The sequence below is a fragment of the Oncorhynchus mykiss genome, chromosome 30, assembly GCF_013265735.2.
Source record: "Oncorhynchus mykiss isolate Arlee chromosome 30, USDA_OmykA_1.1, whole genome shotgun sequence".
Taxonomy (NCBI): domain Eukaryota; kingdom Metazoa; phylum Chordata; class Actinopteri; order Salmoniformes; family Salmonidae; genus Oncorhynchus; species Oncorhynchus mykiss.
The window spans coordinates 18,426,781-18,548,676 of NC_050570.1; the positions used below are offsets into that span (position 1 = coordinate 18,426,781).

The 121,896-nt window shown below is 41.8% G+C and overlaps 2 protein-coding genes across 16 annotated transcripts; both read right to left on the reverse strand.

Annotated features, from left to right (window-relative positions):
• Positions 1–4,402: 4,402 nt before the first annotated feature.
• LOC110521466 (TLE family member 5) lies at positions 4,403–45,713 on the reverse strand. Of its 2 annotated transcripts, none has more exons than XM_021599036.2 (7): positions 44,706–45,713; positions 17,330–17,418; positions 14,552–14,615; positions 10,806–10,850; positions 9,329–9,391; positions 8,916–8,990; positions 4,403–7,858 (listed from the first exon to the last, which is right to left on the reverse strand). In XM_021599036.2, exons 1-7 carry the CDS (start codon positions 44,730–44,732, stop codon positions 7,631–7,633), a joined length of 591 nt encoding a protein of 196 aa, XP_021454711.1. In that variant the 5' UTR covers positions 44,733–45,713; the 3' UTR covers positions 4,403–7,630. The 2 variants fall into 2 exon arrangements, with proteins under 2 accessions (XP_021454711.1, XP_021454712.1); XM_021599037.2 differs by having other exon boundaries at positions 4,403–7,855; positions 44,706–45,712.
• A 266-nt stretch (positions 45,714–45,979) lies between these two features.
• Positions 45,980–116,344, reverse strand: LOC110521465 (guanine nucleotide-binding protein subunit alpha-11). 14 transcript variants are annotated; one of them, XM_036969501.1, is made up of 11 exons: positions 115,924–116,343; positions 115,445–115,529; positions 115,090–115,187; positions 114,798–114,923; positions 60,449–60,633; positions 59,146–59,300; positions 56,729–56,857; positions 56,105–56,233; positions 53,530–53,659; positions 51,474–51,627; positions 45,980–51,076 (listed from the first exon to the last, which is right to left on the reverse strand). In XM_036969501.1, exons 2-11 carry the CDS (start codon positions 115,486–115,488, stop codon positions 50,886–50,888), a joined length of 1,341 nt encoding a protein of 446 aa, XP_036825396.1. In that variant the 5' UTR covers positions 115,489–115,529; positions 115,924–116,343; the 3' UTR covers positions 45,980–50,885. The 14 variants fall into 14 exon arrangements, with proteins under 14 accessions (XP_036825396.1, XP_036825397.1, XP_036825406.1 ...); XM_036969502.1 differs by lacking the exon at positions 115,445–115,529; XM_036969511.1 differs by lacking the exon at positions 115,445–115,529 and having other exon boundaries at positions 115,086–115,187.
• Positions 116,345–121,896: the final 5,552 nt, after the last annotated feature.

Below are 121,896 nucleotides of genomic sequence, written 5' to 3' on the forward strand. Positions count from 1 at the left end.
TCATAACCCTATCATCATTATCATCATCATGTCATTGACACTCACACTGTTGCTTACTGTCTGGGACAAGGGAACATTAGCAAAAAGAAAGGAGTTAATAAGAGGAGAGACCGTGTGACAGAAAGATATAGTGAAGAAAGGCACTATTGTACATGTAGCTGGAGGTGCTTTCCTACTTCAGAGTCGTGATGGATGGAGGTTGTAAAGGGATGAATAAGAGATGAGGATCAGGATGAAAGGGCTTTCCAGAAACAGCAGCCTTAGTCACACAGCTGGGCTGAGACCCCTGAGCCTACCGGGCCACACCACACCACAGCCAGCATCACTGATCAACACAGACACAAAGTAACAAACACACACAGTCATATGCAGTCACACAAACACACACCTCCCAAGAATCCAGATTCCAGCTCCAGCCTAACCCTATACCCAGCCCCAGTTGACATGAGAGTCAGAGGGAGGGAGGGAGGAAGAGAGGAGGACTGCCAGCCAGCCAGTAAGAGAGGTAGGGGTGAGAAGGGAGGGAGGGAGGAGGACTGCCAGCCAGCCAGAGAGGTGGGGGTGAGGCAGGGAGGAAGAGAGGGGGACTGCCAGCCAGCCAGCCAGTCAGAGAGGTAGAGAAGGGAGGGAGGGAGGGAGGGAGAAGGACTGCCAGCCAGCCAGTCAGAGGTAGGGGTGAGGAGGGAGGGAGGGAGGAAGAGAGGACTGCTAGCCAGCCAGCCAGAGAGTTGGGGGTGAGGAGAAAGGGAGGAGGACTGCCAGCCAGCCAGTCAGAGAGGTGGGGTGAGGAGGGAGGGATAGAGGACTGCTAGTCAGCCAGCCAGTCAGAGAGGTGGGGTGAGGAGGGAGGGAGGAAGAGAGGACTGCTAGCCAGCCAGAGAGTTGGGTGTGAGGAGGGAGGGAGAAGGACAGGACTGCTAGCCAGCCAGCCAGAGAGTTGGGGTTGAGGAGGGAGGGAGGAGGACTGCCAGCCAGCCAGCCAGTCAGAGAGTTGGGGGTGAGGAGGCACGCTGCTAATAAAGCTAGGAGGAGGAGTGCACACTGAATGAATTTGGCTTTGAGCAAGGGGGAGTCTACAACACAGTGTAGGTGGTGTGTGTGTTTGTGAATGTGAGTCAGTGTGTGTGTGTGTTTTGCCCCAAGGTTGTGTGTGTGTGTGACTGCGCATGACTGTATGTGTGTGGGTGCCTATGAGAGCCAGAGAGTAGGTGGTGGAGAGGAGGGGTGTGTGTAAGGATGGGGCCAGGTGGAACTCCAGCCAGCTCTGTATGTTGTAGCTGTGGTGTCACTGGGATAGGGAAGTGACAGGCAGGAAGCCCCACAGACAGCTGGGTAACAGCTCACTCCCACACTGGGGAGGGCTTTACACTGAACACCAAAAGTACTGCCTCTCCTCTCATTCACTCTTTCTCTCACTAGCACTGGAGAGAGGGGGAGGATGATTCATAGAGAGAGAGGGGAAGAGAGAACGATAGAGGGTGGAAGAGTGTCAGGATAGATTGGGAGGTAGGGTGATACAGGGAAATGAGAGAGGAAGATGTTGAGCAAGAACAGAGATAAAGAGAACAGATAGAAGGTGAGAGGGAATTATAGAGGAGGACATGAGAGACGGGGGAGATAGAGCGGGAAGGACAGTGAAGGAGAGAATGGATAGGCAGTGAAGAAAAAAGAGGGGGGGGGTGTGTTGTTTGTATTTCACATGACTCCATTAAACTTTTAGTAGTCCTCATTTCTCCAGTTAGGTTTCCTGTTACTAGATCACCAAAACAGCTACCGCAAATCCCACAGCCGTCCAATGATGAGACACATTTTCCACCCTCTCTCTCTCTCACACACACACACAGAATAGAGAGGCAGTGAGAGGAGGAAACAGTGCCTTCAGGAAGTATTCATACCCTTTGACTTATTCCACATTTCGTTGTTACACGCTGAATTGTCAACATGGACTCCTCCAGCTGGGTCGTGTCAACATGGACTCCTCCAGCCGGGTCGTGTCAACATGGACTCCTCCAGCCGGGTCGTGTCAACATGGACTCCTCCAGCCGGGTCCTGTCAACATGGACTCCTCCAGCCGGGTCCTGTCAACATGGACTCCTCCAGCCGGGTCCTGTCAACATGGACTCCTCCAGCCGGGTCCTGTCAACATGGACTCCTCCAGCCGGGTCCTGTCAACATGGACTCCTCCAGCCGGGTCCTGTCAACATGGACTCCTCCAGCCGGGTCCTGTCAACATGGACTCCTCCAGCCGGGTCCTGTCAACATGGACTCCTCCAGCCGGGTCCTGTCAACATGGACTCCTCCAGCCGGGTCCTGTCAACATGGACTCCTCCAGCCGGGTCCTGTCAACATGGACTCCTCCAGCCGGGTCGTGTCAACATGGACTCCTCCAGCCGGGTCGTGTCAACATGGACTCCTCCAGCTGGGTCGTGTCAACATGGACTCCTCCAGCTGGGTCGTGTCAACATGGACTCATCCAGCTGGGTCGTGTCAACATGGACTCCTCCAGCTGGGTCGTGTCAACATGGACTCCTCCAGCTGGGTCGTGTCAACATGGACTCCTCCAGCTGGGTCGTGTCAACATGGACTCCTCCAGCTGGGTTGTGTCAACATGGACTCCTCCAGCTGGGATGAGCCATACTATACACTCCACTCACACAGAGACTGAAGACAGACACAGAGAGAAAACAGATGAGAAAAAAATAAGAGATTGACAGGGAGGAAACAAGGGTTGAATTGGGACTGTGTGTGTGTGTGTGTGTGTAAAAGAAAGACATGAGAAATAAATGAAGATTAAGATAAATAGGCCTTTGCAGAAAAAAAAAGACCGCCACAGATGTAAGAGACAGAACAAAAGAGAGGGAGAGTGACAGAGGGAGAGTGACAGAGGGAGAGTGACAGAGGGAGGCAGTGAGGGAATGACAGGAGGAGAGATAGACGGAGGGATGGAGGGGGGGGGGGAGTGGATGAGAAGCAGACAGAGATTGACAGCTTCCGTTCCCTGGGACACATGAATAAACCAGCACAGCATATATCGCCTTGGAGAGAGAGGGATGACAGAAAGAGATAGGGACGAGAGAGAGTGAGGAGAGAAAGGAGGAGATGAAGAGAGAGCGTCTCCATAATCAAGCCATCAAGGAGAGCAGGAGCGAGGGAGTGATGGGGGAAGCAGCGATGGCTCTGAATGAGTCAATCATGATTAATCAAAACGCTTCTTGCTCTCCATTCAGGCGCTCCCCTCTATCTCCTCTGCTCAGTACATGCACATGGTTACTCGACAACATCACAATATGGTCTTCTGGGCATTTCCATCAAATCAAATGTTATTGGTCACATACACATATTTAGCAGATGTATTGCGGGTGTAGTGAAATACTTGTGTTCCTGGCTCCATTGGTGTAGTAGTAGTATCTAACAATACACACATCTAAAAAGACACTGTATATGATGTGTTAGTGTTGCTAATATAGCCAATGAAGTGAAATCCAAATGATTTTCTCAGCCTTTACGTACGATGTGCTGTGTCGCAGAGGAAAAAAAAACCTTTCCACCACATCAGTGCCTCTCAGAGGAGTCCTGTATCCTGACACAGAAAATAGGGCACTTTCATATTTATTTAAGTACTGGGCTCAGATCCAGAGAAGTCCTTGGGGAGATACAGAGCGGGCAGGAGAGGAGGAAGCGGGTTGGAGCCACAGTAGCTCTGAGGTTTCACCAGCACAACCTCCGAGCACACAAACACACACAGCCAAGGGCACAGTCATTCAACACTCACACTGCCAAGGGCACACTGTCATTCAACACGCACAGCAGAAATAACCAATATGGATAGGGTGTGTGTAACCGCCTGTGTGTGCGCGTATCACTATCTGTGTGTGTGTGTAATAAAAATAGCCGTGAAGGCAATGACAAGTTGTGCGATTGACAGATAGATGGGATATCTACATGAGGGTTGTGCGTTTGACATAGATGGGATATCTACATGAGGGTTGTGCAGCGGTACCAACTGGGGTATGTCCCAATGTCTTCAATGTTACAATAATAAAACAGAACATCTGGTGGTGAGAAGCTAAACCTCAAATCAGGAACGCCACGGAACAGACATACCTCTACTACTCCATGCATCTGCGACAGACGCACATGGAGGGACACCTCAGCAGTGTAGAAATGACACAGGATGTTTTTAAATCAACACTTCCGCCGTGTGGAGTGACAATGAACTACAGGGACCTCAATGCTCCACAGGCATTCACAGACTACTAGGCTAGTATTAGTCATCAAAAGGTCATCCTTCATTTAGTAGTAACACTGAGAAATGTATAGTAACATTACACCATTCACGCTTTAGCTCCACTGCATTGCCTCTGGGACAAGATGCACAAGAACAAAACAGGACAGACAACAATTGATTTGATTGACTTTATTTGTAAAGGCACCAAAAGTACTTCCTTACTGCAGAACATTTCATTTATTTATAGTAAATGTTTGTTATTTTTATATTTCACCATTTCTTTAAATGAAGCTATAATTACATGACACAAATTGTTTGTTTTTTTGGGGGCCAAAGTATGAACTTCAGTTTTTTTTCATTATACACAAAATATGTATTCAAAAAATGACCTATACAAAGCTCAAAATGCTTACAATGCTTCACGCTACGGGGCAAGGGGTAAAGGGCAAACAGTGGGTCAGGGGTTAAAGAGGGACAGGTATAGGTCAAAGTACTGCACTTCCTCTAGTGTCACATCAGTACTGTAGGACAGAGCACAGGAATCATCCAGGACAGACACAGAAGATGCAGCCATATACCTGTGGTGTCCAATCAAAAACGCATATTTTGACCAATTGGTAAAACAATGTTACTCATCTAAGAAAACCAATGGTCCAAACCTCATATCTCTATCATAATCCATTCAAACGTTATTGGAGTGTGTACCCTTGTAGGATGGCCAGAATTAGGGTGACAATCAATGGAAGCCAGAGAAAAAAACTGGGTCAAAAATCTGGAAAATTGCATTGTGTCAGCTAGGCTGGATTCTGTGCAAGAATTAAGGCTACTGGTTACCTGACAGGCTCACTTTCCCATTGAACTCATCTTCCTTCTCGAAGCCGCAGGACATAAATTAGAGGTAATATGGATATCGATTTGAGACATGACGTAGTACTTTCTTATTTTAGTATATGGTTTTCATATTAATTCAAAATGTCTATTCCTTTTTGAAGATTCCTCACAAAAACAAGTGTATCTCCAAAACAGAGCAATGAGCGTATTTTCAAAGCCTTTTACATTTAATTCAGCTCATGCCAATTTAGCTTCATGCGACCAGTGGAAACTTTGAAGACGACCACAAAATGTCAAATCCTCAAAAGTTGTTATGCGAAACCTGCACCGCTATCTGTCAACAGAACTCAGTGCTTATTATCGGATGTATTCGTTTATGAAACCCGACTTTTGGGATATAATGGGAATGATATGTTAGAGAGACCCAACTGATCGATTCACAACATGAAGAACCTTATTTGTCTTGGCAAAATGTATTTTATAACATAAGTGAAATTATCACCATAGCGCGTTTTCACCCACACATAAAGCTTTAGAAGTATAACTGTATACATAAACTGGCCCTCCACTACTAAACAAATACATCGTTAATTTAGCGGAATCTTTAAAAGCTTTTTACTCTCATTTCTATTTCATAGCGATAATATTCAAACAAGTGTATTGATCACAGAAAATGTGGACCAAACTAAAACATTTCGTGGCTAATAGAAAGGCATACAGTTCCAAGAGACATGCGTTTGTGTGCATCTACCCACACGCATTGCATATCACTACTGTTTACGTCGATAAGAGTAAGTTGTGCTGTTCACAAGCAGTATTAGACTTAAAACAAAAGCCACATGTCAATCCCAGGCTCACCACTGACTGACCAAAGTTCAAATCTATATCACAGAGGTTAATGAATGCATTCACATACGGCTATGAAATCAGTTTTCCTGTGACACTTTATCTAAGACATTTACACAGATCTCTACACCCTCACAGTGTAACCCACCATCAAACAGAGAGGATGTCTATTAATATAAGGGGAATACAAAACACATACAATACATCACACGCTGTATAACAGGCTGGGATCAAAGCAATGGTCAGACAATAACACCAATCCCTTCCCAATCGTACAGTAAAACCAGCAGTCAGCTTCACATCTTCTATACCATTCAACCTTTAGTTCTAGCCTACAGCGGCACTTACAGGTCGAGCTAATAATCACACACTTTCTCCAACAGGCTGAGAGAAACATGTTGGGGTTTGTAGAAAATATATATATATATATATATATATTTTTTGAAATGTAAATGCACACCAAAATAATGGCGATTTGTGCTTCATCTACTCAAATGACTGATCAAAAACGTTCATTTAAAACTATTCATTGGCCATGGACAATGCATCCACATTTGTGAGTGCTGTATTTGTATTCTATACGAGAGCTAAATCATGCATAATTTCTTCTTACAGAGACTCATCTTTTGAGTGACAAGATAGTGGGCGCAGTGGACATTTTGTTCTATGCCGCTGCCTAACATGAGAGACCGAGATGTCAACCTGTTTCCTAGAATAGACCAGAGATCCCTGTTCAAAAGAGGTGACTCAGTGGATGTCAGAGCTGCTTTCTAAAAGACTTACTGCTTTCTAGTGTTGAAGAGGCAACGTGCACTCTCCTACTGCATCACCACTAGGGAGAGAAAATATCTGAAGGTGTTTTCTATCTCGCACAATGTTAATCATCGCTGCGATCTGTACATTCAGACTGTTATGATAGTATTGATAGCATGCCTTTCATGGAAGCAATCTAAAGTAGCTCAGTGGGTTAGACAGGGCTCTCTGGGGACTGGAGTCACCAAGTTACACGCTTCACCAAGAAGACTGACATCTTTCAACGATTCTTCTTAACCTGGGGAGGAATCCTAACCTGAAAATCAAAGCGAGGCCAACAAATGTTCAGAACATTTTCTCACTGATATTAATGCAGGATTTTGACGCTAAGATTCAGACATTAACAGACAGTTTTTGCTGTTGCTTGTCTAAAAGTCGGTTTATGAAAACAGTATTGTGAGAGTTACCTCACGTCAACCAACTGAATCAAGTTGACACAACAGAGGCTAGAGATCTGGGTGACGCGAGCCTGTCTGTTGGATCTCTTCTGGTTTGTTATTCCACTTATACTATGTGACATTCAGGCTCCCAGATGGGCCTTGGTAAATAAGAGAGGAAGGAGACGCTCAGCCAGGGTGGTGTAAAAACACAGATCCATTTACCACTGGGCCATAAAGGGAGCAGAATGAGGGAAAAACAAATGAGCAAAAAGACAAGTCAAGCTCAAATCACAAAAATAAAATACAAAATAAAAAGATATATACATGAAAGAAATGATAGTAAAAAAATCTATACTGTACACAAATTGAAGCAGTTGGAATGACGGCAAATGCATCAGATAGGCCGTAGAAGTCGGAGGACTAAAGGGGGAGATGGGGTAGAGGAGAGGGACTGGCATGGATAGCAGATATACAGGACCACAGCCCTCTGACGCAGCGGTAGTTAATATGCGGTAGAGGGCGGGAGGGAGCTCTAGTCGGACTTGTCCCCGTCCTCCTCACGGTGGCTGTCAGCTCCCTCGCGAGAAGCCTTCTCCTCCTTTGCCAGCTGGGCCTGCGAGGCCAGGATGGAGGAGAGGGAGAAGAGGCCTGAAGAGGAGGTGACGGCCGGCAGGGTTGACTGACTCAGGCCCAGAGGCATAGGGGTCATGGGCAGGGCCAGACCCTGGAGCTGGGACAGCTGGTGAGCCTGGAGCTGCTGCTGTGGACAACACACACACAGCTCAAACACAGAGGAGACACAGAGATGGGTACATATGGCTCTCACACGTGCACACACACATATATTGGCAGCCCTGCACTTTTCTTAAAATAACTACCTATTTCTTTGAAAATAAGTTACATTTGAAAACAACTTTTGGTCTCCAAACGTTATTGGATTTTCAACATCGCAGAACCATACATTATATTGTAAACTTAAGTTGACAATTTGAAATATAAAAAATTAAGACAAATGGCATGGATAAACATATTGGCACCCTGGAACTAGTATTTCACTGCACAGCCTTTGGCCAAGATAACTCCCAACAAATGCTTATTGTAGCCACCAATGAGCTTGCTGCAACTTTTATTGGCAATTTAGCCCACTTTTCTACAGAAAACTTCTCCAACTGCTGTTTCTAGCTCTTGCCATAGGTTATGGATGTGGTTCAGATCTGGACTCTTCACTGGCCACTCCAGAACAGTCCAGCGCTTCTTCTTGAACCATTCCAGGGTGCTTTTGATGTGTGTTTGGGGTCGTTGCTGGATGACCAACAACCTTTAACGTCACAGTTTATAAACACTTAAAAACAACAACATTGGACTCCATATAACATTGATAATTGACTGATTTCACGAGGTCCTGCACACATTTAGGACCAGGGGCAGCAAAGCAACCCCACAGTAGTATCAAAGCTCCCCCATGTTTGATTGTAGGGAGAGTGTTCTTGTCTTTGAATGCTTCATTTGGTCATTGGTGCCAATCATTTTGTCAATGCCATTAGTCTTTATTTGCTGAATTAAAATGTTAAATTTAAGTTTACAAAAAAAAAAAAAAAAAAAACCTGCACATCCATTCCACAAAATGTATGACTGGGCCTTGACAAATTCCAGACAAATACCTTTTTATCATCATCATCATCATCATCAAGTAAAGCACCAAACATAAAGCTCCATTAAAACCCAGAGCATCAGATGCATCATCATAATGATGGATTGATAGCTAGATAGTGATGAGTGTCAGACCCATAGAGGACATCCTGGAGGGAGCAGCCTACCCGGATGATGGAGTTCATCTCTGGAGGGGTGACCTGCTTGGCCCTCTCAATGGCTCCCAGGACCTGCTGCTGGTGCTGGAACACACACACATGCAGGAGGGTTAGATGGCTCAATACTACTAACACTGACCCTGTGCTCCTCACCCATTCAATTATTAAGTCACTAACACAAGGCTGGGCTTTGATAGAGAATCAATGATCCACTCCCATGTTGTAATGGGTCATCTCGTCATGGACACAAATTAGCATATCTTATCTGGATCACAGCAGAGCGCTCTGGCCCCTTTCATTACAGGGCTCGCAATGATGAATGGAGATATATATGGGGGAGAGGAGTCAAATAAGAATTATCTCATTCCAGGCTGCAGGGCACCACGTGGGGTTAGGGGTCAGGGGTTAGAGGGTGTTCTTACCTCCTGGGACAGATAGGGGAGGACTTGGGCACAGATCCCGTTCAATCTCTTCACAATCTCAGCCTGAGGAGGTAAAACACATAAGCCCTTAGCTTCATTTAACACCGCCTCAGTCTCACATCAACATACACCCCACCCTCCCAAAGAGCACTTCACAAGCACACATATACATTACTTTACGTTCCAGCAGTAATTGTCATAACAAACTCCAATATGCAAAGCAGTGTTAATTGTGTTACTTTCTAATTCAGTGTGATATCTGAGAAGACACTTATTTACTACGCACCGCCATTCCAGACAAAACACCACACTTATCACTCCATCATCATGCACACTGACCTCGCTCTCCTCTTAAAATGCATTTTGTGCCTCTTTCTATATGTGAGGAAGAATATGATGCACACACACGAAAGTAAGAGGAAATGCCGAATGTTCTGTCAGGTGGGAGAACAATTCATTCAAGCTAACCGGAGAGGGGGTCTTGCAACTGGCAGGGATGGGAATTTTTTTTAAGTGGAGGGAGACAAAGAAGAAACAATAACCCCTTTTCAATATATCCCCAGTACAAGCTGACTAAACTGTCTGGAGCTCCTCAGCTGGAGAGAAGAGAAAGCTTGGGGAGGAGAAAGCTTGGGGAGGAGAAAGCTTGGGGAGGAGAAAGAGAGAACGAAAGAAAGAAAATGAGAAAGAAAGAGAAAAATTAAAAAGACAAAGATAGAAATGAAGAAATATAAAAATTGAGAAGACAGTGAGAGAGAAAGAGCAGGCGTGAATTCTCCTCGACATTCAGTTCTACACATCCCCTTCAATTTCAACCCTCTAATGCTGCCGCAGTTCATCTGCACTCAGTCACACACACATGCACACAAAGCATGCACACACACGCGCTAACATAATTGGGGATCCCCCCCCCATATTTTCTAAATATTTCATCCCCGCCAGATAAAGGAGTAGGGGTGATGAATTGTACTCATGAGGCAGAGCAGGGGGGCTGTGTGTGTATGAGCTTGTATGTTCTCGAGCGTGTGTGCGTGACTAGATTTTTCACTGCGTGTTCTTTGCTGCCGGTGTGGCTGTCAGGGAGGAGCCGTCAATCTTTTAGCGCGCCAGACAAGGTCACAGATAAGGCCGGGTCCACAGAGGCCCATCGCTCTCCCCCAGTAGCCGGCCCATAAATTACCACCCCCACCTCCCAACAAAACCCTCCCGATCTAGAGGCACCGGATAACCCCTTAGACAGCAGTATGCTACTCTTCACTGTCCATGTAGTAATATACAAAGACTAGAGCTTTACCCTGCGCAGTACTGTACTGCTCCTTCCTTTAGAACAATCCCTCTGAATAGGGATGTTTTCTCAGCGATGCCAGAGAGAGATGTTTCACTGTCTGTCTACAGGGGGCATGATGATAAGAACCAATTCCCATCTCCGACAGCACTGCTGAAGAAGGGTTTCCTATTAACATAGACAGAGACTTACCTGCTTGTGCATTTCGATGTTCAGCCCATAGGACATCTCATAGTACTGTAAAGCAGAAGGAAGATGAGGAGTTGTTATACAGTATAATAACAGAAAGAGGGAAACTCCATTATGTCCTGTAAAGTGTAGACAGATTGTTTAGCTATATGCATTTCCTTCTGTCCCACAGAGCCATCTACAGGAGCCATCTCCTGGTTCTCATGGATCATGTCATTACTGTTACACCAGGTAAAACCCTTCGCACACACACCCACCCACCCCGTTGTCCTCCTGTGTCGCTGTGAGACGGAAAGGGATGGTGTGTGTGAGTGTTCGGTGTTAATGAGCAGGCCAGTGGCTCAGCATTAGCCCTGTTAAATCACCAGCTCTGTCTGTGAGGGCACAGGCTCCAGCGTTCAAAAACACGCACGCGCGCGACGGGGAGTACAGGCTGTCCAGCCGAAACTGCACGTCCCTAAAGCAATTATGGTGCTGGGGAAATTGAGGTGCTGGCGATAGCAGCCGGCAAAGCAGGGGAACCCGATAGGCAATTAAGGGAGGGTGGACCAGGCTGGGGCTACACACACACTGATCCGCTGATGGATACGAGTGCAGCGCTGCACAGATTAGATGAGATTAAGCCAGTCAACGGATCAATTAGAGACAGAATCAGACAGCTACACGGGCCTTGCCAGAGACAATGAGATTAGCTAGAGGTGGAGAGTATGTGTTGGGGGGAAGAGAAGAGAGAGAGGATGACAACACCAGAGACAAAAGGACCACAGATGAGACTAGAGGAAAAATTATAAGAAGAAGGAGAGAGACAGAAAGACTGAGAACAATGACATGGAAAAAAGAGAGATGGGCACAGGGCTAGAGAGGAAAGGGGTGGGAGAGTAGATAGGAGACAAAGGTAAAAGAGCGAGATGGTATTTTCAATATTGCTGTATGTTGTAGTTGCTAGACTAAAATGGTGCCAAATTCAATGACCTGTTGTAAAAAAATGTCTTAGAATAAAAGGTGAAAATATGTTTTGTTGACACATTGTTGCAGTGTTAAACATCCTGCTGCCTGTAGAGGTGGTGGTAGGTGGTATGAATGCACTTTCCCCTATATTCATTTAGCAGCGGAGCCCCAAATATACACCGAACAAAAATTTAAAACAGTTCATATAAAGAAATCAGTCAATTTAAATGAAATAGGCCCTAATCATTTCACATGACTAGGAATATAGATATGCATCTGTATTTGGCTCATGCAGAATGACACATCTCCTTCACATAGAGTTGATCAGACTGTTGATTGTGGCCTGTGAAATGTTGTCCCACTCCTCTTCAATGGCTGTGTAAAGTTGCTGGATATTGGCGGAAACACTGTCGTACGTGTCGATCCAGAGCATCCCAAACATGCTCAATGGGTGACATATCTGGTGAGTATGCAGGTCATGGAAGAACTGGGACATTTTCAGCTTCCAGGAATTGTGTACAGATCCTTGCAACAGAGGGCCGTGCATTATCGTGCTAAAACATGAGGTGATGGCAGCGGATGAATGGCACAACTATTGTCCTCAGTTACTCGTCACGGTAACTGTGCATTCAAATTGCCATCGAAAAAATGCAAGTGTGTTCATTGTCCTTAGCTTATGCCTTCCCATAACATAAACCCACCACCACGGGGCACTCTGTTCACAACGTTGACATCAGCAAACCGCTTGTCCACATACACACCGTCTGCCATCAGCCCAGTACAGTTGAAACCGGGATTCATCCATGAAGAGCACACTTTTCCAGCAGTCTGCAGTCAGGTCAAGACTCTGGTGAGGACGACAAGCACGCAGATGAGCTTCCCTGAGACGAAAAAAAACAAAACAATTTGCAGAGGGATGCACCTGATTGGCAATGATGTTCAGATATCCTGTGGCTAGGGCTGGGCGATATGGCCAAAATCTCATATCCCGATATCGGTAATTTCATATCCCGATAACGATACATAACACGATATACACATTTTCTGTAAATTCAATGAATAAATAATTTATATAAAACGACCACATGTAAAGGCCTATTTCTTATTACATTTTGAATTATACTCAACAAATACAAGGTATTTGCATTTGGTACCTTGGGTCGAGTATTAGCATCAACTCACGAAACGTCCATTTCTCGACCGTGTAAACTGGGGCCATGTCTTTGCAGATGTAAGTTGTAACGGAGGCTGTTATCTCCTTCTATCTTCGTGATTCTTTGCCAAATGGTGTGACGCGGGCAAAAGCCTCTTGCAAGTAGGGGGTTTGTTTTGAGCACTCAACTGTACTTTTTTGGGTCTCATCCGTACTCTCTCCGTACTGTTTCACATGATTCTTGCGTAGGCGGTAAAAGAGGTTAGTGGTGTTTGAGCCTGTTGTCGCGACCGGCCTGCGGGAAATTTTGGTTTTCTGGTCCGTGTCAGACTTTTCATACCCAAACCACGCCCATGCGACCGAAGTAGCCCCTCTTTTAGGTAAGAGCTCAGTGTCTCTGTGCTCTGTGTCACGTTCACTCTCCTCCATGTTTGTTTGTGTTGCAAATTTCCTTCCACATGGCACGTGTGAAAAACGCAAAGCGAAATCCAATTGACAAAAAATATTGCTGTAAAGAGTGTGATTTGCAACACCACGAAATAAACGATAGAGCATAATATGAAACGATAGACGTTTTTCTATCGTCACACGATATGTATCGTCATATGGCCCAGCCCTACCTGTGGCATTCAAACATTGCTCAAGGCTCCCAATGAGTGCCATGAAAACAGCAGCCTGCAATGTCAAAACATGGCATAATGGATGCATGTACAGTACTCATGTGGTTTTGTCCATACCCTAATCCTCCCATCAGCTTGAAAGAGCAGGAACCCGGGACTCATCAGACCAGGCAATGTTTTCCAATTCTCCAGTGTTTTCGTTCCATAGCCCACTGGAACCGCAGTTTCTTGTTTTTTTGCTGAAAATAGTTGAATGCTAAGGTCATCGGCTGCCATACCCCATTTGTGTCAAGGTACGACGAGTTGAGCATTGTTTTATGGGTCTTTGGGCACCAATGTTGTACTGGACTGTCAGTTGACTAACTGTAGCCCATCCGTTGCTCTGCACAATGTGTGTCAGCCTCCGTTGTCCTCTTTCATCAATGACCTGTTTTCGACCACTGGCTGGATGTCCTTTGGAGAGTGGACCATTCTTGATACACACAGGAAACTGTGGAACGTGAAAAACCCAGCAGCGTTGCAGTTCTTCACACACTCAATCCAGTGCGCCAGGCACCTACTACTATACCCCATTCAAAGGCACTTAATTAAACCTTTTGTCATACCCATTTACCATCTGAATGGCACCCATACACACACCTGTCTCAATTGTCTCAAGGCTTAACAATCCTTCTTTAACCCGTCTCCTCCCCTTCATCTACACTGATTGAAGTGATTTGACATCAACAAGGGGTCATATAGCTTTCACCTGGATTCACCTCGTCAGTCTACGTCATGGAAAGAACAGTTCCTAATATTTTGTACTCAGTGTATATCTGTACCAAACAGAACTAGCAGTCGCACACATGAGCGCACAGACACATCAGTTATATTTCAGATGGTGTCATCATTACATTTTAATGCATTTGAGTAGAATGTCCTTTTAAAAAGTGACATTGACAGAGCAGGGTCACTCCCAGTAGCACACACACAGGCTGACACAGGCAAACACACACACAGCGAGACACAAACACAAAAAAAAAACTCACCATGATATAATGACGTTGCATCTCAGACTTCTCACTGGCCAGCTTGTCACACTCCAGCTTCAAACTGCAGAGAAGAGATCAAAATAGAAAATATTTAGGCTCCAGGAAGCATCACTCATACCTCTTCAGGAAGACAGGAAATGACTTCATCCTTCCCTCATCGGATCTTACAAGGTGTCAATCCACCAAGAGAAAAAAAGCCTCCCAAATAAACCCTAGTAAAATACCCATACGTATTCCCAGAGTGATTTAAATGTCCTGCCTATAAAAAGCGGACGGTTGGTGGATGACGTGGATGTGCAGCTCTGCTCTGTGTCGCAGACAGCCATTAGCTGTAATCATGTCACAGCGCTCGCTGCAAAAGTTACAGGACGTGACAGGACAAAGGAGGCCAAGCCTCTACTGTCACACCACTTATCACAAGCTTTCATATTGGAATGGCGCCAGTGTTGACATCCCCCTCTGTAGAGCGTTCCAGTGGATCCACATTAACCAGGAGGAAGCAGTTCGGAATATCAGACCAGGGTTTATAATGGTGTGTTTACGTTAAGATTGTTTTTGGGATCTAGATCTGTGCCGTCAGCGTCACTGTGAATGAAGACTCAAATTAGGCAGAGCGTTAGCTGTGGCGAATCCTCATCATTGTCCCCAACTGGGAAAATGCTGCTCATAGCCACCGCTGACTCCGTCACTGACATGGAAAAATAGTTGATGCAAATGGGATCATATCAGCGGCGCTGTTAACTCAGCCCAAAGTGAAAAGGTTAAATGATTCTTTATTATTTATTTTTTTACAACCAAATCTCTATTTTTGATGTATATGCCATATTATAGATAGGTCCGGACTCCTTTGTGATTTCACTTGTTTTTGATAAACATAAGTTTATACTATAAGGACAAACCCGGTCTGGACTTCTGCATAGGGGACTAGATGATTAGAGATGAGATTCAGAATGACAATACACTGAGAGCTTTGCAGTTTTCGAAAAGGAGGCATTTGTTTTTGTTCATGTTATTTCAGGGCCCTCATACCGCACAACTCGAGAATGAGGAAGTGATTCGTTGTTTGTGGTAAGTCTATCACAAACAAGTGAAATCACCAAAACAAACAGGTGTCTGGACCCTTCTCGGTCCTATGCCATTTACATTTAAAACTGAGTTATTTTTTACAAACAAATATTTTCCTTTAAAGAATAAACCTCATTACAATTCAACAGCAGTCCTCAGATTCTCTGACCAAACAAGTGCTCAGGGGGGCGCATTTCATTCAGACAGCTCTCTCTCCCTCCCTCCATCCGTCTCTACTCCTCTTTCGCCTGCAGCCTTCACTTAGCCAAATCGCTTTTTCCTCCTAAAAATAATAATAATATCGTCAGCAGCGCGTGCGCAAACACAGGGGTTGGTTGTCATGACAACCGGCCTCCCCTGCTGCCACCCTACCTGAGATCGGATTGTGATTGTCTTTGTGCGCCTGTGATTGGTGGAGGTGGCCCGGGGGCTCGGAGAGACGCTCTCAAACGACACTTTGATGGAGTTTTATTGCCGCTCCTTCCGCCTCTAAATCGCTCCTGCTGTCATCTTTATTTTGATTTATGTATTCCCTGATCTATTTATGCATGTGAGGGGGGGGGGGGGGGGGGTGACAGTTACAATGCTCACTACTATGCTCAGGAGACCACCTGCAGAACATTTCCCTAAAAGGGCTGAACGCAGCCTTCTACAAAGCCTCGTCTATGGCTCCTCGGCTCAAGTCATTAGGCAGCGTGTATGCAAGCTCTGAATACGGTGTAGAGAAAAGGTATTCTTTCAACTGCTTCTGAAGGGGGTTAAACGGTGGGTTGTCTAGGGAATTACACACCAAAGCCCAGGCTCTGAGGTGTTCCTACTACACTAGGAATGGACTGATGATCAGAGACAGAAATTTCACACAATGAACAAACATGCAGGCTTTTATCTGCCTCTCCTCTGATGAAGCTCAATAGAACAGGGAGGAAAGAAATCCTCAGCCAATACACTTCCTAGTTCCTATACCACAGGTAAATAGAGGGAGGGAATCAGAGGCAGTTGTAGCCCTGCTGCTTCAAAGGCTAGAAATCCATAAAGCGGAAACCTTCCTTGGGTACCATGAGATCCACGAACTCCACACATTTAGTCATGAATCAAACAGAGCAATACACTGTACTCTCTGGTACATCTCAATCCAGGTCAAATAAATGACCTTGTGCCATCTAGCAATTGCCAATTTTGTTAGGTTGTGGTTATAGCAGGACATCAATAACAGTGCTTTCTATTACATGAAAGAGAACAAAGTTCTAGACTAGGGTTCTAAATAGAACTGACACACACATCCATTGGTCTGCTCTTAAAACATATGTCCTATTTTCATGTCTTCTCCTCTGGAGCAACAGCACACTCCTAGAATACGTATTCTTTCACCTGCTTCCATCTGCTTCTGAAGGGGGTTTAACGGTGGGGCGAAATAAAATGTATTAGTCTTGCTGTGATTTATTTGATATTCTAATCATGTAGGTTATTCCAGTGGGCTTTTGCACAGAACCATGTGCAGCAGTGTACTCTAGTACTGCACACTGTATACTTACGCAACGTAACTCATAGCAGAATAGAATTCAAGTGTTCTAATATGTACACTCACCTACAGAGATATGGTTATGCTCAGAGTATTCACAAATAGCAGACAGGTTTAGTATCTTAAACCCTGGTTCCCTCAGATAAGCCTTGGTTGAAGGGTTTGTGTGAGAAACAGTGCTAAATGGATACCTGTGGTATTGTGCTTGGAGGAACTGGAACTCGTCCTTGATTCGGTCACATGAATCGGAGGTTGTGAATTTCAGCTGCTGCGATGAAGCCTGCAAGATGGACAGACAGACAAACACCATCAAAACACGTCAGTGAAATAAAAACCAGTCTGGCCACACTAGGGTCATTCCACCTCAAAAAGCACATGGGGATTGACAGAAACCATCTTATATGATCGTTTCTGTAGTTACTGTTGAAACACTTCGGAGAAATTAAGCCAAGTGAGTGCACCCATATTTACCATTTTAAATTATAGGATTCAGATAGTGCCTTCAGAAAGCATTCACACGCCTTGACTTTTTCCATATTCTGTGTTACAGCCAGACTTTAAAATTGATTAAATTGTGATTGTGTCACAATGTCAAAGTGGATTTATGTAGACATTTTTACCAATTAATAAAAAATGAAAAGCTGATATGTCTTGAGTCAATAAGTATTCAACACATTTGTTATGGCAAGCATAAGTAAAAATGTTGCATGGACTCAGTGTGCAATAATACAGTGCCTTCAGAAAGTATTCACACCCTCAACCATTTCCCCCAAAAATGGTGTTACAAAATGGGATTAAAATGGATTTAATTGTCAATGACCGTACACAATATACTTGAATGCCAAAGTTTTTATTTTTTTAATTGATGGAAAATAAAATAAATATATCTTGAATAGATAAGTAGTCAAACCCATGATTCAATACATGTTGGAACAACCTTTGGCAATGATTAGAGCTGTGAGTCTTTCTGGGTAAGTCTAAGAGCTTTGCACACATGGATTGTACAATATTTGCATGTTCATTATTTCAAAAGATTCAAGCTGTGTCAAGTTGGTTGTTGACCATTGATTTTCAAGCCAATTTAGGTCAAAACTGTAACTAGGCCACTCAGGAACATTCAATGTCTTGGTAAGCAACTCCAGTGTATATTTGGCCTTGTGTTTTAGGTAATCGCACTGCTGAAAGGTGAATTTATCTCCCAGTGTCTGTTGGAAAGCAGATAGCCAAGCACAAAATCCTAGAGGGAATATCTGGTTCTATTGTTTCTTTTAATCCTAATAAACGTCCTAGTGCTTGCCGATGACAAGCATCCCCTTAACATGATGCAGCCACCACCAGGCTTGAAAATATGAAGAGTGATTCTCAGTGATGTGTTGTTGTGTTGGATGTGCCCCAAACATAAAGCTTTGTATTCAGGACTAAAAGTTAATTTCTTTGCCACATTTGATTGCAAACAGGATGCATATTTAGGAATATTTTATTTTGTACAGGCTTCATGCTTTTCATTCTGTAATTTTTGTTAGTATTGTGGAGTAACTACAATGTTGATCCATCCTCAGTTATCCCATTTATTCATTTAACCTTTATTTTACTAGGCAAGTCAGTTAAGAACAAATTCTTATTTACAATGACAGCCTAGGAACAGTGGGTTAACTGCAGACCGACAGATTTTTACCTTGTCAGCTCGGGGATTCGATCTAGCAACCTTTCGGTTACTGGCCCAATGCTCTAACCACGAGGCTAATTGCCGCCCCCAAACACAGCCATTAAACTAACTGTTTTAGAAAGTCACCGTTGGCCTCATGGTGACATTTGCTTTTATGGAGGACTGGTTCAAATTGTGAGGATGACCACAATTTACTTTCATCATGAGCCAAATCTTAGTTTCCTACTCAAAGTTGCAAAGGAAATGTTGTGATCTAGTTGATAAAAAACAAGAGACCAGCGCAAAAGATGTGGTGGTATAGCAGGAACAGCGGCATCTAGTGGTCAAAACCTGATACTTTCAAACTACTTCATGGTAAATAATGCAAGGGACATCAATTGCTAATGTCTCTGAACAGGGTATGAAGCAAAAATTCTCCAAGCCCCAGCATCACACTACTTGTCAGAGAACTGATACTGTATACTGGTTGTTGGGGTGGGATTGGCATGGGGTTTTGCGGGGGGATCCCTCATCTTATTCATTGGTAGAAAGAAGTTTTGTCCAAATCAGATGTAGGGTACTATATTTATTGAACTTATTTGAATCCTATAAAGTTAAAATGGCCAATATGGATGCAATCAATTAGCTTACATTTTCAGATTTTCAAAGAAGTATACAAAATAATGTTTCAGGAATGTCAATCTTACTTGTTTCTAACTACAGAAACAATTTCAGAAAAATCTGCGATGATGGGTCATGGTTTGCTGAAATGACTCAACAGTACGAGTGGGTATTGTATGGTCATTACACTTTACAAGCAGTGGTGGTAGTGGATGTAAAATATAAATGCAACATGTTAAGTGCTGGTCCCATGTTTCATGAGCTGAAATAAAATATCCCAGAAATGTTCCAGTCGCACAAAAAGCATCTCTAAAATGTGCAGAAACTTGTTTACATCCCTGTTGGTGAGCATTTCTCCTTTGCCAAGATAATCCATCCACCTGACAGGTATGTGATATCAGGAAGCTGATTAAAACAGCATGATCATTACACAGGTGCACCTTGTGCTGGGGACAATAAAAGGCCACTCTAAAATGTGCAGTTGTGTCACACAACTGGCATGCTGACTGTAGGACTGTTCACCAGAGCCGTTGCCACATCATTTAATGTTCATTTCTCTACCATAAGCTGCCTCCAATGTAATTTTAGAGAATTTGGCTGTACGTCCAACTGGCTTCACAACCACTCCAGCCCAGGACCACCACATCCAGCTTTTTCACCTGCGGGATCGTCTGAGACCAGCCACCTGGACAGCTGATGAAACTGGGTTTGGACAAGCGAAGAATTTCTCCACAAACTGTCAGAAATAATCCCGGGAAAGTACATCTGCGTGCTTGTTGTCCTCACCAGGGTCTTGACCTGACTGCAAGTTCGGCATTCAGTGGGAAGATTCTCACCGTTGGTGGCCACTGGCACACTGAAGAAGTGTGCTCTTCACGGATTAATCCTGGTTTCAACTGTACTGGGCAGATAGCGTGTTTGGCATCATGTGGGCGAGCAATTTGCTGATGTCAACATTGTGAACAGAGTGCACCATGACCGTTGCATGAACTTCCAGTGCACGTTTACAGAGACCACTGAGGCTGTACCCCTACAGTTTTAGACAGTAGCCAATAGACTATCAATAGACTGTAGCCAATAGACTATTGTGGCTATCAAGCATAATGTATGCATACCAACAAAACCAATGGAGCAAATCCCATAACATTTTCACATACAGTGCCTTGCGAAAGTATTCGGCCCCCTTGAACTTTGCGACCTTTTGCCACATTTCAGGCTTCAAACAAAGATATAAAACTGTATTTTTTTGTGAAGAATCAACAACAAGTGGGACACAATCATGAAGTGGAACAACATTTATTGGATATTTCAAACTTTTTTAACAAATCAAAAACTGAAAAATTGGGCGTGCAAAATTATTCAGCCCCCTTAAGTTAATACTTTGTAGCGCCACCTTTTGCTGCGATTACAGCTGTAAGTCGCTTGGGGTATGTCTCTATCAGTTTTGCACATCGAGAGACTGAAATGTTTTCCCATTCCTCCTTGCAAAACAGCTCGAGCTCAGTGAGGTTGGATGGAGAGCATTTGTGAACAGCAGTTTTCAGTTCTTTCCACAGATTCTCGATTGGATTCAGGTCTGGACTTTGACTTGGCCATTCTAACACCTGGATATGTTTATTTTTGAACCATTCCATTGTAGATTTTGCTTTATGTTTTGGATCATTGTCTTGTTGGAAGACACATCTCCGTCCCAGTCTCAGGTCTTTTGCAGACTCCATCAGGTTTTCTTCCAGAATGGTCCTGTATTTGGCTCCATCCATCTTCCCATCAATTTTAACCATCTTCCCTGTCCCTGCTGAAGAAAAGCAGGCCCAAACCTTGATGCTGCCACCACCATGTTTGACAGTGGGGATGGTGTGTTCAGGGTGTGAGCTGTGTTGCTTTTACGCCAAACATAACATTTTGCATTGTTGCCAAAAAGTTCCATTTTGGTTTCATCTGACCAGAGCACCTTCTTCCACATGTTTGGTGTGTCTCCCAGGTGGCTTGTGGCAAACTTTAAACTACACTTTTTATGGATATCTTTAAGAAATGGCTTTCTTCTTGCCACTCTTCCATAAAGGCCAGATTTGTGCAATATACGACTGATTGTTGTCCTATGGACAGTCTCCCACCTCAGCTGTAGATCTCTGCAGTTCATCCAGAGTGATCATGGGCCTCTTGGCTGCATCTCTGATCAGTCTTCTCCTTGTATGAGCTGAAAGTTTAGAGGGACGGCCAGGTCTTGGTAGATTTGCAGTGGTCTGATACTCCTTCCATTTCAATATTATCGCTTGCACAGTGATCCTTGGGATGTTTAAAGCTTGGGAAATCTTTTTGTATCCAAATCCGGCTTTAAACTTCTTCACAACAGTATCTCGGACCTGCCTGGTGTGTTCCTTGTTCTTCATGATGCTCTCTGCGCTTTTAACGGACCTCTGAGACTATCACAGTGCAGGTGCATTTATACGGAGACTTGATTACACACAGGTGGATTGTATTTATCATCATTAGTCATTTAGGTCAACATTGGATCATTCAGAGATCCTCACTGAACTTCTGGAGAGAGTTTGCTGCACTGAAAGTAAAGGGGCTGAATAATTTTGCACGCCCAATTTTTCAGTTTTTGATTTGTTAAAAAAAGTTTGAAATATCCAATAAATGTCGTTCCACTTCATGATTGTGTCCCACTTGTTGTTGATTCTTCACAAAAAAATACAGTTTTATATCTTTATGTTTGAAGCCTGAAATGTGGCAAAAGGTCGCAAAGTTCAAAGGGGCCGAATACTTTCGCAAGGCACTGTAGCCTACATGTGGTGTTCAATGCTGGCATACATTGCATGAGACTTTAAAAAATGTAAAAAGTTTACATTATGAAGGGCTTGAATGTTTTTTTACTTGGTCTGTAACACCATGGGCCAAATAGGTGACTGTACATTGTATGATGCAAGAAACCACTTCAAAATAAAATTAATTATTATTACCATAGAGAATTAGATAATGTAGGCTACCCCTCTGCTGATTTGCATATTTAAGCCTCTGAAAATACTACACTGCCCCTTTAATTAAGACATAAGCTTTATACCTGACTGGCTTTTCAAAGACAGCTTGAAATGTAGCTTACACATTTTGTGCTCTTGTAGGAAGCATCAACTCCCCATTGCTGACCTATACTTATTCATAATTGGGCTAATTACTCGCTAACTAGCAAAGAATATCAATAAATGTGCACACACTCTGCTCTGAAACATGCAGTAACTCACGGGTGATTGAAAGCCCACTCGTGGGCTACCTGCCAATAGAATTCTACACTTTTGCGCTTTGGCTCTGCCTAGAACAAAGTCAGACTGAATTTTGCAGCTAGATTTTTTTTTTTGTATTGAAAAAGGGGCTGCTATGATATTGATTCGCTAACAGAAAAAAACATCTATATAGTACAAATTAATGGGGCGAACTCAATGAAGTCTTTCTCTGCGCGGCCTGGCATTTCTTCAGCGTGGAAGTCCTGGAGGAGGTGTGCGGCTTAAGAGGGAACATTGGTTATAGTATGGGAAGGCATAAGCAACAGACAACGCCACCATCACCTCATGTCAGCATGATAATGCACGGCCCAATGTTGCAAGGGTCTGTACAAAATTCCTGGAAGCTGAAAATGGCCTGCATACTCAGACATGTCACCTAATGAGCATGTTTGGGATGCTCTGGATCGACACGTACAACAGCATTTAAGTTCTAGCCAATATCCAGAAACTTTACACAGCCATTGAAGAGGAATGGGGCAACATTCACAGGCCACAATCAACAGCCTGATCAACTATGCGAAGGAGATGTCTCGTGCAGCTCGTGCAGTCACACCAGATACTGACTGGTTTTCTCCTACGTTTTATTGAAGCCATCTGTGACTAACATATGCATATTTGTATTCCCAGGTATTTGAAATCATAGATTAGGGCCTAATAAATTAATTTCAATTGACTAATTTCCTTATGTGAACTGTAAAATCTTTGAAATTGTTGCATGTTGTGTTTCTTTTTTTGTTCAGTTTAGTTGTGTCTTTGTGCCAGACTCATTGCAGCTTTAAACCCAAAAAGGAACGTTTTATCATTTATTTTGCAGACGACATAATGGGTCAAGTGGGAAATCTCTAAAATGTTCCCACTCTAAAGAGTTTCAAAGCAAGCCATAACCGCATATATTATTTTGCAAATCTGCAATTGCAGCAATAATAACAGCTATACAAAAAAAATGACCCTTCAGCACATTGCAGAATTGTTGTTTGTGATGAATCATAAATGGGCTTCTTCACTAAAAGGAGTCTCACTACATTGGGAGTTTGGACAACACTTAGAACATGTTGAAATACAATGATTTTCCTTATAATTTCAACAATGCAACCAGTTTGGAAATGTGCACCCTCCGTCTTGCTGTAGATACTGTGACGTCAGGAGGTACGCCTAATAGTAGACACCTTTTCCTAAGAACAACACAGCTGGTTCCAGATCCGACAGATTGACTGACTTGAGATTTTGCCAAACCCGTTTTAACTTTGAAAAGATTTACAGACTTTTGATAGCCAGTATGATAACTATCCTAAAAACAAAGGAAGGCTAAATGCTAAGCCACATTCCCTACAATCAAAACACTTAGGAGGCCAAGTGAAAAGCGCTACATACAAGTAGGCCTCATCCATTACAATCATCGTTATCACCAAGCAAAATCTCTACACAACCATAGCCTACAGGCTCCAAGTTCCAATTGATCTAATCTTTAACATATATCCAGCCAACCGTTGCAAAGACAAAGCAAACCGTGGCTATAGTCAGCCTGACCCTGCAGGTAGCCCCCAGACAGAGCTAGGACTGGGGAGGGGGAGGGATTCTTGGGGGGGGGGGGGGGGGGGGGGGCAGTGTTCCTCCCACAGTAGTTTGTCAGCCTTGCTATGAACAAAGCTCCAACCGGGAGTACCCCTAACCACTGATACAGGGTCATATTTTTTTGTCCCCCAATCTAAATGGTAAAGGCTGGGGTTTGAGGTAGGGTAATCTGATCCTAGATCTGTGGATAGGTGCAACTAGTGGCTTGAGCACCCCAACCATGTAGGCCCCTTACCCTTAACCTCACCCACATGTGATGTCTGATTTTCCCCCATAATTTATATACCATGACATTGCTGTTGCTTGTTACGAAATGTCAAACTTTTATTTCTCACTTTTTGGATTATGTGTGTATTGTTATTGTATTGCTAGGTATTACTGAACTGTAGGAACTAGAAACATAAGCATTTCCCTGCACCGGCGATAACGTCGGCAAATATGTGTACACAACCAATAAACTGATTCGATTTGAGGTACTCTAGGCTATATAAAACATGCAGTAGTACTGAGTCTACTATTGATGGTGCAGTGCTGTAAAGTGACCGAAACAAGAGGCTCTATGGGGCCTTAGAGCACACAACAGATGGATGCACATAATGTTAATGAAATACTGCCGTAATATTGTGACACATGCCATCTGGTGTGACGAAAAAGGTGCCTGCTCGCTGTGAGAGTGTCAAATGTGTGCGCGTGTGTGTACGTACATGTGAGAATGTGTATTTTAAGTATGAGTGTGTAAGTGCGCAAATGTGTGTTTTAGTTTGTGAAGTCAGCACGTCTCAATGCAGAGAGAGATAAGCCTCCATAAAGATGCTCTGCTGCTGCCATTGAAGCCAACACCTAGTCCTTGGAATGAATCATGCACACGCATACATAAATAAATCCAGCCTACTTTTACACTGCCTCTCTCACAAACGCACACAAGTATTGTTCACACACAGCTCCAAAATGTAGGACAATCCCTAATTTGATTCTTCCCCACTCCTTTGAGATGCAATTAAAGCATTACAAAGCTTTGTGCTATGGTGGGGCAATAGTCTTCACTGACTACATGGGATTCATAATTTCAGGAAATTTGCAGCCCCCACCCATCCCTTTCCTCCTCCTCCCCCACCCAGCCCAGCTATTGAAAAAAATAAAATCATATAATCCAAGTGAAATCTACTCCGCACCATAATGTCTATCTTAAACAAGGATTACAAACCAAATCCTGTTTCTGCTCGGCAGATCAGACCACAGGCTATGCTTCATGCATGCACACACACGCCGACAATAACACAGAGTATCATCAGAAAACATCCTCCTCAATTGTAAATCCTGCCTGAGGGGAAAAGCAGTGTGGGGATTGCATTTCCTGGAGCTCCGGCTCCCTGTTTACATCTCCACGGGAAGGCTGAGGAGAGAGCGAGAGGAGGAAAGGAAGGTGGTGGTGGTGGTGGGGGGGGGGTTCTAATCATTCACCAATGACAGGATATTGACATGACCAACTTCTGCATCACCACATTCAGGGTGGAACAGAACCAGAAGGGAATCTCTCACAGACAGATAATTAGAGGGGGATAAGGGAAATATGATGCGCAACGCAAATCTGTTTACTAACGCATATGGACATATGAACAACACTTTAACCTCAACACAAACCTACCTGAAACACAAATTGTTTACTGCCTTAGATGGACTCCTATAGCGACAGTAAACAAACATGTAACTTGGGGGACAGGGACATGACCCCCCCCCCCCCCCCCCCCCAATACTAGAAACACGTAAATTTGACCCCATCCCCAATATTATACCATGATCAGTTTGATGGATTTGAAAACATTTTCAGACTGTAAAGCACCAGGCAGCTGCTGGTTTTATGTGGCTTTAAAACTGACTCAGTTCCTCATTTTCTACAAAACTAAAAAATACTGAACAAAAATGACAACAGCTCTGGTGGACATTCCTGCAGTCAGCATGCAAATTGCACGCTACCTCAAAAATTCAGATATCTGTGGCATTGTGTTGTGTGACAAAACTGCACATTTTAGAGTGGCCTTTTGTAGACCCCAGCACAAGGTGCACCTGTGTAATGACCGTGCTGTTTAATCAGCTTCTTGATATACCACACCGGTCAGGTGGAGTAATTATCTTGGCGGGGGGGAGATATTCACTTACAGGAATGTAAACACATTTGTGCACAAAATTTTAGATAAATACATTTTTGTGCATATGGGAAAATTCTGGGATCTTTTATTTCAGCTCATGAAACCAACACTTTACATGTTGCGTTTATATTTTTGTTCAGTATATGATTGGATCCCCAACCACCAGATATGCTTTCGGTTGTGCCTGGTCCCCAGAGGCAGCCGACTGACATGTTGCTTTGATCTGCAGTAACAGTTCAGGGGCATGCACTTGCTCTCTCTCTTTGTGGTGTTTGCTGAGGAGAGGTAGCTACAGGGATCATAATTAAGGGCGTGCTGTAGAAAATAATGTCTGGGATGGTTCTGGCACCATAGATCCAAAATCCATACAACCACTGTAGGCTTTCATCAAAACATGTTAAAAATGCAAATGAGATTGATGCCACAGATCAGAATGTTTAGCTTAAAATGTTGATAAATGTATTTCTTCACATTATAAGCACACCAATGCGCACACCGCACACAGCAGTGGCTGTTGAATAATTAAAGAATGTTGATTTGAAAAGTAATAGAACATGAAAGAAATGCTGGTTACAATGGCATAAGGAAGTGTTTATAAAAAAATCCCTCAACATTTCTATGGTCTGACTTTGGCAAGGCTACTTCGAAAGGTAGGCCTAAGACGTGCCTCAGAAAATGACAAAATCTCCAGGTTTTAAAACAATTACATTTTATGGTTAAATAGTTTAAAAATGCTGACTGCCTCCTCTCAGATTGCAAGGTGGGTGATGGGTGTGGTCAGTGCACAATAGTAACTGGCCTTTCTCTTCGCTCGTGAAAACAGAAACAAAAGGATTGGGTCTCTATCGGACCTTATGAAGCTATGCCATCGTAAATACAGAATCTTATGCATTCTAAATGACTAAATCTCCCTTGTCCTTTTAAGAATATTTGTGGTAAAATGGCTACGTTGTAGTACCGTCGTCGTGTGGTAGAACGGATACGTTGTAGTACCCGGTCTTTCCGAAGAGATTGTTCATCCTTTCCTAGGCCACGCACGTTTACAGCGGCTGCTGATAACTCGACGTCTAGGATGTATCACTTCTTTACTGAATAAGAGTTCAAAGTTCATACCAAGTTGCCATACTATAAGCTCATGCTATATTCTGGCTGGTATCGTCGAAATTCATCCTTCCAGCGTTTCAATTGTCACCTCCACGTTGAAATTCACCCTTCTAATTCACCCTACACATGGACATCAGTCCTCACGTCTTTTGGGAACACAATGTTCATTTCGTTCAACCATAGCTCACGCTGAGGTTGGCTTAGTTCACCGTCAATTGGGTCACGGGGGCTCTTATAGAAATGGAGAAAAGGGGTTGGTTCATCATTTCCAACCAATGCCTATTCACGTGGGCGTGGCCACTGATTGAACATTTTTTTTCTTATGAAAACAATTCTCTCGTTTTATAAACTAAAACTACATTTAATCTTTTCAAATAGTTTCATATTTAAACATTTAAGTTGATTCTATGTGAATCTGATAACTAGAATGTGTAGACTTTCCAAGATACAGCTTGTGTCATCCTATCATTAGTAATAATGTCTCAGACGACAACTGATCGGACATCATATTCTTTAAGTACCAACGGATACTTTCAACTGGTTGGATTACCTAAAGATTGTTCTTTTCCCCAACCTTTTGATGTTACAATACTCTCTCTATGTTAACAAAGGGCTTTCCAAGAGTCCATTCTGTAGAGTGGCGAGAAAAAGGGCGAAAGGTATTTATGGGGGAGGGGGTGTCATAAACCACCCCTAACCTGGCAACGTCATGACACTAGCTATACATATTGCCACATAGTAAATAAATAATTTAGCTAATAAAAAAGACATCTGGTTAATAAGCTAACCCAATCATTGTTAAGGCCATCCATTTTTTTCATATTACAATGATATTTGGTCATGTGATTATGGCAGGGTTCAAAGATAGGAGAGAGGAGAGAAAGAGAGAGCACCTCTCACGTTGAGGCAGGGAGTGGATGAACAGGTGATCAGGTGAGAATTTGAGTTATAAAATCACTATCAGTTCAACTCATCTTCACTGACTGTAGCCCAAGTGCTATAACAAATGTTGTTGCCTGCATTTTGATTTCATTTGGTTGTCATGGAGATTGAAGACGTGGCTGCGCTTAACAATGACACAAAGCAGATTGAACTGTTGCCGTCTGTCATATCCACCAGGAGAAGCTGGATACCATAGATAGGAAAACAATATACCCAAACTTCATTTCTGGCAGTGACCCGCATAAACAGGTATTTGGTGCATTTAAGTGAATTGAGGCTGTAGAGCTGACCCCACTCTGTACCACTATATGCCCACCTTTGTATAAGGTTATTAACTGTTTTGAATGTGTATGTGTTTTACTTTATGGTGAATGATGAGTTGCTATGTATTTTTTAAATATATTGCTTGAGCATGTTGAAGTCTACTGCTTGATCCATAATGAAGCATTAGGTTTTGACGGTCACTGAATTATTTTATGAATTAATACAGCAATTAAATGATGTAACCAAGTAAGAAGTTTCTGGACTCAGACTGCCTCGACTCCATTTAAATTAACTAGGTATAAGAAATTAGTTATGCAAGACCATATACTAGACAAGCGTAGTAAAGAGTACACAAATAGAATAATTGGTTGACATTTAAATGTCGCTAAAGGGGCGGGGTGGTGACTTTCTGAACTTAAGAGTAAGAACACAGTTTAAAGTAATATAGAAACATTGGTGTTGGACCACCATAGAGGGGTGTTGACACCGGAACTCATTGACCCCCCCACCACAATATCCAGCAAAGTTACAGCGTTGCACACAGACCTACATAGCAAGGACTATACTACAACATATGATAAGATCTTCCATCCAAGAAGAGCTCCCGCAAACAATTCCATCTAAAGGCCCAGCTTAGAGGTTGTAAAGCCAGTGTACCCAGTAGAGTGAGCTGGCTGGCTCAGGGCTAACCCCTGCATGTTAGCGGCTGAGGAATTGGATTGTGTCTTAAGCGCCGGACTGGGCCTTAGACACAGCAACAGGGAGTCTAATCCGGTTTGGGCCAGGAATTTGATTATTATCGCCATGGACCAGGCTGGAGCTTACCCCCATTCCAGAGACGCAGCGCAGCCTATGTTAAGATGCTTTAAAATGTGATTATTCTACTTTTATCACTTCTAGTGAAGTGCACTCGCAAACATAGGCTGCCCCCACCCCACCGCAAAGCCGGCCAAGCATGGCAGTCCAAACGCACAATGCAATCTGGAGGAGGGCATACCAGTACACACACACACAAGCCAGGGCAAGAGCACAGGGGCTGTAACAACCCGAAGGAGACAGCCACGCAAGGGGACATTTGTCACGAGCGAGGAAAGCAGTGAGGGCAACAGGGCTGTAGGTTTGGAGACCATGGGCAAGATTAAAAATATCCTGGTGAAGGAGGCTGTGAGATTAGAGTGTGTGTGGTTGTCCCTGTGATTGATGTCTCTTTCTCAAAAGCAAGGTTATTACTTACAAGGGTCCAAAAGGGCAGTACAATGATTACTCCCAGCTTCAGAAACAAATAAAAAAAATGGACAATGAAAGCCGAAGGCCTGACATGCATGGAACACTAAAATGCTCCCTCTGGACCCTGACTCCTATCTGCTAAACAACGAAGGTAGCTTTCTGGCTAGTTAGACCCAGCTGGGCCACAGCCTAACCCTGGGTACTACCAGTCCAGTCTGGGAGGGCTTCCTGCCATCGATCTCTGAGGTTTTCAATGAGCTCCAAGATGAGATGTTTTGTTGCTCAAGTCTTTCTCCTGCCTTGTGTGTATGAAGTGAGAGAGTACAGCTAATTCTCTTGTCTGGTCTCTGCAGTGCCTGTGTTCTGGCAGGTCTGGGGCCTGTGCCGGGGTTGGCCAATCAAAAGCCCCCTTGCCTAGCCGCTTTGTTCCAGTCCAGTGCTCTGCTCAGGGGTGCGGTTACACCCCCCACCCACACAGCCACTGCTGAATACTGATGGAGGCACTGCTCCACTTCTAACCCCCCTCCTCACACACTCCCACACATACTGCTTGTACCCTCACTGACACACACACATACAAACATCCTCATCATGCTCTGCTTTCTCTCTTTCATCATCCTCCACTTTGTCCTTTTCTTTCTCCTCACACACACACACACACACACGTTCAGGAATAAGGTATGCAGACAACAAAAGGCCAACCCCCACAAACAAAGCATGCAATCATTTATGAACAAATAAAACAGAAATCTACCCCCACACATACATATCACTCATAGAGAGAACAGCCAGATGGGCGGTAACAGGTGTCTCTTCTTGCAATCTTCAGGTCTCTGAATAATAAGAGGAACAGCTCTTTTAGGTAGCACAATATAAATGCTGTGGTTCTTTCACTTCTCTGAGGATTTGAGAAGTAATGAATTCTAACCAGGAGCTCAAAATATATATTTTTTTACATACTCACTTGCAGCAATGGCAAAGTCAAATTTTCACCATTATTTGGCCTTAGCATTTCATCTAGTTGGCACTCACTGAAATTGCTTTTAGTGAAATAAATGTTTTTTTGGGGGCAGAACCAGTCTCGTGTGTTAGTCCTCCATATGGGGAGAGGTGTAGGGTGTGCATACCCTGCATAGAATGTGTGTGTTCATGATGGGGAATTAGAGACTGTCCCAATTCCCCAACCCCATATTCACTTGAAAACCAGCCGGTGTGGACCCCCACAAAAATCCATATCACCTGTGACCCGTGGCCTGCACTCAGACCCTCAATAGCTGTGCCCCCCCCCGCGGGGTTGGTGGGGCACTGGGCCCTCCGGCATGCTAATGAGCAGCCCTGACATCTGCTGGCTGTGTGTGTGTCAAGCTCCACATTTAATTTGATCAAAAAACAAAGCAGCTGAGACCATTGAAGCCACTAAGGATATCTGTGTGTTTTAAGACTTGTGTATGGGTGAGTAGGAGAGCGAAACACATGGGAAATCTTTATTTTAAAACGGGTGTGCAATCTTTAGTGCATTGACGAGTGGATGCCAGCTTTGGCTAGAGAAAAGTGAAGATGGCACCCTTGTGTGTGTGTGTGTGTGTGTGTGTGAGAAAGAGAGAGAGTGAGCGATTGAGTAGGGGTGGGTGGGAGTTTGATTAATGGGCGATACAGGGGACCAGGGATTAAGGCCCGCACCCCCAGTTGTAGGCTTTAGAGAAAAAGGCTGGGGGCTGTACTATTAATTCAAGTGGCCTTAATAATGCTTGTGCATCCTCTGCCCCGACCCTCCCACCACGGCATCAGATCTGGGAGGAAACGCATTGATAAAGCGAAACAAGCTGGGTGTGTGTGTGTGTGTGAGATCGTGCACCTGTGAATCAAGGCCAAACTTCTTGTATTGTCTATAGGTTTGAGATTTTACTCCCATATTGCCAAATTTAGCAGCAGTGGCGACAAGCTGTTCCGTGGGTTCTACTTACAGCAGCAATAGTTTTATCCATCATCTGCCATTTGCTTATCTGTGTTAGTCACTCACAACCAAATGTATGCAAATACACCTGGGTTTAAACACCTGGTGCTGGTAACAGGGGCTTGAAAGATGAGAGATCATGCTGTAAGTGCTACAGTACCGCATGGACTGTAAGCACATTCACTTTATTAAACCCACAGGAGTAGTTTATTGGGGGAGATAATTACGTGCACGAGCCCAAATTACCACATCAGTAATTTAAGTTCCATCCAAATCAGCCGAAAATTCCAGCCGAAAACCTACTAACGCCAAGGTCCTCTGATACTACTAGTCCTGTGCGACTCGACATCCCTGTGTTTTGAGACATATCCAGGGTTGACAGGTGTTGCTCGAAGTTTGAGCAAAAAAACAACTGATTCAATAAATGAATGCTTAAAACAAATGTGCTGTGCAAAGCCTATATATGAAGGGCCTACATGTATAAACTTTCACGTGAATGCTTTTGTTTATAGGTTGCGACAATGAATTGAACATCGCCAAATGCACAAGTAAAAAAAGTGTATATTTAATGCAACCCTTGCTGTTAATAGATCGCAAAGCAGCAATTCAACTAAGGTAAACTTTTTGAAATGACAAGTTCACTATCATCCATAACACATGCATCTCAAGTGAAAGTGCGCTGTTTAGCACACATCTGAAGGCTGGGGGAATTTTAGGACGTCTTCCACTGCGGATGGCTAAAATATTCTAATGATTATGATCACACTTCCTTCGTTCAAATATTATGGCGACGCTACACCAAAGACGGTTTAGTGCGATTTAGAAACTTGGGAAGCCAAGCTCAGTGTAACCTGTTATTGCCTGGACATGTTGAAATATCTTCACGCCCAGAATGAAGGGGTAATACTTACATAACCAACATTCTCTAGTAATACTAGTCCTGTGTGAATAGGGCTTTAAAACCATTCAAATTATAACACCTTAATTGCATTGGAATCAAAGTAAAATAGCGTAAACTTACAATTGCCACCATAACTTGGAATATACTTAGTTTATTAAAGAAATATATGAAAGAGAAATATTCTACTTTAAGCATTTCACAGTTTGAGAGAGCATCTCACATCATAATCTCCAGTTTAAATCTTCCAATCTGACACATACACTACCGCTCAAAAGTTTGGGGTCACTTAGAAAAGTCCTTGTTTTATTTTTAAAAAGCCCATTAAAATAACATAAAATCGATCAGCAATACAGTGTAGACAATGGTAATGTTGCAAATTACTATTGTAGCTGGAAACAGCAGCTTTTTTAATGGAATATCTACATAGGCGTAAAGAGGACCATTATCAGCAACCATCACTCCTGTGTTCCAATGGCATGTTGTGTTAGCTAAGCCAAGTTTATAAATTTTAAAAGTCAAATTGATCATTAGAAAACCATTTTGCAATTATGTTAGCACAGCTGAAAACTGTTGTTCTTATTAAAGAAGAAATAAAACTGGCCTTTAAAAAAAAAATATATATATATATATATATACACACACAGTGCCTTGCGAAAGTATTCGGCCCCCTTGAACTTTGCGACCTTTTGCCACATTTCAGGCTTCAAACATAAAGATATAAAACTGTATTTTTTTGTGAAGAATCAACAACAAGTGGGACACAATCATGAAGTGGAACGACATTTATTGGATATTTCAAACTTTAACAAATCAAAAACTGACAAATTGGGCGTGCAAAATTATTCAGCCCCCTTAAGTTAATACTTTGTAGCACCACCTTTTGCTGCGATTACAGCTGTAAGTCGCTTGGGGTATGTCTCTATCAGTTTTGCACATCAAGAGACTGAAATGTTTTCCCATTCCTCCTTGCAAAACAGCTCGAGCTCAGTGAGGTTGGATGGAGAGCATTTGTGAACAGCAGTTTTCAGTTCTTTCCACAGATTCTCGATTGGATTCAGGTCTGGACTTTGACTTGGCCATTCTAACACCTGGATATGTTTATTTTTGAACCATTCCATTGTAGATGGCTTTCTTCTTGCCACTCTTCCATAAAGGCCAGATTTGTGCAATATACGACTGATTGTTGTCCTATGGACAGAGTCTCCCACCTCAGCTGTAGATCTCTGCAGTTCATCCAGAGTGATCATGGGCCTCTTGGCTGCATCTCTGATCAGTCTTCTCCTTGTATGAGCTGAAAGTTTAGAGGGACGGCCAGGTCTTGGTAGATTTGCAGTGGTCTGATACTCCTTCCATTTCAATATTATTGCTTGCACAGTGCTCCTTGGGATGTTTAAAGCTTGGGAAATCTTTTTGTATCCAAATCCGGCTTTAAACTTCTTCACAACAGTATCTCGGACCTGCCTGGTGTGTTCCTTGTTCTTCATGAGGCTCTCTGCGCTTTTAACGGACCTCTGAGACTATCACAGTGCAGGTGCATTTATACGGAGACTTGATTACACACAGGTGGATTGTATTTATCATCATTAGTCATTTAGGTCAACATTGGATCATTCAGAGATCCTCACTGAACTTCTGGAGAGAGTTTGCTGCACTGAAAGTAAAGGGGCTGAATAATTTTGCACGCCCAATTTTTCAGTTTTTAATTTGTTAAAAAAGTTTGAAAAATCCAATAAATGTCGTTCCACTTCATGATTGTGTCCCACTTGTTGTTGATTCTTCACAAAAAATACAGTTTTATATTTTTATGTTTGAAGCCTGAAATGTGGCAAAAGGTCGCAAAGTTCAAGGGGGCCGAATACTTTCGCAAGGCACTGTACATTTTTTACTTTAGACATGTTGAGTATCTGGAGCATCAGCATTTGTGGGTTTCTTTTACAGGCTCAAAATGGCCAGAAACAAAGTACTTTCTTTTGAAACTCATTCAGTCTATTCTTGTTCTGAGAAATGAAGGCTATTCCATGTGAAAAATTGACAAGAAACTGAAGATCTTGTACATTGCTGGGTACTACTCCCTTCACAGAACAGCGCAAACTGGCACTAACCAGAATAGAAAGAGTGGGAGGCACCAGTGCACAACTGAGGAAGAGGACAAGTACATTAGTGTGTCTAGTTTGAGAAACAGATGCCTCAAGTCCTCAACTGGCAGCTTCATTAAATAGTACCCGTAAAACACCAGTCTCAACATCAACAGTGAAGAGGTGCCTCTGGGATGCTGGCCTTCTAAGCAGACTTGCAAAGAAAAAGCCATATCTCAGACTGGCCAATAAAAATAAAAAGATTAAGATGGGCAAAAGAACACAGACACTGGGACAGAGGAAGATTGGAAAAAAGTGTTATGGTCAGACAAATCTAAGTTTGAGGTGTTTGGATCATAAAGAAGAACATTCGTGAGATGCAGAAAAAATTAAAAGATGCTGGTGGAGTGCTTGATGTCATCTGTCAAGCATGGCGGAGGCAACATGATGGTCTGGGGGTGTTTTGGTGGGGCTAAAGTGGGAGATTTGTACAGGGTAAAAGGGATCTTGAAGAAGGAAGGCCATCACTCCATTTTGCAACGCCATACCCTGTGGACGGCGCTTAATTGGAGCCAAGTTCCTCCTACAACAGGACAATGACCCCAAACACAGCTCCAAACCAAGCAATAACTATTTAGGGAAGAAGCAGTCAGCTGGTATTGTGTCTATAATGGAGTGGCCAGCATAGTCACTGGATCGCAACCCTATTGAGCGGTTGTGGGAGCAGCCCATCAAGCCAATCCAACTTGTGGGAGGTGCTTCAGGAAGCATGGGGTGAATTCTCTTCAGATTACCTCAACAAAATTGACAACTAGAATGACAAAGGTCTGCAAGGCTGTAACTGCTACAAATGGAGGATTCTTTGACGAAAGCTAAGTTTGAAGGACACTATTATTTCAATTACAAATCATTATTTATAACCTAACCTCTTGACTATATTTCCTATTCATTTTGCAACTAATTTCATGTATGTTTTCATGGAAAACAAGGACATTTCTAAGTGCCCCCAAACCTTTGAACAGTATTGTATCTACAGTGCCTTCAAAAAGTATTCATACCCCTTGACTTAATCCACTTTGCTGTGTTAAAGCCTGAAATCAAAATGGATGTAAAAAATCTACACACAATACCCCATGACAAAGTGAAAACATGTTCTTAGACATTTTTTAAAATGTTTTGAAAATTAAAACAGAAATCTCTTATTTACAGTTTAAGTCAGAAGTTTATATTAGAGGTCGACCGATTATGATTTTTCAACGCCAATACCGATTATTGAAGGACCAAAAAAAGTCGATACCGATTAAAATCGGCCGATTTTAATATATTTGTAATAATGACAATTACAACAATACTGAATGAACACTTATTTTAAGTTAATATAATACATCAATAAAATTAATTTAGTCTCAAATAAATAATGAAACATGTTCAATTTGGTTTAAATAATGCAAAAACAAAGTGTTGGAGAAGAAAGTAAAAGTGCAATATGTGCCATGTAAAAAAGCTAATGTTTAAGTTCCTTGCTCAGAACATGAGAACATATGTAAGCTGGTGGTTCCTTTTAACATGAGTCTTCGATATTCCCAGGTAAGAAGTTTTAGGTTCTAGTTATAGGACTATTTCTCTCTACACCATTTGTATTTCATATACTTTTGACTATTGGATGTTCTAATAGGTACTTCAGTATTGCCAGGATAATCTCGGGAGTTGATAGGCTTGAAATCATAAACAGCGCAGTGCTTGAAGTCTTGCGAAGAGCTGCTGGCAAATGCAGTAAAGTGCTGTTTGAATGAATGCTTACGAGCCTGCTGCTGCCTACCACCGCTCAGTCAGACTGCTCTATCAAATCAGACTTAATTATAATAACACACAGAAATACGAGCCTTAGTTCATTAATATGGTCAAATCTTGCAACTTTTATTCTTTCAGTGAAATACAGAACCGTTCCGTATTTTATTTAATGGATGGCATCCATAAGCCTAAATATTGCTGTAACATTGAAGGTTGTGCAATGTAATGTCATAATTACGTAAAATTCTGGCAAATTAGTTCGCAACGAGCCAGGCGGCCCAAACTGTTGCATATACTCTGACTCTGCGTTCAATGAACGCAAGAGAAGTGACAATTTCCCTAGTTTAATATTGCCTGCTAACATGAATATCTTTTAACTAAATATGCAGGTTTAAAAATATATATACTTCTGTGTATTGATTTTAAGAAAGGCATTGATGTTTATGGTTAGGTACAGTCGTGCAACGATTGTGCTTTTTTCACAAATGCGCTTTGTTAAATAATCCCCCGTTTGGCGAAGTTGGCTGTCTTTGTTAGGAAGAAAGGGTCTTCACACAGTTCGCAACGAGCCAGGCGGCCCAAATTGCTGCACACTAGTTAAAAGAAATGCATGTTAGCATGCAATACTAACTAAATATGCAGGTTTAAAAATATATACTTGTGTACTGATTTTAAGAAAGGCATTGATGTTTATGGTTAGGTACACATTGGTGCAACGACAGTGCTTTTTTCGTGAATGAGCTTGTTAAATCACCCGTTTGGTGAAGTAGGCTGTGATTCTGTGATAAATTAACAGGCACCACATCGATTATATGCAACGAAGGACAAGCTAGATAAACTAGTAATATCATCAACCATGTGTAGTTAACTACTGATTATGTTAAGATTGATTGTTTTTTATAAGATACGTTTAATGCAAGCTAGCACCTTACCTTGGCTCCTTGCTGCACTCGGATAACAGGTAGTCAGCCTGCCACACAGTCTCCTTGTGGAGTGCAATGTAATCAGCCATGATCGGTGTCCAAAAATGCAGATTACCGATTGTTATGAAAACTTGAAATCAGCCCTAATTAATTGGCCATGCCTCTAATTGTTATGTTTGGAGGAAAAAGGGGGAGGCTTGCAAGCCGAAGAACACCATCCCAACCGTGAAGCACGGGGGCGGCAGCATCATGTTGTGGGGGTGCTTTGCTGCAGGAGGGACTGGTGCACTTCACAAAATAGATGGCATCATGAGAAAGAAAAAATAAGTGGATTTATTGAAGCAACATCTCAAGACATCAGTCAGGAAGTTCAAGCTTGGTTGCAAATAGGTCTTCCAAATTAACAATGACCCCAAGCATAGTTCCAAAGTTGTGGCAAAATGGCTTAAGGACAACAAAGTCAAGGTATTGGAGTGGCCATCACAAAGCCCTGACCTTAATCCTATAGAAGATTTGTGGGCTGAACTAAAAAAGCGTGTGCGAGCAAGGAGGCCTACAAACCTGACTCACTTACACCAGCTCTGTCGGGAGGAATGGGACAAAATTCACCCAACTTGTTGTGGGAAGCTTGTGGAAGGCTACCTGAAACATTTGACCCAAGTTAAACAATTTAAAGGCAATGCTACCAAATACTAATTGAGTGTATGTAAACTTCTGACCCACTGGGAATGTGATGAAAGAAATAAAATCTGAAATAAATAACTCTACTATTATTCTGACATTTCACATTCTTAAAATAAAGTGGTGATCCTAACTGACACAAGACAGGGATTTTTTACTAAGATTAAATGTCAGAAATGGTGAAAAACTGAGTTTAAATGTATTTGGCTAAGGTGTTTGTGAACTTCCTGACTTCAACTGTAAGTATTCACACCAACATTTCCCATTATTCTTTTCAAAATTCAACAAAGTCTGGTTGTTGATCATTGCTAAACAACCATTTTCAGGTCTTGCCATAGATTTAAGTCAAAACTTTAACTCGGCCACTCACTGTCTTTTTGGTAAGCAACGCCAGTGTAGATTTGCCCCTGTGTTTTAGGTTATTGTCCTGCTGAAAGGTGAATTAATTTCCCAGTGTCTGGGGGTGTAAAGCAGACTGAAGCAGGTTTTCCTCAAGGATTTTGCCTGTGCTTAGCTCCATTCATTAAAAAAAAAAAAAAAAAAAAACTCTACATTTGTTTATTTTCTATCCTGAAAAATTACCCAGTCCTTAACAATTACAAGCATACCCATAACATGATGCAGCCACCATTATTCTTGAAAATATGGAGAATGGTATTCAGTAATGTGTTGTATTAGGTTTGCCTCAAACATAAAACGTTGTATTCATGACAAAGTTAATTTGCTTTGCCACATTTTTTCAGTATTACTTTAGTGCCTTGTTGCAAACAGGATGACTGTTTAGTAATATTTTGATTCTGTACAAGATTCCTTTTTCACTCTCAATTACACTGTTTTTTTTCATATGCAACAATTTCATTGATTTGACTTAGTTACAGTTCATATGAGGTAATCAGTCAATTTAAATAAATTCATTAGGCCATAATCTATGGATTTCACATGACTAGGAATACAGATATGCATTGGTTGGTCATAGATACCTTAAAATAAAAAATTATGAACACAACCTCATATTTTGGTGCACTTAAATTGCCATTGATAAAATGTAAGTGTTAGTTGTCCGTAGCTTATGCCTGCCCATACCATAACCCCACCGCCACCATGGGGCGTGGTTCAATGTTGACATCTTTCTGGAAGATTCACTTGAAGCCAAGTTTCAACCTCTTGGCAGAGGCAACCAGGTTTTTGGCTAAAATGTCCTGGTACTTGCAAAGTTCATGATGCCGTTGATCTTAAAAGGAAACTCCAAAACTATATTTTGGTATTTGCTTTAGAGGTTGACCGATTAATCAGAATGGCCGATTAATTAGGGCTGATTTCAAGTTTTCATAACAAATCGGAAATCTGTATTTTTTTTTATACCTTTACTTAACTAGGCAAGTCAGTTAAGAACACATTCTTATTTTCAATGACGGCCTAGGAACGGTGGGTTAACTGCCTCGTTCAGGGGCAGAACGACAGAGTTTCACCTTATCAGCTCGGGGGATCCAATCTTGCAACCTTACAGTTAACTAGTCCAATGCAATAACGACCTGCCTCTCTCTCGTTGCACTCCACAAGGAGACTGCCTGTTACGCGAATGCAGTAAGCCAAGGTAAGTTGCTAGCTAGCATTAAACGTATCTTATAAAAAACAATCAATCATAAACACTAGTTAACTACACATGGTTGATGATATTACTTGATATTATCTAGCATGTCCTGCGTTGCATATAATCTGATTGAGAATACAAGCATACAAGTACCTAAGTATCTGACTGAGCGGTGGTAAGCAGAAGCAGGCGCGTAAACATTCATTCAAACAGCACTTTTTTGCTTTTTGCCAGCAGCTCTTCGTTGTGCGTCAAGCATTGCACTGTTTATGACTTCAAGCCTATCAACTCCCGAGATGAGGCTGGTGTAACCGAAGTGAAATGGCTAGCTAGTTAGCGCGCGCTAATAGCGTTTCAAACGTCACTCGCTCTGAGCCTTCTAGTAGTTGTTCCCCTTGCTCTGCATGGGTAACGCTGCTTCGATGGTGGCTGTTGTTGTTGTGTTGCTGGTTCGAGCCCAGGGAGGAGCGAGCAGAGGGAGGGAAGCTATACTGTTACACTGGCAATACTAAAGTGCCTATAAGAACATCCAATAGTCAAAGATTCATGAAATACAAATGGTAGAGGGAAATAGTCCTATAATTCCTGTAATAGCTACAACCTAAAACTTCAAAAGGAACCACCAGCTTTCATATGTTCTCATGTTCTGAGCAAGGAACTTAAAACGTTAGCACATATTGCACTTTTACTTTCTTCTCCAACACTTTGTTTTTGCATTATTTAAACCAAATTGAACATGTTTCATTATTTACTTGAGGCTAAATGGATTTTTATTTATGTATTATATTAAGTTAAAATAAGTGTTCATTCAGTATTGTTGTAATTGTCATTATTACAAATAAATAAAATCGGCCGATTAATCGGTATCAGCGTTGAAAAATCATAATCAGTCGACCTCTTAATTTGTTTCATTAGTGCACTGTTGAGTCCCACAAATTTTTGCATGTCAGCAAGTTTTCAAGATATAACTTTCAAAATACAGAAAGTGTCTCAGTCAGTTGAAGGGTTCTGTAGAATGGGATGGGGATCCAGTTTGGTGTCTCACACAATTAGGAGCTCTTTCCTTCTCCTCTGCACACTGATGAAGTGGTTGGAACCTTTGCAGTCTTCTCAGACACACTGCCAGTCTTAGAACAGAGACGCATCCCGCGGCTGCATGCACAAGGGCACACCATTCATATCATGAGACATCCAGGCTCTAGCCTGAGCAAACAATTCCTCCCCCTTCTACGTTGGCACTGGCAATGACAAATTGTTGCTATGGAGCAAGCACACCGTGGTAACATAATAGTCTTGTAATAATTTTTGCCGACATTGTATTCCAAAACTTTCATTTCAGGTTTTATTTGAGCTGGGAACGACAGGGTCTACACAGCACCAACACCGTGCAAATGCAATTGCTTGTTTAGCACATGACAGTAATGTGAACATTTCAAATAGACTTTTACTGAAGTGTTCCTTTTTTACCCAAATATGTACACAAATGTGAGTTATGTGACCATGGGTTGAGAATATTTTTTTCTTCTTCTCCATATACCAATTTCTATTACCATGGGAAATTGGGATTTGGGAAAAATATTTTGACCTATTGCAGTCATAAAAAAGGTACCCACCAGGGTTAGTTGTTTTCATGCTGGGAAATATGCATTCCATTACACACAATAGCTAGGTTTTAATACAAATGGAGACCGATTTTTTTGTGGTGAATATTCTAAAATATGCATAAAGAATATTCACATTTTCCCCACGAGAGGTGTTTCCATGAAACTGACTTATTGAGGACAAAATGCTGTGTGTGATGACGTAGTGCACATAAAAAGTACTTTTGCAAACACCAAGAAATTCAATGTGTTTCCATCTACCGATGGCTGCCAAAACTTTTGCGATAAATTGTAAACTTGCCCAATCTGTTTTTGCCGCATGCTCTCTAGACATTTCTCTGATAAAGTTGACAGGGTAGGTTATAAGATATGGATAAGAGCAATATCATTTTAATTTGATAACTTGCAGCCAAGCATCGATCATCATCTCACCAGCATTCAAATAATACCATCAATATTTATAGGAAATTGGCATCAAGCTCATCATCAAACTCTTTTGGTGGGGGTCGGGTGGTCCGACCCTAGTTAAGTACTTCTCTCTACGCGTAGTCTGACCTTGATCTTAAGCATGACAATAGCATGCTATTCACCCGCTATTTGTTTTAGGTGGAGATCAAAGAAATTAATGTGTGTCTACAGATACACCCCATTTGATTTCTAGAATGTTTAATTTATATGCCTGGAGTTTTTCACTGTATATATATATTTAAAAAAAAAAAATTGTATTAGCCACTATCGGTAGCCACCGTCAGTTATACCCGCATGCATTTATAACCGTGTTACTTTCCTTACACTTTGCACCATTATATATTGTTTGTTTACGTTTCCTCTGTCACGTTCGTGTGGCTGTTCCTGAGGATCGCTAGCAATAGTGGTTCATAGTAGGCTAACGTATTACAAGTTATGAAATAATTTGGGACTTGTAGCCTATTTGAATCATTATGGAACGCAGACCATATGTATCAGTTTAAACCTGGAGCAAGGTTCATGATGACTGGACTGTTGTCACAGTTCCACGATAAGTGAGGAATATTAAGGTAGATTTAGACTACTGTTCAAACCATATTCTACACTTTTCTCACCTTCCAATATGTCATGGCTGGAACAGTTGAATATGGTAATTTTCAGGATGAATCAAACCAGTGTATTTTTGATAAACCAATATATTTTGTGTAAAGGCGTTCCAAACCTGTTTTTTAATTATTCATAAATACTTTCCGAGCCCCAAATAATAGAGTATTTTTGAATGCACCAATTGGTGCTGAAAAGGAGACGAATGTGTGTATTGACATGGCCTTCTCTCATTGATCACTAATGTAATGAACGTTCTCTCCATATACTCTAGTAAGTTAGATGTTTTTTTTTTTTTTTTAAAGATGTCTTTATATAAATGTACTGAAACATCTATTGAATGACAACTCCATGAGGAAAAACACAGCAAGTGGGAGGGTTTTCACCAGGTGAATTACATTTATTCAAGTGCGTGCAAGGGAACAACATTACGCACCGGCATAAGGTAATGAATGCCTTGATCACACCGATAGTGATTTGCGCAAAATAGTATACAGGATCACCTGGATGTGTATGCAAAAAAAGTTCAACATTTACCTTCTGCTACCATTTCTGTCAAGTCGTCTACACATACAGTTTGAGCATACATTCGATAAATCCAAAGTATGCACCACACAGAACACACTGCAACAGCAATGCTACAAGGCAAACGCAGCGCTCCACTGGAAATTAATTACTTCTGGTGTACCAAAATGCAATGAAGCTGTCGATCACACCGGTCAGCATCATTGCTCAAAATAGAATGCAGCATAATCTGCACATGTATGCAACAAAGGTTCAACTTCTGCTACCATTTCTGTCAAGCCATCTATGCATACAGTTTGACGCATAGGTTCGATAAATCCAACGTATAGACAAGAGTAAACGCACTGCAACTGCGTCTGCCAAGCTGCAAGGCAAACGCAGCGTTTCATTGGAAATTAACGTAATTCTAGTGTACCAAAATGCAATGACACTGTCGGTGTGTTCGACGCGTATGCCTGAAAAATAACTACTGAGAAGTGCGTAGGAAAGGCGTGCGTATAAAAAGCGTACATTTCCTAAGTCTGAATCAGGCCCTTAATGCTTTCCCACGTTGTGGTTGTACAATTTGGCATATCATCCCGTGACTCCAAGTGATGGTTTACGCCACCAATTTTCATGCAATTAATTTTATAGACACAAAAAGAAACAATGTCAAACGAAATTGTACCGACACTTCATGTTTCCATAACACCTGTCGTGTTATGTTATTTATTAATACGCCATTACTATACTTGCATAACAACTGGATGGAAACGTGGTTATTAAGGCACAACACAGACCTACTACATGGGTTGCAGGCCTTGAATCGCAAGCCAGTACCAGCTCTACCCCTCAGTATATTCTGGATACTCAGGTAGATACTTCACTTAAGTATTTTATTGTCAATAGGATCATGTAGACAGCCGTACTTATCGTTGTCAAAGAAACTATAAATTCCATTAACAACAAATCATAGACAGGCAGTTCTGATTTCGAAAGTTAATTATCTTTAAATGTTTCAACATTGGACATGAACCAAATCTACCCCCAGTTCCTGTATCATGTCTGCAAAGTCCCTCAACTTCTTCAATGTCATCATATGAGGCTCCCTGTAAGAGTAATCACTACACTGTATGCATTACGTTGACGGGCTTGTATACTTGTAGCTACAGTAAAATAGCCATCCGTTCTACATTTCCCATCTGCCTTGCAATCCAAATTCATTAGCAATGCGAATCTGTATTGAACAGAACAAATATTGTAATTGTGTCACCGACAGTTTGATGCAAATACTTGGAAATGAGCATGATTCTTTTCCACTTTAATTAATAACCAGTGAAATCGCAGTCAACAAACGGCATAAAAATGTATGGGCACAACAAGTAGCTAAGCATAATACCGGTGGTTAGGCACAAATAGGCCCTAATTTATGTCTGGTTTAGTAATCAAATTGCCCCAGGGGGTCTGCTTAATTCAGATTTGAAACTAAATGTGACGATAATTTTTTTTGATGGAAGTGACATGCTGAAAACATAAAAACCTGATGCAATACAAAGTAACGATGTCTGCTCATTGTATAACTACTAACAATCTAACTGGCACACGAAGACAAACAAGTTAAATACAGAAAATAATCTAGTGATTCTCCGAATATTATATTAAATCCACTTACTGAATGTCTGGATTGTGGAAACATCATGTCAATTCCTTGTTTATTGTTTTCCTTCCCAAATACGATGAATGATGAGTGTTCAAAATGTAGCCCCACAAAAATATTGGCTTGTTGTTCCCCTCTTTGTCCGTATTTGCAAACTCGAATCTAGCCAATAATCACACGAGTTGACCAGCTCACTAGCGAACGTTAGTTATTGTCCCCAAAATTGGTGATGCAGCTGGCGTCAGCTAGCTAATCAATATCTCTTGTTTGTCCAGGTGTATATCACTCGACAAAAGTAGCCCAGTAGCTACCAGCTGGAATCTCGTTTTCGTTGAAATACAAACCTCAACCATTTGAATGGTCCTTTCTTAATTCTTCAAAGGCTGTCGCTCAAAATGATTAATCGCTGTTGCTAACGTTAGTTTTCAGTTTATAGGTAACGTAACTAGTACACTAGCTAGCTAAATATAATATGCATATAACTACAAATGTTATGGATAACGCTAGGTCTTTTCCTGGTTTCTTTTGTTCGGTCTTCTTTCGCCGTGTGTTTTCGCCAACGCAACAAAGCCAGCTAAAGCTATATGTCCGCTAACACACAACGCTTCAGAGGGAAAACTGCTCGAATTCGCAAAAATAACAAAATGGACCTCTGTATTCGCTTAAATGGAATTCCTCCCGTTTATTAACAACTAGTGCTGGTAAACAAACAGTTGGCGCAAAAAAAAAACTAAAGCTTAAATCATTAACAAATCTTACAGTAAACTTTAAAGTATACACTTGCTCAGCGTCTGTCAAATCTGTCCCTAGCCTAAATCCGAATTTGTGGCGGAGGTTGGAGTCCACATTCCATTCCTGAGGCAAGTTGCGACGTTACAAAACGCCCCACAAAGATATCCACCGTACAGAACAAATCATATTCTATGCCAATTGGAATAGAACGCAGTGGGTGTTAAAAGAAAATGTATTTCTATCTGAAACGTTCTACGTTGCACTTCTCAACATGCCCAAAACGTTATCCCAGAAATGTAATGGCTAAAGAACTAGCGCCCCTCGTGGAAGGGAACACAAATTCCACCTTGAATGCGTACACTAGCTGCATTTAATTTCTGTTTTCTATCGTTTCCCACTGTGGTATCAACAACAAATGTCAACCACATAAAATGTATCAAGTTTGTCTTCTGGATGATTTTTTGTTTCAATCATAAAGCCTCATTAAAAGGTGCTGTATTTCAAAAGCTAATTGTTCAGAAATGAGTTCATAATATACAGACAGAACACCAGCAGAGTATAGGAACACATTTTATTCCAATTTAAAACAGATACTTTTTCTTTAAAGGAGAAGGCTATGAAAATCATTTTCATGTTTGAATGAGGTTCAGGCAACAGTGGTTGAAATGAAACATACAAAAGAGAAATATGGCTAAAATACTGTAAATCAATACCCATTAGGTCCCTTTTCTGGAGGGCTTCGCATTAATACAGTTTATCCCCCTCCCCCCACCCAAACCAAACCAACACATGCAATTAAAATGTGATTTCTTTCAAAACAGCAGTTTATCATTAAATACAGAATAAAATTCACCTTTTTCATTTATTTATTCATCTTAAATCACATACTTAGTGTTTATTTGTTTTAAAAAGTGGACCATGAAATACATAGGTCCTTATGATTTTTCACAACATTGGCACTTGTTAAGAGTCTGGCTCTACAAAGAAAGGGGATTGGCACATTCATTATTGTACATAATTTACATTTGGTATACTTAAGAAAAAAATACATTACTTTCAATTTATACACCACTACACAAAGTTTATTTAACCTCTTATTTAAAAATCTATCATAGTAAGTGCTCCTAAATACAAGAGTTCAGGTAATGCATCAGCCTTACAAAAGAAACAAAAAGATGCAATAAGAGCTTTTAGCATTTCTGTGCATCCATCACATCAGTATGGATCTCAAGAAAAAGCATTAACCATCAAAAGTGTATACACATCTCATAGTACCAACAAAACGTGCTTGAATGAACATGTAAGTTGCATGAATGCAGGAAGTCCCATTGCTGCAGCGCAGGTTCAGTGCATTGACCCGTGAGAAAGAAAGGATTAAAGATCAAGTAAGAGGAGACAACAGCTGATATTCTAAAAAACACCATATTCATTAATTCACCGATGAATCCAACTGCTACAGTATTTTACTCTTTCGGTACCTTCACTTGGCAAAGCATTACAATAAATAAAGTTTAACAGGCTTATTTCAAAATGAACTGTATGGAAAAATGGTGGCAACTGTTTGTATATACTGTAGTGCTAGTCAGTCTATGGCATGGACTTGCCTCTAGTAGTGTATCCCTTCCTCAATCCCCACTGTGCTGGTTTCAGTGACGACAGTACTTATTCCGTGTTCTCTTACTAGTTATTGTAATGTTCAATTAGTGTGCTGTAGAGGGTGCACATGACACATTGCTACATACACACTGTCCATAGTCCACATGTGGAAAAAAACAATGTACTTGGTTTAAACGGACACTGACTGTATGCTCAGAAAACCCATGGTAGCATTCTCATATCTGCCAACAGCAGGGAGGGAGGCCTGTGCCAGACATTTGTACAGTGTTTTTTAGAGTGAAGCAACCACACAGCACATCATACACCTCAAAACCACTGGATCACAAGCTGATGCAAGATACCTACAGTAGAGAGCAAAATGTGTACAATTTAACTAAATGAATGCAAAACCACTGGGGGGTTACAAGCATGAAGAGAGCCCAGCATGAGTGTCACGTGTAGAACTAAACCCTACTCTACCTAAGAAAGTAAACCACAGGTCAAAGGGGTGGAGTGTGCTTCTTGAGGTAACAGAGCAGCAGAGAAGCAGTAACCACTCTAAAACAATTCAAAAACAAGCTGCCTTGTTGGTGGTGATCTGAAGTACCACTGGCAACATCTCAGTCCAGCCTGCCCTGGCAAGAGACTTTCGTACTCCTGAGAGAGAAATGAAAACTTGCCTACAAGCTCAACAAGTTAAACCAAAAACATCCGTTCAGACATATGCAATCACGACAAAAAGTCTGTTCAAATTTAGTTGAAAGCCTCATCTGCAGTTGTACAGGAAGCATTCATATATTTCTGCTTTTTATGTACAGTTCACAAATAATGTGGTATTTAAGTATTAGGTGTGGGACCATTAATTAACAAAGAAAGGCCTTCAAATACAAGTTGTGCAACACCAAACATCCCTGACAACTCACAAGCTGCCTTCACGACAAGGCCGCATCCACCGTGGGTTGGCCAAATGACAAGGTATTACAAAATGTCCAACATTTTTAAAACACTGTGGCACTTAATTAAGTCCAAAAAAAAGGTCATACTTTTCCACCTTCAGTGAAAGCAACATGTATAGATATTTCCATGAATTGCACAAACCATTTAACAACTGGGGTAGAGAATGTAGAGGAAAGGTAAAAGTTGGACCTTTCAGCCAGGCTAGTATACAGTGGACATTAGTTAAGGGGGACTGAAAAGTATACCCAAGCCAACATTATGGGCAAAACATTCTTAGGTTGCAATTCAATGTAATTGTAAACACACAGCAAGATCTTAAACAGAGCACAAACTTCACTTTGCCACTTTGGCCATTATTTTTGGCACCAAAAATACAAGATATGAAAAACAAGTCTGCATTCATGATAACTCTCTAAAGTGTTAAGTTTCACCTAACCGCTTTCACCCAACGCTCTCTGGAGTGCAAATAGCACTGTGGCAATCATATGTCTTCCAGTCATGATCTTTCTTAGTATATAAATGTCAAGAATAGAAACATGACTAGTAGGGCACATAAAACACAAACCATCCACAACAATGGACTAAAGCCAAGCTGAAGACATAAATGGCAGGTGGGAACGGAAGAGCACACTAAAGATTGGCTGAGGCAGGTAGCTATGCGATCCCCTCATGGTTTTACTAGGCTCTGCTCAGGCCCAAACGGGCTGGTCAAAGTTTACAGGCAAATAGCCAGCAGAATTCATCCTCCAATGATCACCAACTGGCATCCCTGGACAGTTTGCACTCAACCTGTGGCAATGGCCTTCCCCTTGGCATCAACACACCCCAACACTGGCTCCCTGATTCATAACACTCACTTTAATTGCACATATTGCTCTATATCATCCATAGAGTCCTTTAATTCTCTGTCAACTTTGCTAGTAGTAGCCCTTATAATGAAAAGTTATGAAAACTCACCTGAATTACGTTAAAGACAAAATAGCAATCTATCGACATACTGTTAGCTATGGAATCTTAACTATCAAGCAAAAGACAAGATATGGGATTAAAAACCAATACCAAACTAAAATCTTAAATGACAAAAATGCAAGCACAGACCAGTTAAATTCAACCACTGATGAGTCTCTTTTTTTCTATTTGCATAATGCACCAACCCAAAATGGAAAAGAATCTTCCCATTCTCAAGCATTTCAAAATTGAAGCAGAACATAACTGCAACTACAAAGTATGATGTCTCTAAAGAAAGGTAGATCACATGCCGATAAAATCATATTTTTTTAACAGCAGTATGGACCCCGTCTCTCCCAGTCTCCCATCTGATGGAGACACTTCTAGATGGAAGCAGGGAGGAAGAGTCAGATGAACAACATCTAGAGCTCTGGTCCATAAATTAGACAAATAAAAAAAATACTTCTCTTATTTATCACTGCCATTTCTCAAAATATTGGCCAAATAGGGCAAAAAATATCCAATACCTTTAACAAAGAGAAGTTGTACTGACACCGTGTAGAGGACCAACTTGTGACTTAAGTTACCTGGCAGCACTAAAGATTTCTTTATTACAACAAACTATTGCTCCTTACTACTCCTTTATGTCATCTGCACAAGTACAGCAAGTTGTTTACCTTCATTGGAAGATAACCAAAATGTTAAAAAAGTCACAGAAACACACTATCAAACAATTGTAATTAATTAGGCAATTGTCCAAAAGAAACGGTATAGTACGGCAAATATAAATGAGTTTTGCCTAAATTAATGTACCAAACTTTTCAATGCAACTATGAGAGAAGACACATGTAAATATACACATTTCGTTTCAGTCATCTCCATCACCCCATTCCCCAACGAGTTGATTTTGTTCATCGTATCTGAAAAGTTTTGGGGGATGTAACTGATACTGGCAACTTGATTGTATCTACAGCAAACAAAACATTTGGCAAATGGTACAGCATTTAAAGGAGTAAAAATCATGACAAATTAAATCTAAATAGTGCTGCAGTTTATTCATATTGTCGTTTTAGAATGTTACAAGATGCTGCCAATTCAACAAGGGGTTCTGTGAAAAATGTAAATGATGTTTTGTCTGATGGACAGGGGAGCAGTGGATTAAGGAGGAAACTTTAACAGTTTCCAATCATGTAGGTTACATCCTCTATTGGATAATTGTGACTTTCCTCTTGGAAATGAGAAACGCTGCGGTCTTGTTCATCTTTAATTAACATCATTGGGAAAGCGGTAGTAGCAATAGTAATAGTCAATAAACTCACCTAAAATAATTCTTAATATACACAGATCAATTTACTTCATCTCTCCCACCCTTGCTCTGTCTATGTGTGAGCATCCACTTGATTGTAACACACACTTTTTATATTCAACAGTGCAAGGTGACTTCTAGCCTAGCGTGAGGTTTGGAAAAAACACACACCTCAAAGACCATGTAGAGTTGAGCTTCCCCCCCACACCTCAGCACCACCCGCACCTGCTCCAACGATTCTATGCAGTTACCCACAACCCTCTGCAGACTGGTGGGTTACCAACCTACCTACCCACCCCCAAGTCCCCCTCCTTTAACAGGGGTGACCCAGAGACGCAAGCCACACCAGGTGACAAATGAGAGCTGTCAACCACCAAGTCAAGTCAGTGGAGGGATGCAGGCTGCAGTGGGCAGGGAAGAGAGGAGTGGGGGGAATGACTGGAGCTGGAAAAACACATCCAATTAAACCATAGACAAGGAGCAGGAGGATGTTGGGACCAGGGGTGAATAGAACCTGGAATATATTACGCATGTGTGATCAAGTGTGTGTGTGTAAATGCATGTTGGTGAATGTGTCTGCGTGTGTGTGTTAGTGCAGGTGTGTGTGTAGATGTGTACTCTGTGCTGTGTGTGAGGTTTCTCTCAATTTCTCTCTCTCACACCAGGTTGTACTCCTTCAGGTTGAGCTGCAGGATGGTGTCTTTGACAGCAGCGAACACAAAGCGGATGTTCTCTGTGTCCGTGGCGCAGGTGAAGTGGGAGTAGATGATCTTGTCGCTGTCAGGGTTCAGGTCCACAAACATCTTCAGGATAAACTCCCGGCCTGCCTGAGCGTCTCTCTGGGGCCCTAGGGGTACACACACACACACATTATCCCAAAGCTACAGGCAACAGGACACATCACTGTGTACCTGTGCTACCAACGAACACACAACATTTTAAATTGAAAGGACAACACGTTACATGATCTCAAAAGGTAAAAGCGATTTAAATCCTGAATGGTGTGAATTTGTATTACATTTCAGTTCATTGTCTAGCCACACGGTGTCACTAAATACTAACAAAAATACATTCAGGTCTGTTCATGCCACCTGTAGAGTTTGAAATGAATAATGTTCCGATAATAAATAAATAAATCATATGCATTATATTTGATCATTTGCCTCAGTAGCTGCCATGGTACTGGACATGGCCACATTAGCCAGTGCAGAGAGGTTCTAGGATAAAGGTAAAGAGTTGTTTACCATCAAACTCTGGGAAGTAGTCGACCAGGTGGGAGTAAGTGATCTTCTCCTCCAAGAGGTCCTTCTTGTTGAGGAACAGGATGACGGAGGAGTTCTGGAACCAGGGATATGTGATGATGGTCCGGAACAGAGCCTTGCTCTCCTCCATCCGATTCTGACAGAGAAAGAGGGAGGTAGAGCGATAGGGACAGAAAGGAGAAAGGAAAGGATGGTCAGAACTCGCTTGGTTCCTTTATTTGATCTATATAGGCTATGCACAAAGTAGTCTATTTTGCATAGATAACTAAATATAATCACAGCAACTGTTCAAACAATAAACCGAAGAACTTTGAGGCCACCCAAAAGGTATTTTGTTTAGAAGTAATATCTACGTGATTCCAGGCTATTTTGAAACGGTAAAAACAGCTGCTAGCAATGTGCTTTTTCTCCGTGAGCAAACATGATAAATGTTCTATTTTTGCTGATATGGGAGCGAATATATTCAACAGTATATCAAAACTGGAAACATGTTGTAGGTTGCACTGGCAAGTATAAGAATATTTGACAGGGTATATTATTTAATTATAAATCTGATTATTTCACATGGGGGAGATGTGAGAAGCAGTTTTTAGCTAGCAGAGTAGCCTACAGCCAAATGGCAGGCACAAAATAAGGTAATGTAAAACAAACCTAAACTTTTATTACATGTAGCTATTATTCAAATATGCAATTGTTTTTTTTGCTTTGAAATGAGCCAACAGTGGTGATGTTTTTAACATGATTATTAGGTTAATGAAAAACAAACAGGTTTTCATTATTCTATATCATGCAAAAACATTTCAACATATGCTAATTAGTGTTAACATTTTGTTCTGTTCAATAATCTAAAAATCAACCAATTTATTGCTTTCATTTCATCTATTGGGCCAAAAAACTTGACAGTAAATGTTACTTATCCTATGAAGAAACAACCCCTTCTCTACTAGAGCAAACCCATATATTTGGTGGCAGGCAGCCCAGTGGTTAGAGCGTTGAGCCAGTAACCGAAAGGTTGCTAGATTGAATCCCCGAGAAAAATCTGTTCCCCGGTAGGCCGTCATTGTAAATAAGAATTTGTTCTTAACTGACTTGCCTAGTTAAATAATAAAAACTTTGGTCATTCATGAGCTCATATTAATCCAAGATACTGCTTGATTTAATAACAGTTCTAACAAAATAGTGAATCTAGCCTAACAAAAAAAACAAGAATAATCTGGTTAGAAAACACATGGCCAATTGCCACTGCATACAACTCAATTCAGTGTCATTTTAAATTCCTGACTGCACTTGATAAAAACAATGAAATTGTCTAGTGAAACAATCATACGGCTTTCAAAATATCATTGTACCCTAGAGACCAATTTACAAAGACTCCCATGGCATTTATAGGAAATAAAGGTGGGGTAATGATGAGATGTATTACTCCCATCCTCCAAATAAGTTCACCAAATTTTGGGGGGAGGAATCAATAAATATGTAGTTCAAAAATATAATGGGTGGAGTAATGCGCATGTTAGGATTAACTTTGCTCTTGTGAGCTTGCTGTGGTCTGCGTTAAGTCTATGTGAGAGCAGATCTTTGGCATTATATAATCCCATTATCCATGCAGAGGCACCCATCCTGTCTGTGTGTAAGGAGGGCCTGCTCTGCTGCTCCTGTGACATGATGTTTACTGTCAGATCAGTAGATCCAGTAGCGAGAGCAGTGCAGGAGGATGTGGATGTCTCTACCCTCCAAAATACTCCGCTCTGCTCCGCCTGGCAACGTGGTGCAGTGCTGTATGAAACACTCTCTGTCATATGACCCATCAGACAGTTTGTTGTTCTAAACCAGCTCTCTCCGATGACTAAACAGCCTGATCATATTATCCTCATTTCATCTGGAGCTGCAGTCAAAGGGACACCAGCAAAATGGAAAACAAAACAAAATACAGACTCATACACAAACAAGCAGGATATAAGAAGCTACTATCTACCGTATGACTGTAAATAAGAGACTAATGACAGTGTGCCTGGTGTGTGTGTGTGTTCAATCTCACCTCGTTATCAGACTCCACCAGAACCTGGTCGTACTCGCTGAGGGCAACCAGGAACATGATAGACGTGACGTTCTCAAAGCAGTGGATCCACTTCCTCCTCTCTGACCTCTGACCCCCTACATCCACCATCCTGATTGGACAGGACCCAGATGGAGAGATGAATATAGGAGAGAAGTTTTCAAAATTAGGCTAAATTCAGACATTGATGGCAAGTTAAGTTTTTTTTTATTGTGGTAACAAGGGTATCCAACTAAATCATTTGGTGAAACTTAAACATTTGAGGCTAGTCCCATTATCACCTTTTAGGATTCATAATGCCCAAAATCTAGCAATGAATACGGTTAACTGTCAAACAAAGCAAAAATAAAATGGATATCAAGGAATTAAAATGATTGTTACATTGGGAACAGCACTTATAATGCAATAAGATGTATACCGTTTTGATCTGCTTTTAAAATACATCAGTGCAAAGAAGCACTCAAACCCACTTGATTGTGTTTACCATCATATACAACTACTTGGAAAACATGATTATGTGGACATTATGTTCCTTTATGGTCAGGATTGTCAGTTAGGCAGTTATATGTTAACATATGAGAATTAAACAAATTAAACGCATGTGCAGTCAACATACTGTACATGCGACATGCATTATGCTATCAATAACTTAAATTGATAACAATTAAGTTGGATAACTTATTATGCACTAATGCAACATACAGTACAGTAAATCAAAGAAAGTGCAAGGACAGGTTAAACGACCCAAGTTGAACCAAAAAGAAAAGAGAAAAGGTGTGTGCACTGTGCAGAGCCACATCCCAGCCCATTCCCAGCTAAGTGGATGCAGGTGTGCCAGAGAGGTCAGATCGGGACGGCATTATCCCGCTTGGAAGCAGCATCTAAGTCAGCCAGTGACTTCAGATTCAGAGCACAAGCCCAGCAGCAGTGTGGGGAGGTAGGCCAGTGCAAAAAGGAGAGAGGAAAGGGAGGTTAGAGGGGAGAAGGGGAGGATACAGAGGGGGAAAGAAAGAATACAGGGAGAGGGGAAGAATGGGAGAGCAGAGGGCACCTCCATCACAGATCAAGCAGGGGTACCGAGTGGAGGCAAGGATTTGGGAATACCGCTACAGTTGTTTTCCAAACATAATTTTCATGGATTTCATAGAATTTTGCATTTATAGATGGATCAGATTAGCCATCATGCAACTCAGAAATCCTCCTATTTTCCAACAGTGGTTTAGTTGATGGGAGATATCTTATCAAAGGAGGATCAGGGTTTCTTTCGTAGCCTAGTGAGCAGCAGCTACCGCTGTCCGTCCCTGGCTGGCTCGTCCGCAAAGTGAGAAGGGGTTGATAAATGGGGTCCTCTAGGACTCCTGCCTAAAATAAAAGCTCCTTCGCGTCAGCCGGCCTCCTTTCCTGTAGCAGTGATGGGTGACCTACTTAGAAGGATAGGCTCTCCTATGGAGGATGAGCCCAGAGAAATCATGACATTCTCAACCACTTCAAAAAGGCAATTAAGAGAGGGAAGCACCACGGCCGAACGCAGCAGACATACATGTTTACTTTGTCCTCATGAAAGCCTGCCTTGTGCAGCTGCTGTGAGTACAACCCAGGCTGGGCTGCACCAGACCCCATCACTCTAACACACATTGGGTTGGGGTGAAGAGGGGGGCTCCTTGCATCACAAGTCTCTCCCCATCTGACTAGCCAAATATTCAGATTGAGATTTAAATGCGGATCGTCTGGAAATCCTGAGGAATATCTCTAATATATTATTATATAGGCTACATGTCCTTAAACACTGCTGTAGTGATTCACAGCCTATCCATCCAGTAGCAGTAGAGTGAAGCGATGGAGGGATCCTCGAGTCCAACCTCATTGTGATCCTGGGAGTTATTTCTAGCGCTGCTGCGCGTAGGAGGGGCTGACATGCTGGCTTCCTATCGATTTGCACTCTTTTGTAATCGCTCTTGTTCGCTGGTTTCATCTCCTCATGATTATCCTCTTGGAGGGGGGGGGGGGGGGGGCTGTTCTACACCTTGGTGCCCAGTGATCAGTCTCTTCCGCCTGGCCACTTCCAGGAGGCCTCCCCCTCCCTCAGCTCAACTGGCTTGGCCCAGACGACACTAACAGGCAGCATGCCTGGTTACATCATAATGACACCAGACTGGTTACAGTCCTGGAGTACACGGCTTCTCAACATCCCTGTTATGATGACTAAATCTTCAGATGACTAACTGATATTTAGCTCATCATTCTACTCCATCCAGTATTGTACCATGCAAAGCAAGGGGCTGAAGTGTTGTTCAGTGTTCATCTCGAGGATTAAATAGTGACAATTAAGACTTGATGGGCCTGAGACAATTACGATGGGCGGGTAAAAACTGGAGATCAAACAACAATGAGGAATACAATTAAGCAGCAGGTGAATCAGTGTTCATGTGAGGGAGAAAATGATCAATGTTCTCTGATATCACACAACGCACAGTCAACATGAATATTGAAACAATGATGTATTTCAGAGGAAATACAAAACACAAGGAAGGGAGTAAAAGTGTGAATGTCTTTCTACCTGAAAATGATGCTTTGCAAGTCGAAAGGGTATTCAATGATCCCTGTGGTGGGGATGCGAACCCTAAGCACATCTTGTTGGGTTGGTAGAAAGTTGGGTTCAGCAATACGATCCAAATCGCTTAGATAGCTAGAGACCGGGAGAAAGAGAGACAGGAACGACAAAGAGAGAGAGAGAGTGAAGCATGACAGCAGATAACCCCCCTCCAAAGCAAGTGGACCAGTCAGTCCCAAACAGGAGAACCCATTCCTGAGAGCTCTGGGGGGTGACCCTTCACCTGCCACCTCTACCACCTACTAAACCCCCCAATCATCTCCCAGAAAGTGAGTACAGTACCTGATAGCAGCTCTCAGAGACTGTGTTAAACCTTGCATTATATTGAGTTCAAATTGAGGCAGTCCGCAAGTTCAATAAGATCTGGACTAAATACCCTTTTTACTTTTTTGGTTATAGTTAGGAGAAGTGATTTGGCCTCAGACAAACTCAGAGCTGCTGATAGGAAGGAGTCTCAGAGAGCACGCTACCAGGACCCAGGGCTGTGCGGCCAGCAGCAGTGGGGGGGGGGGGGGGGGGGGGGGGGGGCAGAATAGTGGCGGAGGTATAGGCAGCACTTCACACCAGTACCTGAAGATTACATTCTCCAGGTCAAAGGGGTACTCAATGATGCCAGTAGTGGGCACTCGAACCCGCAGCACATCCTGCTGAGTGGGCACGTACCCCTTGGTCGCTATTCGCTCTAAATCTCTAAGGTAACTGTGGAATGAAGGGGGACACATGACAAGTGTGCCTGATGCTGCACAATCACCTGCACACAGACAAAAACCAGGTACACACACACCCTCTCTCTCATGGAAACAGAAATACATACAGATAATCACATACATTGCACCCCTTGACGTTTTCCACATTTTGTTGTGTTACAGCCTGAATTTGGAAATTGATTTAATTAAGATGTGTAGTCACTGGCCTACACACACACACACACAACCCCATAATGTCAAAGTGGAATTATGTTGTTCAATTTTTACAAATGAATTAAAAATGAAAAGTCTTCAGTCCCTTATGGTAAGCCTAAATAAGTTCAGCAGTAGAAAGTTGCTTAACAAGTAAAATAATAAGTTGCAGCAACTCACTCTGTGTGCAATAATAGCGTTTAACATTATTTTTTTAATGACTACCGCATCTCTGTACCCCACACATACAGATAATTGTAAGGTCCCTCAGTTGAGCAGTAACTTCAAACACAGATTCAACCACAAAGACCAGGGAGGTTTTCGAATGCCTCACAAAGGGCACCTATTGGTAAAAAAAAAAAAAACTAAACAGACATTGAATATCGCTTTGAGCATGGTGAAGTTTTTAATTACACTTTGGATGGTGTATCAATAGACCCCGTCACTACAAGGATACAGACGTCCTTCCTAACTCAGTTGCCGGGAGAGTTGTTCAGAGATCAGTTGTTCAGAGATTTCAGCACGAGGCCAATAGTGACTTTCAAACAGACGGAGTTTAATGGCTGTGATAGGAGAAAACTGAGGATTGATCAACATTGTGGTTACTCTACAATACTGACCTAATTGACAGAGTGAAAAGAAGGAAGCCTGTACAGAATACAAATATTCCAAAATATGCATCCTGTCTGCAACAAGGCACTAAAGTAATATTGCAAAAAATGTGGCAAAGATATAAACTTTTTGTCCTGAATACAAAGTGTTATGTTTGGGGAAAATCCAATACAACAGATTACTGAGTACCACTCTTCATATTTTCAAGCATAGTGGTGGCTGCATCATGTTATGGGTATGCTTGTAATTTGGGAGGTACAGGATAAAACAAACTGAATGGAGCTAAACACAGGCAAAATCACATACAAGAAAACCTGGTTCAGTCTGCTTTCAGTCTGCTTTCCACCAGACACTGGAAGATGAATTTACATTTCAGCAGGACAAAAACCTAAAACATAAGGCCAAATCTACACTGGAGTTGCTTACCAAGAAGACATTGCATGTTCTTGAGTGGCCTAGTTACAGTTCTGACTTAAAATAGGCATGAACATCTGTGGCAAGACTTGAAAATGGCTGTCTAGCCATGATCAACAACCAACTTGACAGAAGAATTACAAAAATGATGTGCAAATATTGTACAATCCAGGAGTTCTTAAGAGGCTTACCCAGAAAGACTCATTGCTGTCATCGCCGCCAAAGGTGATTCTCAGGGGTGTGAATACTTATGTAAATTAGATATTTCCATACTTAAATGTTCAATACATTTACTAACATTTCTAAAAGCATGTTTTCACTTTGTCATCATGGGGTATTGTGTGGTGAAAAAAAATGTTTGAATCCATTTGGAATTCAGACTGATAAAATGTGGAATAAGTCAAGGGGTATGAATACTTTCTGAAGGCACTGTACATTAATATATTACAGCTGTATCCTGTTACTACTCACAAACTAACGGTAGGCAGTATCCGTTTGTAACAATTATCACTAACCCTGTTAGGGGGGCTGAATCACAATAGCTCAAGTCTTTAGGGCCAAGTAACTTAACATCCTAAAATGGTCCATGTGGACATTTGGGTTCATTTTTACAGTCCTGATAACCTTATCAGTCATAAAAACAGAGTAGCCTAATCACTACATTGATTCTGAGTCATATTACAACAAAGTGTTTTGTCCCTGGAAAGCTATAAGCATTAGCCATGGTGACAAAGTGCTTACTCTGCATTTTAGGGTTGAACAAATTCAGACCTATAATTCTACATAACAAACATGAAATTCAGGTCTCGTTAGGTTAGTTCAAATAGAACTAAGGTGGAGCAGGATGAGAAACGTTGCCGTCTGTTCTTCCTCTTTCCATCTCTGTTTTTTTCCTCTTTCTTTTGGTCTCCTTAAATCTCTCACTTTCTCATACAAAACACTATTTAATAGAGTCAGGGAGAGATGATATTCACTATTACGCTAACTCATTCTCTTCAATTTAAAAATCTCAAATCTCTAACCACTGTAGCTATTGTGTGTGTATCCCAGAAATAGACTTACTATTTGGTTGAATCCGAGAGTTGATATTCGCGTCTGCGGTCGTAGGCCTCCTGGATGCCAGGGTCAGTCCAAAGCATCTTTATTGCACTGATGTAGGGCTGTTCGAAGGAACACACCTTCTCCACATCCACTTCTCGCACGAGCAGCGCATTGGACTGGGGGGAGGAAAAGGACACCAGATAGGGGAAACAGTTGGAAAAGAGTAAAAGATTGGACAGTGTCACTCACATTCACTGTAACAGTGCTCCAGGATTATTTACACATTTCTGCATTCTGATCAGTTAAATCAGAACATGCTAGGTCATTTGTACAGATTATTATCGATCAATTTAGGCCTAAAGACAGACTACCGTCTTGCCATTGATACATTCAGGCCTCTCCTCGGCAGTGTCTTAGTGTCTCTACCTGGACAGAGCAGATTGGAGTAGCTGTAGCAGTCCATTACGTTTTATGGCATGGTTTACAGCCACTTTTATGGTCTATTTGAATACGGTTTGCATTTGATGATGAGGACATATAAAGCTGTGGCTGGACAATTCGATGCGGAGATTGCCAGCCAACAGTTGCCAGTGAGTGGTCCTATGAGTGGATGAGAATTCAGACAATGCCAGAAGGGAATTAGTCCGTAGCGGATTTTGTAGTAGTATTCCCCACCTAGGCTATACTATGACTAGGCTATAGAAGTCCTGATGGGTGCACCTCTGGTTCACCAGTCCTGGATATCTGCATGCAATGCCAAGTTACATGCATACAGTTGAAGTTGGAAGTTTACATACACTTAGGTTGGAGTCATTAAAACTTGTTTTTCAACCACTCCACAAGTTTCTTGTTAACAAACTATAGTTTTGGCAAGTCGGTTAGGACGTCTACTTTATGTATGACACAAGTAATATTCCCAACAATTGTTTACAGACAGATTATTTCCCTTATAAAATCACTGTATCACAATTCCAGTGGGTCAGAAGTTTACATACACACTAAGTTGACTGTGCCTTTAAACAGCTTGGGAAATTCCAGAAAATGATGTTATGGCTTTAGAAGCTTCTGATAGGCTAATTGACATAATTTGAGTCAATTGGAGGTGTACCTGTGGATGTATTTCAAGGCCTACCTTCAAACTCAGTGCCTCTTTGCTTGACATCATGGGAAAATCAAAAGAAATCAGCCAAGACTGGCCGCTAACCATTTGCTGCTCCCATTAGTTATCCCTAGTGTAGCCTCTAGATATATAATGAAATACATTGACCAATATGGTCATTGTCCAATGAGTGGACCCCAATCCCTATCCCCAAGTCAGACTCACCTTGTTCTGTTCATACTTGTACTGGATCTTGAGGGTCTCGGAGGCCCGGATCATGGACTGCATGGAGGTGAAGATGTTCTGGTACACCAGCTTGGTGAAGCCTCTTTTGTCCTCGTCAGTGTAGCCCGTCCCATGGATGATGCGCATCTGTTTGATGAATGTGCTCTTGCCACTTTCGCCAGTGCCTGAGTAGACAGAGAGGACAATGAACAGATTAGACCAGGGGCTCCCAAATAGATTCAGTTTGAGAGTGCAGTCCACTATCCAAGACACTGCGGTACTCTTTTATCCACAGAGAAAAATATGTTGTATCCCTCACAGCGCAGATACAGTCGCCCTATGTTTAAGGTCGAATCCATAGCCGTGAAACTGCCATGTCCATTTGCAAAATTACAACGAGGAAGTCACTTGAAATAACACTATCTTTTCCCCCTCAGACAGCATTGCACATGCAGTTGAACAACAGGGTATGTACGATTATTATTATTTTTTACCATGAATGATGGATGCTGGATGATGGATGCAGTGTTTCCTACTTACAAAGCATGTAGAGGTCTGTAATTTGTATCATAGGTACACTTCAACTGTGAGAGACGGAATCTAAAACAAAAATCCTGAATATCACATTGTATGATTAAGTAATTCATTTGCATTTTATTGCATGACATAAGTATTTGATACATCAGAAAAGCAGAACTTAATATTTGGTACAGAAACCTTTGTTTGCAATTACAGAGATCCTACGTTTCCTGTAGTTCTTGACCAGGTTTACACACACTGCAGCAGGGATTTTGGCCCACTCCTCCATACAGACCTTCTCCAGATCCTTTAGGTTTCGGGGCTGTCGCTGGGCAATACGGACTTTCAGCTCCCTCCAAAGATTTTCTATTGGGTTCAGGTCTGGAGACTGGCTAGGCCACTCCAGGACCTTGAGATGCTTCTTATGGAGCCACTCCTTAGTTGCCCTGGCTGTGTGTTTCGGGTCGTTGTCATGCTGGAAGACCCAGCCATGACCCATCTTCAATGCTCTTACTGAGGAAAGGAGGTTGTTGGCCAAGATCTCACGATACATGGCCCCATCTATCCTCCCCTCAATACGGTACAGTCGTCCTGTCCCCTTTGCAGAAAAGCATCCCCAAAGAATGATGTTTCCACCTCCATGCTTCACGGTTGGGATGGTGTTCTTGGGGTTGTACTCATCCTTCTTCTTTCTCCAAACACGGCGAGTGGAGTTTAGACCAAAAAGCTCTATTTTTGTCTCTTCAGACCAGACTCATCAGACTTCTCCCATTCCTCCTCTGGATCATCCAGAGGGTCATTGGCAAACTTCAGACGGGCCTGGACATGCGCTGGCTTGAGCAGTGCGCTGGACCTTGCGTGCGCTGCAGGATTTTGACGGCGTGGTGTGTTACTAATGGTTTTCTTTGAGACTGTGGTCCCAGCTCTCTTCAGGTCATTGACCAGGTCCTCCTGTGTAGTTCTGGGCTGATCCCTCACTTTCCTCATGATCATTGATGTTCCATGAGGTGAGATCTTGCATGGAGCCCCAGACCGAGGATGATTGACCGTCATCTTGAACTTCTTCCATTTTCTAATAATTGCGCCAACAGTTGTTGCCTTCTCACCAAGCTGCTTGCCTATTGTCCTGTAGCCCATCCCAGCCTTGTGCAGGTCTACAATTGTATCCCTGATGTCCTTACACAGCTCTCTGGTCTTGGCCGTCTGTTTTTTTATTTTTTTTATTTTTTGTATTATTATTATTTTTACATTTTACCCCCTTTTCTCCCCAATTTCGTAGTATCCAATTGTTGTAGTAGCTACTATCTTGTCTCATCGCTACAACTCCCGTACGGGCTCGGGAGAGACGAAGGTTGAAAGTCATGCGTCCTCCGATACACAACCAACCAAGCCTTCTTTAACACAGCGCACATCCAACCCGGAAGCCAGCCGCACCAATGCACCGGAGGAAACACCGTGCACCTGGCCACCTTGGTTAGCGTACACTGCGCCCAGCCCGCCACAGGAGTCGCTGGTGCGCGATGAGACAAGGACACCCCTACCGACCAAGCCCTCCCTAACCCGGGCGACGCTAGGCCAATTGTGCGTCGCCCCACGGACCTCCCGGTCGCGGCCGGTTACGACAGAGCCTGGGCGCGAACCCAGGGACTCTGCAGTACAGCGCCCTTAACCACTGCGCCACCCGGGAGGCCTGGAGTCTGTTTGATTGTGTGTGGGCAGGTGTCTTTTATACAGGTAACGAGTTCAAACAGGTGCAGTTAATACAGGTAATGAGTGAGAACAGGAGGCCTTCTTAAAGAAAAACTAACAGGTCTGTGAGAGCTGGAATTCTTACTGGTTGGTAGGTGATCAAAAACTTTTGTCATGCAATAAAATGCAAATTCATTACTTAAAAAATCATACAATGTGATTTTCTGGATTTTTGTTTTAGATTCCGTCTCTCACAGTTGAAGTGTACCTATGATAAAAATGACAGACCTCCACATGCTTTGTAAGTAGGACAACCTGCAAAATCGGCAGTGTATCAAATACTTGTTCTCCCCACTGTACGTGTTGAGTTTATTGTTTCAAACAATACAGTAGGTCCTAAAATGAACTAAAGAAAAAGGGTACATTTGAGATATTTAATGTTTAGTACATTTATTTGATATATTTTCTTTATCTAGACATATTCCATATGTAAACATTATAAGAGTATTAGGACACCAATATATTTTCTGTGTCATGTACAGTTCACTGATCATAGGGTCTTTCAAGAGGCATTTATAGGTCTAAAAAGTGGGCACTTTAAAAATGGCCACTTTCATCAAGATTTTCCCAAAAATGGTTTGTGATGCAAATGTAAAAAGCATGTCATATAAGCTTCATCCCTATTCTGACGTTTGTGTGAGAATTGCCAAAACAATGACACAAAAAATATTTTCTAGCTATCCTGTCTACATATTGCTGGACATATTGTATTTTAGTATATTTATTGTAATTTGTACATTGTTTTTACTATGTGCTGCAAAATTAATGGCCCCCTGGGGAAAATTAAGACTTTACAAAGACGATTAGTGGGCACACTAACACAGACACACATTCACAGGTGAAACTTCTGCCCTGGCAACCCAGTTTCCTTTCTACCAAGAGACCTAAAGCTTAGCACATAATGCTACAAGTGTAAATCGCTACAGGTGCATAATGCTACAATTGCATGGGGTGGTTGAAGAGATGTGCGGAGAAAGAGCCTCAGGTGGCCTATATTGTGTGCAGACATTCCCGATGCCCACACATATTGCGACTACAGACCTGAGACTAAATGAATCAGGCACCATAGAAGAGCAGAGCTCATCGTGGAGAGTGAAGGAAGTTGTGAAAGGTCCCAAACCAGTGCAGGTCCAAAACCTTTTGCATCTTTATATAGACATTCCTAACGGTTGTGTCAAACAATGGGAAATTTAAGAATGTTGAGTCTACACATAAAATAGCAAGTGTAAAGAACATTTAAGTATTAACCTCTTGAAGCTAGGGGGCACAATTTTTATGTTTGGAAAAATAACGTTCCCAAAGTAAACGGCCTATTTCTCAGGACCAGATGCTAGAATATGCATATAATTGACAGATTAGGATAGAAAACACTCAACTTTCCAAAACTGTCAAAATATTGTCTGAGTATAACAGAACTGATATTGCAGGCAAAACCCTGAAAAAAATCAAACCAGGAAGTGGCTTCTATTTTGAAAACTCCATGTTCCATAGCCTCCCATTGCTCCATTTAAAGGGATATCAACCAGATTCCTTTTCCTATCGCTTCCTCAAGGTGTCAACAGTCTTCAGACATAGTTTCAGGCTTTTATTTTGAAGAATGAGCGTGAACGACCACATTGCGTAAGTGGATAGGTGGGGGCTCAGAGTGAATTGTGCGCAAAAGAGAAAGGCAGCCATTGTTACTCCCGGTCCTAGTGAAAAGCCAACTGTCCCGGTTGATATATTATCGAATAGATATTTGAAAAACACCCTGAGGATTGATTATAAAAAACGTCTGACATGTTTCTGTGGACATTATGGATATAATTTGGAATTTTTGTCTGCGTTGTCGTGACCGCTCTTACCGGTGGATTCCTGGGCATAACGCACCAAACTAACGGAGGTATTTGGATTAAAAAAATATCTTTATGGAACAAAAGGAACATTTGTTGTCTAACTGGGAGTCTCGTGAGTGAAAACATCAGAAGATCAAAGGTAAACGATGAATTTGATTGCTTTTCTGATCTTCGTGACCAAGTTACCTGATGCTAAGTGTACTTATTGTTTGGTCGAGCGATCGATAAACTTACAAACGCTTGTATTGCTTTCACTGTAAAGCATAATTTCAAAGTCTGAGACGACAGGTGGATTAACAAAAGGCTAAACTGTGTTTTGCAATATTGCACTTATAAATATTGCATATTTCAAGAATATGAATATTTTCTAGTAATATTATTTGACTGTGGCGCTATGCTATTCAGCGTTGCTGATGACAATTATCCCGGATCCGGTATGGGTGGTTCAGAGAGGTTAAAGCACTACCCCGCCCGCTGTCTTACCAAGATAATTAGTAAAAATCCAAATAACTTCACAGATCTTCATCGTAAAGGGTTTAAACACTGTTTCCCATGCTTGTTCAATGAACCATAAACAATTAAATGAACATGCACCTAAGGAATGGCCGTTAAGACACTAACAGCTTACAGACGGTAGGCAATTAAGGTCACAGTTATGAAAACGTAGGACACTAAAGAGGCCTTTCTACTGACTGAAAAACACCAAAAGAAAGATGCCCAGTCTCCCTGCTCATCTGTGTGAACGTGCCTTAGGCATGCTTCAAGGAGGCATGAGGACTGCAGATGTGGCCAGGGCAATAAATTGCAATGTCCGTACCGTGAGAAGCCTAAGACAGCGCTACAGGGAGACAGGTCGGACAGCTGATCGTCCTCGCAGTGGCAGAACACGTGTAACAACACCTACACAGGATTGGTACATCACACCTGCGGAACAGGTACAGGAGGGCAACAACTGCCCGAGATACACCAGGAACGCACAATCCCTCCATCAGTGCTCAGACTGTCCGCAGTAGGCTGAGAGAGGCTGGACTGAGGGCTTGTAGGCCTGTTGTAAGGCAGGTCCTCACCAGACATTACCAGCAACAACGTCGCCTATGGGCACAAACCCACCGTCGCTGGACCAGACAGGACTGTCAAAAAAATGCTCTTCACTAACGAGTCGCAGTTTTGTCTCACCAGGGGTGATGGTTAGATTCGCGTTTATAGTCGAAGGAATGAGCATTACACCGAGGCCTGTACTCTGGAGCGGGATTGATTTGGAGGTGGCGGGTCCGTCATGGTCTGGGGCGGTGCATCACAGCATCATCGGACTGAGCTTGTTGTCATTGCAGGCAATCTCAACACTGTGCGTTACAGGGAAGACATCCTCCTCCCTCATGTGGTACCCTTCCTGCAGGCTCCACCTGACATGACCATCTGGCATGACTGATCGTCAGCCATACTGCTCGTTCTGTGCGTGATTTCCTGCAAGACAGGAATGTCAGTGTTCTGCCATGGCCAACGAAGAGCCCGGATTTCAATCCCATTGAGTACGTCTGGGACCTGTTGGATTGGAGGGTGAGGGCTAGGGCCATTCCCCCCAGAAATGTCCGGGAACTTGCAGGCGCCTTGGTGGGAGAGTGGGGTAACATCTCACAGTAAGAACTGGCGAATCTGGTGCAGTCCATGAGGATGAGATGCACTGCAGTACTTAATGCAACACAGACTTTTGAGCCCCCCTTTGTTCAGGGACACATTACTCCATTTCTGTTAATCACATGTCTATGGAACTTGTTCAGTTTATGTCTCAGTTGTTTAATCTTATGTTCATACAAATATTTACACATGTAAAGTTTTCTGAAATTAAATGCAGTTGAGTTTATATGCACTGTATAGCCTTAGGCTTGTGCATTGATGAAACTGGGTATCAGCCTACTCATTGACACCCACAGAAAACAATTCTCAAAAGTTTACACAAATATTAACATTAGCCCTTATTGAAGGACTGACGACTGTGGAAAATAACCTTCCCAGTCAGTCTATTGTCCATATTGGATATTAATATTGCACTCTTACCTATGAAATGGGGTATCAGCCTACTCAGTGCCACCCACAAAACACAACTATATAGAGTTTAAGCAAATATTACACTGAACAAAAATAAACACAACACACAATCATTTCAAATTTTACTGAGTAACAGTTCATAAAAGGAAATCAGTCAATTGAAATAAATGCATCAGTTTTCACGACTGGCAATACTGATCTGCTTCTGTTGGTAACGTTTAAAAAAAGTAGGGAATGTGAATCAGAAAATCAGTTGGCATCTACCTTTGCATTGACTTGATCAGGCTGTTGATTGTGGCCTGTGGAATGTTGTCCCACTCCTCTTCAATGGCTGTGCGAAGTTGCTATATATTGGCGGGAACTGGAACGCGTCGATCCAGAGCATCTCAAACATGCTCAATGGGTGACATGTCTGAGTATGCAGAACTGGAAAATTTTTCAGCTTCCAGGAATTGTGTACATATCCTTACGACATGTGGCCATGCATTTTCATGCTAAAACATGAGGTGATGGCGGTTGAAGAATTGCACGACAATGGGTCCCAGGATCTCGCCACGATATCTCTGAATTCAAATTTCCATCAATAAAATACAATTGTGTTCCTTGTCCGTAGCTTATGCATACCCATACCATTGCCCCATGGTGGCGGTGGGGTTCTCTGTTCACAACGTTGACATCACCAAACCACTCATCCACATGACACCATACTGCCATCTGCCCCGAAGAGTTAAAACCCAGATTAATCTGTGAAGAGCACACTTCTCCAGCGTGCCAGTGGACATCGAATGTGAGCATTTGCCCACCGAAGTTGGTTACGACGCCAAACTGCAGTCAGGTCAAAACCCTGGTGAGGATGACAACCATGCAGATGAGCTTCCTTGAGACGGTTTCTGACAGTTTGTGCAGGAATTCTTTGGTTGTGCATACTCCGTTTCATCAGCTGTCCAGGTTGCTGGTCTCAGATGATCCCACAGGTAAAGAAGCCAGATATTGGAGGTCCTAGGCTGGCGTATCAGTCTTACACATGGTTTGCTGTTGAGGCCGGTAGGCTTACTGCCAAATTCTCTAAAACGACTTTGGAGGTGGTTTATGGTACAGAAATTAACATTCACTTTTCTGGCAACAGCTCTGTGGAACATTACTGCAGTCAGCATGCCAATTGCATGCTCCCTCAACTTGAGGCATCTGTGGCATTGTACTGTGTGCACATTTTAGAGTGAACTTTTATTGTACCCAGCAGAAGGTCATCAGATCCTCACAGTTCTACAGCTGAACCATTGACAGCATCACCGCTTAGTAAGGCAACTGCAAGGCACTTGACCGCAAGGTGCTACAGACGTTGGTGAGTATCAGCTATCCCAGATGACAGTGTGATTATGCTCTCCTTGGTTGATGTGATTAAGACGTTTAAAGAGCTTAACATTCACAAGGACAGATGGATTACCAGGAAACATACTCGGCACATGCGCATGTCTTCACAGACATTTTCAACCTGTCCCTGACCCAGTCTGTAATACCTTCATGTTTAAAGCAGAGAACCATATTTCCTGTGCCCAAGAACACTAAGGTAACCTGTCTAAATGACTATCGCCCCGTAGCACTCACATCTCTAACCATGAAATCCTCTGAAAGGCTGGTCATGACTCACATCAACACCATCATCCCAGAAACCCTGGACCCACTCGAATTTGCATACCACCCAAACAGATCCACAGGTGACGCAATCTCTATTGCACTCCACACTGCCCTTTTCCAGTTGGACAAAAGGAACACCTACGTGAGAATGCTGTTCATTGACTACAGATCTGCATTCAGAGTACCCTCAAAGCTCATCACTAAGATATGGACTCTGGGACTAAACACCTCCCTCTGCAACTGGATCCTGGATTTCCTGACGGGACGCAGGTGAGGGCAGCAACAACACAGGGTAGGCAACAACACATTCCGCACGCCCACCCTCAACAAGGGTGCCCTTAAGCAGTGTGCTTAGTCCACTCCTGTACTGTTCACCTACGACTGCGTGGCTGCGAACGACTCCAACACCATGATTACATTTGCTGAAAAATTTGGCATGGGCTCTCAGATCCTCAAAAAGTTATACAGTTGCACCATTGAGAGCATCTTGACTGGCTCCATCCCTGCTTGGCACGACCTAAAGGCGCTACAGAGGGTAGTGCAGACAGTCCAGTACATCACTCAGACTTCAGCCACCCAAGTCATAGACTGTTCTCTCTGCTACCGCCACGGCAAGCAGTACCGCTGCACCTAGTCATGAACCAAAAGGACCCTGAACGGTTTCTACCCCCAAGCTATAAGACTGCTAAATCGTTAATTAAATAGTTAACCAAATTGCTAACCGGACTACCTGCAGTGATTTTTTTTTTGTAACATATGTTGCTGCTACTGTTTACTAATCAGCCATGTGCTGCCAACCTGCCAACCTGTTAGAAGGTAACAGATTATTTTATTTCAGTGGTTAACTTTTTATGGCTGGGGGGGCAGTATTGAGTAGCTTGGATGAATAAGGTTCCCAATGTAAACGGCCTACTCCTCAGTCTCAGTTGCTAATATATGTATATTATTATTAGTGTTGGATAGAAAACTTTAAAGTTTCTAAAACTGTTTGAATGATGTCTGAGTATAACAGAACTCATATGACAAGCAAAAACCTGAGGAGAAATCAAAACACGAAGTGCTTTGTATGTATCTGGGCTTTGTATGTATTCACCAGAGTCCCCAATGAAATCCCCTTGAGATATGAATGATGTTGCACTGCCTATGGGTTCCACTAGATGTCAACCATCAATAGAAATTATAATGAGGCTTCTATGTTGTTGTGGGAGTGAATGAGAGCAGAACATATCAGCTGTCCATCAAGCAGCCATTTTGTGATTGCACTTTTTCCTCATGGTACCCACTTGCGTTCCATGGCTCACGAAGACTAGAAGGAATACTCCGGTAGGAACTTTTTTGAAGCTATATGTTAAACATCCTAATGTTTGATTCTGTACTTAGTTTGAAATGTTTCTTCGACCGGTAATATCACTTTTTGAAGTTGACCAGAATTAGCGTTTGGAAATGTATACCAAACGCTCTAACAATAGAAGGTATTTGGACATAAATAACAGACATTTATTGTAGACCTGGGATTCCTGGAGTGTTTTCTGATGTAGATCATCAAAGGTAAGTGAATATTTATCATGTAATTTCTTCTTTCTGTTGACGCCATCTTTGCGGAATTACCATCTTCAGAGAATGTTTTTACAATTTATCTGCAGATAATTGATGTCTCGAGTAAAAAAAGCTATATTAAAAGTATGCAAATCAGGGAGCCAAATGAACAGCTCTTTCACATATGCTATTCGGTTCCCGACATTCCCCAAAAATAAACTTAAAAAGCATAAACTTAACAACTTAACTTAACAAGCCTACTAGGTAAACTATTTTACTATGCGGTTGTCCGATTTTGTTTTATACAACATTACATGGCAAAAACAGTATCACTGAAAAGTTGCATCCTGTAGTGATAATTTAGAAGTTTTTAATTACTTTGCCAGCAGCTACAGTATTCTTCACGCCCCTGTTTGAGTTGAGGGCCACTGGGTATTAAAGAATTCCCTTCATCTGAACATCAGTGTCAGTAACTATCATGCATGTCAGTTCAGTGGACACAGCTTTAATGAAAATATATTCCCAAATATTTTCTTTTAACAGACATGCTTCAAACCAGACACCCCCATTCCACCAGAGATTTAGAATCCATATGATGGAAACCGTCGCACCTCTGTCAGGAAAGCCTCCTCAAATGAAAACGTGTAGTGGGCAGAGTCAGCCCTTCACCCACTCCAACAAGCCATCCTCTCCACTCCCAGTACCCAGGCTCTCTCCTCGCTCTCTGTTCTCCTCCTTTCTCCCTCTACGTAGTCTCCTCTTCAATACACATCCTTTCCTCCACTCACTCTCTCCCACTGCCTCTTCAGTTGAGTGCTACCCGCTCACCCTGTTTGTTCTTGCGTTAAGATTTCCCTTCACCTCCCGGGTGGCGCAGTGGTTAAGGGCGCTGTACTGCAGCGCCAGCTGTGCCACCAGAGACTCTGGGTTCGCGCCCAGGCTCTGTCGTAACCGGCCGGTCCGTGGAAAGGTGGCATCCTATGACGGTGCCACATTGAAAGTCTACTGGTAATGTTCGTTTATGGAGATTGCATGGCCGTGTGCGTGATTTTATACACCTGTCAGCAACAGGTGTGGCTGAAATAGCCGAATGCACTCATTTGAAGGGGTGTCCACATATACTTTTGTGTGTGCGTGCGTGCGTTGTAGTGCTGTATGCTTTACTCTCCTCTCTGTGATAAAGCTGCATTGATGTGTCAAAACTGGAGTTTGTCTTCCTCAGAGAGGAGCTCTGCTGGTCAGTTAACTTGTTTTCAGACAGTGTTTCCTACAGACGGTCTGACTTCAATGAGGGCCACAATTAGTCTCACATGCGCACTGTCCTTGAAACCGCTCTCTCTTACTGAATCCTACTGAATGAAGAAGAACCTCAGATACTCAATGAAACCCTGGAGGGAGCCCAGGGAGACAGGGAGGGAAGTGAAGGGACCTAGTAAAAATGTCCAGATGTCATACCAGGTACTGTGTGGGAGTCAGCGATTAGAAGAACTGGACAAGGCATGAGCAATCAAACGAATCAGGAGGAAGGATTATTGTGTGTTGGTAGAGACTGTTGCCGGTTCTCTCAATTTCTAACCCTTATGAGCACAGAAGTTAATCACGCAGCTGACCAAATTACGCAAGATTTTACTTTGGGGTTAACAGAGATTAGTGAAGCAGAGACGCATCATGCCTAACCACAGAACCGGGCTTCAACCTCTGATAACCATGAGCTCGGAGTGATAAAAAAAAATCAGTCAAAACAGATCCATTTCATTTTGTGGTGGTAGCCGAAGGCAAAGGGATGCTTTTCTGCTCCAAACTAACGGAGGGCAATAACTTGAGGCTGCGGTTGGCTTCCTCACTGAGGAGAAAAAAACGGCAGTAAATTTGACAGAGTAGGGGAGTAAGGCCCCCTTTTGTAAATTATTCCCGTAATGTTCCCCTGCGAAGCGATGAGGCAGCCAGTTCAACAGAATGTCATCAGGACACTGGCTGGATACGAGGTCCTAGGCTGTGTTCACAGGGAGGCTTCAATGGGTTTGGCGGTTAGCAGGCCAGGTTTTAAAGGAACTCAAAACCCTAACACTTGGGGACCCACCCAGCAGGGAGATTTGCATTTAAGATTACCGTCTTAATGTTGGACAGCTGCTCCAAACAAGTTTTGCAGTACTGATATATACAATTCTTACTTATTAATTTCCCGTGACCCTGTCACAAGATGATCCCTCCCTCCCCCAGTCCCTCCTCCCCCTCTGTCTGTGCTAGTGTATCAGCAGCAGCTTGGTCAAGGCTGCATCCTGGAGCAGACTTGTAGGCACTAGGTAGCCTACAACTCAAAAGTCTTCCGTTGTGTCCTCTTCTTGTCTCCTTTCCTTCATATGCACTAAGGTCAAAGACAGACAGGCTAAACCAAATTGGTAGACATCCTCCATATTCACCAAGCCTCTGTTTAAGACTTAAGATGCAGCTTCGGCCTCACCACCCGCTGCCAAGGCACTTCCTCCGGCCCTGGACATGGATCCTACAGGCTGCAGCCTTACCACAAGACCAAATGACAGTCATTTCTCCCGTGCCTCTCACACAATGATAAGCATCAGGAGGGTAGGAGGGAGGGAGTGGGTCGGAGAGGAGAAATCGCCATCCGGGTGGATTCGTCTGTCTTCAGCAGATTCTGTTTGTTCCGCTGACTGATCAGAGGAGTAATCTGAGTATCCACTGAGTGGGCAGAACGAGACAGAGAGGGAGAGCATCTCTCTCTGTGGAGAGCAGCTCTATTCCAGTTTGGAGAGCGTTCCCAACAATCTTTTCCTTCTAAAGGACTTAGATGTCTATCTAATATTTTGCCTATTTTGGTACCCATCTAATCAGAACTAGCAGTACTGGAATAGACATATTTCCCACTGGGTAAAGGACTAGTGGGCTTTGCAATCTCTCCTTGGGTTAATCTAAATGCGCTCCGATCGTCTAACTTCTCTTTCTGGAACTTAGAGAAAGCAACACAGGGACTGAGCAAGAGAAGCCCACGCTGGTGACACCTGACAACGCAGACAGACACACATCAGACACGGTCTTAAAGGTTTAGGCCTTTCTTTCCCATATCTTACATGTCGTGTAATAGTGTTTTGGTATCATAGCATCATCATCATAACGTCCTCATAATCCTAATGAATTTAACATTTGGATAGACTCACTCACCTTAGATCCAATAGGGAGGATCAGAACAGGACACACAAGTGTGCAGCAATGCCATGTCTGGGAGTAACATAGGAGGGGGTTATCTGGTTAAGGCTTTCACAAGCTGCCACAGAACTGACGAAACTCGGGTGTGTCAATATCACTGTTTGCTCAACCAACAGAGCAGTCAAACACAGGTTAGAACTATACTGAACTAAAATATTAACAACATATAAAGGGTTAGTCCCATGTTTCATGAGCTGAAATAAAAGAACCCAGAAATGTTCCTGTCGCAAAAAAATCATATTTTTTTCAGTTTGTGTACACATTTGTTTACATCACTGTTAGTGAGCTTTTCTCCTTTGCCAAGATAATCTATCCATCCGACAGGTGTGGCATATCAAGAAGCAGATTAACCTGGTGTTAGGGGGCAGTATTTTAATTTTTGGGAAAAAAACGTTCCCGTTTAAAATGGGATATTTTGTCAGGGAAAGATGCTAGAATATGCATATAATTGACAGCTTTGGATAGAAAACACAGTTTCCAAAACTGTAAAGATATTGTCTGTGAGTATAACAGAACTGATATTGCAGGCGAAAGCCTGAGACAAATACAATCCGGAAGTGCCCCAGGTTTTGAAAGCGCTGCGTTCCAATGACTCCCTATTCAGCTGTGAATGTCCCATCAACGAGCTTACGCTTTCTACTTATTCCCCAAGGTGTCTACAGCATTGTGACGTAGTTTTACGCATTTCTGTTGAAGAATATCCGTAGGCAGCCACATTGAGTAAGTGGTCACATGGTGGCTCCGAGAGAGATTCTCGCATAAAATACAGAGGTAGCCATTACTCCAATCGGTCCTAGTGAAAAACTAATTGTCCCGACGGATATATTATCGAATAGATATTAGAAAAACACCTTGAGGATGGATTCTAAACAACGTATGCCATTTTTCTGTTGATATTATGGAGCTAATTTGGAACATTTTTCGGAGTTGTGGTGACCGCAATTTCCGGGCAATTTCTCAGCCAAACGTGAAGAACAAACGGAGCTATTTCGCCTACAAAAATACTCTTTTGGGAAAAAATGAACTTTGGCTGTCTACCTGGGAGTCTCGTGAGTGAAACATCCAAAGTTCATCAAAGGTAAACGATTTAATTTGATTGCTTTTCTGATTTCCGTGACAAGGTTGCCTGCTGCTAGCAAGACATAATGCTATGCTAGGCTATGATAAACTTACACAAATGCTTGTCTAGCATTGGCTGTAAAGCATATTTTGAAAATCTGAGATGACAGGGGGATTAACAAAAGGCTAAACTGTGTTCCAATATATTTCACTTGTGATTTTCATGTTTAGGAATATTTTCTAGGAAGATTTATGTCCGTTGCGTTATGCTTTTTTTTTCCTTACCTGACCAATGTATGCATCGAATGCACGTGACCAAAGACTTATTCGCACGGGACTAGTATTACTAGAGAACGTTGGTTGTAATCTGTAAGTCTTCACAAGGTTCACACACTGTTGCTGGTATTTTGGCCCATTCCTCCATGCAGATCTCCTTTCAACTCCCTCCAAAGATTTTCTATGGGGTTAAGATCTGGAGACTGGCTAGGCCACTCCAGGACCTTGAAATGCTTCTTACGAAGCCACTCCTTCGTTGCCCGGGCGGTGTGTTTGGGATCATTGTCATGCTGAAAGACGTTTCATCTTCAATGCCCTTGCTGATGGAAGGAGGTTTTCACTCAAAATCTCACGATACATGGCCCCATTCATTCTTTCCTTTACACGGATTAGTCGTCCTGGTCCCTTTGCAAAAAAAACTGCCCCAAAGCATGATGTTTCCACCCCCATGCTTCACAGTAGGTATGGTGTTCTTTGGATGCAACTCAGCATTCTTTGTCCTCCAAACACAGCGAGTTGAGTTTTTACCAAAAAGTTATATTTTGGTTTCATCTGACCATATGACATTCTCCCAATCTTCTTCTGGATCATCCAAATGCTCTCTAGCAAACTTCAGACGGGCCTGGACATGTACTGGCTTAAGCAGGGGGACACGTCAGGCACTGCAGGATTAGAGTCCCTGGATGCGTAGTGTGTTACTGATGGTAGGCTTTGTTACTTTGGTCCCAGCTCTCTGCAGGTCATTCACTAGGTCCCCCCGTGTGGTTCTGGGATTTTTGCTCACCGTTCTTGTGATCATTTTGACCCCACGGGGTGAGATCTTGCGTGGAGCCCCAGATCGAGGGAGATTATCAGTGGTCTTGTATGTCTTCCATTTCCTAATAATTGCTCCCACAGTTGATTTCTTCAAACCAAGCTGCTTACCTATTGCAGATTCAGTCTTCCCAGCCTGGTGCAGGTCTACAATTTTGTTTCTGGTGTCCTTTGACAGCTCTTTGGTCTTGGCCATAGTGGAGTTTGGAGTGTGACTGTTTGAGGTTGTGGACAGGTGTCTTTTATACTGATAAGTTCAAACAGGTGCCATTAATACAGGTAACGAGTGGAAGACAGAGGAGCCTCTTAAAGAAGAAGTTACAGGTCTGTGAGGGCCAGAAATCTTGCTTGTTTGTAGGTGACCAAATACTTATTTTGCAAATAAATTCATTAAAAATCCTACAATGTGATTTTCTGGATTTTTTTTCTCATTTTGTTTGTCATATTTGAAGTGTACCTATGATGAAAATTACAGGCCTCTCATCTTTTTAAGTGGGAGAACTTGCACAATTGGTGGCTGACTAAATACTTTTTTGCCCCACTGTATGCACTTCTGTGCTGTTCAGGATGGCCTAGGTGCTCAGTGTTAGTGTGTAAATCACAGCCATGTCTAATGTGACACTTCTAGATTGCTGAGTCTACATCTCATTAGAACAAAATGAAAATAACTCCATTGATGAAGCACTGCAGTCACAGTGGCCCATAAGGTGAGTGAATATATTTTAGGCCTATACCTATGTGGGTGAACCTATAATATGGTTACCATTTACCTGACGATTTTATCAAAAGCGATACTGTACAGTATTTTGAGTAGGAGGCCCAGGCAGGACATGGTGTTGCCACAACTTGCCAGCTGTTGACACCTCATTTCAAGCCACTGGAACGGTCATTACCTCAGCAGCAGTAGAGAAGACCTCACAGCCTCCACCACTAACTGTTCTATGCCAGTCAGTCTCAGCTCTGTCTAGGACGCTAGTGATTAATATGATTATTATTATGATTATTATACATGGAAATCTTGTGGCCACTAGTTTGCATGGCAATAAAGCTCCAATGCAAACACCCTCTATTCTCCAGGGTTTTTCTGGATCAAAAATGTGGTGGGCGTGGCAGGGGGTGCGGTCAGCACAGCTGAATTTTAGAAGTCCCCATCATGGCGGTGTGGAGAAACATTGATTTCTAAGCCAATATCCTGCAATTAGACTCATTGTGCTATGCAGCTGAGAGAAAGGTTGCAGTTTTACAGCACATTTCCTGTGATTCTACATATTTCTGCCATGGAAAAGAGAAAATTGTGCAGTTTTAAAGGTAATTTCCTGCAATTCTACACATTTTGCCATGGCTAATGCAGTATTTTTTTGCTCAAACTTAAAAATCTATACTCTTAAAATCATTGCTTTGGGATTTTTCCAATTCTCCTTGACTGTATAGCTTTTATTTTGGTTCACTTTTTAGTTTAAGTAGACAAATCATTTTCCATCACGAAAATGCAAAAAATATTGAAACCATTTTGTACATTTTGGCCTTACGCGACCTGAATAAAAATGCTTAGCCGGGTCACCAAAGAATTTCAATGGTACAAAAAACACTGGTCTCATCTCACTGTAGCCACCACCAGTTAACATTAACACAGCGATTAATACACGAATTTGAAAAAAACAATGCCACTGCTTCCCATCTCAAAAGAGAGGCACGTCTCTGTATCTGCAACAGATTGAGTTATCCCTCTGTGGAAGACTGCCCACAGTTGGGTGAGCTCAAAGGTGTACTCTAGACATAGCTGAGCTATCTATCCCAGGGTCAGGATTAACATGTTGCTAAGATTTCCTACATCCCATTAATAGCTGGGTGGAGATTGTCTTGAACGTCCCATTGATAGCTTCTGTATAGATAAAATCAGGTGATTCATTTTGATGGCAGCAGCAGTCAGCTCACACATGATAAACAATTCAGAGCATTCAAGAGAGATGGGGCCATAATTAATGGCAAGTGAGACTACTGATACACAAAACAAATGCATGTGGTTGGCTGAAGCAGATGTATTAAATACAAATCTAGGATTCTCTATGTTGTGTGCCATAAACTAGAATGACAGGTCAGGCTGTACAAGCCAATTCATATTTCAAATAAGCTCATGAGTGGGCAGGGCCCATTAGGCAGGATTAGACGGAGCGGCATTTCCCGAGCTAAACTGACCAAGACGCACCTCCAACAACACATATAGGCTACCTTACCATTTAGTAGGGCTGGGAATTGCCAGTAAACTCACGATACAATATGATCACGATACGATATGTATTGTGATTCTATACATAATACGATTTGATACTGTAATTTGATTGCAATTCAATGTTCAAGACATAATGCTCACCATATGTCTGCTGCAGATGGGAAGAGGGCCATGAGAAAACGAGTTTTGATACGTCATGGAAATAAGTGCTGAAAACAAATTGTCTCCCTATTTAAAAAGAAGATGGAGAAAAAGCTTTGAAGTAAAAATACTGGAATTTTGGTGCAGGTACAGCAAAGTAGTGCAAAAACAGAGTATGATTTCAAAGAAAGTTCACGTGTATATTTGAACTTAAACTAAAGCTACGTTCAAAAATAATATTGCAATATTGTCCAAACAATACATTGTCAAAAATACATTTCCCGATATGAAACTATCGATTGGGTAAGCAGTAGGTCTACCCACTATCAAAAGCAGGGGCACAAAATATTGTCCATGCTCAGTGTCCCTCTCTAACAGCATTCTGTTGGAAAGACACACCTCTCCACCAAATTTACAAATCATGTAGCTAATAGCCTACAATAGAAAGACTAACGCTTTCTGTAGCCTATAGGCTGGAGATCAAATTTATGACAATGTCATGAGGGCGGATAATTTTTTTGTCTCACGTGGGGGCAGCAGAACAGCCAGGACCGGGCCTGTGTGTGGGACATTAGCAGCTATGAATGAGTAAATTAGGTAGTTCAGTGGCAGCCAGGTCAGTACAGTTGCTGGTAATACAAAATGGGTGTCAAATCAAAGACAATTATTTGGGTGCGCCGAAAAACAAACACTTCGTCTTAACACACAATCTCCTCTGCATCTCAACAGGTGCTGTATGTGCAAATTAAACAGAAAACCAGCCATAAAATAACATATGCCCTATCAAAGTAAATATGAATAGCTTGTGGGGGGGAGAGGGGGTACAAGCAAAGAAGTGAGTCTATTATTTCCCTGAGCAGAATGACACACCCCTAGAAATGTCTAGGGTAGACCTGACTCACATAAATGCACTGGTCATCAGACACAGCAGCAACCACATCCAATAAAGGTGTGGATCCCGGGACTTGCACCAGTGTTCCCCTAAAATGACTCACACAAGACGGGATTCCGAAATTAGCTCAGTTTTCCAACTGTCTAAAATAGATCTGATTGGTCAAAAAAGACAATTAGTGGAGAAAAAAATAAAAATAACATTTGGCTGATTGTGTAAAAGCTGACTGAGTTGAATCAGTCTATGCTGACACTGTGTGTAAATGTTGTATGTACTGTACTATGAGTTGAGCCATAAGGGAGACCAGGCATCTACCACCCCACTAACAGATTGGGGATGTAGCACACTTCGGTTCTGAAATCACCTTCACCCCACTACTTTCCCAAGTATTTTAGATACTAATGTATTAATATTGATTGTTTACAAATTAGCTGTGTCATAGCCAATGAATATCTCTCCCCCTCAACGTCAATAAAAACAAAGGAGCAGATTGTGGACTTCAGGAGACAGCAGAGAGGGTGAAAAGCTACATGTTCCATTCACACAGACAGTGTGGTGAAGGCACAACAAAGGCTGAAGAAATTCATCTTGGCCCCTAAGACCCTCACGAATTTGTACAGATGCACCCTTGAGCATCCTTTCGGGCTGTACTGCATCACCGCCTGATACGCCAATTGCACCAACCGCAGGGCTCTCCAGAGGGTGGTCCAGTCAGCCCAACACATCACCGGGCCTGCCCTCAAGGACATCTACAACACCCGGTGTCACAGAAGGCCACGAAGAGCAAAAGGACCTCAGATACCCAAGCCATAGCCTGTTCACCGCACTACCATCTAGAAGGCGGAGACAGTACAAGTGCATCAAAGCTGGGACTGAGAGACTGAAAAACAGTTTCGATCTCCAGGCCATCAGACTTAAAATTGTCACCACTAGCTTGCTTCCACCCAGTACACTGCTCTGCACCTTCAACTTTGTGTGGAGTATGATTGTTGGTGCCAGGCGCACCGGATACATATCTCAGAAACGGCCGCCCTGCTGGACTTCTCACGCACAGCAGTGTATAGAGATTACAGAGAATGATGCGACAAATTAAAAAACATCCCGTCAGTGGTAGTCCTGTGGGCAAAAACAGCTCTTTGATGAGAGTGGTTGAAAGAGAATGGCCCACTATTATCTTAAGAGAGAAACATGTCCTCCTGTGTCCTACCTATATCCTCCCACTAGAATCCCCATACTTTAATGAAGACAGCTTCTCCATCCTGGAGGGGGAAATCAATCTATTCCAGGTCCAGGGACATGTACTAGTCTGTGGCAACCTAAATGCCAGAACCGGACAAGAACCTGACACCCTCAGCACACAGGGGGACAAACACCTGCCTGCAGGTGACAGCATTCCCTCCCCCATATGCCCCCCTAGGCACAACTATGACAACATAACCAACAAAAACGGGTCACAACTCCTGCAGCACGCTGGGTATGTACATAGTCAATGGTAGGCTTTGAGGGGACTCCTATGGTAGGTACACCTATAGCTCATCTCTTGGTAGTAGTACTGTAGACTACTTTATCACTGACCTCAACCCAGAGTCTCTCAGAGCATTCACAGTCAGCCCACTGACACCCCTATCACAGTCTACTTGAACAGAGCAATACTCAATCATGAGGCATCAAAGTCAAAGGAACTGAGTAACATTAAGACATGCTATAGATGGAAGGAATGCAGCTTGGAAACCTACCAAGTAACATTAAGACATGCTATAGATGGAAGGAATGCAGTTTGGAAACCTACCAAAAAATAATTAGGCAACAACAAATTCAATCCCTTTTAGACAATTTCCTGGGTAAAACTTTCTAATGTAATAGTGAAGGTGTAAACTTGGCAGTAGAATATCTTAACAGTATATTTGACCTCTCAGCTTCCCTATCAAATCTAAAAAATCTCAAATAGAAAACCGAAGAAAATAAACAATGACAAATGGTTTGATGAAGAATGCAAAAAAATCTAAGAACGAAATTGAGAAACCTGTCCAACCAAAAACATAGAGACCCGGAAAACCTGAGTCTACACCTTCACTATGGTGAATCACTAAAACAATATAGAAATACACTACGGAAAAAGAAGGAACAGCACGTCAGAAATCAGCTCAATGTAATTGAAGAATCCATAGACTAACCACTTCTGGGAAAATACTAAACAAAGAATTATCTATCCAAAATGGAGATGTATGGGTAAACAACTTCTCCAATCTTTTTGGCTCTATAACAAAGAATAAAGAGCAAAAACATACAGGATCAAATACAAATCTTAGAATCAACAATTAAAGACAACCAAAAGCCACTGCATTCTCCAATTACCTTGAATGAGCTACAGGACTAAATAAAAACCCTCCAACCCAAGAAAGCAAGTGGTGTTGATGGTATCCTTAATGAAATGATCAAATATACAGACAACAAATTCCAATTGGCTATACTAAAACTCTTTAACATCATCCTTAGCTCTGGCATCTTCCCCAATATTTGGAACCAAGGACTGATCACCCCAATCCACAAAAGTGGAGACAAATTTGACCCCAATAACTACCGTGGGATATGCATCAACAGCAACCTTGGGAAAATCCTCTGCATTATCATTAACAGCACTCTTACATTTCCTCAATGAAAACAATGTACTGAGCAAATGTCAAATTGGCTTTTTACCAAATTACCGTACAACAGACCATGTATTCACCCTGCACACCCTAATTGACAACCAAACAAACCAAAAACAAAGGCAAAGTCTTCTCATGCTTTGTTGATTTCAAAAAAGCCTTCGACTCAATTTGCCATGAGGGTCTGCTATACAAATTGATGGAAAGTGGTGTTGGGGGTACAACATACGATATTATAAAATCCATGTACACAAACAACAAGTGTGCGGTTAAAATTGGCAAAAAACACACATTTCTTCCCACGGGGCCATGGGGTGAGACAGGTATGCAGTTTAAGACCCAACTTCTTCAACGTATATACAGTGCCTTGCGAAAGTATTCGGCCCCCTTGAACTTTGCGACCTTTTGCCACATTTCAGGCTTCAAACATAAAGATATAAAACTGTATTTTTTTGTGAAGAATCAACAACAAGTGGGACACAATCATGAAGTGGAACGACATTTATTGGATATTTCAAACTTTTTTAACAAATCAAAAACTGAAAAATTGGGCGTGCAAAATTATTCAGCCCCCTTAAGTTAATACTTTGTAGCGCCACCTTTTGCTGCGATTACAGCTGTAAGTCGCTTGGGGTATGTCTCTATCAGTTTTGCACATCGAGAGACTGAAATGTTTTCCCATTCCTCCTTGCAAAACAGCTCGAGCTCAGTGAGGTTGGATGGAGAGCATTTGTGAACAGCAGTTTTCAGTTCTTTCCACAGATTCTCGATTGGATTCAGGTCTGGACTTTGACTTGGCCATTCTAAACACCTGGATATGTTTATTTTTGAACCATTCCATTGTAGATTTTGCTTTATGTTTTGGATCATTGTCTTGTTGGAAGACAAATCTCCGTCCCAGTCTCAGGTCTTTTGCAGACTCCATCAGGTTTTCTTCCAGAATGGTCCAGAGCACCTTCTTCCACATGTTTGGTGTGTCTCCCAGGTGGCTTGTGGCAAACTTTAAAACAACACTTTTTATGGATATCTTTAAGAAATGGCTTTCTTCTTGCCACTCTTCCATAAAGGCCAGATTTGTGCAATATACGACTGATTGTTGTCCTATGGACAGAGTCTCCCACCTCAGCTGTAGATCTCTGCAGTTCATCCAGAGTGATCATGGGCCTCTTGGCTGCATCTCTGATCAGTCTTCTCCTTGTATGAGCTGAAAGTTGAGGGACGGCCAGTTCTTGGTAGATTTGCAGTGGTCTGATACTCCTTCCATTTCAATATTATCGCTTGCACAGTGCTCCTTGGGATGTTTAAAGCTTGGGAAATCTTTTTGTATCCAAATCCGGCTTTAAACTTCTTCACAACAGTATCTCGGACCTGCCTGGTGTGTTCCTTGTTCTTCATGATGCTCTCTGCGCTTTTAACGGACCTCTGAGACTATCACAGTGCAGGTGCATTTATACGGAGACTTGATTACACACAGGTGGATTGTATTTATCATCATTAGTCATTTAGGTCAACATTGGATTGTTTGCTGCACTGAAAGTAAAGGGGCTGAATCATTTTGCACGCCCAATTTTTCAGTTTTTGATTTGTTAAAAAAGTTAGAAATATCCAATAAATGTTGTTCCACTTCATGATTGTGTCCCACTTGTTGTTGATTCTTCACAAAAAAATACAGTTTTATATCTTTATGTTTGAAGCCTGAAATGTGGCAAAAGGTCGCAAAGTTCAAGGGGGCCGAATACTTTCGCAAGGCACTGTATCAACGAATTGGCGCGGGCACTATAAAAGTCTGCAGCACCCGGCCTTACCCTTCCTTGAATCTCAAGTCAAATGTCTACTGTTTGCTGATGATCTGGTGCTTCTGTCACCAACAAAGGAGGGCCTACAGCAGCACCTAGATATTCTGCACAGATTGTGCCAGACCTGGGCCCTGACAGTAAATCTCAGTAAGACCAAAATAATGGTGTTCCAAAAAAGGTCCAGTCGCCAGGACCACAAATACAAATTTCATCTAGACACCATTGCCCTAGAGCACACAAAAAACAATACATACCTTGGCCTAAACATCAGCGCCAGAGGTAACTTCCACAAAGCTGTGAATGATCTGAGAGACAAGGCAAGAAGGGCATTCTAGATGTCGACCGATTATGATTTTTCAACTCTGATATCGAAACCGATTATTGGAGGACCAAAAAAAAAAACGATACCGATTAAATTGGCCGATTTTATTTATTTATTTGTAATAATGACAATTACAACAATACTGAATGAACACTTATTTTAACTTCCTCAAATAAATAATGAAACCTGTTAAATTTGGTTTAAATAATGCAAAAACAAAGTGTTGGAGAAGAAAGTAAAAGTGCAATATGTGCCATGTAAAAAAGCTAACCTTTAAGTTCCTTGCTCAGAACATAATATATGAAAGCTGGTGGTTCCTTTTAACAAGAGACTTCAATATTCCAATGTAAGAGGTTTTAGGTTGTAGTTATTATAGGAATTATAGGACTATTTCTCTCTATACCATTTGTATTCCATATACCTTTGGCTATTGGATGTTCTTATAGGCACTTTAGTGTATTGCCAGTGTAACAGTATAGCTTACGTCCCTCTCCTCGCTCCTACTTGGGCTCGAACCAGGAACACATCGACAACAGCGTTACCCATCGCTCCACAAAATCTGCAGCCCTTGCAGAGCAAGTGGAACAACCACTCCAAGTCTCAGAGCGAGTGGCGTTTGAAACGCTATTAGCGCGCACGCCGCGCGCACTAGCTAGCCATTTCACATCGGTTACACCAGCCTAATCTCGGGAGTTGATAGGCTTGACATCATAAACAGAGCAATGCTTGAAGCACAGCGAAACGCACGAAAGTGCTGTTTGAATTGATGCTTACGAGCCTGCTGCTGTCTACCGTCGCTCAGACTGCTCTATCAAATATCAAATCATAGACTGCGTACAATGAACGCAAGAGAAGTGACACAATTTCACCTGGTTAATATTGCCTGCTAACCTGGATTTCTTTTAGCTAAATATGCAGGTTTAAAATATATACTTCTGTGTATTGATTTTAAGAAAGCCATTGATGTTTATGGTTAGGTATAAGTTGTAGCAAAGACAGTCCTTTTTCCACGAATGCGCACCGCATCGATTATATGCAATGCAGCACATGCTAGATAAACTAGTAATATCATCAACCATGTGTAGTTAACTAGTGTTTATGATTGATTGTTTTTTATAAGATAAGTTTAATGCTAGCTATCAACTTACCTTGGCATCTTACTGCATTCACGTAACAGGCAGGCTCCTCGTGGAGTGCAATGTAAAGCAGGTGGTTAGAGTGTTGGATTAGTTAACTGTAAGGTTGCAAGATTGAATCCCCCGAGCTGACAAAATCTGTCGTTCTGCCCCTGAACGAGACAGTTAACACACCATTCCTAGGCCGTCATTGAAAATAAGAATGTGTTCTTAACTGACTTGCCTAGTTAAATAAAAGGTGTAAAAAATAATATATATACATACACACACACACGAAAAGGTCAACCAGTGAAGAACAAACACCATTGTAAATGCAACCCATATTTATGCTTATTTATTTTCCCTTGTGTACTTTAACCATTTGTACATTGTTACAATACAAATGACATTTGTAATATCTTTATTGTTTTGAAACTTCTGTATGTGTAATGTTTACAGTGAATTTTTGTTTATTTCACTTTTGTATATTATCTCCCTCACTTGCTTTAGCAATGTTAACACGTTTCCCATGCCAATAAAGCCCCTTGAATTGAATGGCAAGAATTGTGCAAGCTAACAGTGGCCACAGACAAATAACACGGCAGTACACCAGTGGTGTGCAAAACGGCATCTCGGAACCCGTCGATCCTTGTCACATAAGGGCTATTGCAGCAGACGACCACACCAGGTTCCTCTCGTATCAGCTAAAAACAACAAGCGGCTCCAGTGGGCACGCAATCACCAGCACTGGACAATTGAGGAGTGGAAAACGTTGCCCGGGCCGACAAATCAAGGTTCTTGTTGTGTCATGCTGATGGCAGAGTCAGGATTTGGCATAAGCATCATGAGTCGATGGACCCATCCTGCCTGGTGTCAATGGTACAGGCTGGTGGTGGTAGTGTACCACTGGACCAACATCCCTGTGAAACTTTTCCATACCCTGAAGAATTCAGGCTGTTCTGGAGGCTAAGGGGGGTCTGACCTGGTACAAAATGTGTACACGACCAATCACATTTCATTTGACTTATAGCACAACTTTGGATTTACCCCCCCTGTTGGTTAGAGCTGCCCTGTAATATAAAAAGTTTGCTATTCACATGAAGCATTGCCTGACGTGAACCATGCCTCGAACTAAATCTCAGAAGACCTAAGACTAAGAATTAGGGATGCACGATATATCGGTGAACATATCGGAAATCGGCCGATATTAGCTAAAAATGCCAACATCGGTATCGGCCCGATGTCTAGTTTAATGCCAATGTGAAAACCCGATGTCAAAGCTGACGTACACACTTACATAACATAGGTTAACATAGGTACATGACGTAAAATGTTGCACTACACGTGCAACACAGCATTCCTAACCTAACCCACAATGTCTGCTGTGTGGATCGAGCAGTGAACAAGTCGAGATGTCATTTGTAAAATAATTTCAGCGAGACAATTCAAAGGCAAAATCCATTAAATGCCAAGATAACGGAATTCATTGCCCTTGATAATCAACCGTTCTCTGTCATGGGTGATGTTGGCTTTCGCGACTGGTCGAGCACCGATACACGATAACATTACCAAGTGCGCTATTGTTCAGATGTTGCCCTACCAGAGTTAGACAGTAATAGTGTCACTGCTATTAGCTTCACAACATACTATGGAACGCCGTTTGGGTCTTTGCGTGTCAAAAAAGATATGTCAAATAACACCATTTGACGCGTTAAATAAGCTCTTGAAAAATTTGACACGTGAAACACCGTTCTATTATAGAATGTTGTGTGTTCTGAATTTGCAAGTGCAAGCCAAGCACCATCACTGCTATCAGTACCACTGTCAAAGCTGTACAAAAAAAGTCTGCAAACAAGCAAACACCGGCCACGAACGATGGGTTTACAATACCGCGTTGGCAATAAAGCATTGTTTGTTCGACCGCAACTTCTGGGGTAGCTAGCTAGCTTTAGCTTGGTACCTACCTAACTGAGGAACTCAATTTAACCTTGCGCAATACCCTAGATGCAGTTGCACCCCTAAAAACTAAAAACATTTCTCATAAGAAACTAGCTCCCTGGTACACAGAAAATACCCGAGCTCTGAAGCAAGCTTCCAGAAAATTGGAACGGAAATGGCGCCACACCAAACTGGAAGTCTTCCGACTAGCTTGGAAAGACAGTACTGTGCAGTACCGAAGAGCCCTTACTGCTGCTCGATCATCCTATTTTTCTAACTTAATTGAGGAAAATTAAGAACAATCCGAAATTCCTTTTTGATACTGTCGCAAAGTTAACTAAAAAGCAGCATTCCCCAAGAGAGGATGGCTTTCACTTTAGCAGTGATAAATTCATGAACTTCTTTGAGGAAAAGATCATGATTATTAGAAAGCAAATTACGGACTCCTCTTTAAATCTGCGTATTCCTTCAAAGCTCAGTTGTCCTGAGTCTGCACAACTCTGCCAGGACCTAGGATCAAGAGGGATGCTCAAGTGTTTTAGTACTATATCTCTTGACACAATGATGAAAATAATCATGGCCTCTAAACCTTCAAGCTGCATACTATTCCAACTAAACTACTGAAAGAGCTGCTTCGTGTGCTTGGCCCTCCTATGTTGAACATAATAAACGGCTCTCTATCCACCGGATGTGTACCAAACTCACTAAAAGTGGCAGTAAAGCCTCTCTTGAAAAAGCCAAACCTTGACCCAGAAAATATAAAAAACTAAATCGGCCTATATCGAATCTTCCATTCCTCTCAAAAATTTTAGAAAAGGCTGTTGCGCAGCAACTCACTGCCTTCCTGAAGACAAACAATGTAAACGTTTTAGACCCCATCATGGCACTGAGACTGCACTTGTGAAGGTGGTAAATGACCTTTTAATGGCATCAGACCGAGGCTCTGCATCTGTCCTCGTGCTCCTAGACCTTAGTGCTGCTTTTGATACCATCGATCACCACATTCTTTTGGAGAGATTGGAAACCCAAATTGGTCTACACGGACAAGTTCTGGCCTGGTTTAGATCTTATCTGTCAGAAAGATATCAGTTTGTCTCTGTGAATGGTTTGTCCTCTGACAAATCAACTGTAAATTTCGGTGTTCCTCAAGGTTCCGTTTTAGGACCACTATTGTTTTCACTATATATTTTACCTCTTGGGGATGTCATTCGAAAACATAAGGTTAACTTTCACTGCTATGCGGATGACACACAGCTGTACATTTCAATGAAACATGGTGAAGCCCCAAAATTGCCCTCGCTAGAAGCATGTGTTTCAGACATAAGGAAGTGGATGGCTGCAAACTTTCTACTTTTAAACTCTGACAAAACAGAGATGCTTGTTCTAGGTCCCAAGAAACAAAGAGATCTTCTGTTGAATCTGACAATTAATCTTAATGGTTGTACAGTCGTCTCAAATAAAACTGTGAAGGACCTCGGCGTTACTCTGGACCTTGATCGCTCTTTTGAAGAACATATCAAGACCATTTCAAGGACCGCTTTTTTCCATCTACGTAACATTGCAAAAATCAGAAACTTTGTCAAAAAATGATGCAGAAAAATGTATCCAGGCTTTTGTCACTTCTAGGTTAGACTACTGCAATGCTCTACTTTCCGGCTACCCGGATAAAGCACTAAATAAACTTCAGTTAGTGCTAAATACGGCTGCTAGAATCCTGACTAGAACCAAAAAAATGTATCATATTACTCCAGTGCCAGCCTCCCTACACTGGCTTCCTGTCAAAGCAAGGGCTGATTTCAAGGTTTTACTGCTAACCTACAAAGCATTACATGGGCTTGCTCCTACCTATCTCTCTGATTTGGTCCTGCCGTACATACCTACACATACGCTACGGTCACAAGACACAGGCCTCCTAATTGTCCCTAGAATTTCTAAGCAAACAGCTGGAGGCAGGGCTTTCTCCCATAGAGCTCCATTTTTATGGAACGGTCTGCCAACCCATGTCAAGAGACGCAAACTCGGTCTCAACCTTTAAGTCCTTACTGAAGACTCATCTCTTCAGTGGGTCATATGATTGAGTGTAGTCTGGCCCAGGAGTGGGAAGGTGAACGGAAAGGCTCTGGAGCAACGAACCACCCTTGCTGTCTCTGCCTGGCCGGTTCCCCTCTTTCCACTGGGATTCTCTGACTCTAACCATATTACAAGGGCTGAGTCACTGGCTCACTGGGGCTCTCTCATACCGTCCCTGGAGGGGGTGCGTCACCTGAGTGGGTTGATTCACTGATGTGATCTTCCTGTCTGGGTTGGCGCCCCCCCTTGGGTTGTGCCGTGGGGGAGATCTTTGTGGGCTATACTCAGCCTTGTCTCAGGATGGTGAGTTGGTGGTTGAAGATATCCCTCTAGTGTGGGGGCTGTGCTTTGGCAAAGTGGGTGGGGTTATATCCTTCCTGTTTGGCCCTGTCCGGGGGTGTCCTCGGATGGGGCCACAGTGTCTCCTGACCCCTCCTGTCTCAGCCTCCAGTATTTATGCTGCAGTAGTTTGTGTCGGGGGGCTAGGGTCAGTTTGTTATATCTGGAGTACTTCTCCTGTCCTATTCTGTGTCCTGTGTGAATTTAAGTGTGCTCTCTCTAATTATCTCTTTCGGAGGACCTGAGCCCTAGGACCATGCCTCAGGACTACCTGACATGATGACTCCTTGCTGTCCCCAGTCCACCTGGCCGTGCTGCTGCTCCAGTTTCAACTGTTCTGCCTTATTATTATTACTCGACCATGCTGGTCATTTATGAACATTTGAACATCTTGGCCATGTTCTGTTATAATCTCCACCCGGCACAGCCAGAAGAGGACTGGCCACCCCACATAGCCTGGTTTCTTCCTAGGTTTTGGCCTTTCTAGGGAGTTTTTCCTAGCCACCGTGCTTCTACACCTGCATTGCTTGCTGTTTGGGGTTTTAGGCTGGGTTTCTGTACAGCACTTTGAGATATCAGCTGATGTACAAAGGGCTACATAAATACATTTGATTTGATTTCCTAGCTAGCACCAATACAACCAGCCTGAAAACAATGACCAGTAGAAGCTGCAGTCATTTTCACTATTCTTAGCAATGATTTAAGAATCCTTGTGACTAAGTATTAGCTAGGTAGCCACTTGTTGTTCGCCTATTGAAATTGAACTTCAGTTCATAAAAATAAATGGCTAGCCAGATACCTAACCCTGTTGCCCAAAGCTAACGTTATAAGCAGCCAGCTAGCTTCACCTGGATAGTGAGGCTCGACCTGACCGGGTTATGTGTTGTGAAGCTAGCCATAATAAGGATTAGGCACAACAGTGGAATTTGTGGTTTGCATTCAAAATAAAAGTACCTATTTGAAAGTGATGCAGAAGGTTACAATTGACATTCATATTGCACTGTACAGCTTTGCCTAAGGATTGGGGAACAATGAAATGCGGTATCAGTCTACTCAATACCCAATATATTTTTTCCTAACGTCCTCAGAGTTAGACTCAAACAACCATGCAGTATTATTTTTCCTCTGGAATAGTGTTATCAATACACATAGGTTGACAATAAATGTGTCAATTCACAGTCCTGCTACACTGCTAATGTTCTCTGGGTGTCACGGAGTAGACCGAAACCCCATGTCATTGAGCCACAATCCATAGGTAAGACTGTACAGTGAAATAAGTATGTCCCCAACGCAATTAATTCTAAAGTATAATACATCCAGATTTTTGTCCACTATTGTGGCTAGCTTCCCATAGACGGGGCCGACCGCCATTAATCAAATAAGAACGTCTTATAAATTAAGGTTATTTTACATGACACCTAGCTATATAGTTAGCTAGCTAACTATATAGCTACTGAAACAATGTCATTTTGCTATGTTTTTGGGGAAGAACATGGTTTGCATCCATGAACTAGCTAGCTTTTTTTTTTTTAAATGACCAGCACTGTAGGTGCGCGGGAAAACTTTACCAGGTTCATAGCATACGTAAAAAATGATGAACGCGTTAAATTGTGACGTGCAGTCATTTTCAGGTCCTGATTGGTCAACAAGCTTATCTGACATGACAAAGTGCTATTTGACGTGTTTTTTCTTTTACATGCAAAGACCCAAATGGCATTCCATAGAAATCCAGGTTGAATATGAAATGACTGAACAAAGAAACAGAACAGCAACTAAGTGAAAGAAATTAGTTTTGATTATGTTTTACTGGTAATGGGGACATACGTAAATGCCAACAAAATACCTTTTTGGTCAGTGTGGTGCGTAACCTTTATTTAACTAGGCAAGTCAGTTAAGAACAAATTCTTATTTACAATGACGGCCTACCCCGGACGACGCTGGGACAATTTTGCGCCTCCTTATTGGACTCCCAATCACAGCCGGATGTGATACAGCCTGGATTCGAACCAGGGACTGTAGTGATGCCTCTTGCACTGAGATGCAGTGCCTTAGACCGCTGCATCCGTGTGTATTAACTATTTAACTGTAATAGAATGCTAAAAAAGGCCTCAAATGTTCTATATCGGTATCGTGTTTTTGGGGGCAAGGAAAATATTGGCTATCAGTATCGGCAAAAATGTCGTTGTTACATCACTATTAAGAATTGTTGACTTGCATAAAGCTGGAAAGGGTTACAAAAGGATCTCTAAAAGCCTTGATGTTCATCAGTCTACAGTGAGTCAAACTGTCTATAAATTGAGAAAGTTCAGCACTGTTGCTACTCTCCCTAGGAGTGGCCGTCCTGCAAAGATTACTGCAAGAGCACAGTGCAAAATGGTCAATGAGGTTAAGAACAATCCTAGAGTGTCAGCTAAAGACTTACAGAAATCTCTGGATCATGCTAACATCTCTGTTGACGAGTCTACGATATGCAAAACACCAATGAAGAATGGTGTTCATGGGAGGACACCATGGAAGAAACCACTGCTGTCAAAAAAAAACATTGCGGCACGTCTGAAGTTCGCAAAAGAGCACCTGGATGTTCCACAGCACTACTGGCAAAATATTCTGTGGACAGATGAAACTAAAGTTGAGTCGTATGGAAGGAACACACAACACTGTGTGTGGAGAAAAAAAATGGCACAGCACACCAACATCAAAACCTCCTCCCAACTGTTAAGTATGGTGAAGGGAGCATCATGATTAGGGCTGCTTTGCTACCTCGGGACATGGGCAACTTTGCAATCATCGATATAAATTAATTCATGCGTTTATAATTTTGCAGGAGAATGTAAGTCTATCTGTCAGCCAATTGAAGCTCAACAGAAGTTGTGTGATGCAACAGGACAATGACCCAAAACACAGTAAAATCAACAGAACGGCTTCAACAGAAGAAAATACACCTTCTGGAGTGGCCAAATCAGAGCCATGACCTCATCCCGATTGAGATGCTGTGGCCTGACCTCAAGAGAGCAGTTCACACCAGACATTCCAAGAATATTGCTGAACTGAAACAGTTTTGTAAAGAAGAATGGTCTAAAATTCCTCCTGACCGTTGTGCAGGTCTGACCCGCAACTACATACAACGTTTGGTTGAGCTTATTGCTGCCAAAGGAGGGTCAATCAATTATTAAATACAAGGGTTCACATAATTTTCCCACCCTGGACTGTGAATGCTTACACAGTGTGTTCAATAAAGACATGAAAACACATAATTGTTTGTGTTTTATTAGATTAAGCAGACTGTGTTTGTCTATTGCTGTGATTTAGATGAAGATCAGATCAAATTTTATGACCAATTTATGCAGAAATACAGATAATTCCAAAGGGTTCACATACTTTTTCATGCCATTGTAGATAACCTAGCAAATTACACATATTTCTCAACTAATATAGCCCAATATCACATAAGCCATTTTAGCTGAAAGTACCACGCAGATCAGGAACAGGCAACCTACCTCACATTGGTCAGCTCCTGAAGCTGAGCACAGTTTGACTAGCCTACTGATATTGCCTGGGGCTGTTCGACATACAAAATGACTTGTGGATCAATGACTCAACACAATTACACGCAGTTTGACACTGAAGGAGAACGGAGAGGACGCATCAGTTGTCACAAAATATTAGGTATTTGGGAAGGTACAATGAAAATCGCTTTCCTGACAGATGCATTCTACATTTGGATTGGTTTGGGGTCTGCAGACTGATGCACTGTATCTTACATTTCTAAATCGGGGACCAATACATATCGGCGAATCTCTACATCCCTATTCTGCAGTCGATGTGTCAGCTGGAACACAGAGCAGAGAGATGAGAACACGCACACTTCTGAGTCCTGGCACTCAGCTCTCTAACACACACACACACACACACACACATATCTTGGAGGATTTCAGCACAGGGACTGAGTGTGTCAGTGGATGTGCTGCCTGGCACAGTGGCGGTGGAGGGAGGTAGAGGTGGGCCACCCAGTGAGGGGGGGCTGGAGACACAAATCCACTCACAGCAGAGCAGCCTCTCATTAGCCAGAAGAGAGCTCGTCCTGGACATCAACAAGTTGAGCTGCCTGGGATCTGAGTCTGGAGCTCAGCAGCCTAAATACACTTCCTTCTGTTCCAGAGAGCAGGGTCTTTCAAAACACCAAAAATGTAGGACCAGGGGGGGTTAGGTGGCTAGGTGACCATCTGTCTTGACCTATAATTACAGCTACCTAACTAAAAGGCATGTGTACAAGGACATTACATGCACTCCGACACACACACACACACAGAGTCTGGCATGAATGAAAGTGTAACAGAGTAAACCTCATACACGGCTGTTGCTGCTGCTGCTCTCCAGCTCAGTTCTGTGCACATTTATTCACTTGTGACTTTCAATTGCTACAACGAGGAGTGCACCTCCTAAGCCGGCCTGCCAGCTCCTCTAAACAGCTAACACAATCAGCCACACCCCTGAGAAGAGCACAAATCACAAAGGAACAGCACATTTATTTAGTTCTGAAACACGACAAAAACCACCACTACGTCGGCGTTCTTAAATGGAGGCCACAGATGCTCAAATCCAAGGTCATTAACCCTTTAAAAACAATTTATGAAAGTTAAATGATTAATCATTTTGCTTACAATGTAATTTTCCTCATTAAAATTGAGTAACAAAGACTGTCAACCTGTGTGTAGTGAACACTATTCAGACAAATTATCAATGTAATTCTCAAATGTGACTGATTAGCTAAAAACAAATATATAGTAATATAGAACCCTCTCCTGATAACAGTTTGCCACTGGAGGGAAACCTCAAGGTCCTTGTTCATCTTTGCAATTAGTGATTTTCAAGGCAGTACCACAATGAAAAGGGCTCGACATTCAGGGCTGCCCGCTGGCCCGTGGAAGATTTAGAAATGTTTCGGGCCAGTCAATTATCCCAGTCAGTAAAAAAAAAAAATATATATATATATATATATATATATAAAATATGGATTTCCGAAGCGGTTAGTTCATTATGTCGACTGTTTATTACACGTGCGCCACACATATACCTCAATAATCGGTAGGGCAGAGAGAGCGCAGCGCTCAAAAAACTGGTTGTTGAGTGGAGCAGCTCACTAAAGACAGACAGTGGTAGGGGTAGGGAAAATGTTGCAAGTTATATCTACCAGTAAATGTTAGGGACAGAAAGGGTATGCAAACCATTAGCAATGCGCAACTCAGTCATCATGGAACAGCCTACTTTGAATTCAGACATTTCCTCTAGCCGAATGTTGAGCCCTGAATGACATACAACTTAGGGACACGTATTTTAATAGCGTTTGTTTTTATTGATCTATACAATATATAAAATACCTTTCATTTCTAGCATTCAAAAATAAAATGCTAAAATCTCAAAAACAACCCAATTCGCTTGCACTAAGTACCTTAAAATAATGTAAAGAAAATTGCAGTATAAAGGAATTGCATCATTTAATCATAAACCGTTCAATATAAACAAAAACACATGACGTGTTTTTAATGGTTGCAAAGGCGAGTGACACAAATGCCACCGTAACACCGAAACGACAAAGCACAGTACACTACAGAATCAACAGTAGTAAATATGGATCCCAAATGAAATGAGAATGAATTTTGATAGAACTCAAGTTCAATCGATTTCAGATTTAAATGAACGAACAAAGAAGCAATGCAATGACATAAAAATAGTTTGGGGAATGGCCTCGAGGGGGAAAGGAGTTCCAATGACAAGCCTTAAGGTTATTTATTATAGCTGCTGCTGGTGGGGAGGTGGATGGTTTTCAAAAACTGTTGTTGAAAATCACCTTATGAGAGAACGAGGGTAATTTGACATAAATACATCAAGATTTATGCACATTGGATGAGAGACAAAGGTGATGATTGCAAAAGCCCATAGATTAAACAGCTAGCATGAGGAATGTACATTATTATGCCGTGCTTAAGAGGCTATAAGGTAAATAACAATGTGCACATGGATAACAGGAAAGAGAAAAAAAACAAGAAGCTCTGCTGATCTGTTTGTATTCATTCCCACTATGCCCGTAGAATAGGAAACAACGTGAATTGTGTTATGCTTACTGGATGAAGTTAAATGAGCATTCAGACCATTCTTAAAAGATTGAACTTCCGTAAACTACATTTGATGCCATATTGCTTCACACTGTCATTCTTTGAATACTAATAACATCATTTGACATCCTTTTCCATCCCCTAACTGAAAGATTACAGCAATTTAGAGTTTCTTTCAACATTTTCATTTTACCATCTCATTTATTTAGGAGGAAATGCAGGGCAATATTGTTCCCTTCTCCTGATATTTTTAGTCAATGTTTTTCAATATCCTTGCCAATTCAGATGCCTGCTTGAGCACTGCAACTGAACTGGGGAGTTGTTGAAGCCTTACTCTTAACAGAGCTGCTAAAACCTTTCACACTTCTGGCAAGACTACCTTGGCCTACCTTATGTCTTCCTTGCTCCTTCTCCATCTGTATTAACCAGTGGGAAGGGCCAGGAATCAGCTATGCAGCCTGGAGCTTTCCTAAACGAGTCACATGATCAGGAAAAACTCCAATGAGGTTTTTGAAAGTCCCCATCACATTTCAACTGACAAGAAACCTGACTTCATGGTCTTATAGAAGGGCCAGTGAAGTCTAATCTTGATTAATTTCCTCCTTTTCTGCAGAGACCTCACCAAGGCCAACTGTGGTGAGGAAGGCCAGGCTTGTTATCTCTGAGGAGAGATATTGTATGAAGCAGTGTTCATGACTGGGACCATACACTTAAAGCCAGCTGCTAACTAGCATGACTGACTAATCTAGTCATGACAAGAACTTATGTGAACTACAGACAGAAGAACTGTGACATGGTGGTAGGGAGGTCATTTCTTCCAAGAAGCCATAAGGTAAACGTTCAGAAACAATATACATTGAACAAAAAAAAAACACACCATGTTAAGTGTTGGTCCCATGTTTCATGAGCTGAAATAAAATATTCCCGAAATGTTCCATACACACAAAAAGCTTATTTCTCTCAATATTGTGCACAAATTTGTTTACATGGGGCGGCAGTTAGCCTAGCGGCTAGAGCATTGGGCCAGTAACCAAAAGGTTGCTAGATCTAATCCCTGAGCTGACACGGTAAAAATCTGTCATTCTGCCCCTGAATAAGGCAGTTGGCCTACCGGGGAACAGCAGGTTGTCATTGTAAATAAGAATTTGGTATTAACTAACTTGCCTAGGTAAATAAAGGTTAAATAAAAACAATTACACACTATCTTTCAAAAGTTTGGGGTCACTTAGAAATTTCCTTGTTTTTGAAAGAACCATATTTTTTGTGGCAGCTTCATTAAAAAGTACCTGCAAAACAACCGTCTCAATGTCAACAGTGAAGAGGTGACTCCGGGATGCTGGCCTTCTAAGCAGTTGCAAATAAAAAGCCATATCTTAGACTGTCCAATAAAAATGAAAGATTAAGATGGGCAAAAGAACACAGACACTGGACAGAGGAACTATGCCTAGCAGGCCAGCATCCCAGAGTTGCCTCTTCACTGTTGACGTTGAGACTGGTGTTTTGCGGGTACTATTTAATGAAGCTGTCAGTTGAGGACTTGTGAGGCGTCTGTTTCTCAATCTAGACACTAATGTGCTTGTCCTCTTGCGCAGTTGTGCACCAGGGCCTCCCACTCTTTCTATTCTGATTAGTCAGTTTTCGCTACTCTGTGAAGGGAGTAGTACACAGCTTTGTACGAGATCTTCAGTTTCTTGGCAATTTCTCACATGGAATAGCCTTCATTTCTCAGAACTGGAATAGACTGACGGGTTTCAGATAGCCATTTTGAGCCTGTAAACGAGCCCACAAATGCTGATGCTCCAGATACTCAACTAGTCTAAAAGGCCAGTTTTATTGCTTCTAATCAGCACAACAATTTTCAGCTGTGCTAACATAATTGCAAAAGGGTTTTCTAAATGATCAATTAGCCTTTTAAAATTATAAACATTCTATTGGAACACAGGAGTGATGGTTGCTGATAATGGGCCCCTGTACGCCTATGTAGATATTCCATTTTTAAAAAAAGTCAGCCGTTTCCACCTACAATAATAATTTACGACATCAATGTCTACACTGTATTTCTGATCAATGATGTTATTTTAACAGACAACGTTTTTTTTGTGCTTTTCTTTCAAAAACAAGGACATTTCTAAGTGACCAAACTTTTGAATGGTAGTGTATATTTAAATTTACATCCGTTAGCGAGCATTTCTCCTTTGCCAAGATACTATGACAGGTGTGGCATATCAAGAAGTTGATTAAAATGGCATGCTCATTACACAGGTGCACCTTGTGCTGGGGACAATTGTCACAACACAATGCAACAGATGTTTCAAGTTGAGGGAGCGTGCAATTGACCCGAATGTCCACCAAAGCTGTTGCAAGTTAACTGAATGTTAATTTCTCTACCATTAGCTGCCTCCAACGTCACTTTAGAGAATGTCCAACCGTCCTCACAGTCGAAGACCACGTGTATGGTGTTGTGTGGGCGAGCGGTTTGCGGATGTCAACATTGTGAACAGAGTGCCCCATGGTGGTGGTGGGGTAATTGTATTGGCAGGCATAAGCTATGGACAATGAACACACTTGCATTTTACCGATGGCAATTTTAATGCACAGAGATACTGTGACGAGATTCTGGAGGCCCATTGTCATGCCATTCATCCAACAAACAAAAAAATTAAAAGGGGGTGAAACTCAATATTAGAAAGGTGTTCCTAATGTTTTGTACTCTCAGTGTAGTTTACCCAATAGCACTTTTCCATTTTTACATGAGAGTGTAAAGTTGGTAAAATAATTTTACCAGCAGTATGGCACAGTCAGGAGAAGCTACATTTCCAAAAGTTCCAAGCGGTAAAAACGATTTGTTTCTGAGACAGGGGTGTCACCAAAACGATGTTGTATTCATTAGGTATGTCATAGCTAATTTTGAAAAGGTGCATTATGATATATTACAAGCTCAAAACATGTTTCAGCAAAAATGATAATTATGACTATCTGTGGGCATATTCATGACAATTAAACCTAGCCCTAATCGTTACCCAAAATGCTATAATCGTCAGACTTACTTGGGATCTAATAGTGATTAACCACCTCCACTGATGGACATTGATGTTTTAAATCTGCTTTGTAGCCATTTCTAGGTGTGTGTGAGCCGATCACAACATAGATGTATTTGTATAGATTTAGGTGTGTGAGCCGATCACAACATAGATGTATTTGTATAGAGATCTGCCAACCCTGTCCAATTTTTTTAAGAGTACCAGACACACGAGGAAAATTGGAGATGTAGCACGCACTGAATTGTGGTTTACCTTTCCACGGCGTGGAAAAAGGATTTGTCTATGTGTTTATGTATAGCTGATAGTCGGCAAACTCAGCTTCACAACAAACAGTAGGAGGGGAGACACTGGGTAGTTATGTCGAATAATAATGTATTAACCTCCATTTCCGTTGACACAAACTCCATACATGTCTGTGTGTTGCAGCTCGAGAATCGGGATGTTCGATTTACTCAGTGGATTTATTTGTACAAAGAAGCAACAAAAAAAAATCAGGTCCTATTCATTTCTGCGTACTTTTAACTCAGATCTCATACATGGACAGAGAATTGGGTAGTTGGTACGCAAAATGAGTGCATGTTGCCAGGTCTGTGTATATTTGAGATGGGACACATTTGCAGAACAAAGCCCATGAATGGATTGTCATCTGAATCATTAATGTAATTGGATTGCAGAAGTTATTTTTAATGTCAGGTGTAGACTCAGCCTAAGGCCATTCATTAAAATATGCACAATTTGCCCAACTTTGTCCAAATCCCTGGAAACCCATGTTCCCAAAAGCCACCCTTAATCCAGATATAGGCCAAACACTATATTCTCTCCTAAAATAACCTGAAACATAAAAACACAGAAAAGATTTGAGTCGCTAGAATCTCCCAGAATGCCCAGGTTTCCTGGACTCCGTTCACACACTGCTAGTGTAGCAGCTAGGCCTTGTTCTTCGCATTTCCTTTCATAAAAGGCCGTCATGCCTTAGTTGGCTTATGAATTGGCAATAACTGTTGCAGAATTAATAAGGCAGTGGTCAAAAAAGAAAGCACGGCTGGCTATATTAAACTATTAGTATGCTTAACCAATGCCCCTTGACAGAGATCAGCTTGTACAAAGACCTTGATGATCCAGATTTTCCAGATTAAAGCCTATGGTTTAAACAGACTAAGAAATAGGCTTCCAAACAAATCTCATTAACACTGAGAAGAACCAATTAAGATATGCAATTATGAGCAGCAAACAGAGGGAAACTGGCAGTTCCAAGTGTGTGTAGAGACATGGACAGAGTTTCTGAACAAGTTTAACACATTTTGGATCAGGGGCAATCTACCTGATAATGTAGCAAAACATAGCCTATTTGTCTAACATTTCAGTAACACCTTCAAAATACTGTACATTTCCCAGTATAAAATAGTAATATACAATAAGCCTAATACTTAATTCTTGAGCACCAAAAATATGACCTGGTAAAGAACAAAAGACTGATTTTCAAATTCACATTACGTACACAAGTGGTGTCGAAATATCCGAATTTTGACTTCGATACCAGGTTCAGTATCACGATTAGGTTTGCACATTTTGTGGGAAAATTCAGGTGGAAACTATCCGTGGGAATTAAAAGGAATATGGGAATTAACGGAAATATTTGCAAATTAATATTAATACCATTTAAAATGGAGATGTTTTTTGTATTGGCTATATTTACAATGCAACATAAGTCGACATAATTGAAATGATTAAATCCTTACATTAGAAAAATAAATAAAATGTAGTTACAAATTGAACATGAATGAAATTGGATGATTTCACTGAACAACAAAAGGGAATACTGAATGATCTCCCACAAACATTTTCAACATACATCTGTAAAATGATAGTCTAGAAACAAAAGCTTTGGTTGTCTTCCTCTCAGGCTTCCATGTATTCTCCCTTGACCTCCTCAATGTCCACCTCTTGAACATCAGACTGAGGCCTCATCTTCACTGTCACTGTCCAACCTTTTTGAAGATGGCTCGTCGTTAGGCTCAAAAAGCCTAAAATTTGGCACGGTGGAAAATTTGGCCTCATCCAGGCCACGGTGGTAAGACACGGTAGTGATGACACCATAGGCCTTGTCGATCTCTGCACCAGACAGGATGCTCTTGCCAGCATACTTGGGGTCCAACATGTACGCTGTAGAGTGTTTGGGCTTCAGGCTTCACACTTTTTGATGTATTTCAGAACTGCAGTTTCCTCTGCTTAGAGCAACAGGAAAGTGGGCAGGGCGGTACGGATTTCTTATCTTACATCGGGAAGCAGAGTCTGAACATCAGACAGGATGGCATTGTCTCCCTCAATCCATGCAATGGCAACTGCAATAGGTTTCAGGAGTTTCAGGCTGCTTACCACTCTCTCCCAAAATACATAATCCAGGAGGATCCTCTTGATGGGGCTGTCCATATCAGCAGACTGCGATATGGCCATTTCTTGGAGAGACTCCTTCTCTTCCAGGAGACTGTCAAACATGATGACAACACAGCTTCAATGTGGTGCTCTTATTCTTCTCACTTTGCTTGGTGAGGTAGATTGCTGCAATAACTTGGTGACCCTTCACATACCTAACCATTTCTTTGGCTCTCTTGTAGAATGTATCCATTGTTTTCAGTGCCATGATGTCCTTGAGGAGCAGATTCAATGCATGAGCAGCACAGCCAATGGGTGTGAAGTGAGGGTAGGACTCCTCCACTTTGGACCAAGCAGCCTTCATGTTCGCAGCATTGTCTGTCACCAGTGCAAATACCTTCTACGGTCCAAGGTCACTGACTACTGCCTTCAGCTCATCTGCAATGTAGAGACTGGTGTGTCGGTTGTCCCTTGTGTCGGTGCTCTTGTAGAATACTGGTTGAGGGGTGGAGATGATTTAGTTAATTATTCCTTGCCCATGAACATTCGACCACCCATCAGAGTTATTGCAATACATTCTCCTTTCTCTATGATTTGCTTGACCTTCACTTGAACTCTGCTGAACTCTGTATCCAGTAAATCTGGTTGGGGGGAGTGTATGCTGGGCGAAGAACATTCAGAAATCTCTTCCAATACACATTGCCTGTGAGCATCAGGGGTGAACCAGTGGCATACAAAGCTTGAGCAAGACATTCATCAGCATTTCTCTGACTACATTCCTCCATTGAGTCAAAAACAACTTCTGAACATGAGCTGTTGCTATCGATAAGGTGTCTGATTCATAATTTTCACCTCGAATAGAAGTAGAGGGACTTTTGTCAGAGGTTGCTTGTTGTGAGCGCTGAGGGAACTTTATGCACTTGGCCAGATGATTCTACATCTTTGCTGCATTCTTCACATATGATTTGACACAGTATTTGCAAACTTTACACAGATTTTCCTTCTACATTAGCTGCAGCGAAATGTCTACCCATCAGATAGTTCCAGTTGCATTTACCTGTAAAGATTAGGGAAAAAATACACTGCTAAAAATAAGTAAAGGGAACACTAAAATAACATATCCTAGATCTGAATGAATGAAAGATTAAATACTTTTCTTTACATAGTTGAATGTGCTAACAAAATCACACACAAATTATCAATGGACATCAAATTTATCAACCCATGGAGGTCTGGATTTGGAGTCACACAAAATTAAAGTGGAAAACCACACTACAGGCTGATCCAACTTTGATGTAATGTCCTTAAAACAAGTCAAAATGAGGCTCAGTAGTGCGTGTGGCCTCCACGTTCCTGTATGACCTCCCTATAACGCCTAGGCATGCTCCTGATGAGGTGGCGGATGGTCTCCTGAGGGATCTCCTCCCAGACCTGGACTAAAACATCCGCCAACTCCTGGACAGTCTGTGGTGCAACGTGGCGTTGGTGGATGGAGCGAGACATGATGTCCCAGATGTGCTCAATTGGATTCAGGTCTGGGGAACGGGCGGGCCAGTCCATAGCATCAATGCCTTCCTCTTGCAGGAACTGCTGACACACTCCAGCCACATGAGGTCTAGCATTGTCTTGCATTAGGAGGAACCCAGGGCCAACCGCACCAGCATATGGTCTCACAAGGGGTCTGAGGATCTCATCTCCGTACCTAATGGCAGTCAGGCTACCTCTGGCGAGCACATGGAGGGCTGTGCGGCCCCCAAAGAAATGCCACCCCACACCATGACTGACCCGCCGCCAAACTGGTCATGCTGGAGGATGTTGCAGGCAGCAGAACGTTCTCCAGACTGTCACGTCTGTCACATGTGCTCAGTGTGAACCTGCTTTCATCTGTGAAGAGCACAGGGCGCCAGTGGCGAATGCCAATCTTGGTGTTCTCTGGCAAATGCCAAACGTCCTGCACGCTGATGGGCTGTAATCACAACCCCCACCTGTGGACGTCAGGCCCTCATACCACCCTCATGGAGTCTGTTTCTGAACGTTTGAGCAGACACATGCACATTTGTGGCCTGCTGGAGGTCATTTTGCAGGGCTCTGGCACTGCTCCTTCTTGCACAAATGCGGAGGTAGCGGTCCTGCTGCTGGGTTGTTGCCCTCCTACGGCCTCCTCCACGTCTCCTGATGCACTGGCCTGTCTCCTGGTAGCGCCTCCATGCTCTGGACACTACGCTGACAGACACAGCAAACCTTCTTGCCACAGCTCACATTGATGTGCCATCCTGGATGAGCTGCACTACCTGAGCCACTTGTGTGGGTTGTAGACTCAGTCTCATGGTACCACTAGAGTGAAAGCACCGCCAGCATTCAAAAGTGACCAAAACATCAGCCAGGAAGCATAGGAACTGAGAAGTGGTCTGTGGTCACCACCTGCAGAGCCCCTCCTTTATTGGGGGTGTCTTGCTAATTGCCTATAATTTCCACCTGTGGTCTATTCCATTTGCACAACAGCATGTGAAATTTATTGTCAATCAGTGTTGCTTCCTAAGTGGACAGTTTGATTTCACAGAAGTGTGATTGACTTGGAGTTACATTGTGTTGTTTAAGTGTTCCCTTTATTTTTTTGAGCAGTGAAGTTAAGAAGTTAGATTAAACAACTCCTTTTTAAGATAATTTTTTTTAAATGAAACATGTATGGAAACAGGTGAATTAACACTCCTCTGCTAGCAGGCTCAAGCAAGTTAAAACCCAAATGGAAGCAAAAACTAACTAGCAGAAATTGTTAACAAGTTAGAAATTATTTAAACACACTTTGCTTAAGGCTACTATTTACTAATTAACAAAAAAATTATGTGATAAAATATATTCACCCCACCCAGTATTGCAAGCAAAACTTACCAGAAATCATGTAGTTCTTAGCTCAGACAAGTGTAGTAGTGTGGGCTCAATAGCATCTCATTAGTGTGCAAGAACTTCAGAATCAGCTGTACATGTGATGGAAGAATGCACTGCGCATGCAGAGGGTAGCAATTCCATTGATTTGAGGATAGTTTAACCAAAATATGCCACAAAAACTAGAATTGCCTTGTGTATCCCACAAAAGGTTCAAATCAAATTGTATTTGTCACATACACATGGTTAGCAGATGTTAATGCGAGTGTAGCGAAATGCTCGTACTTCTAGTTCCGACAATGCAGTAATAACCAACGAGTAATCTAACCGAACAATTTCACAACAACTACCTTATACACACAAGTGTAAAGGGATGAAGAATATGTACATAAAGATACAGTGGGGAGAACAAGTATTTGATAAACTGCAAAATCGGCAGTGTTTCCTACTTACAAAGCATGTAGAGTTCTATAATGTTTATCATAGGCACACTTCATCTGTGAGATGGAATCTAAAACAAAAATCCAGAATATCACATTGTATGATTTTTAAGTAATTAATTAGCATTTTATTCCATGACATAAGTATTTGATACATCAGAAAAGTAGAACTTAATATTTGGTACAGAAACCTTTGTTTACAATTACAGAGATCATACGTTTCCTGTAGTTCTTGACCAGGGTTGCACACACTGCAGCAGGGATTTTGGCCCACTTCTCCATACAGATCTTCTCCAGATCCTTCAGGTTTCGGGGCTTTCGCTGGGCAATACGGACTTTCAGCTCCCTCCAAAGATTTTCTATTGGGTTCAGGTCTGGAGACTGGCTAGGCCACTCCAGGACCTTGAGATGCTTCTTACGTAGCCACTCCTTAGTTGCCCTGACTGTGTGTTTCGGGTTGTTGTCATGCTGGAAGACCCAGCCATGACCCATCCTCAATGCTCTTACTGAGGGAAGGAGGTTGTTGGCGAAGATCTCGCGATACATGGCCCCATCCATCCTCCCCTCAATACGGTGCAGTCGTCCCCAAAGCATCCCCAAAAAAATGATGTTTCCACCTCCATGCTTCACGGTTGGGATGGTGTTCTTGGGGTTGTGCTCATCCTTCTTCCTCCAAACACGGTGAGTGGAGTTTAGACCAAAAAGCTCTATTTCTGTCTCATCAGACCACATGACCTTCTCCCATTCCTCCCCTGGATTATCCAGATGGTCATTGGCAAACTTCAGACAGGCCTGGACATGCGGTGGCTTGAGCAGGGGGACCTTGCGTGCGCTGCAGGATTTTAATCCATGACGGCATAGTGTTGTACTAATGGTTTTCTTTGAGACTGTGGTCCCAGCTCTCATCAGGTCATTGACCAGGTCCTGCCGTGTAGTTCTGGGCTGATCCCTCACCTTCCTCATGATCATTGATGCCCCATGAGGTGAGATCTTGCATGGAGCCCCAGACCAAGGGTGATTGACCGTCATCTTGAACTTCTTCCATTTTCTAATAATTGCGCCAACAGTTGTTGCCTTCTCACCAAGCTGCTTGCCTATTGTCCTGTAGCCTATCCCAGCCTTGTGCAGGTCTACAATTTTATCCCTGATGTCCTTACACAGCTCTCTGGTCTTGGCCATTGTGGAGACGTTGGAGTCTGTTTGATTGAGTGTGTGGACAGGTGTCTTTTATACAGGTAACGAGTTCAAACAGGTGCAGTTAATACAGGTAATGAGTGGAGAACAGGAAAAAACTAACAGGACTGTGAGAGCCGGAAATCTTACTGGTTGGTAGGTGATCAAATACTTACGTCATGCAATAAAATGTAAATTAATTACTTAAAAATCAAACTATGTGATTTTCTGGATTTTTGTTTTAGGTTCCATCTCTCACAGTTGAGTGTACCTATGATAACAACTACAGACCTCTACATGCTTTGTAAGTAGGAAAACCTGCAAAATCGGCAGTGTATCAAATACTTGTTCTACCCACTGTACAGTGGGGCAAAAAAAGTATTTAGTCAGCCACCAATTGTGCAAGTTCTCCCACTGAAAAAGATGAGGCCTGTAATTTATCATAGGTACACTTCAACTATGACAGAAAAAAAATATCCAGAAAAATCACAATTCTGACCCACTGGAATTGTGATACAGTGAGTTAAGTGAAATAATCTGTCTGTAAACAATTGTTGTTAAAATTACTTGTCGTGCGAAGTAGATGAACTTGCACAATTGGTGGCAACTAGTTAACCTTACAGTTAACTAGTCCAACGCAATAACGACTTTCCTCTCTCTCGTTGCACTCCACAAGGAGACTGTTACGCGAATGCAGTAAGCCAAGGTAAGTTGCTAGCTAGCATTTATCTTATGAAAACAACCAATCATAACCACTAGTTAACTACACATGGTTGATGATATTACTAGATATTATCTAGCGTGTCCTGCGTTGCATATAATCTGACTCAGCATACAAGCATCTAAGTATCTGACTGAGAGGTGGTAGGCAGAAGCAGGTGCGTAAACATTCATTCAAACTGCTGCTATGGTGACCAGTGAGCTGAGATAAGGCGGGGCTTTACCTAGCAGAGACTTGTAGATAACCTGTAGCCAGTGGGTTTGGCGACGAGTATGAAGCGAGGGCCAACCAACAAGAGCGTACAGGTCGCAATGGTGGGTAGTGTATGGGGCTTTGGTGACAAAACGGATGGCACTGTGATAGACTGCATCCAGTTTGTTGAGTAGAGTGTTGGAGGCTATTTTATAGATGACATCACCGAAGTCGAGGATCGGTAGGATGGTCAGTTTTACGAGAGTATGTTTGGCAGAATGAGTGAAGGATGCTTTGTTGCGATATAGGAAGCCAATTCTAGATTTAATTTTGGATTGGAGATGCTTAATGTGAGTCTGGAAGGAGAGTTTACAGTCTAACCAGACACCCAGGTATTAGTAGTTGTCCACGTATTCTAAGTCAGAGCCGTCCAGAGTAGTGATGCTGGACGGGCGAGCAGGTGCAGGCAGCGATCGATTGAAAAGCATGCATTTAGTTTTACTTGCGTTTAAGAGCAATTGGAGGCCACGTGTTACGCACGCCTCTATGAAGAGGGAACGCAACACCCTGCTACAACTAAACTCTCCGTGAAGTGAAAAGGATATGGACTGTAGGTGCGAGTAAGGATGACAACAGGCAGAATGTGGTACCGTTTACAAGGACTTTATTCCTTTACACGGTAATATGGGGAAAAGGGGCTGGACGGAACCAAAGCAAAGAAAGTCAATCTCAAAGTCCCCCCCTCTCCCATCTTACCTGCCTACCCACTACTTACCTAATTTAGCACCACCTGGTGCCCTAACCAAAATACAGGGGGTGGTCCGCCCAGGTGTTACCTAGTGTGCCTAGACAGTGAATATACTACGGGTATATGCATGCCCGCGGGCCTCTTGCCTAAACACTCCCAAGGTGCCTTCCCCTTCCCCCCTGGGAACAAATGAAACAGAATACTAAACAATTTCGCAAACAAAGGACATCAACTAAGCTCTACCTGAGCAACAAACTCACAAAACATACCAACTTCCCAGCAATGAACTCCCAGCAAGATCAACCTCTAGCAAAAACTCTCTATCACAAACAATCGCTCTGCAATGACCTCCCAGCAAATCTCTCTATCACAAACAATCGCTCTGCAATGACCTCCCAGCAAATCTCTCTCAGCAATCCCTACCTCCAAAAATCTCTCTCTCCTGAACAGAACAATGGCTTTTATATAGCTTCAGAATGAATGTGTAACTGGAGACAGCTGTGTCTTGACGAGGGGGCGGGGTCAGCTCTCCAATTAGCCATGGAGTCGACAAATCAGCTGCTTGAAGGATTTCAGGAAGCCATTTCCTGAAATAAAACACATGCAAATACACAAACTACAACACATAAACTGGGGAACGTAACACCACGGAACGAGAGTTGTATGGCATTGAAGCTCGTCTGGAGGTTAGTTAACACAGTGTCCAAGGAGGGGCCAGAAGTATACAGAAATACAAATGAAATAGAGGGAAACAGTCCTATAATTCCTATAATAACTACAACCTAAAACTTCTTACCTGGGAATATTGAAGACTCGCGTTAAAAGGAACCACCAGCTTTCATATGTTCTCATGTTCTGAGCAAGGAACTGAAACGTTAGCTTTCTTACAAAGCACATATTGCACTTTTACTTTCTTCTCCAACACTTTGTTTTTGCATTATTTAAACCAAATTGAACATGTTTCATTATTTACTTGAGGCCAAATAGATTTTATTGATGTATTATATTAAGTTAAAATAAGTGTTCATACATTATTGTTGTAATTGTCATTATTACAAATAAAAATAACTTTTTTTAAAATTTTATTATTATTATTATTAAAAAAAATAATCATAATAAAATCGGCCAAGTAATCGGTATCTGCTTTTTTGGTCCTCCAATAATCGGTATCGGCGTTGAAAAATCATAAATCGGTCGACCTCTAGTATAGAGTATAGTATATACATATGAGAGGAGTAATGTAGGGTATTATATTAAGTGGCATTGTTTAAAGTGGCTAGTGATACATTTTTTACATCAATTTATATCAATTTTTCAAATATTAAAGTGGCTGGAGTTGAGTCAGTATTTTGGCAGCAGCCACTCAATGTTAGTGGTGGCTGTTTAACAGTCTGACGGCCTTGAGATAGAAGCTGTTTTTCAGTCTCTCGGTCACTGTTGTAAGCTAACTTTTTTGATGAATTTAAGCAAAATACCCGGGCTTAACTTTCATGGAACATTTCAGAATTTTTCCGACCTTTTGCAACCCTAATCACGATACCTGATATCATCACCAGGGCATAAAATTAAGTTTTTGGTCTACCAGCCACTGCGGCAGGTAGATTTAACCTCTTCGATATAGCTGTCGCTCTTTTAATTTTTGGATGAAAAACGTTCCTGTTTTAAACAAGATATTTTGTCACGAAAAGATGCTCAACTATGCATATAATTGACAGCTTTGGAAAGAAAACACTGACGTTTCCAAAACTGCAAAGATATTGTCTGTGAGTGCCACAGAACTGATGTTACAGGCGAAACCCAGATAAAAATCCAATCAGGAAGTGCCGCATTTTTTGAAACCGCCTCATGCCAATGACTCCTTATATGGCTGTGAAGGAGCTAGGTGTCAGCTTACGTTTTCCCCAAGGTGTCTACAGCATTGTGACGTATTTGTAGGCATATCATTGGAAGATTGACCATAAGAGACTACATCTACCAGGTGGTCGCTTGGTGTCCTCAGTTGCAATTATTGCGTACTCTCCAGCTGCAGTATTTTTCCGTTTGCTTCTGATGAGAAGCCAACTGCCACCACTGATAGATTATCGAATAGATATGTGAAAAACACCTTGAGGATTGATTCTAAACAACGTTTGCCATGTTTCTGTCGATATTATGAAGCTAATTTGGAAAAAAGTTTGGCGTTGTAAGTGACTGCATTTTCCAGTCTTTTTCTTAGCCAAACATGATGAACAAAACGGAGCTATTTCGTCTACACAAATAATATTTTTTGAAAAAATGAACATTTGCTGTCTAACTAAGAGTCTCGTCATTGAAAACATCCAAAGTTCTTCAAAGGTAAATTTTTTTTTTTTATGCTTTTCTTGTTTTTGTGAAAATGTTGCCTGCTGAATGCTAGGCTTAATGCTATGCTAGGCTATCAATACGCTTACACAAATGCTTGTGTAGCTTTGGTTGAAAAGCATATTTGGAAAATCTGAGATGACAGTGTTGTTAACAAAAGGCTAAGCTTGTGTTTGAATATATTTATTTAATTTCATTTGCGATTTTCATGAATAGGAAACGTTGCGTTATGGTAATGAGCTTGCGGGTATGATTACGCTCCCGGATACGGGATTGCTCGACGCTAGAGGTTAAAAACCTACCACTAAGACTTTTTTACTAGTTAAATTTTTTCTTGCAGGTAAAATTACTCCAACAAAACACAAAAAAACATGAGCATGCTTTGAAACGTTTCTAAAACAAATGTATTAGTAGTAAGAAGTAACGTGGTATATTGTTTAATTTCATTTTTTGTGATGTGATTCTTTTAACCAAGATATCACAGATGAGACAAGAATGTTCACTTTCCCCTTTAAGGGCGGGAGGTTACTATGGTAACACGACTCAGTCATGTTTGTGCCTGCGAGATTTGAATCTTGACTAGTAGAAGCGCCGTATTCTTTTCCCTAGCAGTTGAAACTCAAACATAGAAAAACTACCTAGCTTATGAACAAAATGTGAATGGGCAAAAAACACAAGGACAAAGTTTCACATAAGTAGACTTCCGTTTCAAGTAAATTAGACCAACTTTTACACCAGTGGGCAGTTCTTCACATGCACACAGCCCCAGCCAGGCAGTGTTGCAGCGCGAGGTGGAATAGGCTATATAGAATCACAGTTCTTAGACTCTGTGTGATTAATTTACCAGCTATGAAGAAAATGGCAGAAATACTGAGAAAACATCTACTGCAACATTTATTTTACTATAAATAATTGAATTTTTTTATTCACAAATGCAAATGAGCACTGTGAACTTGAGACATGACCGATTAATTAGGGACGATTTCAAGTTTTCATAACAATCGGTAATCCGCATTTTTGGACGCCCATTATGGCCGATTACATTGCACTCCACGAGAGAGACTGCGTGGCAGGCTGACCACCTGTTACGCGAGTGCAGCAAGGAGCCACGGTAAGTTGCTAGCTAGCATTAAACTTATCTTATAAAAAAACAATCTTAACATAATCACTAGTTAACTACACATGGCTGATGATATTACTAGTTTAGCCTCCCGGGTGGTACAGTGGTTAAGGGCGCTGTACTGCAGCGCCAGATTGGTTGGGTTGTGTATCGGAGGACGCATGACTTTCAACCTTCGTCTCTCCCGAGCCCGTACGGGAGTTGTAGCGATGAGACAAGATAGTAGCTACTAAAACAATTGGATACCACGAAATTGGGGGGGAAAAAGGGGGAAAACTTTAAGAAAAAAAATATATATTACTAGTTTAAGTATCTTGTTGTGCCTTGCAAATAATCAATTTATCATCGAATCACAGCCTTCTTTGCCAAACGGGTGATGATTTAACAAGCGCATTCGTGAAAAAAAGCACTGTCGTTGCACCAATGTACCTAACCATAAACATCAATGCCTTAAAATCAATACACAAGTATATGTTTTAAACCTGCATATTTAGTTAAGACATTCATGTTAGCAGGCAATATTAACTAGGGAAATTGTGTCACTTCTCTTGTGTTCAGCGAAAGCAGAGTCAAGGTATATGCAGCAGTTTAGGTAGCCTGGCTTGTTGCGAACTGTGTAAAGACCATTTCTTCCTAACAAAGACCGTAATTAATTTTCCAGAATTCTACATAGTTATGACATAACATTGAAGGTTGTGCAATGTAATAGAAACATTTAGACTTATGGATGCCACCCATTCGATAAAAACGTAACGGTTCCATATTTCACTGAAAGAATAAACGTTTTTTTTCTAAATGATATGGTCAAATCCGGAAACTATTAATGACCTAAGGCTCTTATTTCTGTGTGTTTATTATATTATAATTAAGTCTATGATTTGATATTTTATAGAGCAGTAGGCAGCAGCAGGCTTGTAAGCATTCATTCAAACACTTTACTGCGTTTGCCAGCAGCTCTTCGCAATGCTTGAATACAGCGATGTTTATGACTTCTAGCCTATCAACTCCCGAGATTAGGCTGGCAATACTATAGTGCATATAAGAACATCCAATAGCCAAAGGTATATGAAATACAAATGGTATAGAGAAATAGTCCTTTCATTCTTATAATAACTACAAACTAAAACTTCTTACCTGGGAATATTGAAGACTCATGTTAAAAGGAACCACCAGCTTTCATATGTTCTGAGCAAGGAACTTATCGGTAGCTTTTTTACATGGCACATATCGCACTTTTACTTTCTTCAGTGATTTTGCATTATTTAAACCAAATTGAACATATTTCATTATTTATTTGAGACTAAATTGATTTTTATTGATGTATTAAGTTAAAATAATTGTTCAGTCAGTATTCTTGTAATTTGCATTGTTACAAATATATATCATACTATCATATTATGATAAACATTAAATATGATGGCCACGCATCTATTTTGCACAAACTACCTTGCTTTTTAACTATCAATTCATTTGTGGCTGCTAGCCAAACAGGGTTGCATTTCTGTCATCATCTGATGACAATTAAGCTATTTTCTGCCTAATGTGTTGCACGAATGTATTTTCTGTAAAATAAAACTATATTTGCATACTGATCCCTATATTGAACCAAAAAAAGACTTTCAAATGCAGGTGAAATAGTTTTAAAAGTTTATTTGATGTCCGCGTTTTGAAAATGCTGATATCTGAACTCTAACGGAAGACCTTTGCAATACCACAAGAAAAAAAAAAGTTTATTAGCCAAAGTCATAGAATGGCACTTGATCCAGACAGCAACTGCTCTGTTCAATCGTTGGGCATCTTGAGTTCCACATCACTACACTTTAAAAATTGTATGTCCATTTTTTTGAGACAGCCATGTATGCATTAATGAATCAATTTGACTTTGTTTTTTACGAATCTAACTACATAACAATGGTAAATCTCTATTCATAAACTGGGTAAATCAAGATGTAGCAATACAGGTGAATGCTGCTTATTCAATAGGAGTGTGTGCCTGCAGAGTTATTGAGCTTGTATTAGGTGATTTCATTGGACTAGAGATGACAATCCCTTCCATTTAGGACTTATTTTATATGCAACTGATAGAACATTTTTATTGTACTGATCAACAACATTTGCATAAAAAAGCTCTCTTTTATAAAAGTGTGCGCTGTCTCTTTAAGAAAGTAATGACGTAATTTCCAAGGCAGAATGTGGCTATGGAATCTGGTGGAAACCAGACAGAAGGAGAGGGAGACTGAGACAAAGACATGAATGAGTTTGTTGAGAATTAATACTTTTTTGGTGACAATCTTAGAAATCAGAACATTTTGCATTACGGTTGAAATATTATCACAAACAAAGTACTAGGGTAGTGAATTCATCTCTAAACTAGCATGGAAAGTTAGCCTACAATTAAAGTTGGAAGCTACTGGTATCGTCTTGAATTGTATAAAAAAGACATGTTTTTAAAAAGTGTTCTATCCTGTATGGACATTGTTTCGAAAACAGTAATGAACAGTTTCAACATCTCTACATGCCGTGTTGCATTTATTGAAGTGTGTTAACTTCTCTGCAGCATGAGTGGGGAGCTAACAATGCAGCCCAGACAGCTCTAGCAATGAATTAGTAAGTAGAGTAGACACTTTGCACTATAAAAGGGGCTGCACAGATTGAGAGGATCAAGTCTGTCTTTCACGTGAGACACATTTGACTGAAGTGCCGAACGTAACAAATTCTACTACCAAACCATTTACTGAAAAAGTACCAGTTTCGGTATAAGCGCAACAATAATGTCCACTCCACCAGCTTTTGTGCTGATCCAAGCTTTAGTGCTGTGTAAGAGTAAACTATGTCCATGCTGGTATTCATACTGTACATTGGTCACTCCTTATAGAAATCAGTTGCTACTATTACAGCAACCATCAGGATTAAACCAGCCATTACTAGGGCCATTAGTTTTCCTAACCCACCAAGAAACTCTGGGTTCTAGTTATAAGGTCAGGTAAAACTTATGGCCCTACTTACCATCACCAATGGGTTAAATTATGCAACTTCGCTCCATACTACACTCCTCTGCGTGTAAGAGAAAAGTATGAACAAGGTGAAGTCAGTTGTGTGATGCATCTATGTTGTCCAAGAAGCCACTATGTTGTATTATTTTACAACCATGTCATCAACCTGACAGTCACTGTGATAGAGCTTAGTTATGTCAGCCCTGGAGGCACAGCGGCACAAAAGGCCCACCACGAGGATGTCTGATTTTGTGAACCAAGCTCCAGATTATGTCTCTGATCTAATTATTTTCTTAATTGCTGCTCCTTTCCCCCCCAACTATAAAAACACAAGAACGATCTGAAGAGACATTAGCTCTGACTACAGAACCCATGAGACTTAACCCACTGTAGCTTACTTACTGAACAGCGTAAACTAGCCTATGCTCTAGTAATGCATGCAACATTGATTTCAGTTTGCCATTCAAACTATAGACATCTATGATAACATAATTAATCTTTGATAAAAACAGAGGAGAAATCTAGTATACGCTGTATACCCACTTTTTCTTCCAGTGGGCACTTCTTCACTTCTTAATCCCAAAGTAGTGTAGTGGAGGTATACGCCATATTAAAAATGTAGTACAAGAAAGAAATCATGCACAAAGTAGCCTACACAAACCACGTGAAATATACATTCACATGCACACCGTTTCAGTGGAATAGACTAGCATCTAGGCAGCAAGAGTGCACAGCTCTCATTGCATGGAGCAGCTCGCAGAAGAACGACATCGGTAGCCGGTAGGGTTGGTAGGAAAGTAATTTGAACTTATGATATCTACCAGTAAATGGTAACTAAGGATATGCTAACCAGGTATTGAATAAGTTTGGTCCGAAGCCTTGGTTGAATCTTTGCCATGCGTAATTCAGTCATCATCCTCTGTTTGAATGAAAATGTCTTAAGGCTTCCCCAAAATAACCTTCCCCATTAAAATGTTGACTGCAAAGTAGGCCTACTTGGTAGAATGATATGATTTGTATCAATCGGGATGGCATTAGATTTGCAAACTCTGCAATCACATACGGCAGCAGGTAGCCTAGTGGTTAGACCAGTAACCGAAAGGTTTCTGAATTGAATCCCTGAGCTGACAAGGTAAAAATCTGTCATTCTGCCCCTGAAAAATGCAGTTAACCCACTGTTCACCGGTAGGCCGTCATTGTAAATAAGAATAAGTTCTTAACTGACTTGCCTAGTTAAATAAAGGTTACATTTCAAAATAAAAATGGGACAACAATACAGCACAAAAACACTGCTAGCCAAAGGGTCTCTTGATAGGTGAGCAATTGTATTAAACAGCAACTACACCCAACAACAACAAAAAACAAAAAAATCAAATTTTTCCCAGACCTCAAAAATGGTCTCCTGATAATAAGCATTGTTGAGGACTTACATCACATGTCCCTTTTCTATACAACAAACATGTGAGAGAGTGAAAACCTGAAACATCTATCAGAAAAAAGAAACTATAGGAAAAGATTTTGGCAAAATTACAGTATAGACACTTCTCCAGGCACCACTCCACCACTGGTGTTGTTAAATGTACAGCTTTGACAGATGGGCCATTTCAATGTTACCATAATTTGTGTAGAATCATAGGTGTTGGGCCTATATAGTAGCAGGATTTTGAGTACAGTGTTTTTCTCAATGCCATTCAAATCATAAAGTGAAATCAGCTTTATATAAATCGGATAAGGTTATCAACATATGGAAACTGTGGTTTACTTCAGCAGTCGTTATGTAATTGGGGGCAACTTGCTTTGCATACTATAAATCTTTATACAGCAAATACACTGTCATATCATTAGACATAGCAACAGCATAATTTATGCCCTGATGAATGGTATCACTTCAGCAATGATGCTTTATTGACTCCGACATTTAGAGCAATCACATACGAATTCCAGCAATTGAATAATTCAGGCATCTTTCTGCGTAATTCAATTATGGGTTAGGGGTGTGTATGGAGGAAGAATGGTTTAATGTTACTGTACCCAATAAAAGCAGTTTGAGTTCCCTCCTCGCGTCCCGCTTGTCTCGGCGAAGCTGCTTATCGATCTCGGCGTTGATTCGTTTGGACTCCTTCGCCTCCTCGCTCAGGCAACAAGCCATCATGGATTCTAAAGTCATCACCGCAGTATTTAAAAGCCCGACTTGAATGGGGCGCCCACGCCTCACACTTAGTAGCAAATAATTGTTCTGATCCCTTTTGTAAATCAGAATGGACAGTCCAGTGGTAAAAACAAATTAGTGTTGTGGATGCAACAAATGTAGTCAGTTACCTACGATTAAGTTTGCCCTCCTTCGAAGACGCCTGTGTGCGAGCTACTGTAGCATTAGCAGCAGCTACACGGAATATTTCACAGCCTGCAGGTCTCGTGCAACTGTCAAGTTTGGGTTAATATAGTTGAAGCAGACACAAATATAGATAATGAGGCCCAGTTAGCTCTGCTAAACTCGACAGCAACTAGCCAGAGACGACAGCCGAATTTGCTAGCTAACACTTGACAGTCATCTGGATAACTAACTTAGCTAGATATTTTTCGTTTCTCTCCAAAAACGAACAATCTATTTCTTGCCAAATGTTGTAGTTAGCTCTAGCATCAACTCCTCCAACGCATCTAAATTGCCGTGTGCTTACCAACCCAGGTCCCGGAGACAAGGGGACAAACTTGGCTGCCACATCTGTAGTCTCCTGCTTCGCCTAGCCGCCCCAGAACCAATACCTTAAAACGCCCGAGAAGTGACAAAGAACGTCTGTGAAACTGTCCATCAGCTAACTAAATGAGTAACTAGTTGTCAAACGGCAAACCACAACGGGGATTTAAGAAAATAATAAGAACCGAAAAATAATCCTTAAATCGTTGAATTTATTTAGCTAGGATAGCAAGCTAATCTCGTGTGTTGCTTTTGCTAGCTAGCTAAATATGGCTTACTCGCCAGCGGTAACGTTAGCTATCTGGCTAAAATGGATAGCTAGCCATTTATATTACATTTAGCTAGCTAAAACGCCAAATATGGCTAGCTAACGTTCTTCATTGTGGTAACATTTTCCAAAAACGTAGCTAGCTAGGTAGACTCAAACTAGCTATCAAAAACCTAACTGACAGCAAAAGTGACCTTATCTGTTTTTCGCCTCCCTTTGAAATGTTTTCCTTCATCCCTTGGTGTGATGTACACACTACTTTGTTGCTGGCGACACTTCGGGAAAAAGTGACTGACAGAGCGAAAGCAAATCAAAACGGAGAATTGGGGTGGTTAATCATAAGTGAAAGGGTGGGGTTTACGCTGTCTACGGGCAGGTTTTAAAAGTTTCTAGAGAAACATAAACTCTTTCCTTTGGTTGTCACTAGTTACCCCAGCCACAACGTCGAAATTGGCTCGTACAAATTCATGAAATCAGACATTTACTTTTTGGTCATTATATAAGGTGGTATAAGTGGTTATAGTTAGGTTTGAAATCACAGTTTACGACGGTAATTTGTAGAAATTGGCGTGGTTTAGACATCATTATGACAACTAGTGAATAACTATATTCTTTCGAGGAACGTCAACCACCGTTCCAGATATGACTGGATGGACAACGCCCATCCCCCTGTCAAACGTCGTTAGTCACTGGCGCGTTTTTTTTAACCAGGTAAATTAGTTGAGAACAAATTCTTATTTACAATAACGGCCTACCGGGAAAGAGTGGATTAGCGGCATTGTTCAGGGGCAGAACGACAGATTTTTACCTTCTCAGCTCAGGGATTTGATCCAGCAACCTTTCGGTTACAGACCTAACGCTCTAACCACTCATGTTCATATACTCATCGAAGTTACTATTTCCTAGTTGTGATGTCAGGAATACAACATTGTTTAATAAAATATTGTCTATTATATATACAGGACCAGCCAAAAGTTTGGACACATCTACTCATTCAAGGGGTTTTCCTGATGTTTACTATTTTCTACATTGTATTAGAACAGTGAATACATCAAAACTATGAAATAACAAATATGGAATCATGTAGTAACCAAAAAAGTGTTAAACAAATCAAAATCTATTTTATATTTGAGATTCTTCAAAGTAGCCACTCTTTGCCTTGATGACAGCTTTGCACACTTGACATTCTCACAACCTGTTCCATGAGGTAGTCATCTGGAATGCATTTCAATTAACAGGTGTGCCTTGTTAAAAGTTCATTTGTGGAATTTCTTTCCTTCTTAATGCGTTTGAGCCAATCAGTTGCGTTGTGATAAAGTAGGGTTGATATACAGAAGATATGCCTATTTGGTAAAATACCAAGTCAATATTATGGCAAGAACAGCTCAAATAAGCAAAGACAAATGACAGTCCATCATTACTTTAAGACATGAAGGTCAGTCAATCCGGAAAATTTCAAGAACTATACATTTTCTTCAAGTGCAGTTGCAAAAACCATCAAGCGCTATGATGAAACTGGCTCTCATGAGGACCGCCACAGGAAAGGAAGACCCAGAGTTACCTTTGCTGCAGAGGACAAGTTCTTTAGAGTTACCAGCCTCAGAAATAAATGCTTCACGGAGTTCAAGTAACAGACACATCTCAACATCAACTGTTCAGAGGAGACTGCATGAATCAGGTTTTAATGGTTGAATTGCTGCAAAGAAACCACTACTAAAGGACACCAGTAAGAAGAAGAGACTTGCTTAGGCCAAGAAACACGAGCAATGAACATTAGACTGGTGGAAATCTGTCCTTTGGTCGGAGTCCAAATTAGATTTTTTGGGTTCCAACCTCTGTCTATTTGTGAACTGCAGACTAGGTGAACGGATGATCTCTGCATGTGTGGTTCCCATCGTGAAGCATGGAGGAGGGATTGTGCTTTGCTGGTGACACTGTCAGTGATTTATTTAGAATTCAAGGCACACTTAACCAGCATAGCTACCACAACATTCTACGGTGATACGCCATACCATCTGGTTTGTGCTTAGGTGGACTATAATTTGTGTAAGTGCTATGTAAGTGCTATTTGACCTAGAAGGAGAGTGATGGAGTGCTGCATCGGATGACCTGGCCTCCACAATCACCCGACCTCAACCCAATTGAGATGGTTTGGGATGAGTTGGACCGCAGAGTGAAGGAAAAGCAGTCAACAAGTGCTCAGCATATGTGGGAACTCCTTCAAGACTATTGCAAATGTATTCCAGGTGACTACATCATGAAGCTGGTTGAGAGAATGCCAAGATATGCAAAGCTGTCATCAAGGCAAAAGGTGGCTACTTTGAACTTTTTTGGTTACTACATGACCCCATGTGTGTTATTTCATAGTTTTGATGTCTTCAATATTATTCACAATGTAGACAATTGGTCAAAAAATGCATTTTTGATTGGACACCCTATAAGATATTAGTTACCACTCTAACAATGGAAATAAGACACCATACAAGGTGAAGGAGCATGGCGGAAGTGGATGTCCAAAGTGAAACAATAACCTCCCAAGCCCCCCAACCCATGAAACTTAATCTATATCATGCTGAAACAATTAGGATTATTCAGCATGTCTGCAACCTTTTCAAAAGTAACATCTGTTACCCCCAGTAACTATTTTGCCGTATCCACAATAACCTTCAACCTGGCATTTCTGATTTCCACAACCCAAGTCGTGTTGATAACCTTACCAATGAAAGCTATGAAGTTAACTTCATTCACTATCAAAGTGTCCTTTGACACAGCATATTAATGAGTGCAAGATTGCTGAAAAGGTCTCGAAACCATGCCAGGACCAGCAGATTCACCAGCCCGACACTTGGTCCACTTAGTACAGGAGCCGCCATGGAAGCTCCATCATTCCACACTGTAGTTCCACCTATCTATCTTACAGCCTCTGCATACTGACTGATTCTATATCTGTGAGCCTCTCTAGCCTCTCTCTGCACCTGGCATCCACCAAATGCTGCACTATGTTCCCCTCAACAATTACAACACTTAACCTTCACATTGCTCCCATATTCACCGTAATCATGTCCACCTCCACACTTGGCATATATTTCCTTTCCTTTACACTGAACAACTATATGTCCCATTATTTGGCATTTAAAACACCGCAATGGGGATTGGACAAATTCTCAGGAATTTAAACTAAAATAAATATGTCTGTACTTTTCCAGGCAAAACCTACTCAAACTTCAGCAGCACTGATAAGCTTTCACTTCTTTGACCCTCTTTCCTACTGATCAACCCTTTTAACCTTAATAACTCTGCCTCAATTCACATTTTCTTTAATATTATCTATGGAAATGGATATTGGGACCCCAGTGATGACTCCACTAGTATAAGAGAACGACTTTTAATCTTCTTCATTTTAAGCTTTTCCATTTGCAGAATCTTCCCTTGCTGAGCCTGGCTAACACAACATATTAACAATCTACCATTTCCAATTAACTAATTTGACTTCACCTATCTCTTTCTCTACAACGTTGGTTAGTCGGATAGGGTGTAAAGGAGGCCCTGTGGTCTTATCAAACACCATCACCACTTTCCACTCCAAAACTTTATTACTCTTGCTTCCTACCTTGGCTTTCTATATACTTTCTTTACTATGCGCTCCACTGCTTTCAGTATCATGATATCTCTTCTTCCTATGTCTTTCCACTACAGACCATTCTGGTCCTTGACCCTCATCCTCCCCTTCCATATCATCAAAACTGACACCCATACTGACACCCATACACATTCCAGCACAGCTGTTGATTCTCCAACCTTCTCCATTTCCTCCGCACTACTCGCCGCCATTTCGACTATCAGACTTCGAGACACGAGTTGAGTGGAATTGAAGAAGAAGAATGAAGAACAGTAGTATCAAATAATGGAATGATAAAGAAGAAAGTGTTGAAAACTGAAGGGGATGATAAGTGTATGTCAGACAAGGATTTGTTTCATGTTCTGACACAATTTTTGATAAGGATGGTAATCTGTGAGACCCATTTGGGGTCTCGAAGAAGGTGAATCTTGTGCGGGGAAAAGTGGGATCAATCAGTGACCAGGTCCTGATTAATTGTGTGTCTGAAGAACAAAAGAAGGCAGTGGGCATCATTAATAATAATAATAATAATAATAGTAAAAAATAGTAACACAAGAGTAAATACATTATGAGCAATGATAGCTTGGCTTTATATATGGGGTACCAGTACGAGGAAATTGAGATAACCAAGTAGCTACCCAGACAAACTATTTAGCAGTCCTTTGGCTTGGGGGTAAAAGCTGTTCAGGAACCTTTTGGTCCCAGACTTAATGCTCCAGTGCCGTTTGCTGTGCAGTAGCAGAGAGAATAGCTCTCCACTTACTGTAGTCCACAATAAGCTCCTTTGTCTTGTCCACGATGAGTGAGAGGTTGTTGCCCTGGCAACAGACTGCCAGGTCTCCGACATCCTCCCTATAGGCTGTCTCAGCATCATTGGTGATCAGGTCCACCACTGTCGTGTCATCGGCAAACTTTAACATTTTTTTTTTATTGAATATCCGAAATATACAATATACTAGCAGTGAAGCCGCTCAACAACTACACAACTACCAGTCATCCAACAGACTCCCATTCAGAGCGATACACAGAAGCATCCAGGGTCAATGCCCTGCTCAAGGGCACGTTGACAGATCTCCCACCAGGCCAAAAAACGTGAACCCGAACCCTCCAAGATCCCCCCACAGTTCCCCAAAAGCTGTTCCGCTGTCCCTCAACCATTCAAGACCCGTCCCACAGACCCCCCCCCCCCCCGAGAAGAAAAATAAAATACAATTAATTCCATTCCCCACCCCCAAGAACCCCCCAATGCACCAACAACCAAGAGAATGAACTAAAGAGAAAAAAGAAGAAAAAGGAAACAGCAAACAATGCAAAAAAATAAAAACAATGAACAAAAAAATAAAAACAAAGGAAATCAAGGACAACTAAAATCATAACAGCAATGCCAACTATACAGTTGAAGTCGGAAGTTTACATACACCTTGGCCAAAAACATTTAAACTCAGTTTTTCACAATTCCTGACATTTAATCCCAGTAAAAATTCCCTGTCTTAGGTCAGGTAGGATCACCACTTTAATTTAAGAATGTGAAATGTCAGAATAATAGTAGAGAGGATGATTTATTTCAGATGGCCATACCCATACCTTGACTTTGTTGTCCTTAAGCCATTTTGCCATAACTTTGGAAGTATGCTTGGGGTCATTGTCCATTTGGAAGACCCATTTGCGACTAAGCTTGAACTTCCTGACTGATGTCTTGAGATGTTGCTTCAATATATCCACATAATTTACCTCCTCATGAAGACATCTATTTTGTGAAGTGCACCAGTCACTCCTGCAGCGAAGCACCCCCACAACATGATGCTGCCACCCCCGTGCTTCATGGTTGGGATGTTGTTCTTCGGCCTGCAAGCTTCCCCCATTTTCCTCCAAACATAACTATGGTCATTATGGCCAAACAGTTATATTTTTGTTTCATCAGATGAGAGGACATTTCTCCAAAAAGTACGATCTTTGTCCCCATGTGCAGTTGCAAACCGTAGTCTGGCTTTTCTATGGCGGTTTTGGAGCAGTGACTTCTTCCTTTCTTTAAATATATTTTTTTTTTTACCCCTTTTTCTCCCCAATTTCGTGGTATCCAATTGTTGTAGTAGCTACTATCTTGTCTCATCGCTACAACTCCCGTACGGGCTCGGGAGAGACGAAGGTTGAAAGTCATGCGTCCTCCGATACACAACCCAACCAAGCCGCACTGCTTCTTAACACAGCACACATCCAACCCGGAAGCCAGCCGCACCAATGCGCCGGATGAAACACCGTGCACCTGGCCACCTTGGTTAGCGCACACTGCGCCCAGCCCGCCACAGGAGTCGCTGGTGCGCGATGAGACAAGGACACCCCTACCGACCAAGCCCTCCCTACGTTAATCTCTAGGAGACAGAGCGCGTCTCCTATCATGAGCAGTATGATGGCTGTGTGGTCCCATGGTGTTTATACTTGCATATTATTGTTTGTATAGATGAACGTGGTGCCTTCAGGCGTTTGGAAATTGCTACCAAGGATGAACCAGACTTGTGCAAGTCTACAATTTTCTTACTGAGGTCTTGGC

Coding starts and splice junctions, on each gene's coding strand:
- LOC110521466 (XM_021599036.2), bottom strand. CDS start 44,732: ATGATGTTTCCACAATCCAGACATTCA. Junction 10,851..14,551: donor TGCAACGTCATTATATCATG/GTGAGTTTTTTT, acceptor TCTGCTTTACAG/TACTATGAGATGTCCTATGG. Junction 8,991..9,328: donor TCCCCTATCTGTCCCAGGAG/GTAAGAACACCC, acceptor TGTGTGTTCCAG/CACCAGCAGCAGGTCCTGGG.
- LOC110521465 (XM_036969501.1), bottom strand. CDS start 115,488: ATGTGGCAGCCAAGTTTGTCCCCTTGTCTCCGGGACCTGGGTTG. Junction 114,924..115,089: donor GAAGGAGGGCAAACTTAATC/GTAGGTAACTGA, acceptor TGATGACTTTAG/AATCCATGATGGCTTGTTGC. Junction 53,660..56,104: donor TTGCAAAGCATCATTTTCAG/GTAGAAAGACAT, acceptor CTGTCCAATCAG/GATGGTGGATGTAGGGGGTC.